Here is a 144,179-nt window from a genome sequence, read left to right on the forward strand (position 1 = left end):
AATCCAAGATGGCCGCCAGTCCCTATTGGATTTTGTCCTCACTAAATAACCAAAAGTCATAGGATCATCAATGAAGGCTCTTTTCATAGGATTTTGACCTCAAGGATTCCAAATCTGAGCTTTGTTTTGACATGCAAAATACGCTTTGTCCAATGTAGTTGTCAGAGTATTACCAGGGGCATACTTAAGGGCACAAACTTGCAGGTTCATGTTTAATTTGGATGTGACACAATAATGTTATTTTCTTGTCTGCAAATGAGTATAATGCATTGCTGGTGGTTGATGGTTTACTGAACACATAAAGATCACATAAATTGTTCCTTGCATTTATTTTTCCTTCTTCAAGAAACACTGATATGGGTGGTCATGACTAATTGTGCATTAATCACACGTAGGTGGCGTATATGGCTACTTGTCCAGTGAATGTATTTATATTTTTCCGTCTCTGTAGTTGTTTTTGACTGAATTGGCGAGTATAGTAGTGGTGGTGAAATAATTAAAAATTGAACCTGTGATATTGCGCCAACAATGGAAAGTATCAATTGGGAACTTTGCTGTGTATGCCAGTCTGATAAACATGGAGAGTTGCAAACACCAAAGGTAGAAGGACTTTTAACTCTTGGCAGAGACCTGACTGACTTTAAGGAAATCAATGCCGTTCAGTCTGATATTACAGTCTTCTTTGATCAACTAAATAATGCACCACTTATTGCAGCAACACTCCGATCCCATAATGCTAATTTTTCACAAAACATGTAGGAGCTACTGTAGTAGTTCTCGTGTGAAGAGACCATGAACACAGAGTTCACCCAAAAAACTCAGATCAGCGGGGGCATCACATGGAAAACGCAGTGACGTCAAATGCTGCATTATCAGTGATGGAGATGACCAGACCAATATACGCAAGGTGCCATTGGGTATAACAAACCAGAAAACAACCTCAAATCCCCCACACATCAGCGTCGGGATACAGGACCATGGACTATGACTGGGGATGGCCACACACGAATCCCAAAGCATGACTGCAACAGTAAATTTCTCATAAATGATGATAACGAAAAGGAGTTATTCTCTTTCCTCAGCGAGGAGCTTGTCAAGATATTTCTTCATCTGGCACATGCTGTAGCACAGGGCCACCAATGTTCGTATTTATGATGGTGACGTGGTGGTTTCTTCTCTTCACTGTCTGAGCTGTGGGTGTGTTTCGGTAGCGGGAAGAAATTCGCGATCCATGATATCTCTTCCTATCGTGGACCTACATGATCTGTGACACTGCCGCTTTTCCATTGCATTACAGGGTGCGACATGACATCACAGCTCCTTGGGTGTGGCAAGAACTGAGAATACACCACCCACTCAGGCAGCCTTGTTTGAACACATAAAAAGGGCACTGCTTCAGGCAAACTTTTATTGGAATCAAGCAGCCTCAGTTCGCCAGGAAATCCCTGGCTTCAGTGAATGGCGGTGGCAAAAGGAAGACGGTGGTATCTGGTCACCATACTGGACAACTCTTGAGGATACAAGTAAATCACTTAATTGGCCAAAACGCACTTCTATGTCAAAACAAAGCTCAGATTTGGAACCCTTAAGCTCAAAAAGCTATAAAAAGTGCCTTCATTGACTTTTGGTTATGAAGTTGGGACAAAATCCAATAGGGACTGGCGGCCATCTTGGATTTTGCCAATAAGGCGGCCCCAATGATCACCGGCTTTGGCGCCCTCCTAAAATGAATTTAGTATGTTCTGGTCTACACCTGTGCCAAATTTGATGCTTGTAGACACATCTGTACGATATCCTTCTAAGGGCCTGGACTATTATCTTTGTGGAGGTTAAATTTATATCACATAAGGAAGTGAACTTCTTCAGGAAGCCACAGAATCTGCCACAGGATAAAGTAACCCTCCGTTTGTGCTACATCAGGACAATGCCGTATCCCCTACATCAGCGTTCGCAAAACGCTGGTTTACAGACAGCCACGTTGACGTGTTGTATTTTCCGCCCGTTTCACGTGATTTTAATGCCATTGAAAATGTCTGGCAGTTCGACCTGCAGGACAATGTTGAGAATTTGGAGCCTGGAAATTTTGGATGGGCACACTCAGCGGGAGATGGTTTAATGTACCCCAATCTATCATACACAGTTAACAGGCAGTATGACGAGTGTATGAACCACTGTATCGACAGACAAGGTCCTCCCACTGAATGTTAAGATTGTACTTGTGAAAAAATGGACACTTACATAGCTTATCGTAGAAGCACATTCACATATATGATGTATGTCTTATGATTTATATAACGGGGAGCGAGTTCTTTAGCGACACAATATGACTGTTCAAAAGCAACAAGACATTATTAAACATTTTTTCTGCTTTTTCAGTTCACATAATTCATACATTACAGTCTCATTAAAGTCTCATTAAAGTTTAATATATTTGATATTAAATCCAAAACTAGAAAGTACGGTGGTAAACAAACAACTTAACCATTCAGCGCCTGAAGCCATACACGTTTCCTCTGAACCACAACATTAGATTCAGTATACAACCTACATGTATAGCATTGCGTCTTCAACAGTGAGTGTTTCGCAACTTGCCTCACATTTGTATATCTACGAATTTTAACCAACGTGGTCTTATCAGAGAAAAGGTGAGATCGGCGAAATGAAATAAAATAACTAATCGCTTCACTCGAGGTTACGCGCGCTTAATCCTAGATAAGTTGATGGGTGTCAAATCTAACCAGGAATCCGTATGGGGGTCCCTTCCACTGTTAAAAGACGATATATAAGATACAATCGCTACTGATTGTTCTCTAACGTTGGCGTTTATGTAACAAAGGTTATATTTGGGATAACACTTTCTTAGTAAAGTACAGATTCTCGTAGAAAATGTTTTCCCAAATATAACATTTCTAAATGGCATTGTATGTTCGTTGACGTTTATTTTACATTGGTTTTCAAAGAAGCATATATTTTATCGATTTATCAACCGCAATTGGAAAAGGTGTTTGCACAACAATAATGATTGGCCTACAGAGTGACAATCTTGGAACGAGGAAGTTGGCTCACCTCCAGTTAAGACTTATAAGTATGGTGTGTAGGTAAATGTTATCTGAACGACGTTCGCACTCACTTCACCCATCATGCAATCATGATCAATACGATTGCTTCAATTGCATACGCAACACAACAACGATTTTTAATATATCGATCACATACACGTATCACGCCAGTCAACTCAACGCATAACTAATTCACTATGCTATACGTAACCTCTGCTGTCGCTGTTTACAATGTGCTTGTTACCGACCTTTATAGCCGTGTTTGACTATGAGTAATATTATATTGTAATGTGTTTCAGCCTTCTAATGTATTTATGTGTACTTCTTGTGTAAATATTCCAAACATATCAAGAGAACCGCGTTTTAATTTTGTTCTTACAAAGAGGTTATTTCTTTCCCTCGCTTATTATCTTCTTGTATTACTTTTGTTTTTTTCTGGTTTTCTTGATTTTAATGTGAATACCCTTCAGTTTGCTATAAACATAAAGATATTTACACCTGCATATAGATACGTTGTCCCTAATGTATAACCAAACTGCCCTGTTGGTTTGTAGCAGGTTCCAAGCAGTCTATGCTATGGTGAGAATCGACCATTTTAGATCCGGTGACCAAAGTCCGTATCTTGGTTTTAACGTGTCATCCTACCCCGATGCTGATCATAACATCAGTAGCTGATGTGTCCGTCTCTCACTTGATTATTTACCAGTCGCTGTGATATAGCTGGAGTATTACTCCAGCGTTTAACAGTCATTCACCTACACACTGATAAGTAAAATGTGCATATATGGGGAAAAGAATCGGACTAGACCAACAGGAAGCCATTCTGACAACAAACAGCGAGAATATTGTCACTTCAGTCATCTGTATTCAAACTATATAATTAATTAATTGGCTATGTCTTGGGCATGTAAATCAGTGGACAACAGCACGAGAAATGATCCATGCCGTCGATATCACTTCGATCAAAAACACTCCGTCACGTCACACCTTAATTATCCGATCCTTATTTTAGTCATTAGGTGCCTGTCACCCATTCTGCCCCAGAATCCCAATGTCAGTAATAATTACCCAGTGAAAGGTCGGGGAAGGTCGAGGGTACGACCCAGGGCCGTTGTTTACCAGAAGACATTGAAAGATGGTCCTTGTTGTTACCCTGCCCGGCGCTGGGCATTAAGGGGATGAAAGGTCGGCTGGGAATCAGTATACTGTGTTAACCATGTTAAACTGCGACATAGAATCTCAGTGGGCTAGTACTATAAGATGGCAATAGTCCAGACTAGTACATGCACGCACACACGTGCATGCAGGTCGCTATATACGTGTAACCTTCAACGCGACATTAACCCCCTTTTCATCCTCATCTTTGTCTAGAAAGTAAGGGCGTTATTAGAAACAAGAATTATGATGAAGTAATATATCTTATATATGCAAAGTAATGCTGAAGGGCTTGTGGTCGCATGTAAAATAACATAGAAGTACCTAGGGGTATGTGTACTGTACACCGAAACCTACCCGGTCCCAGGCTGGTGTAAAGTAACCTACCCAATTATCTTCAGGCCAATGAAAGCCGATGTACTATGAATCTTCACAGAAGATGAGAGGAGATTTTGAGTTCTGTCCCTAGACAAATGCTTTATGATAAAAGGAACATAATCAAAGTTACGTCGTTGCCCTTTCCCTAAAGTAACGCCAACCTTATCCAAACATGAACTCTATTGATCTCCGTTAGTTGTCTGTAGTGCTTGTCGTATACTGGGTTTACAAGGTGGGGCTTTTAAATCCGTAGTAACACAACAACGCCGTCGGTTGACGTTGACTGTAGTATATCTTATTAAGCATTGTTAACCGTGTGTTCCTTTGAACAGTTGGAAATATTACCAGGAAGACGTTACAGAATGTTTGTCGCTTGCATTGCGACATCGCCTGTGCTGTTACTGTTGTCGTCCATCGTCGGGTTGATAGGTATGTATATTTGTGTTTTTGTTACCAAGACACCATGATACCAGTCACGGTTGAACAACTACTTTTGATGAAAGTGTGATAACTTTCATGATACATACTTAGCTAAAAGCTCGGAGCAATGAATTTCGCTCAGTGACAAGTTGCTGAATGTTCCGTTGTAAAAGATATATAATATAATAAATTATAGGTAGAATAACGATTATTGTAGCAACGATTATAATATAAAACATCAATGCCATAGAATATTCAGCATGCATTATCTACAACTTATTATTTTTACCTATGCATTTATTCATGAGCAATAAGCATTTAATATACTCTTTTGCTTGAAACCAACTTCCTACACTGAATTGTATCTTCAGACTCCTACACGATAGTATTCAACCCGTCATCGCCTGTATTCACAAATGGCACCAACAATGCTGTCTTGGAATGTTCAATCTTACCAATGGCCTCTGGAATGTCCCTGAGACTTTTCCATGAAGCACGGGAGTTGGGATCGGAAACCGGAAAGCGTCTTACGTCGTCAGGATCAAGTACCACGATAACAATTGATACAATTACATTGGCTGACAAGGGTAAGACACATTTAACATCGCAAATCTGCATTGACTATAAACATCACAGGCACAGCTATATCAAAATTTGTATCTCAGCAGGCGGTAACGTTAATAAATGTTTGATTTAAAAAGAACACAATTGGAAAATAATTTATGACATTAGTTGACATTTGACCTAGAGAGATATTGCTGAAATAACAAGGTAAGTCAATTATGTCCATGGTCAAAGTCTGAATGCGAGCGAGGACATCCTTCCACCAGTATTGTGATTATGTGTCTTGTTGCTACAGGTAATTACACGTGTAAGGCGTACAATGGATCCACGGAAGTTGCTTCTAGATCCACAGATTTGAAAGTCTACGAGATTCCGCGTTTAGCCGTGTTTCCCCCTACATTGGAGATCGCGGGTAAACAAACTTCAACTTTGAGATGCTCTGTCAACAACCCCGCCCATATCAGCCCCGCCCAAGACACTAGCATCATCTGGTGTAAAGATGGCATGAACATTACAAGTAAGTACCAGTATCATTTCATCATACTTCTCTTCCTCACTCGACTTGTTTTGTCGGAGTTACTTTCATCGCTACATTTCTTTTGAAAACAAATATTTGTTACAATTTTTCGGCTACGTTATATGAGCACGCATTTAGTTGATATATAAGTAGTGTTGTTATACGTTCTAAATATTCCTCACATGAGGTGTCATTATATGAGGACATGCGATGTGATCATGTGTCATATGTAACACAGTATGTTTTGACATGCATTATCCCCATATGTGTACATAGGGTATGATTATGTGTCTACATAGGGTATGATTATGTGTCTACATGTGTTATGATTATGTGTCTACATATGGTATGTTTATGTGTCTACATGTGGTGTGATTATGTGTCTACATGTTGTATGATGATGTGTCTACATGTTGTATGATTATGAGTCTACATAGAGTATGATGGTGTGTCTATAATATGGAATGATTATGTGTCTACATGTGGTGCGATTATGTGCCTACATGTGGTGTGATGATGTGTCCACATATGGTATGATTATGTGTCTACATGTAGTATGATTATGTGCCTACATGTGGTGTGATGATGTGTCTACATATGGTATGTTAATGTGTCTACATATGGGTATGATTGTGTGTCTACATGTGATATGATCATATGTCTACATGTGGTATGCTTATGTGTCTACTTGGGTATGATTGTGTGTCTACATGTAGTATGATGATGTGTCTAAATGTGGTATGATAATGTGTCTACATAGGGTATGATAATGTGTCTCCACATGATATGATTGTGTGTCTACATGTGGGATGACTATGTGTCTGCAATTGGTATGATTAAGTGCCTACATGTGGTGTGATGATGTGTCTACATATGGTATGATTATGCGTCTAAATATGGTATGATTATGTGTCTACATGTTGTATGATGATGTGTCTACATATGGTATGATTATGCGTCTACATACGGTATGATTATGTGTCTACATATGGTATGATTATGTGTCTACATATGGTATGATTATGTGTCTACATGTTTTATGATGATGTATCTACATGTGGTATGACTATACGTCTACATATGGTGTGTTTATATGTCTACATGTAGTGGGATTATGTGTTTACATGTGGTATGATGATGTGTCTAAATGTGGTGTGATGATGTGTCTACATAGAGTATGATGATGTGTGTACAATATGGTATGGTTATGCGTCTACATGTGGTGTGATTATGTGTCTGCATGTCGTATGATTATGTGTCTACATGTGGTATGATTATGTGTCTACATTTTGTATGATTATGTGTCTACAATATGGTATGATTATGGGTCTACGTGTGGGGTGACTATGTGTCTACGTGTGGTGTGATGATGTGTCTACACGTGGTGTGATGATGTGTCTACATGTGGTGTGATGATGTGTCTACATAGGGTATGATTATGTATATACATGTGATATGATTATGTGTCTACATGTGGTATGATGATCTGTCTATATGTGGTATGTTTATGCGTCTACATGTGGTGTGATGATGTGTCTACATGTGGTATGATGATGTGTCTATATGTGGTATGCTTATGTGTCTACATGTGGTATGATTGTGTGTCTACATGTGGTATGATTGTGTGTCTACATGTGGTATGACTATGTGTCTATAAGAGGTATGATTGTGTGTCTACATGTGGTATGATTGTGTGTCTACATATGGTATGACTATGTGTCTATAAGTGGTATGCTTATGTTTCTTCATGTGGTATGATTATGTGTCTACATGTGGTATGACTATGTGTCTAAAAGTGGTATGATTATGTGTCTAAATGTTGTATGATTATGTGTCTACATAGAGTATGATGATGTGTCTACAGTGTGAATGAGTATGTGTCTACATGTGGTATGATGATGTGTCTAGAAGTGGTATGTTTATGTGTCCACATGTGCTGTATTTATGTGTCTACATGTGGTATGATTATGTGTCTACATGTGGTATGATTATGTGTCTACACTATGGTATGATTATGTGTCTACACTGTGAATGAGTATGTGTCTACATGTGGTATGATGATGTGTCTAGAAGTGGAATGATGATGTGTCTACAAATGGTATGTTTATGCGTCTACATGTGGTATGATTATGTGCCTCCATTTGGGGTGACTATGTGTCTACATGTGGTATGATGATGTGTCTACACTAAGGTATGATAATGTGTCCACACTGTGAATGAGTATGTGTCTACATGTGGTATGATTATGTGTCTACGTGTGGGGTGACTATGTGTCTACATGTGGTATGATGATGTGTCTAGAAGTGGTATGATTATGTGTCCACATGTGCTGTATTTATGTGTCTACATGTGGTATGATTATGTGTCTACATGTGGTATGATTATGTGCCTCCATTTGGGGTGACTATGTGTCTACGTGTGGTATGATGATGTGTCTACACTAAGGTATGATTATGTGTCTACACTGTGAATGAGTATGTGTCTACATGTGGTATGATTATGTGTCTACTTGTTGGGTGACTATGTGTCTACATGTGGTATGATGATGTGTCTAGAAGTGGTATGTTTATGTGTCCACATGTGCTGTATTTATGTGTCTACATGTGGTGTGATGATGTGTCTACATGTGGTATGATGATGTGTCTACAAATGGTATGTTTATGTGTCCACATGTGCTGTATTTATGTGTCTACATGTGGTATGATTATGTGTCTACATGTGGTATGATTATGTGTCTACAAAATGGTATGATTATGTGTCTACGTGTGGTGTGATGATGTGTCTACATGTGGTGTGATGATGTGTCTACATATGGTATGATAACGTGTCTACATTTGGTATGATTATGTGTGTTTATGTGGTATGATGGTGTGTATACATGTGGTATTATCATGTGTCCATATGTGGTATGATAATATGTCTACATGTAGTGTGATGATGTATCTACATATGGTAAGCTTATGTGTCTACATGTGCTATGATTATGTGTCTACATAAAGTATGGTGATATGTCTACAATATGGAATGATTATGTGTCTACATGTGGTATGCTTATGTGTCTATATGTGGTATGATTATGTGTCTACATAGAGTATGATGATGTGTCTAAAATATATAATGATTATATGTCTACATGTGTATGATCATGTGCCTACAATATGGATTGATTACGTGTCTATATGTGGTGTGATTTGGTGTCTACATGTAGTATGATTGTGTGTCTACATGTGGTATGATGATGTGTCTACATATGGTATGATTATGTGTCTACATGTTGTATGATGATGTGTCTACATCTGGTATGATTATGCGTCTAGATACGGTATGATTATGTGTCTACATGTTGAATGATTAGGTGTCTACATTTTGTATGTTTATGTGTCTACATATGGTATGATTATGTGCCTACATATGGTATGATTATGTGTCTACATGTTGTATGATTATGTATCTACATGTGGTATGATTATTGAAACACACACCACCCGAAAGGCCTGAAAGGACATGTTGTCCAGGCAGGCCAAATAAATAAGAGAAGAATATATTTGGTGAAAGGTCTAGGTGAGGCAGTACTTGTGGGTATTTAAGCAAAGGTAGTTAAATGGGCAACTTGAGTTGCCAGCAGCAGCAGCAGCAGCAGCGATGGGCGACCAGTTTCGCCAGCAGCAATAGCGGTAAGAAAATAATACATGTCCCGTTGAAAAGCGGGCAGAAATTGAATAAGCCAAAAAGTTGGAATCCCAACCGCTGATGAGCAGAGGGATGGAAGGTTCCCGCTGAAGAGCAGGAGCCTATAAATTTGGTGATATGAATGACACGTAAAATATAGCATACATTAATTGTGCCCACAAGTACTATGCTCGCCATAAACGTTTATTCTGAAGAAAGAAACATACATTATTATAATATAATCCACACATGCAAATGGACAGTGACATTTGAGAATTGACAAGAGGCAAGGTAGGGGTGGGTGGGAGGGAAATAAAACTGAACTGTGAACGCTATAGATAGCGCAGCAACCAAGAGCAGCGAAAGGCAAAGATAGCAAGTGATGACGTCACCAGTTACGGGGTTAGACGTTGTGACGTCACCTGAAAGGAGCTGGCGGGACAATGATGTCATAGTGTAAACAAGGGCAAAGTATAAACAGGAAATGGTAAAGAAGATGGTTGAGCGGATTTCAATAAACGCATTTAGTGTAGAGCACTAAATGGGATTATTGAAACACACACCACCCGAAAGGCCTGAAAGGACATGTTGTCCAGGCAGGCCAAATAAATAAGAGAAGAATATATTTGGTGAAAGGTCTAGGTGAGGCAGTACTTGTGGGTATTTAAGCAAAGGTAGTTAAATGGGCAACTTGAGTTGCCAGCAGCAGCAGCAGCAGCAGCGATGGGCGACCAGTTTCGCCAGCAGCAATAGCGGTAAGAAAATAATACATGTCCCGTTGAAAAGCGGGCAGAAATTGAATAAGCCAAAAAGTTGGAATCCCAACCGCTGATGAGCAGAGGGATGGAAGGTTCCCGCTGAAGAGCAGGAGCCTATAAATTTGGTGATATGAATGACACGTAAAATATAGCATACATTAATTGTGCCCACAAGTACTATGCCAAAGCACGAACGTGCATAGCCCACCAAGACCTAAAACCAAACTGGATGTAAGGACCTTACCCTGACAAACGCGGAAGTTATTTACGAAATAACTTTACAGCTGCCAAGAGATTGTTGACAAAGAGCCGCTGACCTTTATTGGAGAGATGGACGCCATCCCAAATGTACATATCACTATATTTGGCCCGGATGTCCGGGTGGTGAATCTGAAGACCTCCGAGCTCCCTAACTCGGTTGCCGACACGCCGGTTGAGGGTCGACCTGGCCTTGTCAATGGCGGAGTAAGAATGCGCCCCCATCCAGTGCCTTCTCGGCAGTATGTTTGACCAGATGATTTTGGTCGATGGCATCAGCAGCTGTATCCGGAGAAGGGACGTATAAATTTCAAGATACAGAGCGCTTGATTTGGTTGCGACCAGGTCGTTGGACCCGAGGTGAATAATTATGGCTTTTGGATGTTTACGTGTGGCCAGTTGTGCCTCCACCTCCTTGTTAAGGTCCTCCCATCTGCGGCCACCTCTCCCCGGCCACAAACATTCAGTTGGGCGCGTATGATGCCGGGAAACAAACTGGTCGGCCCTCGCAATGTAGCTTGATCCTACTATCCATACTGCAACATAAAATAGTTAATAAGGGGTGGGAATAGAAAACATGGTTATGTTATGAAATAATATTAATGCGGAAGACGAATATAAGATTTATAGCAATCTGAACCCCATCTACCCAGCTGTTGGATTACTTCCTCGCTCACGCCATTTGCTGCTGCCGATGTAGCGGCGCCTATCCGAAAAGAGTGTGACGAGAACTCTGATGTATCAACGCCACTATGAGCGAGAGCTTTTTTCAAGACAGCCTGAAATTGATATCTGGTAACAGGTGTATGGTTAAAATGAACAAATGCCTGTGTAGGACCGAGAGGACGTATCTGCAGATAATCCGACATGGCCTTGACTGGACAGAGAGGGTGGGAGGGTAGCGCGGCAATAGAGATAGAGACGCCCTTCCCGGATCTGTCGGCTTTTGAATGCCGGAGTTTGAAGATTACGTCAGCAACTCGCAGAGAGATATCTTGAATGGCGATACCCGGCTGCCCTAACCTGCCCTGTACCAGCTCACCTACTCTGAAAAATCCGAAAAAAGCGGCGCAATACGCTGCTGAGAAAAGACGAAATTCATAGGCGGAATTACAAACAAAACGCAAGTTAGAGATAATTAATTGAAGAAGATCAGATGTGATCGGTTTCCGAGTATCTTGGCGGGAACGCCTCTTAGCCATGCCAGAGATAACTTTGTTGATGAGGAAATTGTTGCAACAGTGTACAAGACCATTTAATTTATGATATGTTGCTACTGAAGAAATATAGGTTCTGACGGTATTGATAGAGCATTGTCTCACAGACATTGAAGCAATAAAATGAACAATGTGACTTATCGGAACTGGCCATTCATCCCTCAGATCGTGGGTAGACCGGAAGTGCTGAAATGCTGTTAGACCCGTTTGGTAAGTTGACCAAGTATTGCTTGTAAAAGACAGCCGTAGCAGTCTCATGGCTTCAGCTTCTAAATCCCCCAAATGTCGTCTGGCAGCGGTGTCTGGTGGTGGTCTGCAGTTGGAGCTACTTGTCGGAAGCGGGCCCACTGAAATCTCGATAATGCGTCAGCAATAATGTTATCGTGCGTACTCAGGTACTTAGCTTTGAAAAGAATGTTAAATTTGAGGGAAAGCAGAACAAGCTGTCTGACCAATGTCATCGTCTTAGGCCCTTTACAGGATTGTTTGTTGAGAATGTACACTACCGCTTGGTTATCACAGTTGAATAAGACTTTTTTGTTAGCCAGAGACTTACCCCACAATCGCATAGACAACGCAATTGGAAATAACTCCAGTAATGTCATATCTCTAGTGGTACCGTCCTCAACCCAATGCCGGGGCCACTTTCCCGAGACCCAGTGTCCTTGAAAATATGCACCAAAGCCTGCACTGCCGGCAGCATCCGTGTACAGCTGCAGGGTTTCATTGTCGTCCCACTCACTTTCCTGAAACACTGATATACCATTGAAACCCGACAAGAATGTTAGCCACATAGATAGGTCCTGTTTTACCCACCGTGTAATCCGGATTCGATGATGCGGCGATTTTACAGTGCACATGAGGTCAATTAATCTGCGGCAGAATGCACGACCCATCGGTATAGCGCGGCATATGAAGTTGAGGTTACCCACCAGTGACTGCAACTGGTGCTTTGTGATCTTATTTTTACCTGTTTCAATCAAGCCCCTGTTCTCCATGGTAACGGCGCCGATTTTGTCTTGTGGTATGCGGACCTGCATAGCCATCGTGTCGACCTCGAGACCCAGAAACGTAATGCAGGTAGTGGGTTCCACTGTTTTCTCGGGAGCTACCGGAACACCAAATTGGCTCAAACGGTTGAGACAAATATGCAGGTTTTGGCTACATTCAGCTGTGCCTGACTTACCCCCTGTGAGAAAATCGTCTACATAGTGCATAAGCTGGCCGTTTGGGAGGTCCTGCTGCATACACCACTGTAGAAAGGAACTAAACTTTTCAAAGATTGAACATGAACTTGCACAACCAAATGGCAAACATTTGTCGTATGATTATGTGTCTACATGTTGAATGATTAGGTGTCTACATTTTGTATGTTTATGTGTCTACATATGGTATGATTATGTGCCTACATATGGTATGATTATGTGTCTACATGTTGTATGATTATGTATCTACATGTGGTATGATTATGTGTCGATAAATGGTATGATAATGTGTCTACATATGGTATGACTACACGTCTACATATGGTGTGTTTATGTGTCTACATGTGGTGTGATGATATGTCTACATATGGTATGACTATGTGTCTACATATTGTCTGTTTATGTGTCTATATGTGGTATGATGATGTATTTAAATGTGGTATAATTATCTGTCTACATGTGGTGTGATGATGTGTCTACATAGATTATGATAAAGTGTGTACAATATGGTAAGGTTATGTGTCTACATGTGGTGTGATTATGTGTCTGCATGTCGTATGATTATGTGTCTACAATATGGTATGATGATGTGTCTACATGTGGTATGACTATGTATCTACATGTGGTATGATGATATGTCTACATGTGGTATGTTTATGTGTCTACATGTGGTGTGATTATGTGTCTCTATGTGGTATGAGTATGTGTATACATAGGGTATGATGATGTGTCTACAACATGGACTGATTATGTGTCTACATGTGGTGCGATTATGTGCCTACATGTGGTGTGATGCTGTGTCTTCATATGGAATGATTATGTGTCTACATGTTGTATGATGATGTGTCTACATATGGTATGATTATGCGTCTACATACGGTATGATTATGTGTCTACATATGGTATGATTATGTGTCTACATATGGTATGATTATGTGTCTACATGTTTTATGATTATGTATCTACATGTGGTATGATTATGTGTCGACAAATGGTATGATAATGTGTATACATATGGTTTGACTATACGTCTACATATGGTGTGTTTATGTGTCTACATGTGGTGTGATGATATGTCTACATATGGTATGATTATGTGTCTACATGTAGTATGATTATGTGCCTACATGTGGTGTGATAATGTGTCTACATATGGTATGTTAATGTGTCTACACGTGGTGTGATTATGTGTCTACATGTGGTATAATTATGTGTCTACTAGTGGTATGATTGTGTGTCAACATGTGATGTGATTATATGTCTACATGTGGTATGCTAATGTGTCTACATGTGGTATGATTGTGTGTCTACATGTGGTATGATGATGTGTCTAAATGTTGTATGATAATGAGTCTACATGTGATGTGATCATGTGTCTACATAGGGTATGATAATGTGTCTCCACATGATATGATTGTGTGTCTACATGTGGGATGACTGTGTGTCTACATATGGTATGATTATGTGTCTACATGTGGTATGATGATGTGTCTACATATGGTATGATTATGCGTCTACATACGGTATGATTATGTGTCTACATTTTGTATGATTATGTGTAAGCACACACCTATTTCTGAACCATGACAAATGGCAAAAATCATGGCATGGGATGACTGACCACAAGAGTTGTCGATACCAATGTCTTCGGATAGAACAAACATTTGGCAATAAATAGAAAAGATTTTGGTGAGTTCTGATTGACACAGGTACTGTTTTTTACCTTAGACAATACCTTAAAAACGTATCTAGCTGCAGGATTAAGCAAACGAGTTACGTTTGATAATTCATGTGAAAATGTTCCTTCAAGTCTCTACTTGACATGAAACGTGAACCAGATCAGTAGCGGGTATAAGCGCCACGTGCCCGGATGACGCATTCTACCCTACGTCTCATGCCTCCACTCAGACGTTGGATCTGTTGACGTTTTACATAACATTTAAGGAACCGGTAATGCTTTCACAGCGTTTATTGTAGACGTGTAGAACTTTTGCCTTGCCTTTCAATGTGTTTGTAACCGGACAAAGCCACGGTTCAGTTGTCTATCTGATGCTTATTACCCAAGTGTGCATTGGTTTACTCCAGATCATAACACAGACACCTGAGAATATATTAAACTTTTAATAAATAAATTAAAAGATTTCTATTGTGTTTCTTAGACCACAAAAATAAATCAACAAGGTGTAATGTATTACTACATCAAGGTAAATCATGTAGCACTTTTGAAACCGATTACTTGAGTCAACCCATTTCTGTGAATACATAATCTCATAATCGGGTCTACAGAAAATGAGAACATGTTGTCAGTGACAGACAGTTTTCACTTCTATGTACATAATTTATGACGAACTCACCTTGGTGTGTCCTTTGATATTGAGGATGTAATCAAGCTCTATAGTATCGAACTTAAAATAGTCAAATTGTAACTTACAGCAGAACTAATTCTGAGATTGAGTCCTACTCATTACGATTTACGTGGTAATGACATTTGATGTTGATTTCTTATGTTTTTCACATTTTCTATTGATTAATATGGTGCAATCTTCGCAACTGAGTACGTTAATTGACGTTAGGTTTCAATAATTATGGCCAAACAAATACATATTTAACTCAGGTTGTGATGAAAGCATGTGCCGATGTTGCCACGTTTGGTAGACTCACCGAATCGTCTTGACATGGAGGTGGTGTTGAAAGTGTACCTAGGGCGATGTAACAAAGTCATCTTTCTCCAAACCTGCCATGTTAAGTTCAGATATCTCTGACAATACATGCACAATTAAATAAAACATGTAAATTGAGAAAAAACAATATTCTCGTATGATGTTGGGTTGAGAACTTACAAATGTACGTTCCTTTCCTGATTAAATGGTTCATTTGTTAAATCTGTACGGGTATAAAGTAAAACAATAAATATCTGAGTAGATCAATTCTATTTTACCCATAAATTTCAAACGTCTTTTTTTTTATCCTAATCATACAGAGGATTAAGCCTATTAGGACTGGTCCATTACCACAAAAGATAAATCTCATATGTTTTGACAAGCGATCTGTCCTCCACTGTCTGGGGTACCTGGAAATTTGTAATGCATTTGAAGTAGTATAGGTAATAGGGGTTCTGGCTCACTTCCACTGGAGCTGGATTTATATACCTATACTGCTACTACAGATGGAATTTTTTATGCCAAAATGATTATGCGATTCAACGATAGTCATGAGATTGACTCTAGCTCACCAATACCTGGGGCCAATCATTGCTTCTTTTAGTATAAAAATGATGATGCGATTCAACGAAAGTCGTTTTAAAAGAAACATCAATATTAATTAATAATGGATAAAATTTACTATAGCCCACGAGGATATTGGAAAGGTGTAGGAGCAATAAAAAAATTAGCCACCGCGGCTAAGGTATCTAAAGATGTGGCCAAGGATTGGTTAAAGAAACAAGCGATGTGGCAGATATATTTACCGGCACCGCGTTATATACCGAGGAAGAAGTTTGATATTTTTACAACGAATGAAGTTCATCAGGCTGACCTCTTGTTTCTTTCCCACGATAAGGTAAAACGCAAAACGTATAAATACGCTTTAACGGTAGTGGATGTGGCTAGTCGATACAAAGAGGCTGAGCCATTAACATCGAAAGAATCAACAGAGGTAGCTAATGCACTGAGTCGCATATATAAACGCGGACCGCTAAAATGGCCTAAGCTATTTCAAGTAGATTCCCGGTCGCGAGTTTATGGGATCGGTAACTAAACTGTTAACAAAGCACGATGTCGAAATCGTCCATGGTGAAAGAGAGGCCCACCGCAGTCAAGCTATCATCGAAAGATTTAACAGGGCATTAGCGGAACGTTTGTTTGGCTATCAGTATGGGATCGAAATGAAATCCGAGCGATTGAGATCAACCGAATGGGTGACACGATTATCAGCCGTTGTATCAGCGCTGAATAATGAAGTAACGAGATTAATAGGGAAGAAACCATCCGATGTGATTAAAATGAAATCCGTGACTTCCGAATCTTCAGCATCGAGGAGAGGCAAAGAACGAAAACTTCCGGATAGAGTAAGGGTAAGATATTTATACCAGGCAGGTGAACTCGAAGGAGGCCTACGTCGCGCAACCGATCCCATATGGTCCCTTAAGACGTATAACATTAGTCGATTGGTTACGAAAGAAGGAGAGCCTATTCTTTATTATCTTCAAGATGGACCGGGTAGGGCATTTGTACGAGAAGAGTTGTTCATAGTTCCCGACGGTACGGTATTACCACCATAACCATAAGCATAGGTATTTACACCATCATTATCAATCCATCTCTTTGTATCTAAGGGGGATAATGATGTCTTGTTCATTCTTAATCCATATATCCTATGATTGTAACTTCTTAAAGAGTTCATCTCGTGTTTGAACGTTCTACCGTTGAATAATGATTCTTTATACTGTTCATGTTTGATATGCTTTTTTACAACATACTTCTTAACGCCCTTAGCTTTTCTTATCTCTCCATTATCGGACTTCTTTATAGAATACATCTTAGGTCTTAATCCCACATACTCCGCTATAGGGGTCCCAGCACATTCATCCTTCATCTTACCTAACACCTTTTTATTTACAACGCTGTGCAGTGGATTATCTTTTGGGTAATCGCTCGTGTCGTACATATCTATTTTTTCTGCCATATCTTTATACACATCCTCGGTTTGTATTTCCATCAACAAAGAATCTGTGTCGGTATATAACACCTCGCATCTATCGCCGTATTGCTTCTTAAGTTCGTTGTAATAAAAGTCATACATTAAATGTTTTGACAAGTCGAGAATACTCATACCGACGTACACCGGTCTGTTGAATTTTATATTACTCTTCTGCATATGCAACGCGGCTAAGTCGTTATCAAATATCTTGCTTCTGTTAAAAGCCGGACTGGCTATAAGTTTCCTGAGTCTTTCTTCCTCATTAGATCTGACTAATTTAACATCAACACGCTTCCTTAGATTCTCAATAGTTTTACCAAATACTGAGTTATTCATGAGCTTATATAGATTCTTTTCGAAATCGCTGGTAGCTATCTTTCTTAAATCTGTGTTCAACCTTATATAGGCCTCCATCCAAGGGCTTTGATCGAACTTTAGAACTCTGTGTATTTTCTTAAGTTTCATACCTAACGATAGATACAACTGGAGATTTCTGTAGTGAACTATATATTTTGTCTTATCCATCAAATTTGGTACGAGTTTTTCTACGTTAGCTAACCTACTATTACCAATCAAGGAGCGTTGATATTCCGACATCCAATCTTTATTAACCATTAATCTTTCGGGAGCTAGCGGATAACTGTTATGATCTTTATGTAACGAACTTGGATATTCCAAGTCAACTTCTAGTATGTACCCTTTATTCACTTCGATATCATTATTATGGATATTAATATCATTCACTTCGATATCATTGACCCATTCAAAACCACCCGTGGGTAAAGGTTGACTCATAGCCCATCCGTACAAATTGTTAGCGTCGAGATATAATATGTGGGTGTCGGGTTTACTGGGATCGTATCCTTCCACTAATTTATTATTAGCCTTAGAATACCTTTTCGCTGCCATCGATATACCACCTCTTAATCCTTTCTCAATAAACAAGTGCATATCGTAATCTGTGAGTAATTTTAGTTCTACGCCGGTCTTCTTCAACAATGCATCCCACGATAGTCCGGGACTGGAATAGTACCATGCCGGGTCCAAGCCATATTGTTTGAAACATGTCTTTCTAAATATCTCGAATATATCGGCGAGTAACAGTACATCGGTTTTTAAGTACAGATCGTGATAATCGCCTAAATTCTTACAACCTAATTTATCCCAGACCGTCAGAGCGTGTTCATAATCGGCATCTGTTATTCTAGATTCTGTTAAGTTACTATAGAATGATTCGAGGGGTGGTAATTCAGTTTCTTCGAATCTAGACCAATCATCCATATATTCGTAAGGATATACACCTTTTCTCAGCAACAAAATACGAGTTATCTTATCGGTATATTTATTTGTTATCGCGAAGTCATCGGGATTGTTCGCATTAGCTAAATTGTCCAGGGAAGATAACAGAAACTGTACGGAGTCTATGAATCTAAGCCCATTACTTTGCTTTGTTCTAGATTTCCCATCCTTGTCCCTATAATGTATAGGTTTAGTCAACGAGAACGATATGTATTTTTCCATATTATTAGGAATGCACGTTAAACCGCCGTCGGTCTTCGAGATAGCTTGCATAATGAGATGTGAATCGTATCCCCTAAGGTTATGAAACACAACGGGGATGGGTATTGTTTGAGAGTTCATTTTTAGTTTCAAGTTACACTCGTTATGAGCGGCTCCCCGATAATTACCCGTGACGTGACAATGATCTCTTACGGAATCCCCATCCAGGGGTTTATTACAAACGTGACAACTCGTTGACTTCTTATGAGCACTCCAATCATCCCTCATATGCATGGGTTTCTTACACGATAATTTTTCCCTGATTATTCTCTCTTCATTTTGTAGATATTCTAGGAACTTTCCCGCTGCATCGGGACCTCTGTAAATCACGGGCGGGTTTGTTTTCCCATCATACCTTACAACTATATATCCAAACCCACAAGGAATATGTTCTTGAGTTTTGTACGTAAAACTACTATCAGTATTGCTATGGTTGGTATTTTCTATGGGTTTGATAAGCGCTTCGAAGTCGGCGTAAATTACGTACGGTACTGGCATTTGATTACAATAATGTTCAAATTTTAATATATTTTTTCCCTCTTTAGGCATATCGATCCTGATAGCATTCTGTCCAACACCTCTACAGTCTTCTTTATGCGCTTCTAATAGATCTTGTCTGCTGTACCCATGCAGGCATCTTTCACAGAAATATTTCTTTCCCTTATATTTAGTTTGATCGTATAGTAGCTTGTTTAAACTCTTTATCCACGTATAATGATATTTACCATCTTTTTCGATCAGAAATGAATTGATTCTGGGAATATGTTCCGGAGCGGAGCTTATCCTGTGTACAACAATTCCTTTAGAATGTCCGAAAACATTTATAGCTAAATTATTTTGCTTTTCCACCTTATCAATTTGCGATATTGGTGTAGGTTCGTCTATACCATCGAAGTTGAGTCCATCGTTTTGGGGATAGCTAGAAGGTCTATCCGGATTTTTGTCTACGGGGAACAATGCAGATCTTATCATCATTCTTAAACAGTCATCGGATTTATTTTTTACGTTAATTATGGCTTTTTTCTTCTTATAATACGGAGGTAAATCTATATAAGATCCACCTTTGAAAGGCATATAATTTGCTATATCTAAATATAAACTATCGATTTTATCAACACCCCAACCCAAACCTCTATTAGTCCAGCGTTCTAAAGTTTCCTGTATTCTCTGAATTGATGTATCTAATGATGCGTTTATAGTATCGGATTCGGTTATAACTTCTTGATTGCTTCGGAAATATGGTTCGGTATATTCGGTGCTATCGTCTGTGTTTCTTTTACTCAATGTCATTTTAATCGTCAGCTGGTATTTTATACTATGTAAATCATCTAATTCCTCGTTAATTTTACTCGATATGATGGGCATATCGTTAACATCCATGTTGGAATTAATATCCATCTTCCAACCTCTTAGATATTTACCAACGCCGGCGGATGTGGGTACAAATATTAATTCTTGATGTTGATTATCATTATCATTATTATTCCGATTATCAACATTATTAGGTTGAATATCATTATCAATAGGTTGATTATTATCTAGTAAAGCGATCAATTCAGCTCTTCTCATTCGAGAATAACATCTCAGCCCACTGTTTCTCGCTCGAACTTTGAGTTCTCTAACAGTCTGGGGTCTGTTGTATTCCAAACCGAGTAAATCCATCAATTCAGCTTTTCTCATACGAGAATATCCACGCAGTCCACTTTGCTTTGCCATAGCTTTTAATTCTCTGACAAAAACCATTGTGGTTGAATGGTATATGCAAAATGAGACAAATGTCTAATTGGTTGTTTTCATATATCTAAATACATATTCTCCCCAACCTATTCCTCTCATTGATGTAATCTCTCTTCCTAGCATAAATAATCTGGTTCCTGACCCTATCAGCACCGTGTTCCTTACATAAACAATAACGACCTTTGACCCCTATCCCGCATACAGAACACGTATAGTTAATGTTTCCGCGCCTGATGTAATAATTGTGTATGCCGCAGTAAAAAAAATCAACACAGCGTCGGTTACAAAGGGTAGTCTTCCCCATGAGTGTAAACTTGCAGTTATTCATGGTATATACATCTATCATATCATTTGTCTAAATGCAAATCACAGCTACACTGCGAGATATTGATTATGCATAGCCACAGCTGTCACTCTGACTTATGCATGGTATAGCTGAAAATCAATAGAGAAGTCAATCCAATAATAATAAATGCGACCTCTCGGTTCTTTTGTTCCTCTGACGGTGTATAAAACTGACTCATTGTTGGTCTCGGTATTGGGTCTAGTTTTTTCCCATAAACGAGGAAGTTTTCGTGCATGGCAGATTCGACATCCTTAAACGTTTGAATTGAATGTCCTTCCTTAATCAGTTTATCATGAATAAAGTCTAATCTCTTCATTCTCTGCTGTGTATATTGTAACTGGGCTGCTTGGTATTGTTCTAAAGCTTCGTTATGTCGTTTACGCTCCTCTTCAACTTCTTTAGCGTTTGATTCCCTCATACTGGAAAATAAATCATTACTCCCCGAAAAAGCTAGAGCATTAACAACAGCTCCACTGACCATCATCGCAATTGTTGCCATGTTTATATGAATATAATATATTCAAATCTTTATATGAATATAAATATTCAAATGTTTAATTACTTCATTATGTCTTCCGGGATAAGTCCTTGTTTGATGAGCATATCCTTCGTTGCCATAGCTAATCCAATATCCAGAACCATCATTGGTATGTCATATCCATTAAAATCTAGCTTGGGAGGTGTGGCTTTAGTAATCATTTTAGCCATACGGGCATAGCCAATGGCCAAGCCGGTGACCACCGCTGAATGATACGTCGCGTTTACCAACATTTTACCGTCTGTAGCTGGAGTAGTCATGCTTCTTATAGCATTATATGAGGACTAACCTCTAATTGAACTTGTTGTTGCGGCGGGGGTGACGTTTTTTCTTCTCCGGTCTTATAAAAGAACCATACAGCCGCTATACCAGCAACTCCTACTAGTGCCCATGTTTTAATCGGATTAATATTTGAATTATTTATTAATTTCGCTTTGCGCGCCAGCCCACCCTTTCTTCCTGCGGCTATTTTTTTGGGGTTCTTAGTAACTCTAGCTTTCAGTATTTTCTCATTCACATGTGGTGCATTCACAGGTGGTTCCTCATTCACTTGTTGTGTGTTCACTTGTTGTTCCACAATCTGTGGTTCCTCGTTCACAATCTGTGGTGTCACCTGTGTCTCCATTTATATTATTAAGTGGGCACATATGTTTAAATTGACAATACCTAGCCGTTATTAAAGCTGTGGTGAACGGAGCTAAGAACATTCCGAATCTATGATAAAACTCACAGCTCACTGTGCTTATAGCGTGTTCGATGAATGGGTCTTTCTCGAGAGATTCGCATAAATACAGGCGATGTTCTGCCGGGATGGGGAGAAACGTACTAGCTACGGCTGTGTATAGTTGTAATATAGAAGACCCTATCGTTTTAGTCATGGTAGCTCCCAGTCTAGACTCGTAACGAGCGTACAGTTTTTTAATCTCTTCGTCGGTCATGTTATCAATTTTTTCGATGGTATAATTTTCTCCCAAATATTGGGAACATTTTCCACCGGCTACCAAAGCGGCGAGTCTTTCTCTATGTTTATCTAAAGATTTATCTGTAACATTTTGATCTGCATCAGATTCTTTGAGCATTTGTTCGATGAGTTCGTCGCATTCCATAATGTAATACCTAAGGAGATATTTAAGTCTAACATAATATAATATGGCATATCCAATACATCCCGTAATAATGAACTGTTGCGAAAGAATTAGGATTTCGAACCACATTTTATGTAATATTAACCGCTCATGTTCAATTTGCTACATTTTGCTATAATTTTGCTATTTTTGCGATAATTTTGCTATATTTTGCTACATTTTGCTATAATTTTGCTATAATTTTGCTACATTTTTGCTACATTTTTGCTAAGCACTTGCATAAGCAGCTGGTTGATCGGTTTTTAATACGAGTTTACAGTGCTTCGTTGCCGCTAACACTTTTCTGACTTTATCTCGTTCCCCCTTGGTATAAATGACATCATTTTCGCGTAAACATTCCTCGAATGAATCTCGGTCTTTGCAATGAAACAGTGCTACCCATTTGGTCTGCTCTCTGAGATCTTTCAGGACAGAGTTGTATTTTTGAGTAAGTACCCAAACGCTATGTTGAGTATGCCGACCGGAGAATGCTAAATACGAAAGCATATCCTTCTTTTTTGTGAGTTCTTTACTAGCGCTGCAGTCGTCTATTACGAAAAGGGTCGATTCTCCTTTGTATTTTTCGTCACATACTCGGAGGCAGTCTTGTAATCGATCGCCTGGATCGACTCTGTGTACCCCGTCGTCATTCATTACCCAATCTCTCAATAGGTAGGTTTTATTAACGCTTATAGTCGGGCATAGAATAATAATATGATCGAAAACGTCCCGATATTGACTTTCTAAAATATCTAGAATAAAAGCTGTTTTTCCGCAGCCCGTTTGCCCGCATATGATAGCGCAGTGCGGATCTTTAGGTAAAAGATTATCAATAGATTGCTTGCACGAATCTCCCATTCTGTATATTAAGTTGCGCATCCATAATCACGTACAAATATATGTTTAATTTACCAGCTGATTCCTGGAGCTTCGTTATCTGTATGGTAGCACCCTCGCTAGCATTTTCTATTCTCCTCCCACTGCCGTGTAATTGATCATCGTCCGTTGTTCGCATGTCGAGCCATAGCGTGTACTTCGTGGTGAGGTATTCACCCATCGATACACTCCCGAGAGACAGATCTTTCACGACGGCGTTAACTTCCGGGGAACGTTTTATAGAAGGAAGTTTTTTAATCTCATCCCACTGGTGATACGCTAGCATTCCTTGGCTATATAGTTGATTAGGAACGCCCTCAATAGTCAATTCTACTTTTGTAATCTTGGGATTGTAGAACTTCTCGGTATTTCTTTTAAACGAATCGGAGGGGTCCTCGAACAACATTAAAATACCCTTCAACGACCTCGTGGGAACGTTTAGATTGATATTCCACATCGTATCTTTTTTGTCCCTCGTGATCTTTCGATGTCGCAGCACGTGATCGTACAAAATGGCTAAACTTCCCGTATACTGGTTACGAATTTGTCTGTCTAATTCAGGATCCGTTATCATATCGTACTCCAGAGAGATATTGTCAATGGAATATCTAGCATCTTCATTAGCAGATCTGATTACTCTGCCGTAGTCATTAAAAGTGAGTTCGTATTCTAACCTATCGCCTAGGGATGCTTGATAAAAGGGCATGTGGGAATCTAGTAATTCAAAGTCTAGGGGAACATAGAATCTGTTACCTAATGCGTCGGCAACGGCCTTATCTTTTACGATGGTACCATCACCATTATCAGCGTCCACGCGCAGTCTCAATGTGTTCTTATTACAAATACCTTGGTACTGTAAGTTTTCCCGCTCTTTATCCGTTCTCCAGAGATCCATGTAGCAATAGTATACATCGCTATCGTCGATACTCAAAACCTCATAACCGCTAATTTTAATGGCGATTTTCTTAACGATAGCACGACCTATGTTCTGAACGGGCTCCCTGTTAACGTCTGTAGAAGTCAAACTAATCGTAAATGCTAGTCGGACAGTTCCCAGAACTAACACATCGTGTGCGCCGAGATTAGGAAAGCGAACCAGAAGCGTTTGATTCTGATCTATGGTACTAGGGTTATTAGTTATAGTTACAGACTGACGAACTGCTTTGACCCCTAATGGATCTCGAAGTCTACGTTGTGGGTTTAACTTGCGTCCGTATTGTGAAGACATTGTTTATATTGAAATTATGTACCCTATGTTTAATATAAAAATGACTGATTTTGATATTAATGACTTTGATCTAAGTACCTTTGATGATCTGAATCGAACTGAAGAGGGTACTGATGAAACCAACTTTGGTGGCACGAATCTTAACGATGAACTTTTACAATCGTCCGTCAATGATTATTACGATGCCTTAAAAGAAGATACCCCAATAGGTCGTGACTATTCAAAGTTTACGATAGATAGTAAAGGAATATTGCGACTGCGTGACTCTCCGGATATTGATCTTATGCATTCTCGTACTCGTAAGCCCCTAGCCTTGTCTACGATAGCTGCTAAACACGGCATCGGCACTGTTCGTGATAAATTAGGTTTTGTGGACTACCGACGACTTTCCACGAAGACTACTAAGGTTCTTCAATCCGTGCGGGAAGAACTCGGTAATACAGATGATTTGGAGGCTTCCTCGAAGGTGGCCTCGGACGGACTCGGAGAAATCTTAGATACCTATTACGATAATTCCACATTACAGGTACCATATTCGGAGTTCAGTATTAGGGAATTACGAGGTCTTGACAAGGCAATGCGAACAATGCGGGGAGAACTCATCAATAATATAGCCAAGATATCCGAAATCGACAAGCATATAGTTTACGAGAAAACAAAACTCAAACAGGCGGGCGATGAGTTCAGTAGACGCCGCGTAGCGGAAAGATTGCGTAACTTAGAAGACGAAAGATCGGCCCGCCTCGAAGCAGCTTCCAGTAATAGAAAGGCACTTCGTTCGCAAATCAGTCGTATTCGAGAAACTATCGATCAAGTCCTCAACAATGACACTACACTGGCCGATAAAATTAAAACATTGTTCAGAGAACAGGGAATAACAATTGCCAGTATTTTAACCGCGTTGGGTTTTATTATATCGACTTTGACTCTCTCGTTAACAGGTGGCAGTACAGGTGGTGGTACACCGCCCAACGATAAAAACGGGATAAAAGAGTGGATAAAAAAGCATTTAAAAGCATTAGGTTCAGCACTGGGAAAGCTCGCTGAGGAAGCCGCGGCTGCACTTCCCGGTATAATAGGGAGTGTTGTTTCCTGGCTATTGAATTTATTAGCTAAGACCACCACTTGGCTTAGTCAAAACTTGTGGGGGTTGATCGTAGCAATTGCAGGGCTGTTGTACGTATTCGCTAAGAACTATTTAACCACCAAATCATGAGTAAGCCAACCGAGACTCCACCCACTACAAGCGCTGTTTTTTCATCGATATGTTGTTGATTTTTAGCCTCAATATGTGGTGGTACTTGTGCGTGTGCATTAGTAGATGGTTGTGAAACATGAGGTGTTTGTGGCTTGACTATTCCCTTTTCGCCCGTGATCGTTTGCGTTATTAATTCGACGTTAATATCTGAATTTATACCTGGTTTTTGTTGATCGGTAGCGATAACAATTTTATTATTATAGCCTATCGCTTGACCGATCTTAAGTTCCATATTACTCGGAGACATGTATAGTCCCGGCGCATAAACGTAGTCCACTTTGGATTGGGCGTACTGTAATGCATCTTGAAAACGCTTTATAGACGATGGTATGTCAACTGGTGAATTAATGGCGTCCTCCACGTTTGAGACAAACTGTTTTTGCGCATCAAACGCCGTCCCAGTACCGATAATGGATGTTCGTGTTTGCAATTGTGCTCTAAAATTTGCCCACACATAAGTTCTTATCGATTCATTAACTCTTTCAAATCCTGGGTTAGTAAAATTATTTTCCGTTTTATCATTAAGAAATTCATTCCAAGCATCTGTTGTATCGTTTGGATGCACAAACTTTGTTATAAGATAAGGAATGCCACTCTCAAAGTTCATACGATCTGCTCTAAACTGTTTATTCGAGAGAGCAAAGCCTGAAGGGATCACACCCGCTTTAATTAAATAATCGCTTTTATCTTTAATAGTTCTTTGTCCATTGTACGGAATACCTAGACCATGGCTAGGTCCTTTAATGCGCCAATCTTTACTCGTAGAAACATTAAATTCATTACAAATACGTTCGAAGGCCCTCTTATTATAATGATTATTTGCGTGATTCCATGCTGGATCCATCGGTAATGGAGCACTAATTTCTTTAAGTATACGTCTAATCTGATAGTACACGTGAAATAATATAACAGACTTATATAGTTTAAATCCTGGGGCATTAACAGATACGCCACATCCCGTTGTGGCACACCATACGGCAAAGTTTAACTGATTCTGCCAAAATTGCATCGGACGGTTAAACCAATCGTCAATCATTTTATCGTTAGTTGCCGTGAAACTGTATTTTTCAAAGTTATCGTGGAATTTAACGGTAAACTCAGCACCGGAGGCAGTTACTATAATCGATTGATTAGTAATGTGAGTCGATTTCATATTTAAGTTATGATATAGTATCATTGTATATTTAATATGTATGTTACACTCCCGGGAATAACAAATGGTCAGTCTATTGAACTGCTTCATACTATCGATAACTGGGATGGACAACTCGAAGTAGCTCTATGTGATGTAACGTATTACCCGCTGTGGACCAATATAAGTGCTGCGAGAGATAATAATGAGTTGTCTATAACAGATAAACAAAATATTATTGAAAAAAACATTAATATACCTGATGGGTATTACAATATATGCTCACTCAATGATAAAAATTTTAAGCCTAATGGAATTAGTATCACACAAAATGAGTCGAATGGGATAGTGAAAATCGGCACTGGAGAAAAAGGTATGTGGATTCATGAGAACTTAGCAATTACACTTGGATTTACACAGGTAGAAAGATCAAGAGACTTTATATTATCAATATTCAGGACAACATCTGATGGAGATGCATTACCCGATTTAGTTCCCTAAAGAGTTGTTCATCCATCTTGATCAGATCAGTACGACGGATAATATTCAACAAGAAAGTCCTTCAACTCTACTCAGATGTGTTCCAGTGAAAAATGAAAAATACAATAGTGGTAGAACGGAATCTTTCTCAACATTACAATATAAAAAATTAAAGCGGGGTATTATTTCAGACCTCAAAATTTCTGTATTAGATGAAAAAAACCCAACCTGTACATATAGGATACTTAAGTATAACACTCCATATTAAAAAATAATGGTTGATTCCATATTTAAGTTATGATATAGTATCATTGTATATTTGATATGTATGTTACACTCCTGGGAATAACAGATGGACAGTCTATTCAACTGCTTCGTACTATCGATAACTCGGATGGACAACTCGAAGTCGCTCTATGCGATGTAACATATTACCCACTGTGGACCAATATAAATGCTATAAAAAATAATAATAGGATAAATATATTAACTTCATATGGTACTAGCAAATCCATTACTATACCTGATGGGTATTACAGCATAAGCTCACTCAATGATGAAATTTTAAAGCCTAATGGAGTTAGTCTCTCACAAAATGAGGCGACTGGGACAGTGAAATACAACCATGGTCCAAATATAATTGTATTTGGCCAACCAGGTAGAGAGGAATTTAGTCGCTTAGATGACGCACATCCTTATATTAAATTACCCGATTTAGTTCCCTATAAAGAGTTGTTCATCCATCTTGATCAAATAAGCACGACGGATAATATTCAACTAGAAAGTCCTTCAACTCTACTCAGATCTATTCCAGTGAAAAATGAAAAATATAATAGCGGTAGAACGGAATCTTTCTCGTCATTACAATATAAAAAATTAAAGCGGGGTATTATTTCAGACCTCAAAATTTCTGTATTAGATGTAAAACACCAACCTGTACATATAGGATACTTAAGTGTAACACTCCATATTAAAAAATAATGGTTGATGCATCAGGCCCTGGAACAGTAAGACAATGTAATACAATTGCGCTTTCCGATCTCGGAGACACAGAAGGATTTGGTAAACCCGGTACCGATGGTAAGTTATACGCTTTACACTTACACGATAATGTATACAATCGGAAAGAAGTTACATTCACGGGTAATCTAGGAGATTTAAGCGATGTTGATGTTAGTAGACTCCTTAAAAACACTTCGTACAATATTACTCGCAACGACAATAATAAATGGACTATGATCGAAGCAAACATCGAGTGGCTACTGAATATCGTCATTACCCCACCCTATGTGATGATGGGTAAGGGACATAATTTAACTAAGATAATAAATAGTGGCATCGTACTCGCGGCTTATATCCCGTCAAAACGAAAAAGTGTGTTAGTTACCCCCCTGCCAGAAAACCCAGGTCATATGTTATATAGTCGTCCGGCCTTAAAAAATGTTACTTTAAATTTGGTTACTGAATTCGAAGATATTAAAGTTAACCTGAGTGCAATACCTAATCTTTCTACGCTTATTATTGAAGTCTTGTTCGGAGATGCACCGGAAGATGCCTTCGATATATTACCAGGTCTATCGATTAAATGGCTCAAGAAACACGAGCGTCAACGTTGCAGTATTATTCATATCGGAGCATCGCCCGTTGCAACCCTCGAGGGGGTCCAAATTATTAAAAGTGACAGTATTTCTCTTTCTAAGATATTCTTGCCGTATAATATACATTTGATAAGATTGATGTATAGTCTCAAAACATTTAAGCAAGACCAATTAAAGACTATTATATGATCGTAATATACACTATGAGTTTATATCCGACGCTCGGTGAAGCATTTGAAAAGATGGAAACTGTTGATGGATTTCGATTACATCAAATAAGCGACATAAAACATCGAATAGGGAAGGATAGGGAGTTGAGACTTGGATTGTATAAAAAGTATCGCAGAGCCGTGAATGCTCTGGACGGAGTTGACACCGTGCTTTTAGTATCTGGCATGGGACTCGGTGTAGCGGGTATCGGTTTACTATCAACTATAATCGCCGCGCCTATTGTGCTCGGCATGGAAATAACCGCTGGAGTCTCGGGACTGGCAGGAATAGCGATAAAATTCATTTCTCGTAGGTTACAAAAGAAAGCATTAAAACACGATAGTATTCGGATACTGGCCGAAGCAAAGTTGAACAGCATTGAGGATCATATTTCGACAGCAATGGCCGATTGTAAGATATCCGAGGATGAGTTTCGTTTAGTGCTGTTGGGGCTCACCAAATACAATGAAATGAAGCAGGAGATTCGATCAAAATCTCGTAAGACCAGTGGTATAAGCGAAGACGAGAAAAAAAAGTTCATAGAACAGGGGAGGCAACAAGCGCGTCAATTATTCCGTGCCAAAACCAAAGAACTGGTTGGAGATTAAAAATAGATTGTTTACTATCGTGTGATTACATTTAGACAAATGCTAACATAAATATATTATAATGGAGAAAGCTATTCAATGGAAAGAATTACCACAAGGTTTTTATTATATCAGTGATGCCAAACCAACCAAATACGGTTATCAATTGTTTCTTATCAATTTACAAAAAGAGTGTAGTTATATAGTCTGGTCTCCTAGTAAAATGAACGAAGAACTTAATAAAAATGTTGAATATCGCTTTATCGATAAAAATAATAAAGAATATTTTTATTACCATTTAGACTCATCTAAAGCAATGATTGGCCCCAGGTATTGGTGAGCTAGGGTCAATTTAACTTAATCTCATGACTATCGTTGAATCGCATAATCATTTTGGCATAAAAAATTCCATCTGTAGTAGCAGTATAGGTATATAAATCCAGCTCCAGTGGAAGTGAGCCAGAACCCCTATTACCTATACTACTATTTGATAATAATCTTATGATTATGAAATGGTTTTACCACTTTTATTGAATAAAAATGTGTATGTGTTGTTTTACCAAGTATAATTTTATTGATATTCAAATGGTGCTTATGTAACTGTACATATTTGGGGACTATTCCTAATCACTGCATAGTGATTACATACTTCGCTTAACGCTATATGTTGCCAATGTATAATGCTAAACCTTTACAATGCGTTTAGTAGTTGTTTAATAAAAATGATTCATGGTCTGCATTACAGGTGCAGTGGGATCGGTTAAATTGGTCGGCAAGGAGTCTCATCTAACAATCACATCTGTGGAAGTGGGGAGTACGTATGGCTGTGGAATCAGGGGCTATCTTTGCTCTGCACATACAATAACTCGTCCTTTAACAAGTAAGTGATAACATCACCCATCTTCATACACTTAAATAACTATTGTCATCAACTCAAATAAAAACAACCAATAAACTTTCAAGCGACCACGCAAACCAAGGTCAACCCAACTGATCGTTTGCAAAATATTTGTATTTAGTACTAACTGTGAAATGGCGTTATTGCGCATATCCAAACCATAGGCTTATTACTGCTGTAACTCAGTCACCCCTGAGGATCAGGCTGCTTCACCATGCGCCGTGACACTTGCTCTCGCGCTGGAGAAGCCACAAGCATCATCAGTTTTGGTACAAATGATGAAGAGAAGATAGTGTTCACCACTCTTTATTGGCTGAGTCCTTCGTAACATTAAATATGTTCTGAAGAGTAAAATAAATATACTCTTTAGTGATAATAAAGCAAATAAATCAATTACAGTTCTTGAGAAGTATTCAAACATTCATAATGTTCACCCAAAATCATACCCAATAAAGTTTACATTTCATTTTGAAACAGGGATTTCTCCCTAAATTTAACTCGCTCCAAAATTCACATTTACGGTAAATAAACATTTTCTTTGACTGACATTTACGCAGCAAAGAATAGTTATACCATTTAGGGAATATAACAATACTTGAAAACATTACAAATACTTCCAGCATATATTTTGAGCGCTCAAAGATGATCGAAAATCGAACAACATGCTCTTTGAAAAATGCAAAATGAATTATCAACAAAGTTGACATATTTCCAAAACTTGCACTTATGACATGATAATATATCAAACAAAAAACCGTATTTTATACCTGAAGATTAGTGCTCAGCCGCTAACTCTCTGCAACACACAGAAATTCTCACACATTTGACCATCGCGGGTCACTCACGCTCATCGCTGGAGCGCGCAAAACACAACAGGGAGTAATCATTATTTTGGAAACCCAATACATATACCAAAACGGCTAACTAAAATATTTCTTTCTTGGTGTAAATAAAATTAAATATGAGTTATTTTACAGTCAAATGTCATTTCAACCAAATCCTCCGGGGGCAACCAAGTGTCACCTGAAAACAGTCTATGTGAAATATTCCATGATCAAAGAGCATTTCTGTACTGATCTGTTGTATTCACCGTTATTGGTGCGAACTCTGACAGTTCTGATAACACCATCCTTTCCAGGAAATATATCAACGATACGTGCCATGTCCCATTTTCCTCTTCCTCTTCCAGATCTGCTTCACCAGCATCTGCACATATTCAAACCTTTTATGTAGGTTCTTTGTCTCCTGGAACGGTCCTTGTGGAACATTTATGGAAGCTCTCCCTAACAGCAAGTGGTTGGGTGTTAGGGCTTGTGGATCATTAGGATCCTGTGCTGTATAATACAATGGTCTTGCGTTCAGCAAACCTTTCACTTCTGCAAATGCAGTTGATAACTCATTCCAGGTGAGAATCTGCTGACCGATGATGACCTTCAGAGATCTTGTCACTTGTTTAATCAAACTTTCACAGAGTCCACCTTGGTATGGGCGCAAAGGCGTGATGAACTTCCAATTGATTCTGTGCAGCAATGCAAAGTCCATCATTTGTTGTTTGCCTTCTCTGAATAGGGTACAAAGTTCTCTCTCGGTTCCAACAAGCGATGTGCCATTATCAGAAATAACTGTGTGTGGCCATCCATGATTTGATACAAAACGACGCAATGCTTGTAGAAATGCCTGAGTAGACAGTCCATCCACTATCTCTAAGTGAACCGCTCTCACATTCGCGCACATGAAGATTGCTCCCTATACCTTTTGGGTTTTGTTCCTACCATAATTGATTGACATTGGTCCGAAGAGATCAACTCCTGTTACATGGAATGGTGGTGAGAATGGAAGCGATGTTTCTGGAGGCAAGTCAGCCATCAGAGTGGTATGACCAGGCTGACGTAACTTCCTGCACACAACTAAATTTCTCACAATACTCTTGGCTAGGTTCCACAATCTAATAATATCTCCTACTCTTGCACAATGTTCTCTCTGGACCAGCATGGCTCATTTGCACATGAACATCACACATCATCAATCTGCATACATGGTGACCTGGAGACAATAGCACTGGATGAATCTGATCATACTGCAGTTGAGAATGCCTGAGTCTACCTCCTACTCGAACCATACCCTTTTCCTCAAAGGGAGCTAGATCACAGATCACTCTTCCAATCATTCATTCCACGTTGGACACACTTGATCCAATACAATTCATCTCTTCACAACTCACTGTCATAGCATTATCCCCTAGTTCGGAAACCTTGTGTATCTTGTCCTTGAGTTCCTGACAAACCTTAGGCAGTATGCTGTAACTCGCAGAAGTCATTGTCATGATGAAAACTTATCTGCTTCTATGACAGGCTAGATTGGTGCACAAGCAGCAATGGCTGGACACTTCCTTTTCTCCTCACTGGATTCAGTAGTTGCTTCATCACGTGGCTGGATCAGCCACTCATTAGCTGGTATCTTCAAGAATTCTGGCCCATTCATCCAGCTACCATTCAATTCCTCCACTGAAATTCCTCTACTAAGATCATCTGCAGGATTCCAATATGTTGGCACATATCTCCAGTGTGTCTGATTCCGCTGAGATTGTATCTCGTCTATGCGGACACCAACAAAGGCTTTGAATGATATTGATTCTGCTCTGATCCAATGAAGCACAATTTGTGAGTCTGTCCACAATATCCCATCTGACAGCTTTTGTCTGATTTCTCTTTTGATCGTCGTAGCCAACCGTGAAGCAATCCATGATGCTATAAGCTCCAATCTCGGTATTGTTGTCTGATGCAATGGCGCAACTCTAGCCTTTGCCATAATCAACTGTGTTGAAGTCTCATTTTCTGTTGCACATGTGAGAAATGCTGCAGCTCCATAGGCTTTCATGCTTGCGTCTGCAAAGACGTGTAGAGTTGTTGTGTTCACGGAATCAGGAGGTTTCAAATAACGTAGAAACTGAACATCTCTCAACCTTTGCAGTTCCTGAAACAGGTTCGACCACTGAACATACATTTCTTTGGGTAACTCATCATCCCAATCCAACGATTTCTGACGCCAGATATCCTGCATAGCTACCCTGGCTTTGATCGTGATGGCTAAAGCTAGTCCTAGTGGGTCGTACAACATTGACATTCTGGATAATACTTGTCTCTTAGTGTATTTCTCTGCAATCAGATTCTTGACTGCAAAACTCAGATTATCAGTATCCAGATTCCATCGAATACCTAAGGTCTTGATTTCTTCACCATCAAGACTGACAGACGTAGACGATTGTAGTTGATTTTCTCTACTCTGTTCACGAACCAACTGCGAAGAACAAAACCACTTTTTGAACTGAAACTGTCCAGTGGCCAACACAGCATTAACCTCATTGATTTTCTTTGTAGCTTTTTCTGGGGTTTCATATGAATGAATCAGATCGTCCATATACCTGTCGTCCCTCAAAATTGCTGATGCATCAGGATATCTGTCCTCATTCTCTTCAGCAATTCGAAGCATTACATAACTTGCCATGTCTGGAGAGGACTTATCACCAAAAGCCACTCTGAGCAATCAGTACACTGACCACTGTACACCCTGGCCATGCAACTTTGGGGAAAGCAACAAGCAAATAAAACGTCGTCGGAATAATCAACAAACAGTCTACCAAGGTTCCCAGATTGATGAGCCCACTCTACCACCGTATCCTACAGTGCCTTCGGTATAATATTATGTTTAAGGAAAAAGAAGTTTCTACCACTGCTAACACTATTGCCGATGTTTGCAGCTTTAATGTTTCCGTGCGGCAGCACCTGACGTGTACCAGAAGCACACACCTTTCCCGTGCAACGTATGGCTGATGTGACGTAAGAGTCTGGTAGACTCCTTGAACACATGGTCCACATACCAAACAGGCATCAATGCCTTACAATAGTCCTGGTCGGCACATCAGCTACAGGAGGTGTGGCCAGTTCCGCTGGATCAGGTGGTAAACTTCTTATCTGTCAGTCACTCACCACACCCCTAACACAGTCAAGATTGACACTGCAGCGCTGTCTCAGCAGTACAAATTCTGTGGTCTCACCGATTGTACAAACCATTTTCTGGTGGGTAAGCTAGTAACAGACTTATACAAGTTGGTGGTCCGACTAGACAGTAGAAAACTCATCATGGTAGATCTTCTGCTGGTAGTAACCAACATATGCATAAGCATATATCTGTTGCATATAAAGCCAGGCTGTTCAAGGCACTGTAGAGCCTTCTTGGGGTTCTTAAGGGTCGACAAGTTGGTCCAAACCGGACCCTCCAAACCAGGTTGCAGCGTCCTTAATCTACGTTTCTCTGACAACCCCAGAAGCTATCAATCCATCTCGCACACACAAGAGTGTGATCAGTACAATACAGGGTTACACTGTCACCTTTTCCAGGTAATCCGCTATGTCGTCACCAAGCACTATCTTGGTCAGCTATATCGCCAGGGCATGGTAGCAATTGCTGCTGAAGGGGACCCGTCCAGACCAACTGAAGATGCTTGGTGTGGCGCGATGTGGAATGAAGTGGATGCAGCTGGACTCCATCTTACATACTCAGGTCAAGGCTACACGGCACAGTCCCAGAGCCCTCATCATTCACCTGGACTTGTGCATGGTGAAGGGCAGCCAAATCGTTGACATGGTGGCTTCTTTCCTTCGGATATGACTCCAAGATCATCATATCCACTATGCATCTCAGGCGCCCTTGGCACGATGCCAATCAAGATCAAGGGATGTAGAAGAAAATTAACCGCAAGCTTGCCAACCACATGACTTGAAATTAATGATACACAAAACTGGAACATTAAACCGATTGTTGAATACGGCGGGGACTCGTTTGTGGTTTGGGTGTGTATCTCTCCTGATTGCAGGTTGGATCTGGTCAACCTGGTCAACTTAACAGGGGCATCCGGGACGTCTTGAGGCCAGTCGTCATTTCTCATTTTGACAACCACCCTCTTGCTACTCGACCTCAGTACATGGATGACAATGCGTTCGCATGCAGTCGTTGATTACATGAGGGCCAATGCAATATTGACTCTACCCTGGCTAGCAATGAACCACCATTTGAACCCACCTGAACATGTTTGGGATATTCTGTGGCGGTGCATAAAGGCACGAGACCCTCCTGTACACGATTTACGCAAATTGGAAGCAGCATTGCATCAGGAGTGGTTGTTGTTGACCCATCAACAGAGCCATCGTCTGACTGGAGGCCTGAGACGTAGGGTGGAATGCGTCATTCAGGCACCTTTCAGTTATACTCGCTACTGATCTGTTTCACGTGTCATGTCAAGTAGAAACTTTAAGGGACATTTTCACGTGAAACATCAAACATAACTCGTTTACTTAATCCTGCAGCTCAATACTTTTAGGTATTGTCTAAGGTAAAAAACAGTACCTGTGTTACCATGATGTTTTTGTCAGTAATTTTCAGTCACAACTCACCAATATCTTCTTTGTTTGTTGTCAAATGTTTGTGTTGAATTCGCCATACTTCTAACCTTTTGTTTGATAGAGGCTTCAACTACTCTCGTTGGAGGAAAGATTTATTCACAGAGCCGTACACATGTCTGACATGGACGATGCATGAATGTCAACAGACACATATATTCAAACATCAGGGGCAGTTAAATCTGATAACATTTCCGGTTAACATACATGTATAAAGCATATAATAGTGCAAATAAAACGTCCATAAAATATCAATACACGGTTACTTAAGTTTACATTCTAACACCCCCACTTAAACTTAAGTCAGTAACTTGTTTGTGTTTTATTTAACATGCTACAGGCAATAAACACATATATACACATATGGTGTCTATTTGCAAACACTGCATTTCTCTCCATATTTACAAACACTGTATTTTCATACACCACTCACACTGATGAGTGTCCTCATCCTGCTACATGACACTGGTTTTGTAAACACATCCGCCACATTGCACCCTGACTCAATGTACTTCAGTTCAATCACATTGTTCTGCACTTCATTTCTGATGAAATGATATTTAATGTCAATGTGTTTTGATCTTTGCTGAGTCACTGGATTTTGGGCGAGTGCTATTGCTCCCTGATTATCCACCATCAATGTTACACCTTTACACTGACCAGTCATATCTCTCCACAGCTGTCGCAGGAACTTCCCCTCTTGTATTGCTGCAGCCATTGCCATGTACTCTGCCTCGCACGTTGACAATGCCACAGTCGTCTGCTTCTTGCTTTTCCAGGATATCAAGGGTCCATTATCTTTCAACTGGAATCCGTAGCCAGTGATGCTTCTCCTGTCTGCAGATGAACCCCAGTCAGCATCACAGAATCCCACAAGTTGTAGAGGATCACATGATTTTACAAACGTCAGTCCTTGTTCAGCTGTACCTTTGATATACCTCAGAGTGTGTTTTGCCATGCCCAAATGGGTTTTTGTGGGTTTAGCCATATACTGTGACAATTTGGTCACAATATAGCACAGGTCTGGTCTCGTAGCAGTCATAATATAGATCAGACTTCCAACAATCACTCTGTAGAGTCTGGGATCGCCCAGTTCAATTGCAGTTGTCTCCCTTTCTTTGTTAGCGCCGTGATCACATGGAGTTGTCTTGGGTTTACAGTCCATCATGTTGGATTTCACCAGCATCTTCTCAATATGTCTTTTCTGGTTCATTTCAACACTGTTGTTCTTCAACTTGATGAACCACCATATCTTTCTGAACTGCAAGTTGTATCAGAGTCCGAATTGACGTCATTTTAGCAGTTGGGGCAAAAGTCTCTTTATAGTCGCTATCATGCACCTGTGAGTATCCCTTTGCAACATACCTTGCCTTGTATTTCTCAGAATCGGGGCAAGATTTCACAGCAAACACCCATCTTCCCCCCACTGTAGATCTACTTTCTGGTAATGTGGTGATTTCAAATGTCTCATTTTCTTTCAGAGCGTCCATCTCTTCACGCATTGCCTTCTGCCACTTGGGTGCATCACATGAAGACATTGCTGCAGAATATGATCCAGGAATACCAGCCACCTTGTAACAGTAATCCACAGTATACATTGAACTATCTTCCGTCTCAGATCCTGACAAGTCAGACCCTGTGACGTAATCCTGCAGGTACTTGGGCCTGGTGGTCTCTCTCCTGGGATATCTTCTTGTTTCCTGTTCTCTCTTACCATGTTGTTGGACTTCATTCTGCACACATTCTTGCTGTCGTTCATTTTGTTGAGTCTGTTCAGTTTCCTCTCCATTTTCATTCTTCCTGTACACTAAATGTTCTTCATATTCAGGCTGAGATACACTTTCTTCATACTTTTCTGTGAACTTTACACATCTCACTCTTCTTACTTCATTTCTCTCAGGAAAGTACGCAAGATAAGCAGGACTTTCTCTGTCGTATCCAACAAAGAAGCCTTTCTCACTCCGCTCGTCCAGTTTCTTTTTGTTTTGAACGAATGCAAAACACGTTGTACCGAACACATGCATATTTGACAGGTTGGGCTTCTCACCTGTCATTGCTTCGAAAGGAGTAATGTTCAGTCTCTGGTTGTAACACTGATTCCTGATGTATGCTGCTGTCATAACAGCATAGGACCACAGCGACTTGGGTAATTTGGCTTCTATCAGCAGACATCTCGCCATATCAAACAGTGAACGCCAGGCACGTTCAACAGTCCCATTTTGATGTGGTGAATATGGTGAAGACTTCTGATGTCTGATGCTGTTCTTTGTGAGGATACTTCTAAACTTCTCACATGTGAACTCTGTACCGTTGTCTGACCTTATTGTTCCAACTTTTCCAAAAGGTGATATATCTGCAAGGAACTTCGCCGTTGCTGCGGCAGTATCACTCTTCTGCTTCAGGAGATACAAGGTGATTATTCCAGAATAGTCATCAACAAATGACAATACATATCGAAGGTCACGTCGAGCTGCTGGGTCAATAGGTCCCGCCAAGTCACAATGAATAACTTCAAGTGGAGTTGTCGCCCTTCTGTCTGGATCTCTATTTCTCCACTGCGACATCTTCCCTTGGATACAGGTGTCACATAGCTCAGTATCTTTACCTGCTATCTTCATTCCCTTTACAATATTCTCAAGCTTCATCACATCGTTCATATTACAATGTCCAAGGATTCTGTGCCAGTCGTTGGCTGAATGCACAACACACTTGGATGGAGCAGTATTGTGCAAGAAGTACAGCTTCCCATGCTTGTGGATGTCAAACGTTGTACCATCTGGAGTCTTGACATTTGCACTCTCTGGACTGAAGTGAACTGATGAGCCTTTAGTTGTAGCTGCTTGCACTGAAAAAATGTCTTGGTTGAAGGATGGCACATACAAAGCATTCTCCAACACAATACGTTGTTGCCGGTTTCTTACATCACACAACAGGACGTCAGCACTCCCTCTTCCTTGTACAATACCATTCGTTCTGCTTCCATCAGCGAATTCGATGCAGTGATCTTGTGTTTTGTCATCAAATGTCAAGAACTTGGACTTGTCAGTAATGATATGGGCGGTTGCCCCACAGTTCACGAGTAGAGTATTCACACTGTCCTCACTTACACTGGCAATGTGATCAACACTGACCTTGAATCACAGGCAGTCTTGGCAGAGTCTCGTCTACGACAGACCCTGGTGTCATGGGTAGAGTTCTTGCAAACATCACACCACCTACCCAATCTCTTCTGTCCACTGTAACTTGATGCGTGTTTCTTCTGTATACTATGATAACCGTCTTGTTTCTGATGTCCACGGTAACCTTTCTTTTCACCACCATCATAACCTTGATTTCTACTTCTACACTCCGATGCCCTGTGTCCTGGCTTCCCACATGAGAAACATTTAAAGTTCATGACACTGTCTTCATAATTCGATGTAGGTTGAATCTTTTCCGTTTCTTCCTCCCTCTTTCAAGACGTTTTCAACTGTGATCACGCAGAAGGAGAAGCAAGTGACATTTGTCGAGTTCAAAACGGCTCTTAGAAGCTATGGAGTCCTTTAAAAACCATGGCTATCAATAAACTGTCACTGATTGTCTCTCCTGCCAGTTTTAACGAAGTCGATGCAGTTTCTGCTCGAATTACGTAGTCCGTAACACATTCATGGTCGCCCATCTTCAACGACGTAAGCTCTGTGTATAATGATATTATTCGTGGCTTACCCCGTCCAAGGTAGTGCTCCCGTAAAATCTCCAACGCCCGTCTCCCATCGTCTTTTGCATCCCTCATTATCAGACTCAAACTTCTGTCATCTAAACACTGAACCAACTCAGCGAAAGCATCAGCATTTTTAGCGGCCCCCCTGAACCTTCCTCGGGTGCTACAATCACATTATAAAGTTTCTGCAATCTCATATGTCCAAGAAATTTTACTTCCCATAATTCGTATTTTGTTTTATCTCCATCAAACAGCAAACGTTGCCTGGGCCAATAACCTGTTGAATTAGCCATACTTCTAACCTTTTGTTTGATAGAGGCTTCAACTACTCTCGTTGGAGGAAAGATTTATTCACAGAGCCGTACACATGTCTGACATTGACGATGCATGAATGTCAACAGACACATATATTCAAACATCAGGGGCAGTTAAATCTGATCATCATTTCCGGTTTACATACATGTATAAAGCATATAATAGTGCAAATAAAACGTCCATAAAATATCAATACACGGTTACTTAAGTTTACATTCTAACAGTTTGTTCTATCCAATGACATTGGTATCGCCCAGCTCCTGTGGTCAGTCATCCCATGCCATAATATTTGCCATTTGTCATGGTTCAGAAATAGGGGTGTGCTTAACTTTTTTCTTTGTGTATATAAAAACTGTCTAGATAACCAGATTATCACAGATGTAGATTTAAAACTGGCATGTCATCATAAAATTTTGAAGTATTCATAACAATACAAAGTAAAAATGGGCTATAGATCACCAATAACCAAAGGTAGGTCACCATACTAGGTACCATGGGGACTTATGGTACTTCTACTACTTACATGGTACCCCAGCAGGATTTACTCCATCCCTCTGGCTCCTGGTGATTGTTGGTAAGTGTAAGCCAAAGCATTAAAAAACAACAAGTATTCTATGATTAAAATCCAGGAAAATTAAATATACTTTGAATGAAGTGGGACATACATACAATTATTTTACGTTACTTCTACACCCTTTGAAGGTACACCCACTAACAATCAAAGTTATATAATCATTCCGCCAAACTAAAAGCACATACCTTTTACAATACATGTTATCACAATTTGTCTATTAAGTCAATTTCTTTTAAATAAAACAAGAATTAAATGAGTTCTTACCTGATAAAAAAGATCCTTGATGGATGAATCCTGAAAATATGTATCCCTTGTGATGGAAAAATCAATGAAGTCAAGAAGGACATGTTTGACTGTGATTCTTTCATCACAAGAGACACAAAATGGAGGATCTTCACCTTAATAAATATTCATGTGTATAACGCGAATGGCCAATACGACATCGTCGCATAATGACCTCTTCAAATCTCGACTGACAACCCAAGTAGGTGTTACCGATAGTTGGTTTTATTGCATGTACTTTATTAGTACCTACTTGGGTGTCCCACTTCTTTTGCATAAGGTCTTTGATATAGCATCTAGTTTGCATAAAGGTTTGCAGTACGCTACAAAAAGTGGTGTCACAGAATTGTTGAGAGCTGCCTTTGCTGCAGCATCAGCCATAGTGTTACCCATGATTCCAACATGAATGAGCAGCCAGCAAAAGACGATGTCATATTGGCCAGTAGCAAGGTCATTGTACAGTTCTAAAATATCTAAAATGAATGGATGACTTGAAGAGCTAGATTTTATTGCTTGTAGACATGATAATGTGGGGTTTAATCCGGAACCAGCTTTGGCTTACTGTGAAAAAGATCTTCGTAAAGGGGTTGAAAAACACAGTTGTATGCAAGGTGTAATGGGTTAGCATGTGATCTATTAATGTATTGTAGCGATAATTTGATACGGCATTGCTTTAATGATGGTTCATCAGTTTCTACATATAAGCTATCCACAGGAGATGATCGAAATGCACCAAGACATAGTCGTTGGCCCTGATGATGAATTGAACCTAATTTAGAGTGGATCAGAGACCTATACTAATGGAGGAGGTTTGTCTGATCACCTCCCCATTTTGTATTAGCAGCAACTTTCAAAAAATCTAGAGCCTTCAGGCTTTTAGTTTTGAGATAGTTAATATGTGGCTTAAATGTCAAATGCTGATCGAAAATGAGACCCAGGAACTTGGCCTCTTCTACAACCTTAATAGGAGTGCCATGTAAAAATAGCTCTGGATCTTTCTGATGCTTGTATTTCCAACAAAAAATGAATACAATTGGTCTAAGCTTTTGAATAAAAATCATTTTCGAGACACCATTTTTGGATTTTGTTGAGACATAGCTGCAACTGTCTCTTGGTGGTATGCATATTTTTGCCACGACATGAAATATTAAAATCGTCCACAAATGGAATGATCCATCAATGGGATCATATAAAACCTTTGACAGACAGTCAATCTTTATACTTAACAGAATTACAGACAAAATACTGCCTTGTGGGACACCCTGATCCTGATTATAACGGTCAGACAGGGTGGAACCACACGAACCTGAAATTGTTGGTCTGTTAAAAATTGGGATATAAATTGAGGCAATCGACGTCTTAACCCCAAATCATGTAGATCTTTGAAATTATCATGCTTCCTTGCGGTATCATATGCTTTTTCTAACTAAAACAAGATTGGTACTGCATGCTGATTATTGACAATTTCATTTTTGACCAAATATTCTAAACGTACCAGATGGTCAATGGTACTTCTATTCTGACGGAAACCACATTGTATGTTACTTATGAGATTGTTTGTTTCCAAGTACCACACCAGTCGATTATTTACAATTCGCTCCATGGCTTTGCACACACAGCTGGTTAGTGATATTGGTCTACAATTAGATGCATCGGTATGGTCCCTACCAGGTTTAGGTATGGAAACAACAATTGCATTATGCCATGAGGAGGAAAATTTTCCTCATGTCCAGATCTGATCAAATATATCAAGAAGTGTCTCTAAACATGAATCAGGCAAATGATTCAGGAGCCGACAGTGAATATTATCAGCTACCGCTGCAGTATTTTCCTGGAGGAGTGAAAATACTTCATTATAATCTTGAGGATCTTTGAGAAGTAAAATCAACTTTGTTTCCTGTTGTTTCTGTTATTTTTGAAACTTAGGATCATAGTTCAATGATGAAGAGTGTTTGGCCTGCGTTTCACCCAATGTATTGGCAATGTCTAATTTATCTGTTAACACATGGATACCGTCCTGGAGATGGTGGACACTCAATTTTGAACCTTTGCCTTGAATTTTTGCTATCGTGTTCCACACTTTGGATATTGGCGTGCGGTAATTAATTTTAGAAACATAATTCCTCCAAGGCTTACGCTTATTTTGCTTTTAGGTACGGCATGCCTGACATTTGTGATTTTAACACGATTCAAATTATGTACCATTGGATGTCGGCGGAAATTTTTCACAGCCCTTTTCCTGCACTTCCTAGCCTGTTTGCACTCATTGTCAAACCATGGTTTTCGAATGTGTGGATTTGCAAAGGACTTTGGAATGGTCATGTCATGTCAACACCTGAATAGGGTCAGTAACATTCCTGAACACATCAGGCTCCAACCTATCAATACAAAGTTCCTGAAAAGAAGGCCAGTTGACTTTGGTAAAGTTCCCTTGATGTGGGTTGAACATCAGAAGGATTATTTGCTGTTAAGATTGAAAGAAAATGATCACTTCCACACAAGTCATCGTGAACCGCCCACATAATTTCGTTTAAGAGATTGGAATCTGTAAGTGACAAATCTAAAGCCGAATAGATTCCAGTAGCAGGATGTCAATATGTACTTGATCCATTATTGAAAATGCACAAGTGGTTATCGGAAATGAAATCTTCCAGGACTTTATCTTTAGGATTAACGGCAACACTTCCCCATAATGGGTTATGGCCGTTTAACTCACCCATGATCATCCAGGCCTTAGGTAGCTGGTCATATAGTGATTACAGGTCTGATCGCCGAACGCAGGAGAAGGGGAAATTTATTGAGAGCACAGTGTAAATATTATGTGCAAAGACAGGCGTACTGCGACAGCTTGGAGATTGGTTTGAAGCGCTGCAGATCTGTGGATCACACCCTGTCTCACCAAAACAGACAATCCTCCAGTAGCTTTAACACCTGGTGGTGGTAAAGAATGGTAGGAACTAAACCGACGCAAAATTAAAGTTGTCAGTCTGTTTGAGATATGTCTCCTGGAGACAGATTGTCGACGGGTTAAAATCTTGTATCATTAAGTGTCATTCATTAAATCAGTACCGAGACCTCTGCAATTCCACTGAATCAGCAGATTCATAATGCTCAAGTAACAGGTGGATGAACTGGAGATCTACGTCTCCGATTTCGAGTCAACTTACTTCTGTTGCACCCATTTTGATGAGTAGAGACATCCATGTCCTCCAAGGTTTTTAACCTATGATTTATTTGTTCGGGTCATGGTGACCCTTCGGTACACGATATGATTTTTTTAGAATAATCAACTTTCTTGCAATAGGTGATCTTTTTGGTGCTGGAAAAGTTATCGGTGTTAACCCAAGTAATTTCTGGCATTGAAAAGAGGTAACTGATTTGGAAGTTGCGTTGCATGTCACAGCTGCTGAGTTTGACACATCTGTGGAGGTAGGGACAGTAGACATGACCAAATGCTTTGCTTCAGGGAAGGTTATGTTTCTCTTATGTTTCACTTTGACTATCTGAAGCTGGACTGTGTATTTGGGAAGCCACATGATCTCCAGAACAGTTTACACAGAGAGCGTTTTTGCTATATTTATCATCTGCATTGTGGCCACCTTCTCCACATTAATGGCAGATCTTGTAATTGTGGCATGATTGTGCCCTATACCCAAACAGATGGCATTTGTAGCATCGAAGTGGCTTAGGAATATATTTATCCACTTCTATGTTAAAGTAGTCAGCTTTAATATTTCTTGGAGCAGTTGGTTTAGAAAAAAGTCATGAGATAAGTATTTGATTTCAGGATTGCATCATCTCGTTTGTAGGTGAAACGTCTGACGTTTGTAACTCCTTGGTCTTTCAATTCATCAGCTATTTAAATTTCGGACATGTCAGAGTGACAGCGGTCTCTATCTCTGATAATGATAAGTAGAAATCAAGATTGTAGCAGCTTGTAGGGTTGTTGTTGTTTAACAGCTTTGCATTTAACAAACCACAAACCAGAACAGAACTTTTAAACATCCTGCACATCTCCAACCATGCCATAAAGTGCTTTAGAAATGGCAAATGGGTTCAACTTTAGTGGAGTACTATCAGTGGCAGAAACCACTAAAATTGAGACCAACAAGTAAACAAAGTCGCAAGTAAACAACAGTAGGGTTGCATTCTCCTCATCTGAGGAATCCTCTAATGCACGTTGTTGTTTTTTTGCATGTGCCGTGGTTAGTGTATTTACGGTTCATCATCCCAGCTCCCCACCCATCATGGAGTGTCATAAAGACAATGCTAAATACCAGTGGATCTCCATCTGGCAGGATACCAAGGATACTTTGGTGATATACTGAAGCAGAAGAATCAATTGACAAGTATCCACCAGAGTGGCACATGAGCCACCGCCTTCTGGGCATACGACTCTAGGCGAAATTACATAGTGACCCATCCCCAGATTCTTGCATCAGACAGGACACATACCTAGGAGAGCGTACACCCCAGCAAAAAAGGACACTGCATTTATGGACAATTTGTTACGTGCCCTGGCACCTGTTTTGCACTACTTTTCCCTATCTAGGCAAGCTGGGTGGCTATGGTATTTCCATGTATCGTTTGGCCGTGGGTGTAGGGTAGCACTTTTGTGCTTTTTAGCTTGGTTCTTGCTAGTTTTACTTAACTTGCTTCCAAATTACTCCTCACGTTTAAGGCTACCAGCTTTCAGGGTAATCTGCTTCTCAGTGAGAACCTGGCCATCCCCGACTTTTCAGCCATGGAATCGTAAAATAGTTTACATTGGGCAACCAATTGTATATTTTGGTAGTTGTCACGTCAGCGGTAGTTGACATTTTGGCCATTGGCGGTACCTGCCACAATGGTTTTTCTCACTGGTCGAGGCAGTGGTAGTTGCTTTTGGACCGAAATGGTAGTTGCCATCTATACTATCAGGGGCCGGCAGCGCGGTAGTTTCCAAGCAATTGTAGTGTTTCTTATAATAAAATATGTTGTCAGAGCCAGAGGCGGCAGCGGCCCTGAGCCAGCAGTGGCAACTGCTACTCACCCTTGGCAATGGTAGCTTTTCATGTACAAGAACCTGCACACCCTCGGCCATTTAATCGACTCTCATGTTGTGTTGTTATTATAGGCACGAGCGTCCACAATATGGTATCCAGTACCTCACCCTTGTCACATCACGCGATAATTGGTGGTTTATGAGAAGACTACACTGCAGAAGACATTTTGTCTCTATTATTATATGCAATCCATTTTTCAGCAACATCTACCACCCACGTACCAACGGCAAACGTGTCAATCTCAGGAGGCGTCACATCAGACTACACGTTTCGTGACAAAGATTCAAATGCCAGTGTAAGCTGTGACCTTACGAGTTCACCGCCGACAGATCTCACGATACAATGGTTCAGGAACGGATTTCGGCTTCAGAATACTGCCCTCCGTGTTCATATGTCTCAACATGAACTCGCTCATGGTCACTTCGTTGGAACACTTCATTTCTCAATAATTTATCGTCGGGATGCGGGTATGTGTTGACTGAACTCGGAATACGTTCATCTCTCCTCTAACAAACACGTGTGAGTGAGTGAGAATTATTTTACGCCGATTTTAGCAATATTCCAGCAATATCACGACGGGACTAGAAATGGGACTTCATACATTGAACCATGTGGGGAATCGAACCCGAGTCTTCGTGTTGACAGACACGAAGGGGCCTATTGATATGAATAGCTAGGATAATTACCATCCACCAGGGCTTAGGATTTAACGAATGATTTGCATTATTGGATTTTCATGTATCTGTAGTTAATGTACTGCAAAAATCGTTTTCTTGTCCTTCGAGTTAAATTTGATATGCGAATTACTTTGGGTCTGTATTTACATACATGTAAAAATAAAACATCAACCCAGTTTAGATTAACAACTGAAACAGATTCAATCGGGCGCAAAAGGCAAAATAGTGGTTAAAAGTATTTAAATGGATCACTGAAATTGCACACCAACGACCATATCAACTTTTGTAAATACTGCTGCCAAGACACACCCCGTGGTGTATGTGTATCACGCATACATAATGACCAGGGATGTGTATAAATAATGAAAATTCCAACCTACATCAGATAACATTACTTTTTAATACAATTATTATACTCTTATTTCAGATTTATATTCTTGCAAAACATCAAAATCTGCAAGAGAATGGACCTCAACAATACACGTGTATTCTCACCCGATATTACAGTTGATATCGGACCCACCATTTGTCGACGACGGCTCTAACGCCACACTCACATGTAATTTATCTAACAAGGACTCTTCGGAACCTGGTGCATTTGCAAACATCACATGGTTTGAAAATGGAAAACCCCTGCAAGGTAGGTCCTGGAATAACGATATTCGGGTCGATTAACAATTACAAATCGTGGTACCTATATAGTGTTTCCTAACTACAGGATATCCTCTTTTGTAATCATTGTAGAACCCACATATAAGATTATGGAATTTTTTTGGTAGGACTGTTTTTCTTATGCGGATGTTGTTTTCTGATATGGAAATGTATTATTTTGATCATATGTATTTTAATTTGTCACTTTCATCATGTATTGGATAGCGTTGGATTGCTATGCCCTGCACATAAACCAGCAGGCCTCGAAAGTTCTTTCGTTAAAGAAGAATTTCTTCCTGTTTCAAGATATATGTTTGATGGCAACATTCCCGCAATATGCCGCCCTTGCATTATGTGAATGTATGTATTGGACTGTCTCAATTCAATAACAGCACCTCAGTCACTTCCGGACTTATTTCCCCATTGTGTTCTGGCTGAAATAATGCCGACGCGACGTTAAATGTTAACTCACTTTATATACACGTTCGTAGACTTACAATCGTAAGGATGTGAAGGGTGTTCAATGTAACATATATAGTTTATTGATTCAGAAACTGGAAGGAACATAACGAAAACTGGACTCGGCTCAGAGAAGCTGTACATTGACAAAGTCTCAGAAGACACCGTTTTCTGCTGTTGCCTAAATATCACATGTTCTCGAAAAGCGAAACTTACAATACTCAAGAAAGGTATATTATCTTATTTTGGACCAAGCTGAGTTTTATTAATGATTACTTTCTTAAATGTTTGCAATTTTGATGATTGTATTTATGATTTGTTTTTGTTGTTTTACGCAGCACTCAGCCATATTCCAGCTATATGAAGCCAGGCTGTAAATAATAGAGTCTGGACAAGACAATCCAGTGATTGACATGAGCATCGATCCACACAATTTGGATCGATGACATGCTTCAACCAAGTCAGCGAGCCTGACCGATCCTGTTAGTGGCCTCTTACGACAAGCGTAGTCGCCTTTTACGGCAAGCAGAGGTTGCTGAAGACCTACTTTACCCCAGATCTGCATGGGTCTTTGTTTATGAAGCATACATTAAGATGTAATATGGGAATCAATATTCGCGACATTTTTACGTTAAGAAATATTGGCCAGATTCATATATAACATCTGGTTTATGCTATACAAACTGTCATCTTTCTAACTAAATTTGTATATTCTTGTATTTATGCCATGCATAACTTACTTTGAACATCTTCTAGATTCAGCAGTTTGTAAACCAGAGCCGGATAGTAAAGGAAGAAACTGGACAAAGGCAAAAGCTGGAGGAACCATGGTAAACGTGTGTCCAGTGGCCTATGATGGTAACTGTCTTTCCAGATTCCACACTTTATGGCGGATTTCAAGTAAACATTAGAGTGTTTTTAGACAAGTATATAAACGTAGACCAACATACATATTTGGGTCTGTGATTTTCTTTGAAGGTACCATATCCCGTAGATGCAATGAACGTGAACAGTGGGAGGATCCCAAGGATTTCTCTTGTGTCAATCAAACATTGCTTGGTCTGATCGATAAGGTAATGTATTATTTTGTTTTTGGATACCTGTGTGTCAACCATACGCCCTGAAATGTTTTGTTTTATACAATTTTCGGACCCATATAGATGGGGGTCAACCATACCAGATTATTATAAGGAGAACGGGGACACGGTCGGCCCAGTCGTACAACGCGCAGCTCGCTGTGCAGAAACAAATAGGCGTGGGTTTTGAATCCCGGTTCGCCCCAATTATGGTTCTCGATTTGTCAGCGTCATACCCTTGCTCGTTGGTTTCAATGGAGTGGTCAACGTCTAAGACCTGCATCGCTTGGGCTTTACTCCAAGAAGAGGCTGACATGCCGTGATATAACTCACTTACTTTCTATACTTTGTATATACTTTATATAAATGAGTAAGTAGGATCGTGAAATATTAATGTTATGATCGGCGGTCAGACGGACGAAATATATCTGCTTTATAAAACACTGCTACAGATAGAACGGTTTCGGAAGCAAAACCTAACGCCCCAACCCATCCGAATCATTACACGTTGGCCATGCGACTCTACTGTGCACCTGGTTAGGGGGTCACTCTTGGTTTTGACACTTTAGTAAAATAGCCCTGAATATTCAGTAATTTTATTTTCATTATCAACAGTAAGACGTAAGCTCCCTGCTCTTGTTAAATTACAGTATTTGTGATCAGATTGGGAATGCGTCGTCTACAACGTGATAGACGCCTGAGCTAAGGCTATTGACCTGATTCGAACTATTCGAACTATTAGACAATATGTTCAAAGTGTCTCAGTTGGTGATTTACAGACTTTGGGAAAAGGATCTTGCAGATAAAAAATGTTAACAATTGGCCCCGCACCGGCGACCACGTATTGTACCTACGTGATCAAATCGACACACTCTAGCCAGATGCTAATGGTGTCAAGAGCGTAGAAATTTGTTGAATCGCCGATGGTCTCGTGTTAAGTTTTCAGATTACTACAGTTTCAGCCTGGACTTTGCAGATATGAGAATGGCAATGTTAGGCAACTTGACATAGTTTGGGATGGGTCTGTAATGATATTTCGAGGGATCACTATGACTGTCAGAACATCGCTCCATGTTTTCCATGGAAGGGTCACTGGACAGTACAACGAGACAACATACTGGCGCCAATAGTGTGCAGTGATGGGATATTTAAAAACGATAATGCTCTTGACCCCAGTGCCCATATCGTGACGGACTACCTCCATTCGCAAGACATCGCCAGAATACAATGGCAGCCATGAGTCCTGACGTTTCCCCATTCAACATGTCTAGGATATGATAAAAGGCCACCCGCTACGTTGGCTATACTGGGCGCGGCGCACCGCGGCAAGAGCAGTGGACAAGACTCCAAAAAATGTCATTGAGAGATTGATTCGGACCATGCCATACCGTATAGAGTAATGTTTGATCAATCGCATAACCCAGAATTGATCAAGTCATCTCAAACGTTCATTATGTGACCACACATATGTCGTTTACATCCGCCAACATGTCCTGTTGATTGTCATGCTACACCTTGTTCTTTCGTTTTCTTATCCGTCTATTGCCTTCATTCGATACCTTTTTCTGTTTCTGTAATCATCTGTTATTGTCGAATATTCCCTACTTCTATTGGAGAGTACGCACATGTTAGATGCATGTTGTGGATCAGAATGTTTGTTTCTACCACCAATAATACTTCTTTTAAATTTGCAAGCTGGAAAACATAGAAGAAAGACTTGAGCCTAAAGACAATATCAGAAATTTACTTCTCAACTTCCGGAATATAACGTCGAACAAAGAGCTTCCCCTAACTGCCGGTGACCTTAACACAAGTATTACCCTCCTGGAGGACATCGCCACATTTTTTAACAGCTCTGAATACATACTTAAAGATGTTACAAAGGTAAGTCAATTGTTATACATGTAGATAAATGACACACAATCAAGCACAAAATTGCTCAACTACTTTTGTTCTTTACACAGATGGTCCAAATGACACGATGAAAGTACCCATACTATAAACCGATACTGCGTTGAATACTATGTTATTATCAAACATCACAGATCTTCCTCGACATTGTTGATGAGATCCTTTCGTTGGAGAAGAAGAAAGACTGGGACTTGGTAACAGAGATGGTATGTATCTTTTGGAAAGTCTTAATCGCACATGCATATACAGTAAAGATACAAAGTAAAATATAAACGTTTGCACATATATATCCGACTATGATATATAACAAAGGAAACAATGATTATTTGGTACTTGCTGAGCAAATGATAAGAGCCCAACACTGAAACTATCTCATTAACACAAACTCAGAGTTTACTTAATTTCAACATGTTTCAAGATGTCAAGATGACTTTTCTTGAGTAGTTTATTCATGACAAAAGATGAAATCAAACTGTAGTTTATGAAATTTTAGATGAGATCTCTGGGGCACACAAGAAACCTATAATAGTTGGTTCGATTCCCGGTTCGCCACGATTATTTTTCTAGGTTTGTCAGCAACATACTCGTGCTCGTGGGTTTTCGCCGAAGTAGTAAACGTCTAAGACCTGTATCACTTCGGGCTTTCCTCCCACATTAAGCTGAAAGCCGCGATATAACTGGAATACTTTTAAAAGCGGCGTTGAACTGAAATCACTCACTCATTCACTCTTGCCTTGCCTATCACCTACGGTTCCAATGTGTTTGATGTGTGCAGTTAGTTTGCTTCTTTCCTCAGACAGAAGTTCCAAGAGCATCGTCTCTCTTAGATATACTTAAACTTCTCGGCGAAGCCAGTGGTCACCATCAAACAGATCAGGTGATTGATGTCACCGGACGTAATTTAAGTAAGTGTTAGACGTGCATACGATACTATTGTTTATAACCTTTTTAATGGTAAATATTAAATGGTTAAATATCAATGACACCAGTTCATGGTGTTTCATGTCAAACGAAACATTCACTGGAACTGAGCGTTACTCTATAGAATCTCATCAACGACCTGTCACTTAAAACCAACATCAGTGTGGTAGCTGGTAGTGACGTTCAATCACGTTTAGTCTTTCAGGTGACGAACACAACGAAGCCTGTTGACATCATATTCCCATCCAAATATAATGCTAATGGCACAGCAACACTGAAGCTTAATCAGATTACACTGCAGAACATAGCAACTGGTAAGAAGACATTTTTTGCTGTTTTATTTTCGTTAAACCTAATTTGTTTCGTCCGCACTAATCGGTTATTTTTATTGTTATACATTCTGATATTCCAAAGGTTCGTATATGTCCATGTTGGATACACAATGTCAGTTTTAGTTCATTGGCACTTGTACCATTATATGTCTATTCTAATATACATTATTGTTTTGCAGAACCTAGAGGCCATTTCATAATTGTTTTGGTATACTTCAGTACACTATCGCAGTTTATATCAACGGCGCACACATCGGCGAGCAGGTAAACGTTTTAGCTGAAACTGATTAGATATATTGTTTCCTGCCACTTATCGCTAAGTGACTTTCTCGAGTAGATGAATTGGTGACTATTTATATAGGAGTGAACTTCATTCGAATTATTATCACATAGAATATGAACCACCTTGTCATTATTATCTTGCCAAGTTAAATGTAATAACTATTTCTTCATGTTACCAGAGCCGACTGTGTCAACAGAGCGACGTTTGATTTCATTGAGGACTCTGCAATCGTTTCTCTGCACATTTACAGGAATAATCCAGGAGAAAGACGCACTTACATTCTCGACTTAAATCCAGGAATTGAAGTGCATAATCCACACAATACGGTTATACACATTTTAGTGTAGTAATATGAATGTATGTGTTTATGTACCACCTACGTGAATACTCAAGCATAATAGACCCTCGAACAATAATATACGTTTGTAGAAGGCACAAAATGACGGCATTAATTAAATTATGATACATCGCGTTGTAATTACCTTTCTAGGGCTGGGGATTCGGAAAAAAATAATTCTATCACAATGATAAGTTTGTTAAGACCGACAGTTTTGTTTGTTTGTTAATCCTGGGACTGTCCTTAATTTTTTTACAAATCCGATTATTTATGTGATCACCACAATTAATTCATATGCTGGATAACTTTACAGGTTCCAGTCGATAAACAGCTGTGTGTGGAAATGGATCATACTGAAATGTAAGCATACAAGGCGCATTTGTATTCATGCATATTTGCAAACGCAGAGTTAAAGATGTGTTATGACTTCCCGCTACATTTTTAGTTTGAAAAATTAATTAGCAATGGGACACGTTTCTCATTACGCCGTAACATCAGTCAAATCAAAGGTAATCCAAGTGATTGAATATTACCACGATTCGGGAGTTTTCTTCACCTGGCATATATCATTCATAATTACTAGATCAGATAATTTGCAAATATAAATATGTTTTGAGATATAACATATCTTGATTCTAGGGGATGGTCAACTTGTTCTGCCACGAAAAAGTCTGGAAATGAAACCATCACTTTCTGCACATATCAACAGACAGGGAACTATGGTGTTGCTGAGGTATCCCGCATCTCCTGTAAAACACCCGTGATGATGCCTATACAAATTCATATTTCACATTTAGTATTAATCTATATTCAAAGAATAATACCATACCCCCCTCTTTAAATGTATTTGTGTTGACTACTTCATGCTATGCACACCACAAAAATTGACCCGTGAAGAATAGGTAGTCAGCAACCTATGCTTGCCGTAAAGAGCGACTATGCTCGCTGACTTGGTTGATGTATGTCATCATATCCAAATTGCGTGGATCGATGTTCATAATGTCAATCACTGGATTGCTGAGGGCAACCATCCAACCAACTCAGCATATTGTGCTGTTTTTTTTACTTCTCTTATCCTTAAAAAGACGTTAATCTCATCTTATTTTGTAACATCCGCAATATATGCAAACATTTGAGTGAGGCATGGAGTTTACAAACCACAACAATTATACCTGTTCAGCACTCTCAGCATAATAATTGTGAAGGTATTGCCATGGAATAATGCCCAGTCGCTGAATACATAAGTATACTCTTAAAAAAAAGAAACGCAAAACGGATATTTGTGGACATAAAAGCAAAATTAGCGGACCAAGAGGTGCAAAATGAAGGGGTGTAATTAGGAGATAAACATACTGTGTTTTCAAGGTAGAGCTAGGTTACCTGTAGATTTAACCCCGCTAAATTGAATTTGGAACCGAACGCGCAGCGTGAGGTTTCAAATGTTAAATTTAGCGGGGTTAAATCTACAGGTAACCTAGCTTTACCTTGAAAACACAGTATGTTTATCTCCATTCTACCATGACTAAATAAAACGCGAACTCTTTGGTGTTAGCAAACATACTGAGTGAAGCGGCAAGGGATGAATCCAGTGTTTTGAGTGGGTTATCGATCTGAATTACGGAATCACCGAACAAAATATGGCGCTGTATATACTCAAGCAGTTTGTTGACACCGTAATACTTCACTCGAACATATGACAGGCATTGAAAGCATATAAGCACGGCAACTTGGTAAGCTAACATGCGGTGGGCATCCCTAAAGAAAACAAGGCAAGCTTTGCAAGGTTTTCGCTCTACATCGCATGTCACCATTATGACGTCATATCGCTCATTGTGACGCAAAAGATATGACGTCACAGTCGTATACAGAAAAGCCCCAAAATTCCAAGCTTTCTGTTGTCTCCAAAACGTAAATACATTCCCTTTGTAGATTTCTAACGTGTTTTCTGCATGAAATGTATTGCCACACATCCTTTGAATACTGTAGTAACCGCATCTGTGCATTTTGTAACCTGTAATTGTAGATATAATTATTTAAATATGCCTACCGACAATGACTGAAAATAGTACTATTCTATGAATATTAGCTTCCGCGGTGATGCGGCCGTCAAACCAGCTGTTTCAATCAGAGGGGGGTTATTGTGATTTAATAGCCTCTGATTGACCAATCAGAATCGAGTAAATTCCAAATTCATGGTAGAATGTGTTATTGTCTCAGTGACAAATTTCCCGGATCACAGTGATCACAACCAGGACATACAAACCATTAGTAAGGAAACACGCACGATTCGGAAAAACGCACCCAGTGCATTAACAAAAGCAATGGAGCTGACATGCAGCAGCACTATAAACGGTATTTAAGTGCAGGGTTTTTGATTGCCTGGCATCTGCGTCAATCGAACAGTGACAGTGCTAGAAACCAACGTCATAGGCCGCTTGCAGGCAGGGCAATCCCGATGAGCTGTAGCCAGGGTTTTCAATGTAGCGCCCTGCACCATTACAAGGCTATGGGATCGGTTTCAACAGCATGGGTCAACACGTGACAGGCCAAGGTCGGGACGACCAAGAGAAGTGAGTGAGTGAGTTAATATTTAACGTCACATCGGCAATATTTCAGCCATCTCGTAACGAGAAGTTATACATTAATTATTCATATATTTAGGCTTTATAAAAACCTGTCATCGTAGGGCAGTACGATAACGAGAATATGACAGATTAGATTTAAAACTAGTTGAGGAACATTTAATAGCAGAAAGAATGAGTTGACAACACAATATAAAAATGGGCTAGAGATCGTCAGAAACTAAAGGGAGATCACCATACCATGGGAACTTACAGTGCCTTTGTTTTCTGCATGGACACGATCAAGATTAACCACCCCCGCCCAAAGATCCGACTGGGCCACCTACGTGAAAAGGCGACCGCAGCCACCTCAACCGCATCCCAAATACCCAGACTGCGCAGAATCCCCGACCAGACCGTACGAAACCGTTTACGAGCAGCAGGTCTACGAGCAAGACGTCCTGTTCGACGCGGCCTATTGAGTCGACAACATCGTCAACAACGACTGCATTTGTGTCTTCAGCACAGGGTATGGCCTCAACTGCGAGGAAGAGATGTCTGGTTCAGCGTCGAATCAAGATTTCTCCTCCGTCGAGGGGATGGAAGAGTCCGGGTCTACAGACGTCGGGGAGAACGTTACGCCGGAAACACATTAAGTGGACAGGTTTGTTTGGGGTAGCGTTATGATCTCTCATCATGGCAGGACAGGTTTGGTCCATATCCAGGGCAATCTTACGGCTCAACGGTAATCAACGATATTATCCTACCCCACTTCCTCCCAAATGCAGCCAAAGGCAATTGTGTATTCCAGCAGGACAACGCTCGACCGCATACAGCACGGATCACAAGAGCCTGTCTTCACAACAACGTTAATGTTCTCCCTGGCCCTCCAGATCACCGGATTTGAACCCGATAGACGCATGTGGGGTGAATTGGATAGAAGGCTACGCGAACGTCAACTACCACCCCAGACGTTGCAGCAGTTAGCGTTGCAGATTGACTGAGCTACCATTTCCCAGGATGTGATTCGCATACTCGTCTCTTCCTTAGGCAGGAGATGTCAGGCCGCTATCGATTCCAACGGGGGACCTACGCATTATTGATGGTAGCTGACTTTCGCTTTGGACTTTTCGTATGTACCGATAACTGAGACGACGACAATCACCAAGCGTTCTCTCCACAACATTTTGGCTCAATACCATGTACGGTTCCTTGTATAAATGTATGTTCCTACCTCACACAAATCTGGCTCTGCGTTTCTATTTTTGAAGAAAAAAAATAATATATATATCTACTCAACAACACAAGTTCCTGTGACACCAATATTAAAGTGTATTTTTCAAACAAGTAAAGTTTGGTTTTCAATATTGTAGAGTCCGTTTGATTCCAATGAGAACGATGAATTGCAAAATAACTCGAAATCCAGAAAAGTGTATGAAACATCAATACGGTACTTGACCATGAATACCCTGTACCCAACAAAATCTGAATTTTGTTTATTTATTCTTTAAGAAACTATCATGTAATTTTGTATAGAAATGTGTACATGACACGTAGGGGAGACAAACCGTGGAAGGCAAAGGGCAAGCACGCAGTCACTGCATGTTCTGTGGTAGGGGAAATGACAGAGCGTTAGAGGGGCCGTCTCATGATAATTTCAGTCGCAATCTGACTCGCTCATGCCATAGATCTCGTCGTCGGAACTGCTGGTGCCTGAACCGACTGCCACTATTATAGGTTGGACTGTTGCTGGCCGTAGTCCATCTAGTGACAAATAACGTGGCTCTATCTCGTCAACGACCGTGGCCACACAACGCCTCCATGTTTCTACTGTTACCCGACCAAGGGATTCCTTTACGAGTTGTTCAACGTAATTTGAACGTTGTGTTCGATCGTCCAACGTCACCCTTGACGATGCCCCATACCAACTCGATTGGATTCAGGTCGCAGTGATAGGTGGCAGTCGTAAGACAGCGTGACCCTGACCCTTGATGTAACTGTCAACTTTATACACGGGGTCAGGTTTCATAGTTTTGATGATTTCATAGAGCTGTGGTTTTGTCGCTCGAGAAGGAAAGGTAATGTTCCTCCGTTGCAGCCAAGTAACCATGTCTCCTTTACGGTTATTAGAGGTTGGAGTCTTGCTTTCTGGATCCTGCACACTATGATACGGTGCATTGTCCTTGACAATGAGGGACTTGGTAGGCAAAGCAGGGACTAATTTATCTTTCACCCACTCCAGAAATACATTGCCGTTCATTTCTGTGTGGTAGTCCCTGTTGTCTTTGAGCTTGGCTCTAAAGACGAGGTCACAGTCTGGGAGAAAACCCTGACTAGCAGAACCAGCATGGCGAACTATGAGTCTTTCACCCTTTCCCATTGGTAACTTTCTACCAGACTCCTTACAGTCACCACTGGGTGCCCACTGACTGCTGGCTGTGTGTGACGCATTTACCCATGTCTAATCTAAGAAGGGCTCATATCCTTCTTCACGTTTCTGCTTGATGGTACGAAAGTAATGATTTCGGAGACGAACAACGTCAGACCGTTCACACAACACAGCCCTATTTTCTCCAGTTATCTTTTTGTATTTGTAACCAAATGTATGCAACAGCTGCCATAGTCTGTACTTTGTAACACGTAAATCATGGTCAGTTTCAAGGTGTTTCTTCAAAATTCTTAGGGACAGGTACTTATTTTCTGAGTGCAGTTTAACAGTTGCACGTCTGACTTGATCCCTCTGAAAACTGTCTAATTTATCAATCTTGCGTGGTTTTGACATGTTCCCTACCTCCTTGGCCTGACTTTTTGTACCTCGTCGACTAACAACATTTTTAAGTTTCTGAGGGGACATACCAAGAGCTTTTGAAGCTCGTTTCAAGAATTTATTAATTGCATAAAAAGGCTTTACTCTTTCTGCTTCACTTCTAAAGAAATCATACACATTTAACATCAACTGTTTAACATCTGCTGAGTAGCGCATCTTGTCATTGAATGAACATGGTCAAAATGTAGCACGTGCAGACCATGCTTGCGCTGTTCCTTCCACGGTTTGTCCCCCTACGTGTATTGGAGACATTTCTATACAAAATTACATGATAGTTTCTTAAAGAACTTCATCCGTCATGGGTCTTAAAATAAACAAAATTCAGATTTTGTTGGGTACAGGGTATTCATGGTCAAGTACCGTATTGATGTTTCATACACTTTTCTGGATTTCGAGTTATTTTGCAATTCATCGTTCTGACTTTTATGCAAGCCCCATGCATTTCACTACCCAAGAATGGGTATAAAATTTTTTGCGTTAACGGGATTCCATATGCGTTGTTCAGCATCGTGCTGACAACAAAAACAAACAAGATTACCAATTATTCAACATTACGAAATGCCACGCCTGTCCGAAAATGAGCGTCTGCGAGCCATTGGTATGCTTGAAGCAGGATCGAGTCAACTTGATTTTGTAAGACAATTTAACGTCCACAGAAACACCATTTGGTGTTTATGGCAACGTTGACAACAGACGAATGCAGTCAGAGACCACCCTCGAAGTGGCAGGCCACGCGTAACCAATAATCGACAAGACAACTACGAAATCGATTCCAGCCAGCAACAGTGACTGCAAGAAGCATCCCTGGCCTTCGACGAATATCTTCACAAACAGTACGTCGCCGCCTCAGATGTGCAGGGATTGTCGCCAGAAGACCCGCCAGACGTCCCAGTTTGACAGGAAACCACCGTCAAGCACGTCTACAGTGGTGCAGAAAGAGTCTACGCTGGACTTTGCAGTGAGGACAAGTTCTATTCACTGACGAGTCTCGTTTTCACCTCAGCCACAGCGATGGACGGATTCGAGTGTACCGACGTCGAGGTGAACGTTACGTCAATCATTGTGTCATGGAAGAAGATCGGTTCGGGAGCGGCAGCGTTATGGTATGGGGTGGAATTACAGCAAGACAGAGGACCCGTTTGATAGTGGTAGAGGTACCGCGTCGAAATTATCGGCCCTGTTGTTTTACCGTTTTTGCGTCGTCATGGCCCAGGCATTACCTTTCAACATGACAACGCCCGGCCTCATATTGCTCGACTTGTTCAGTATTCTCTTCAACAAAACAACGTGAATGTTATCCCCTGACCGGCTCGCTCCCCTGGTCTCTCACCAATCGAGCACATGGGATGAGATGGATCGGCGCCTTCGACGTCAACCACTTGTTCCACAGACACTCAAGGAACTTCGAAACATGCTCCAGCATATGGATATGGACAGATATCCCACAGGACTTTGTGCGACGCCTAGTCCATTCCACGAGACGGAGATGTGTTGCTTGCATCGCAACCAGAGGTGGACACACATGCTATTGATTTGTAAATTGACATTTTGGCATGTTCAAGTTTTTGTTATCAAATCACGCATTTTCAGAAGTCAGTATGGCCAATTAAACCATTTGAACACTTACAGGAGTCTTTTATCTGTTGCAAACCGAAATTGTTTCAGATTTGGTTAAAAACGTAACTTTGCATTAAATCTTATTCATTGTCACAGGAACTTTTGTTGTTCAGTATACTTCAGTTGAAAAGTAGGCCCAGGGAGATGGGAGATTCAGTATCTGTGGACAATGCAGACTTGCTTTAGTTATGACTATAGAATTACGGTAAGGACTTTGCGGGAGTAAATAGTAAGGACTGTGAGGCAGACTAGTGCTCTATATTCGCATATGTTTTAACTGTATTTTTTGTTTTTTTAATACATCGTTACAATGTGTAATATTTCAACAATTATACATTATTCAATCCACTCCCTTTACATCAAACATTCAAGACATATTGCAAATATAGACAATCATAAAATATGATATCATACTAATATTCGTTGCTAGGATTGAAAAGTGTGTGGAAGGAAGACCAGAACGGAAAGAAAGCTGTATAATTGCAATTTGAGAATGCAGTTAGTTTGGTCATATTAAAGTATCTAATAACTTCACGTTGAATATATTTCAACTTCAGCTGAAAACCCTTTCGTGATTGTTTAAAAACAATAAATTTGATAAGTAATATAACTACATTCAGAGAGTTGTTATTCATCCCCTTAAATCAAAATAAAGTATTCTCTTTCCGAAATCAAGTCTTCCTTCCACAGATGTCGTTAACCAGTTGAGAACAAACTCCCACATCTGAGCAACATATTCACAATCATAAAATGCATGTACAAAAGTTTCACTATATTTACCACAGAAGTTGCAACTTGGTGAATCTTTGTAACCAATATTATGTAAGTATTTATTTGAAAGTAATATGTAATGGATATTCCCAAACTGCAACCATCTCCTTGTTGCCATGCAATTGCATCCCACCCACTATCGGTAAATACTTTCTGTAACGTTTTTCCCCATTTAAGCATTCCATGACATTTTATAACCGCTGGTTGTAAGAGTGTGTTATAAAAGAGTTTACGGCCTTGATTACACATTGTGAGTAGTGAAACATTGTATGTCTAAATAGGTTAAATTGCATTATTGATCGAACTATGCCCTGATATGTTAGAAAATTTGTTGTTATTCCATATATATCAATAAAAGATTCATAAGAATATATTTCACCTGTTTCATCCAAAAGAAAGTAGTTGTTTACAGCAGGAATAATTTCATCAGTGACATACTTAGCATCTACCATCCATAATCTGTTAATGTTTTGGATAGAATTCAATGACGGTAATAGCCATTTTGAGTAACTAGAACAGCGCTGATAACACAGGATATAATTTTGATAACAAAAGTGATTTTAAAACTGTATTTCTACCTACTGGAGTCAATAATCTTGCTCTCCATACATTCATTTCTCTTTCATTTTTTTCAAATAGATCTGTATAGTTTAAGTAAATAAGTTTTTCCAGAGCTTATATCGTGATCTCTTTTTTGAACCATTCCATATCAGTGAGGATTTGTCAGTATTAACGTTTGATCCTGAAAACCTATAGCAAAAACGTTTAGTGTATTTAACACATTGTAGAGGCCTTTTGCAGATCCATTTAACATCAAAGCTGTACCATATGCAAATTGTGCTAGTAAATGTTCAATACTGTCAGTCATTATTCCCTTAATACTTTTGTTTTTTCTTATCATTATTGCAAGTATCTCTGCACATATAATAAATGTATAAGGTGACACTGGATTACCCTGGCGACAACCTCTTGTTATCTTACAAAAAGGCTAGCAAAACCATTGACTAATACACTTGATTGAATATCGCTTAAAAATGTGATCCATTTTACTATGCTTGGACCAAAGTTGAAAAATTTAAATGTATTCAAAATGAAATGTCTATCAACAGAATCAAAAACTTTTTCAAAGTCAATCAGCATAAGTAATCCAGGTATTTGTTATATTTATTATATTCCATCAAGTCATATATTAATCTTGTAACTTCCCCTATATATCTTCCCGGGACAAAACTTTCTGATCTTCACTAACACTTATACTTAAAAATTCTATTTGCAATTAATGCTGACGCTATGTTATACGAGGTATTGAAGAGAGTGATTGGGCGCCATTTTTAAGGAAATGTTTCGACTTATTTTCCCCAGGAATACATGTTATTTATCCATGTTTTGTGTTACCGATTGAGATTCATTTCTGTATGCATGATCAACAGACTTAAGCCATATGTTTTAACTGTTGTTCTTTTCAGAACACCGTGAAGATCCCAGAGATAATGATTCTGGCTATAAAGATCGTGGCTGGAATCCTTCTCCTGGCAGTGGTAGTAATGGCGATCATGAATTTCTTGGCGGAACAAAAGTGAGCTATTTATAGATTAATTCGCACCAACGTTGTTTTGAGTACCAAGAGAGTGAGTTGTTTGTTTGTTTGTTTTACGGCGCACTCAACAGTATTCTAGTTATGTGACACTGACCTGTAAGTAAGGAACAGGGAACAATCCAGTGATTGATATTGTGAACACCGGGGACGATGACACACCATTAACCAAGTCACAGACCCTGGCCACCCGATCCATGTAAGGGTGCCAACCACCACAAGTCTGAATTCCAAATACCATCTATTTTTACACTCGGTGTCTCAGCTCACCCCTGAATCCCAATTACCTTTTAACACAAATCTCAAAAGCACATGTCTGATTTACAAGGTGAGGTGAGGTGAGGTGAGGTGAGGTGAGGTGAGGTGAGGTGAGGTGAGGTGAGGTGAGGTGAGGTGAGGTGAGGTGAGGTGAGGTGAGGTGAGGTGAGGTGAGGTGAGGTGAGGTGAGGTGAGGTGAGGTGAGGTGAGGTGAGGTGAGGTGAGGTGAGGTGAGGTGAGGTGAGGTGAGGTGAGGTGAGGTGAGGTGAGGTGAGGTGAGGTGAGGTGAGGTGAGGTGAGGTGAGGTGAGGTGAGGTGGAGTCGCATTCTGGATGATTGCTGGAAAAATAGCGACGTGCATGCACGTGTATGTGTGTGGCCACATGGGGACTCTAACATGGGCCTTCTGTGTGACATGCGAAGGCTTTAACCTCTAGGCTACATCATCGCCTCAAGAGCCGAGAGAAGCTGATTTTGAGTGTGGGCCCGTCAGCAATTAGTCTGCTACAAGATTGTGATCAAGTCCCCCGCTGCATATTACATGTGGAAGATGCATAGCCCCTGCATTCTGTCACTCATACGTCTGGTTATAAGTGTTTAACTTCCATACATCAATGCTCTTTGTTTCGTAATGAAGGTTGATACTGCAGAAAGTATATGAACATTTATTGGTTTCATTAGCCCTAACTCACTTATTATTCTGCAATATGATCAATCCAAACAACAATTTTACTCTGTTCATGTCAGCAACAACTTCATAAATGCAACTTTTGAGTTTCAGTCGAACGGAGCATTTAATTGCGTTAAGTATGCACAGTTCAGTGGCCATTTCGTACGGCCTGTTGGTGTTTGGTGGGACGTCGTCAGAAAATAAGGTACTTATGAATAAGATACACATCACCTGACTTTTCGTATGTACATTAGGGATTCGGAAATGTTTGTTCTGGACAATAAGCGTCAAATTAGTTAAAATGTTCTCTCATACAGATTCGTGTTTTTTTCTCTAATAATGAGCAAAAATATTATTTACTTTGCCTGACCAAACTGTTTTACTTCCGAAAATATCTAGCTGACAAAATGGAGAAATATTGAACTGCAATATCATGTACATTATTCAAAATCGTTACATCATCGTCATAAATCAGTGATTGTCATTTACCAACAAAGCAGGTCGGTACATGGCCAATGTTTGTAGAAGTTCGTTGTAAACCTTTGTGGCAGATTTAATTACGTTACACCGTCTCCTCGTATGATGTATGCTAGCTGTCTCATCATGGTCCAAACTAAGATCTTAATTCCAGGATATCTGTTCTAACATCGCCATTTGCATCAACTTTTTCTTTCTGACGACGTCGTTTCTGACACTTTCGTTGAGTCTTTCAACTGTAGAACAGGCAAAACGATTCGCCATCGGTATGCTTATCGCATCACTGGGTAAAGTATTATATATACTTTTCGATTATTGCCTTTCATCGATACTCATTGATTGAAACACATGATAAGACATTATCCATTGTTCATGAAGACACAACTTGTTCACGTTACGTCAGCAGAATGATAGGTAATCTGTGAAATGTCAACGGACATACATTGTCGTCCTTAATTGACAATGGTTACAATTAACTTGAAACTTGTAGCATATTTACTTCATAACTTTTCAAAGCTTAATGATTCATACGGATGTTTTTAACAAAATAAGATATCAATTTATCATATATTATACAAATATTTCTGTAACTTAATCTCAATGTTATATTTATATGTCAAGAGGGATTGGGTTGGGTGTTGACATGTCAGGTGTCCGGTATAATGTATGACACAGCTGATATACTGTCCCCACATTTCATTATTAGTATTATCTTTCTAAATCGATCAGGAACATTATCCATGAGTCCTATCTTTTCAGCTCTGCCGTTAATAATCATCATTATATACTTATCAGTAAAAGGCAAGTCAGGCTACGGGTCCAACGACGTGTAAGTACGAATATCTAGCATCACGGTATCAACGCACACTTTTCTGTATAATCTCAGGGATATAGGTAATTATTAAGCCAACTGACATGAACAGGCGTTTTTGATAACATAAACGAATTAATGACACACACACACACACACACACACACACACACACACACACACACACACACACACACACACACACACACACACACACACACACACACACACACACACACACACACACACACACACGTATATGGATCGGGCAGTTGATCACTGAGACGGCGTGGATCAGTGCTCACAATATCAATCAGAGTGGATCATTGCTCACAGTGCCTGGTCCAGACTCGATGATTTATAGGTTGCGGCGTTAAGCAACAAGTAAACAAACAAAACCAAATACAATCTCAATGTACATTAATGTCCCGCATAATGTTCATCACATTGTTGTAATTCCAGGCAATTTTTCAATGTTTCTAGGTGTGTTCCATCAACAACAAACAATGCTCTATATCTTCTTATCATTCCTCTACTAGCAGTGGCCGTGGTGAGGATTGTTTCATAATAATCGATTGAATTAAATAAAAAAAGCGACGAAGCTCTTTTCCATATCATAACACATCTTTAAACGATATCGATTATCTTTATACGATATCGACTATATCGTAAGCATGTGTTTGAATCATTATCAAATAGTGATGATACCAGGTGTTGAACAGGTGAACGTATCACCCAATGGTGGTATCCGCCACAAACACTTGCAAATTTGGAAAACAGGCTCCACATCTCCACCATACAGCGTTTTGAAATCTTTACTGAGGCCTTCAATGTTGTAAACCTCATCACAGACCCTTTGAGCAATAGTATATAAAGCTCATTGATTTTACCTCAAAAGCCGTGAAATGTAGACACCAGAGGCTGTAGATACAAGAGTGTTGCTCGACAGTTATGGGACAGTTGACTAGGGAAAGGTTGAAGTCTATCCTCTTGTCTTTCATTGTCACTCTGAATCTGTATGCATTCACCTCAATACGAAAATGATGAGGTGAATGCACTGGTCTCTTTTATTTTCAGGTCACGTGTGTAAATAATTAGAAGGCTTATTATAGAGTGTTCATGAAACCCAATATCTATATCTGTTCCATATACGTTTCAGGTACAGGTTATATTGTGTATCATTGTGGGCATAACAGGCAAAGAAGGCAAAAGATGTAAATGCGTTAACAAATACAGGTACGGCGGCATTTGACACTGTGTATGTGTGTGTGCGTATGTGTGTGTGTGTGTGTGTGTGTGTGTGTGTGTGTGTGTGTGTGTGTGTGTGCGTGCGTGCGTGCGTGCGTGCGTGCGTGTGTGTGTGTTTGTGTGTGTGTGTGTGTGCGTATGCCTTACCAAGACTTACGGCTACTCAGTGACAATGATTTTATTATAATGACATGTAATGATATAATTTGCTATTCATGTAGGTGAATCAAGACACGCCCAATTGCTTTGATATGACTGCTTACGAAACAGGTCCCTTACATTCACTTTAAAAAACAAAGCAATTGCAAAGAGTAGACGAAACGAACAAAATTGAGGCATATGCATTCGTGTCTAGACTGTTCTAAAGATTGTTCTTCCGTAACGTTTCGTACAGAACTAACTACATGCCATCGTACATAAGATTATCTACCGACAGATACATGTCTGTGCAGATCGTAATAAAAACATAAGAATGAATGTTTTGGAGAAGTTGTTTAAACACAAAACTGTTATTTCTAAACAAAGAACTAAACATAAGGCGTAAACCCTCTAATGTAGGTGACGTTGACATTGTAGTACAAATGCTTTTGTTGGGGATTACAAAATAACACTGAACACTAGATTTAACTGGTCCATACTTTGCAGTTTGTCATGATACCAAGTAGAATCAATTTATCTCTTTACAAGGTTACCTTATGAATGAGTTCCCTTCGTTGATTGGTTGTTTAAATGTGGCAAAACCAACAAACTCTACTATTGAAAAAGGACTTTCATTTTTCTAATGCACTATGTCTTGGGTCCTTCTGGTTTAAAGTTCTAATGCAGTAAGAAAGAATTTTCCGAAAATGAAAGTGGCATAATCCTTACTAGAATACTAATAATGTTACATTCTGAAAAAAATATTTGTTTTGAAGTTCTAGATAAAAGGGACAAACCACTTTTCACAATCATACAGATTAAAAGCGCCAAGACCCTCTCCATATTGATAAGAAATATCTGCTAAAAGCAGTCGATTGCATGATTCCGACTACATCATTAACATGTGTTTATGAATACCCATCAAATAGAGATGAAACCAGGTGTTAGTATCATGAGCATACCCCAAACCCCACCCCTAAATCGATGGCATCCGCCACAAAGACATTCAAAAGCAAATCAATTTGCCACTTATGCGTCAAATTTGGACATGTCCTCAACATGTCTACCATAAAACACGTATATTAAAAATACGATTCACTTGTGTACATATATAAAGAATTTCACAATATGACACAACTCGAAATCGTATTAAGTATGTTTTGTATGTCAGTCATGTCATTATATCAGTAACAAAAATATGCTTATTGCAGGTCAGTTTATTGCAGGTCAGTTTTTCGTTCACTGAGGCTTGGTACGGAAACTGGAATTGGAATTCTTTTGTCATTGCTTACAGTATATTCTCAAGAAACTATCGATGTCCTATTTTCCATTGTTGGCGTGGTCCAGGTTTGTATACATTTCATACACATTTACTTGAGGTTGTTATCGTACGGAAGCGTAGTAGGGCCACGGTGATTTTTTTGTCTAATTATCTCCTATGTAGGACTTAGTATCTTCTACGTAGGACTTACTATCTCCTACGTAAGACTTAGTATCTTCTACGTAGGAGATATTAAGTCCTACGTAGGTGATATTAAGTCCTACATAGGAGAAAGTAAGTCCTACGTACTAGATACTAAGTCCTACGTAGGAGATACTTAGTGCTACATAGGAGATAGTAAGTCCCACGTAGGAGATAGTAAGTCCTACGTAGGAGATAGTAAGTCCTACGTAAGAGATAGTAAGTCCTACGTAGGAGATACTTAGACAAAAAAATGTTCACCGTGGCCCTACTACGCTTCCGTGGGGGGGGGGGGGGGGGTTACATCTGGTTAACATTGTGTAAACGTGATCATATACGTGACAATGCCTTCCTGGTTGTGATTATATACTTACTCTTATTTTAGTATATCTGCTTGTCTTCTTTCATTCCCGGTTTGAAAGCAACACCAGGTGCACAAAAATGTGGTTTAAAAAGCCAAATATTTTTTTTGGTCTCTATGCCATTTTTAAAACCTGGAATTGATGAGAATATTTTTATATGTTTTGTATTTTAAAATCTGCCAGGATTATACAAAGTAAAACAAGAAGTGATATGGAACATTTGTCTTCTGAATTCGTCCTGTTTATTTCTCAATAACATGTATACATATCTATAATATCCAGTTAGTTAGTTTTAGATATCCTGTTCGGGTAAAACATATTGAACGTGTACTTCTTCTTTTCAGACATCTTTGTATGTTTTAGCCGAGTTGGAATTGGTAAGTCTGATTAAACTTTAACCGGGGATGATAATCTTGTTAGGATGATATTTTGAATGAGGCATGTGATCTAATTAACGTCACGCGGTGCACATTTCATCTTGTTGTTGTAGCGAGGCGAAGTTATTGATTGCGAGTCGTAGTACCCCGACGAGACGGGGTTGTTCATAATATCAGTCACTGGTTTGTCTGACCTAGACACGATAATGTATGGTCTTCCATCATATAGCCGAAATGTTGCTGACAGCGGAATAAAATAGAATCCCGGTACGCCCCGATTATGTTTCTAGGTTTGTCAGCACCATACCCGTGCTCGTGAGTTTCACCGAAGTGGTAAACCTGCATCACTTCGGGTTTGCCTCCCACATTAAGCTGACACACCGTGATATAACTGGAATACTGTTAAAAGCGGCAATAAACCCAACTCACTCACTTACTCGTAACTTCGCAGCGTTTCAGGTTTAGGTAAGAACTAATCAGCAGTGAAATATAATCAAATCCCCAATAATTGTTAGTGTTGTATGTTATCTGATAACTAATGCAATGATATTGTTACAGCCACGGGAAAATGCTGTTTGGCCTTCTCCCAGTTTGCAATCAAAGATCGACGCTAAATATGTATGACGTTTTTTCTTAATATCCTTTTTACCCCATGATTCAATTGTGTGCAATCCATGGCGAGTTTGCTGCAACCGTCAATGCAATGTTTATCTTCACTTTTTAGGGTTGGTTGCCCATAACCGCCTCCTGTATATCCATGGGGGGCCAGGCTCGCTGAGTTGGTTGATGCATGTCATCGATTCCAATTGGGTGAAACGATGCTCATGATATTAATCAATGGATTGTCTGGTCCAGACTCGATTATTTACAGGCCGCCGTCATATAGCTGGAATATTAAAAAGCGGCTTTAAAAAAACAACCAACCAACTTACCAACATGGTTATACAATGTACATGAACTGAATGAAAGTATACCGTAGACTCGTGTGGGTATAATGGAATCCCACTTCCTTCGTTCTCACAAAAGGCGACTATGCTTGACGTAAGAGGCGACTAACAGGATCGGGTGGTCAGGCTCGCTGACATTGTTGATGCATGTCATCGATCCCTATTTCGTGGATCGATATGTATGATGTCAATCACTGGATTGTCTCCAGACTCGATTATTATCAGACCGCCGTCACATAGCTGGAGTATTGCTGAGTTCGGCGTTACACAACAAACCAACCAACCAGTCGTTCTCACCACTTGGGATTTCCATGGTTAGAGATGGTACCCAGCAACCAACATGTATCATAGCTGTGAGGGGCGATAACATGGATCGAACAATCAAACTGTTGTTGACTAGGTACTTCACTGAACATTCAAACTAAATCTTTGTTCCAATATCACCTCATGCGCCTTCTTCCAACATACATCACATGTTCGCTGCCGTATCTTTACAGCGTTGCAGGTTCAGGTAAAAGGAATTAACAGTGAAATAAAAGCAGATCCTCTTTAAATGTTAGTGTTGTATGGCACCTGATAACTAATACGCAGACATACTTTTACAGCCACCGGAAAATGCTACTGGGAATATTCTGGCGACGCTTTCACCAGAGGAAGCTAAACAAACGTACGATTCTTTCTATCCTATACAAATTTGTACAAAATAAAGGGTTTGGATATAGTTGTGCCTCTACTGAAGGAAATTATCTAGTTGAACCACTTCATAAGAATCAACATAAACTAAAAATAATATATTTGTAGGAAGAAACAATCTGAAAATAATAAATTGATATTTCAGGGCTCCAAAAAAACACCGACAGTCTGCCTCAAACCAGTGAATATTTGTTGGGCTCTACATTTGGAACTACCATCTACTGAGTATTATTTGGATTTTGTGAATCGGTTTAATTCATAATTAGATTACATTTTAGTTTTGTTATTTTCAAGGTAAGAATATAACTCCACAGCAGTCTGTGCGTGGCGTAAAAGGCGACCAAATGGATCGTGTGGTTAGGATGTGACTTGGTTTGTTTCATGTCACCGTATCCCATTGTCGTGGATCGATGCCCATAATATCAAACACTGGATGTCTGGTTCAGACATTAATTACAGACCACCGCCATGTAGGTGGAATATCTCTATCTGTGGTGTTTAACAAACAAACATACTTTTCTGGCTTATATTATAATGCAAAACAATCAGTATATCACACTGACATCATATAGGTATCCAAGAACAGGAAAACTAAGAACAGGAAAACCATGAACATAGGAAAACTAAGAACAGGAAAACCTAGGACAACCAAACCCTACCCACAAGATCAAATGCAGATGTGACGAAACATACATCGGAGAAACATAAAGATATCCGACCACAAACACCAAAGATTAACTGACAAAAAGAGACTCCAAATCCGCCATTTGAGATCACATTCAACAAAGCCCCTGTCACCAGCTCCATTGGACCAGCCCCATGTGCCTTGCCGCCAACCACTAAACAACATCACAAAACCTGCCATCCACATCAAACGATTAAAGCCTGCTTCGTCATGCCATCAGCCTATCATCATCTTAGATTTAAGAGGGGATTCCATGAGATCCTAGATCTTGTCTCCTCATGTGAAGAAGTTGCTGTTGATGAATTGGGTGCTGCTGTCTGTGATCATTTTGGTGTAGATGTGTTATTCCGTGTTGTAAAGTCTGGAACGGATAGCCTGCAGGGCTTCGTCTATTAGTACTCAATTCTAATATATTTATCATCTGGCCCAATCTCTTTAAAATGTGCGAAATAGTTTTGTAACTTTATGGACTTTATGTGACCAGATTTATTGTATAACTTTTCAGTAAAATTGAAAAAATTAAATAGAACATTTTGCATACATTATATATCTGCCATCTTGTATGTTTATAAATTGTATCATGTACATGTATGTACTCATGTAAAGGACTGTGTTGTAAAGTACTGTCGGAAATGCTAGAACACTGCTTTTCTGGCTTCATTTAATAAATACAAGTCATAGGGCTATGAAAATAGCATATATCAAAGTTAAGCAAATTGACCTTATCTAGCCTTTCCTAACTGACACTGACACATAAAGTGTACGTTTATTGGTTAAATGATGGTAAACTCAGAAAATATTCGTGTGTTGTCATGCATGTATGAAACGGCCTATAGCATGAGGTATTACCTAACACCTGTCCCGAGGTGATGACCTCACACCGGCCCGTGCATTCTCACAGGTGCAAATGTCACCCGACATCGGCTCACAGTGAACGTTTTGTCCGAGATTTTATGCGTACTTCACTTCACTTCGAACATGATGAACCACCAGTGAGTATAGACAGATCTCACAGATTACGCTCTAAATCCGGACAGAGACCAGTTATTGTGAAATTGAAAAGATAAATGCCAGGTTCTTGATGCTGCTCGGAAATATCTGAAAGGTAAAAAAAGACTTTGGGGTCAATTAAGATTTCACTGAGTGAGAAAGACACGTTCTCAATTGGTTCCTTTGATGATGAAGGCACGCGAGAAAAACAAGATATCTTATCTCAGCTATGACAAACTGATAATTGACGGCACTGTATATACGTGGGATGGGGAGGCTTCAGATATACAGCAGGTTTGGAACTGGGGTTCTAAATCAGCTGGAACATCTGAACCGAGGGACAGCACCCAGACAGAGGCCCCAATGTCTTACTTTCTAATAGTGTAAGTGTAAACAACACCATCAGTGTCGGCAGCTTCATCGCTACAGATGGCAATCCTCTACCAGTGAGTCCGCACACCGGAATAGACGATGTAATTCGTTTGTCAAATACAGCACACGGTGTCAGTTCTCCAAACACTTATAACAGGCATATTGTTATTGTTATAGACTACTACTACTACTACTACTACTACTACTACTACTACTACCACCACTACTACTACTACTACTACTACTACTACTAGAATATTGTGAATACTACTACTACAACTACTAGTAATAATAATACACAGTATAATGTAAGCACTGTTATTAATGTGTGTACATGGAACATTTATGGACTTGTGTCTAAAGAAGAGTCAGCTGACTTCATTTCATTCTGTGAAAATTTAGATATATCTATATTCTGTTTTATAGAAACCATGTGTATTGATCCCAAGACCGTTTTGAACAAACTATTATGTAACTTTGGTACCTTTGTTTGTAACCTAAAGCGGTTTTCCAGTCGAGGTAGATTGTCTGGAGGGTTAGCAGTATGTGTGAGAAAGACGTTGACACATCTTTTTGAAAGAGTTTACAGCCACTGGAATACTAACTTTTTTTCAGAATTAAGGATAAGTTGTCTCCATTTACCATTTTCTTGGTGTTTGTTTATATCCCCCCTGAACGCTCACCGATGTACAGTAACAGTGAAGAAAACGGCATTGATCACTTGGACCAACAACTGATGCACATTATGTATGACTATGGAGAAACATGTACATTTATCCTGTCTGGCGATTTTTACGTTAGAACCGGGTGTGAATTAGATTATTTTTTGGATGATGGTTTGAATACTTACCCCACTGATGAAGATTACAAGGCAGATTATGTTAGTTGTTTTAGAAATTCTCTTGATGCAAATGTTAATAATTCTGGTAGAAGTCTATTGGACTTCTGTAAGCTATTTGGTGTACATATTGTAAATGGGAGTTCTGTACTAGATAGTTCTGGTAACTTTACCTTCATCTCCCATACAGGTTGCAGTGTTGTAGATTATTTTATTGTATCTACTGTGTTTTTTCCAAATGTATTAGAAATGTCAGTTTCACCACACACAGAGTCTGATCACTTACCTATGTTATGCAGTTTCAAGGATATTGTTACTGGTGGAGTCTACAAGGAAAGCACTGCCTCTGTTAATTTATCCTATGTTCCTAAATATAAAGTATCTTCAGAAGTTTTCATCTTATGCTAAGTATCTCCGCGAAGATATGTGTAAAGTGATGTTTTAAGAATATATATTGTTGGTAGATCAAAATGTAAATGCTGCAGTATGTAAGCTCACAGATATCATACTGCACAGTGCAAATACAGGTTCAGGTAGACAAAGATATCAGCCTCAGTGGTTTGATAAGGAGTGCGAGTTTTAAAAGTCCGAGAAATAGAGACTTTTGAATAAATTTAGAAATAAGTTGTAAGTGTGATTCAAAAGTAAAGCAGTACATAACAGTTTGGGAAGACAGGGAAAAAGGCCATACAGAGAAGTCCACTGAGAAGTTATATATCTCCAAGTGACTGGCTGATTTACTTAAGAGATCTTCGTAATCCCTTACATGGAATTGATAATAATAAGTTTGATTGTGTTGTGGAGGAGTTTCTGCTCTCTCATACATGTGATAACTGTAATGATTTACCCTTTTCGGATGAACTCTTGTCAGGTGAGATCACTGAAAGAGAGGTCGCGGACGCTATCAATAATCTGAGTACGGACAAGTCCGCAGGTGAAGATGGGATATCCCCTGATTTCTTTAAACTACCATCGGATCTCTTTTCACCGTACTTGAAATTATTGTTCAATAAGATTTTAGACATGGGTGTTTTCCCAGAATCGTGGAATATAAGTATGATTTTTTCATTATATAAATCTTGGTCAGTTTTTGAACCAACTAATTATAGAGGCATTTCACTATTAAATGTTATGGGAAACATCTTCAAGTCAATCAAAGAAAAACGTTTGAGAATATGGATGGAAGTAAATGATTTACTGTCCGAGTCTCACGCAGGGTTCCGACCAAACTATTCTACTGTTGATAATTTGTTTGTTTTACAAGCTCTTTCATCTAAATATATCTGCAAAACCAGAGGTCGCTTTTATTGTGTATTTATTGACTTTAAAAAAGCTTTTGACTTTGTTAATAGGAAAAACATTGATGTATTTACTTATTACTAAGGGATGTCATAGTAAATGTCTGTACTTTTTAAAAACATGTATGCATCAGTCAGCGCATGTATTAAGGTCAATAATGAACGTACGGACTGCTGATTTACAACATCCTCCGGTGTACGACAAGGTTGTGTTTTAAGTCCGTTGTTGTTTATATTTTTTATATGAGATATTTGTAACCCAAGAAATAATGGACACTATGCTCCTTCTCTTTGCTGATGTTGTTGTAAATTTTCCTATTCTGTAAATGGCTTGCAAAAACAGATAAATGAGTCTTGAAGTAAATCTGAATAAAACCAATGTTGTAGTTTTTAGAAAAGGTGGTATTGTTGCAAAACATGACAAGTGCTTGGTTCGTCTGCCTTGAGTGTAGTCCCTTGCTATAAATATTTAAGTCTTATGTTTTCCTGTAGATTGTCATGGTCTATGGCATGTAAGCAATTAGCTGTTCAGGCGTCGAAAGCCATTATGCCGCTTTATGATTTATCCAGGAAAAATAGTTGTGTCTTTTTTCACAGAATGTACCATTTTTTAATGCAAAATTATGCCTATACTATTGTATGGTTCTGAAATATGGGGTGCAAAGTATTACGCTGCAATTGAAAAAGTTCACACTACATATTTTAAATGTTTTCTAGGTGTTGGTAAGTTTGCCACAAACAAGGTAATCCTTGGTGAAACAGGCCCTAGTAATATTTTTGTAGCCAGCCAATTAAGGGTAATTAAGTATTGGATTAAGTTACTTAGAATGATGCCTGATAGATACCCATATCAGTGTTACAAAATGTTAAAGGTACTTGAGGATAGTGGTAAAAATAATTGGGTTTCAGATGTGAGAAATCTATTATTTGTTATTATTTCATTTCATAAATGTAATGTAAATATATGTCGCAGGTCCAAAAACGGTGATATTGTGAACTCTATTTGTACAAACTGTACATCCGGAGAAGTAGAGGATAAATACCATGTCTTACTTATGTGTGAAACGTATTCCCATTTAAGGTATAAATTTCTCCATATGTTGCAATGTATTTTAAATGATAAATCTGCTGAAACTCTGAAAATCCTGGTATGATCCATGCTGTTTCCATATTCTTAAAACATGTCTTTATAAAGCGGAATGTGTAACTTGATTTAAAATCTAATCATGTTCATCAAGAGACAAATGTTAATATCCAATCTGCATTGTATCATGGGCCCTGATGCCTAAATTACTGAATAAACTGTCTGTCTGTCTGCCTGTCTGTCTGATATCTGGTTCAACAAGGCTGATATCTTGCAAAGACTGCGTTGATCCTCCCTTTGACAGGTGTGGGTTTGAATGTTGAGGTATGGCTTGCCACGAACCCTTCACAGTTAGCCAAGATACGCTCAAAAGGGTTGAGCTCACAATGTCTGACTGGCGTACGTAAGACAACGTGACCGTGTTGTGCCGCCAGCAAATATGTCTTGTACTTTACTGGTTTCTTATTCAGCTGAATTTTCTCCATGAGTTGGAGTTTCGTTTCAGATGGTCTGAAGTCGACAATGACATATATTCCTGTATGGTCGCCTTCAGACTACTCATGGTTGGCGCGACAGTATCTGATTCCCGGACGTTATATTAACTTGCGTTATCCATGACAATAACACTGAGTATATTTCAAATTTCCTCTCTGAACACATCACCATTCATCCCTTATGATAATCACCAGTTTCTTTTTCGCCTCGAAAACTAGCCATCTTTTTTGCCATCTGACAGTACCCACATGCCGTCACATGTAGTCGTCAAGGTAAATGATCTTGAAGCCCTGACTGCAATAATTATGAATGGTGCGGAGATAATGACCTCATGGACAGGATGGAATAATGTTTTCTTAAAAACTGCTCGGTCATCGCCACGCACAGTGTATCGTAATCCCAACTCGTGGAGAGCAATAGTTAATCGTGTCTTTAATTTTCTCCCGAATTGTACTACAAGTCGGGGCTACCTTCTGCTGATAAAGCTTGTACACAAAACGCCTAATCACCCTGTATCAAAACTATTTAATATCCTTCTCCGTTCCGGTTTTGTTTTTGAGACTACCCATATACATTTTTTGTTGTATCTATCATAGACTTGATGGTATGAATTGAAAACCCAAATAGCTTTGGCAGTTCGTTAATTCACCCTACATAAACTAATAAATGTTTTCCCACTATCCCTCTGAAGTTTAAAGAACTTGTATACATTTCCTGGTACAGACTCCATGTCGTGTACCATGGTTATGGCTACGCAAGTGTAATGTAACATGCATCATGGGAGCAGTGTTGAATGTTCTCCACATGATTTTTTGGTGTGGATTAGATGTTTATGAAGACTACATTACATTGTATTATGATTATAACGGAGTCACGTGCAAATATTTCTATAGTCCGTTTTAGACTGCCATCATTGGACTTTCGTTTTCGTTCAAACTTTCCTCCGGTAAACTTGAATTGTCGATAGGACTCCTTGTGACTGAAATACTTCAAACCACAGGTAGGTCAATCGGTAGTTACTCAGTAGGCAGAATTGTAAACATAGTATATTCATCATTTTAGTTTTGGTTAAACTTGTAAACTATCGCCGGTGAGCAATCAGATGATTTAAATCCGGAGTCCATGATGAATTAAAAGTACTGTAAGTCCCTATGGTCTCTATTATGGTGATCTAACTTCAGTTTCTCGCGATCTATAGCTCTTTTTTGTTGTATATTGTGTAGTTGACCAATAAGTTATTCTTTTAGATGTTCTCAACTAGTTTTTTATCGAATCTGTGATAATCTATTTATTATTCTATCGATGACAGGAGTTTGTTCAGTCTAAATAAATTCTTCACGATATGGCTGAAATATTTGACGACTACCTCACTGAAACGTTCTCATGGACGCCTGTAGACCCTTACACGACGATCAGAGCTGTCCAGATGAAACCTATCTATAGTTTACTCTCCTAGTCTTGTCTTCTGAAGCTCAGATGATGCCTACATCCAGCTAGGCATGCCTGACAGTGACGTGGAAGCCAAATCTTGTGTTTCGATTAACATTTAAATGTCTGGCAACTTCCTTTAGCACCATTCCTGTTTGCAGCATACCGTTTTTCAGCAAGCCGTGGCATTGCGTAAGCGTTATTTAATGGTTAAACAAAAGTATTTTATAATCACCTGATAGCTAAACAATCATTGTGTGCTGGACATCACGTGTATGACTACCATGCTCCCAACAAACGCACAAACATTCAAATTGTACAGCGTGCATTAACATGTATTCAAGGATAACCTAAATAGGTAACTACAGCTCTTGAACTTTATTTCACTCTTGAACGGACTCTGCAAAGGAACACATTCGCGCAAATAGCGTAAAAAATGAAACATCACATAATATACTCTTTAAAAAACGAAATGCAAAACGGATGTTTTGGCCATAAAACAAAATTAGCCGACCAAGAGGTGCAAAATGAAAAGGTTTAATGTGTTTTAGTGTCAGTGACAAATTTCCCGCATCAACATGATCACAACCAGGACATGCAAACTATTAGGGCCATGGAGCTGGACGTACTGCACGTGCAGCAGCACTATGAACGTTATCAATGTGCAGGGTTTTTGATTGCCTGGCATCTGCGTCAATCGAACAGTGGCAGTTCAACAACATGCCAAGATTTACAGAAGTGCAGAGAAACAACGTCATAGGCCGCTTGCAGGCAGGGGAATACAGATCATCTGTAGCCAGGGTTTTCAATGTAGCGCCAAGCACCATCAAAAGGCTATTGGATCGGTTTCAACAGCATTTGGTCAACACGTGATCGGCTAAGGTCGGGGCGACCAAGAGTAACCATCCCTGCCCAAGATCGCTACATCAGACTGCGCCACCTACGTGAAAGGACGACCACAGCAACCTCAACCGCATCCCAATTACCCGGACGGCGCAGAATCTCCGACCAGACTTTACGAAACCGTTTAGGAGCAGCAGGTCTACGAGCAAGACGTCAACAACGGCTGCATTGGTTTCGTCAACACAGGGTATGGCCTCAACTGCGATGGAGAGATGTCTGGTTCAGCAACGAATCAAGATTTCCCTTCCGTCGAGGGTATAGAAGAGCAAGGGTCTACAGACGTCGGGGAGAACGTTACGCCGGAAACTGCGTACAGGAAGTGGACAGGTTTGGTGGGGTAGAGTTATGATGTGGGCGGCTATCCCTCCTCATGGCAGGACAGGTTTGGTCCATATCCAAGGCAATCTTACGGCTCAACGATACATCAACGAAACTCTCCTACCACACGTCCTCCCAATTGCAGCTAACGGCAACGGTGTATTCAAGCAGGACACCGCTCGACCGCATACAGCACAGATCACAAGACCTTGTCTACACAACAACAACGTTGATGTTCTCCCCTAGCCCTAGTAGGTTCCTCGTATAAATGTATTTTCCTGTCTTACAGGTATTTGTTTTGTTGACATAGGTTATAATGTCACCATGAATGTCTTATATTCGGCGGGTCTCCCGTAGTCTTCGTTTGTTTCTTGTTAAACGCTGCACTCAGCAATATTCCAGTTATATGACGGCGGTCTTTATATAATCGAGTCTGGACCAGACAATCCAGTGATTGACATCATGCACATCGATCCACGCAATTGTGATATCATGACATGCATCAACCAAGTCAGCAAGCTTGACCACCCGATCTCGTTAGTCGCCTCTTCTGACAAGCAGAGTCACCATTTGTAGGAAAGCATGGGTTTGCTTAAGACCTATTCTACCCCAGGTCTTCACGGGTCCTGTACTATTCACAACATGTACCATGACATATTCCAAGTCATTTTTTTCTCATAAAACAACGGTAGGTCTTGTTGTCTAAAACAGAAGACACCAATTATATGATAAGTAATTTATATGTGACATATATCTTTATCCACGTCAAGATAAGCGTCAAAATAATCAATGCCTTTGCACTGTAGAGTGGACGCCTATCTGTCGCATGTGGCCTATAAACGTAATCTTGGTATTCAAAGATGTCTAATCAGCGTGCGCAGTAGATTCTACAGCTGACTTTTCACATAAATGACCTCGTATGACAAGTTTGTCACAGACATTGTGGAACAACTCTATTGTTAAGTATGTTGTATGTTGCTCTGGCAACCCTTCTCTTTGCAGGTAATGACACATTTGGCTTAATATAGTGCAGTATGTTTATGAACCCTGTGCATATCTTGCAAATTGCGTAACTGGTTTTTTTTCATTCACCACTGCTTCATATGAAATGTATATGTCATTTTCGAGCCATTGTTTTCCTCTTGTCAATGTATGCATATGTATGAGATCACAGAGTCAAATAATTGGGAATATTATACTATAACTGTGATACCATGTGTTTGTAGGTTCCAATGCTGCCCTCCAGTTTGCCTCCTACTACCAGGACCATATGGTTCTACAGAGAGGTCCTCAACAGGCTGTCATATGGGGACATGCCACAAACATAGGGGACACTGTCACAGTTGCCATTGCTGGTCACGGCTCCGTCACGGGTACGGTCACCAAAGATGCTGCAGGACATGGAACATGGAAGGTGAAGCTTCCGGCTATGACAGTCAAGGGTCCTTACACCGTGTCTGCCAAATCAAGTGAGGGGACAGTGACGATCAAGGATGTCCTTTTCGGGGATGTTTGGCTTTGTGGAGGACAAAGTAATATGGGTTTTCCAGCTGGACATGTAAGTTGAATCTATTATATAATGATTACAACTGCTTGGCGGTACAGAAATGAGTGACAACCAAGCGAAGTTCAATATCAAGTCGACTCAGTTTTTCAAGGAGAAAAATCTGAACGACCATTGCATCGAGTTTATGTGCAGTGTGTTGAGAAGATCAGCAATCCTGCAGAGTCCTTCGCTTGGATGAAGTCGTCTGGTCTGAAAAGTGAACAGAAGGTTTTCTGTTTGCTGCTTAGGACCAGTCACTTCTCACTCGAAACCGTCAATGTGGTATTTTGCATCAAAATATAAATATGAAATGTAGATTATGCAATGAATTTAATGAGACTGCCCAATACATTGTCAGTGGATGCCCAGCTTTGGCACAAACACAGTATCTTAAGCGACATGATGGTGTAGCTCGATCATTTTGTTACCGTCTTCGACATGCTTGTGCTTTTGAAACAGAGGTCCATCCATGGTACGACCCGCAATGTGTAGATGCGTCATGGAAAATGATAAATACAAAAGTCTTTGGAATAGGCCCGTTCACAGCCTTAGTATCCAGTGGAATCATTTATATAATTGAATATTCTGTCCCTTTTGACACTATTGCGATTGACAAGATTCAGGAAAAACATGGCAAATATGCGGACCTCGCTTTCGAAATGTCACACTTGCATCCCAAGTACCAAGTTGTCCGACTCCCCATTGTTCTCGGTGCGTTAGGTTTGGTACCTCCCAGTCTGTTGCCTGACATTGGGAGAGTACCCGGGTTTGCTACCAGGAATACAGCCCTTCTGACAATCTGGGTGATGCAGAAGCCTGCAGTGTTGGGAGTCTTCACATTCTCCGAAAAGTCCTGGCTTGGTTTGACTAGGCAGCGGTTCCTTGGAGAAGTCCCATTTGCTGTCTGGGCTGCGTGTAGTGGGGGCAAGGGCCCTGAGCTGATGATGAGGATCACGCAAACCATCTTTTCTGCATTTACTTTTAAGGGAGGGGATTTTTGGTACGTTTATTGCCGCTGATATGTTTTATGCGCAAAAGTAGGATGGTCACACTCACCTTCTACTAATTGACCAACCAACAATGTTTGAAGAGAATTTACTTGAGGTCGCCTACTCACCACAGTCCTCTTGGGTGGAGTGAGAGGGTCGGGCTTCGAGCTGCTTTGAATATCTTGACCATTAGTACCAATACGCAAGCTTCTCACATTTAACTTGCAGAAAGCCATTACTGTTTTCAGTGCGTACATAAGCAATTGAATGTCATCACTACAACACGGCAGTTTCTAAAACTGTATACTTATATTTTCGGGGGTGAGCAGACTAACGTATTGCACGAACATATCAAGAGTGTCCATGCTAAATACGTTTCCTCACAAGCACAAATGCATCGCTCCCTGACACTGATTTATGCGTCTTCAAAGTTCCTCTTCTATCCAATATAGGTACTAAATGCGACTGCTGAATTAGAAGCATCACTAAAGTATGTCGACATCAGGGTCATGCGAGTACGAGACGTTCAGTCGACATCGCCTCTCACAGAATTTCAAGCAAATGGAATATATACAAAGTGGACACAACCAACAAAAGGTATTCAACCAGTATTAATTCTTTGAAAGGATTCCACTATACTTCATCCACTGACAATAGGTTTGTTCCATCACAATCACATCATACATTTACTTATCAACCCTATTTTATTTGAATAACAATAGAATCAATTATCCTACACAGTCGCTATCAACTCATTCTCTGCTGTCTGCTGGTTCTTCGGCGAGTATCTATACCCCGAGAGAAAGTATCCTATTGGTTTGATCGAGTCACAGTGGGGAGGAACGCCTATCGAAGCCTGGTCTTCTCCAGATGCACTATCAGCTTGTTCTCATCATACAAAACGGTAACATTTACATATATTTCTTATAAACTGAACAACAAAAGTTCCTGTGACACTGAATAAGATTTAATGCAATGTTATGTTTTTTACCAAATCTGAAACAATTTAGGTTTGCAACAGATAGAAGACTCCTGTAAGTGCTCAAATAGTTTAACTTGCCATACTGACTTCAGAAAATGCGTGATTTCATAAAAAAACACACATGAATATGCCAAAATGTCAATTTACAAATCAATAGCGTGTGTGTCCACCTCTGGTTGCGATGCAAGCAATACATCTTCGTCTCATTGAATGGACCAGGCGTCGCACAAAGTCCTGTGGGATATCTGTCCTTATATGCTGGAGCATGTTTCGAAGTTCCTGGAGTGTCTGTGGAACACGTGGTTGACGTCGAAGGCGCCGTTCCATCTCATCCCACATGTGCTCGATTGGTGAGAGATCAGGGGAGCCAGCCGGCCAGGGGATGACATTCACGTTGTTTTGTTGAAGAGAATCGTGAACAATTCGAGCAATATGAGGCCGGTGTGACATTGAAAGTGGACCCGCGTTGAAAAGTGACCCGGGAGTCAGTATTCAACGTTGAAAATATACCCGGTCTCAGTCAACAGTTGTAAAGTGACCCTGTCAGCTAACCAAGTCGTTAAATAGTGACCCGGGCCTCGCGTTGAAAAATTACTCCGTTGTATTATGACTTGTGGTTTATTCTGCTTACCAGAAGACTTCGTTATCTTTGGCAACATGTCTAAATTGGTGCAAATATTAATCAGTGAGATCGGGGTGAGGGTTGGAGGTGACACATATTTAAACATGTGTTAACGTATACGTATACAAATTGCCATGTTTCCTGGCGTTAGAACTGTCCAAAAAGGTGTGTGCATGTACAGCTGTTTTGAGTGCCCAGTGACTATCTGTGCGTACGAAGGCACGTGTGTTATGTTTGTTTGATTTGGTTTTACGTGGCGGCTTTAGATAGTATTTCATCCATAACGCAAAGGTGGATACAATTAAATGGGGCACCAGTCTTCGGACTGAACGAAAGTGGCCCGGGCGGGTGCATGTGTGTTAGAGCAAGTATGTGGATGCAGGGTAGTATTTATAGAGACTTCGTCAAGAGGTCTAAACTACACGCAAGCGCGTGCGTGTTCATGAACACACATCTATCTGGGGCGGTCGGGTAGCCTAGTGGTTAAAGCGTTCGCTCGTCACGCCGAAGACCCGGGTTCGATTCCCGACATGGGTACAATGTGTGAAGCCCATTTCTGGTGTCCCCCGCCGTGATATTGCTGGAATATTGCTAAAAGCGGCGTAAAACCAAACTCACTCACTCACTCACTCACATCTATCTATCTATCTATCGAGAGAGAGAGAGTGAGAGGAAGAGAGAGAGAGAGAGAGAGAGAGAGAGAGAGACCGAACCTCTGTTCAAAAGAACTGGTGTTTCATCATTTTAAAGATTCTTCTTTCCTTGAAAAGTTCTAAATTGTTGGTCCTCCAAGTTACCTAAAACATCTGCATGTATATGTATACCTTTCTCCGGAATATATTTACTGAAAGTAAAAAAATTGAAGTTCTTCGATGCATTTGTCACATGAAATATTAAAACAATTTATTATGCTGTCAAGAACATATGTAGGCTCATCCGATTTCTTCGCGTCATCAGAAAATGTTCTCAGAAACATATATCCTCAGAATTCAAGTGTAGGAAGCGTATTAATGTCACGGTGGAAAATTTCTGCAAACATCTACGTTGATGATAATCCTAGTAAATGATACTTTCATATACAGATAATACTTTCATCTACTTAGGTTGTACTTTCATATACGTCTAGAAGCCGTAAATAGAAAGGAGTACACCGAAAACGTGCCCAACCTGAAACGTCCCCACGCATAAAATGTTCATTGTGGTCTTAGGAATAGCGTTCAATGATTATTTTTTCGAAGTGTTAACATGATGCTAAGTATATTTCAGTGCAATAATATATAAATGTTGTAATCTTCCGTCATTGTGATAAAATTATATTGATGCAAATATATATTGCGTTGGCACGCAAGTTGGTATATTTACATACAAACTTCAACCCCATAATATTTCAGATATGATATCCAACGTAACAAAGGAATAAACAATATTGTGAGAAGTTAGTATCAATAAGACACTAACATTAAAAGCACCATTCGCAATCGTCAGCGCCGATTTGATGCGTGGGGACGTTTTCGGTTGGGGACGTTTTCGGTCGAACTCAAAAGAAACCATTAATCTAAAGCATGGCAAAGGTCTCAAAGGACAAACTGCAAGTGTTACCAGCTAACAAAAGGGCGTCCCCCACAACGTTGCAAGAACGTTACTTTGTTTAAGCAAAGTGGCATCCAACGTTACCCTTAAACGTGACGCTGTCGTAATATTGCTGCAACGTATTAAAGCAGCCAATTAGTCTGCAACATACCACGAACGTTGCACAGACGTTGCATGGTTCTACAGGAACGTTCTCGTAACATTACTGGGAGTCGACATAGTAACCAAATAGTAACCTACGTATGCAACGTTGCCTGGACCCCCTGTTTTAACTGGGTTATTAGCATCTCTGTTGGAAGGATGGATCATATTATCATCATCGAATTAGGAATAACAACGGTTTATGCAAGGCGGGTGAAGCAAATCAGAAATGCATCGTTTTGCATTATAACCCCAGAAGTTTCTGATCACATATGTTACAATGACCACTACCATCATTTGCATCGTGAAACAAAACATGACAATGCTGTTACACTTTACACAATTCCTATAAAAGCCTGTTTTAAACGTGAAAAGTGGTGTGCACGATTAAATGAAAAGAAACAAAACCCGCACTATTTCAAAAACTGTATGTACAATGAATTTTGGAAGTTATCAAATGTTTTGAGCCTTAAACACTTGTAATAAGTAGAAAACGACGAGCATTCTCTACGTTATTAAGGGACTCTATACAATACAATGGAGAATACCCAAATACTAGTACATACATGTACCTGTTCTAGACAAGACAACGCACCAGTACACGCCAGCTGGGTTGAGATGGATGCTGTTCGAGAATGTGGGTTCAAATTGTAACCTGCAGATCTTGCCCCCCCCCCCCCCCCCCTGATTTCCACTTGTTCCCTAAATTGACAAAGCACCTGCGGGGTTGAACATTTGAGGACGAAAACAATTGATTGTTGGACTTCTTTATATCGGGCATTAATGATTGGAACACCAGATGGAACAAGTGTGTGAAATAGGAAGGGGACTATGTTGAAAAATAATTGTAACTTGAACCAGAATTTCAACTTTAAGTAAGTGAAGTTTTTGATATCCCCTCGTAAAAGCACTTTGTTTATTAATTAAATCTCAACAAAAATGAAGATTAAAAGGTAGCTGGACCTATACAGACACTGTACTTGAATACTCACGTTTTACTGTTGAAAGGTAATGCCTGGGCCATGACGACGCAAAAACGATAGAACAATAGGGCCGATGATCTCGTCGCGGTAGCGCTGTCCATTGAGATTTCCCTCTACCACTATCAAACGGGTCCTCTGTCTTGCTGTAATCCCACCCCATACCATAACGCTGCCGCCCCCGAACCGTCAGTGAATAGAACTTGTCCCCACTGCATGACCGTCCAGCGTAGACGCTGTATGCACCACTGTAGACTTGCTTGACGGGTGGTTTCCTGTCAAAATGGGACGTATGGTGGGTCTTCTGATGACAATCCCTGCACATGTGAGGCGACGACGTACGGTTTGTGAAGATATTCGTCGAAGGGCAGGGATGCTTCTTGCAGTCATTGTTGCTGACTGGCATCGATTTCGTAGGTGTGTTGTTCGAATCCAGTTTTCTTGTCGATAATTGGTTACGCGTGGCCTGCCACTCTAAGGATGGTCTCTGACTGCTTTCGTCTGTTGCCAACGTTGCCATAAACACCAAATGGTGTTTCTGTGGACGTTAAATTGTCTTGCAACATCACGTTGACTCGATCCTGCTTCAAGCATACCAATGGCTCGCAGACGCTCATTTTCGGACAGGCGTGCGTTTTTTGCATGGAATGCATGCTTTTCTGTAGCAGTTGCGTTTTTGTGACTTGATTCCATACATGTACTACAATATTAAAAACCAAACTTTACTTGTTTGAAAAATACACCAATATGTTGGTGTCACGGGAACTTTTGTTGTTGAGTATATGTTTATTATTCATTTTACTTATTTTAGCTGGGTTTACTCACCCATGTTTAAATCATTAGAATGTGCACATGTGTTTACAGAATGCAATGTGAACACATGGACGTTCAAAAGAAACACATTTTCAATTCGTTTACAGAGGCCCACATGCAGCCTCTGTTCTCTGGAATCCAATGATCAACCCTCTCCTTGACGTTACCATATATGGAGCCATCTGGTACCAAGGTATACACATCTTACAAGCATTTGAATATTATATAGCATAATATTCATTTATCTTTGATGAACCAATATAAATGTTGTATGTGTTTATTGACTTTCCTACTATCTGGTTTGTTGGATGTGGCGAAATCAAAGACGATGTTGTCCTTGTTGAGCAATGCAGTGGCAAAGTAATTACAACGGTACACAAAGCACTGGGATCTACTAATGCATGGCCATATTGATACATTGTGAAAAATGTTCTTCTCTAACCAAGTTAATATACTACGGGGTCGATGCCGTTCAAATATCAACAGAGATGTTAGTAGCTGTAGTCCAATTATCTGTGTGACAACTGCAGTCTAACACGAACTTTATGGCAATTTCCAAGGGGTACAATGCTTTCTTTTCGGGGAAACAGGTCCTTGACGATGGCCCTAAATCTCTTCAGTCTAAATAATATGAGTATTGAGCAGAGTGAGTCTCACAGTGAATTGCTTTGGCAACGATAACAATTCGGGGCCACACCATCATCTAACAGATGGCTCAACAGAATGATGATGCCGCGACATATTTTGTTTCTCAATTAATGTTACGTGTTATTCCCATATTCTTTTTGCAGACCCATAGTTGACACATCTTATCAGTTGTATGTGATTACGTCCCAACATGTACATGTAAATATCATTAACATAACATTAATGCATCGGGTGCAAAATGTCCGTTACATGTTGAAATTACGCTGGCCAGGCTGACGCTGGTTCGTACATTCTGTTCCAGGTGAAGCTAATGCCGGCAACGCTGACAAGTATTCATGCCAGTTCAAGGCAATGATCAACGACTGGCGACAGAAGTTCCATAAGGCCTCAATGGGAGAAACAAGCGCTACCTTCCCATTTGGGTTCGTCCAGGTGCGTCAGTGTTTGTATCGACATCAGAGATTTTTGGATAGGTGTATGCAGAAGAAACTGAAATTCTGAAGATGCCAATCACATTCTGTGAATGTAATTTGTTTACTGAGTGGAATTGTTGATTTTTAGCTGGCTGGTAATCATCACAGTACTACATCTGTCGGAGGTTTCCCTGGACTAAGATGGGCCCAGACGGCTAACCACGGCACCGTTCCTAATCAGGATTTGCAGAACGTCTTCATGGCGGTTGCTATGGATCTTCCAGACTACCATTCGCCATACGGAACGTGCGTAACAGCTTGGTATCTGCTTTCGGTGGTATATGACGATGGTAGAAAATAATGGGCAGAAGATAAAAATTAGTTTTATAATTCTGTTAATGTAGAAATATTTTGATGGCCAGTATCGTTCGCTCTTACCTTCTATGTTACCTGAAAGTCAGTAATTGGAGTATGTGTTGCAATCTGATTGGTTCAGAAAGGTTTATAAAAAAGATTTGAAATCCTGTAAATCTTTCGAAATTTTCACTGCGTAGTCAGAAGTAGTTAATCAACTACTAAACTAACAAATCTGATGACACATAATGTTTATATCCTTAACTGAACTTTTGGTTGATTGTTTGTCCTCGAGACCCAATGCGACAAAATTGTCATTTTAAAGTATATGCTGTATGTGTTGTACTCTTGAGTGGATCAATATCGACCTTTAAGTTCTATTCAACATCAGCATCCATCCCCGGTACAAGCAAGATGTTGCTAGAAGACTGGTCCAGGCCGCACGAGGGGTGGCTTACAAGGACGCCGGAGTAATGTACCAGGGTCCGTTTCCTAAGACTGTAGCAGACAATAGAGAACGTCACACAATGAGCGTCATGTACAACTATGGTCCCATAATGGTCAACTCGAACAATGGATTTGAGGTAGGCTGCCCAATTTAAATCAATGTTGCATAACACTGTTTGGCATAAACGTGGATTTGAAGGTTACACTTATTACATCATTCTTCGTCAAATCCATACACACCAAGACCAGATGTAATTATTCGTCATAAATTAGAAGTGTTGAAGCTACTACGTGAAGTATTGCTCCGACCGTCAGACCGACCAAACTTGGTAAATAACAACTACTTTTCCTGTTCTAGATGCTACTTTCATTTCGCAGGCTATCAGATAAAGTTTATGAATTTGTAGGTATGTTGCTCAACTGCTGCAAAGTGTGGTACTCACGATGCTTGGGTTGCGGCACCGATCCATTCCCACCAAGCCAATGAAGTAGTCCTCTCTACCACAGCATGTACTCACAATGTAGTTGGTTTGCGATACGCCTGGAGAGAGAGCCCTTGTGACTACAAGAAGTGCGCCATATATGGGAAGGATACGTCACTTCCGGCTCCCCCATTCATTCATACAGAGAATTTCGGAGCTGGGATTATAATTGGTTAATAAATCTGATAATGATTGAAACTTGCTTTTGTTCATAAATGTGTTCTGGCCAAATCGGGATAGGTTTAGTACGGAATAGTTAATGTTTTCTTCTACTAAATACTGTGTTGCCATGTCAGGAGGGACCTCTCTTTGTGACTTGACGATGGTTGAGATACATTTGCTTTTAATGTTGTGATCTACATGTGGCTTCAGAGATACAGTTGATTTTAACTGTGTGTTCTATACGAAACTATCATAGGTATTGAAACCGTCACTTCAGATACACACACCATATGCGCTCAAAACGTTATAGTGAGTGAATTGGGTCTTAACGCCGATGTGAACAGTATTACAGTAATATCACGGCGTGTCAGCTTTATGTAGGAGGTAAGCCCGAAGTGATGTAGGTCTTTGGTGAAACGCCCGAGCACAGGTATGTTCCTGACAAACCAAGAAACATACCAGTGATTGATATCATGAGCATCGATCCACGCAATTGGGATCGATGGCATGCATCAACCAAATCAGCGAGCCTGACCACCCGATCCCGTAAGTCGCCTCTTACGACAAACATAGTCGCCTTTTACCGCAAGCATGGGTTGCTGAAGACCTATTCTATCCTGCTACGAAGTTGGAGGGGTCAAAGGAATATGTGCTGTTTGCCTTTCCATTCCGATGTCATGTAGATGATAAATGTGAAACTATTAGACCATTTTGGTACATGTTTGGTATGTTTTCTAATCATGCAACCTCTAAAGTTTAACACAATGTATGACTGATTCAAAACACTTTTTAAAGCATAGTCTGGAATGAAAGTCGCCAATTTGAAACTAGTGCCACAATGCTTAAGAAAGCTGCTTTCTTAGTGGCTAATGTTGACTTCCTGTTAGTAATTTCATTGGTCGGTCAAAGTTCGCGAAAGGTCGTTCTGACGTGACCTGTAATGGGATGTCCTCAGCGGTAGCGAGAACTTGTATCCGATTTTATGAGATTTAGGTAAACTAAGCATGTGATTTATCCTGTTTTGTTTATTTAAAGCAGTAATTGTTTATTGTTAAGCAAGTTTATCTCTGCAGCCGTTGAAATATGCAGCGTCTCGACGACTCGTCTCGCATCAAAACACGGGGCTGTGTACTCGCGGGCAGATGACCACGGAGTACGCTGATCACTGTGTCGGATTAATGAGACTGATTAATGAGTGATTTCGGTAATTCATTGCAAATTAGGTATGTACTAAAAGAGGACTCCGCAAGAAAGTTCTTGACTTCAAGAAACTTCAGGTACTTGACTTCAAACAATAACAAAGCGATCACCCAGATCACCAGAAATAGTACCTTAGCCAACACCTTTATCACAGTAAAACCAGAAGTAACTTAGTGTAAGTTCAAAACTGTCCCATAATTAGCTACTGGCGAAAGAAAAGTTTCAACCTAACCATCCAGTAACAGAACGACCCGTAAAAGGTCTAGAGATTGCTGGCGATGATGGTTACTCTTGATTTCTTAAAGGACACGCGCGGACCTCTTGAGACTACACCCACCACCAGCTAGCAGGGAAAAGTGTATAGCCGAGTGCCCCAACACAATTGTGCTTTCTAAAGTTGGGAAAACACGAATAGCAAACTAACTATAAAATCAGTGAGTGAGTTCGGTTTAACGCCGCTTTAACACTATTCCAGTTATATCGCGGCGTGTCAGCCCACGGTGAAACCCACGAGCACGGGTATGGTGCTGACAAACCTAGAAACATACTCGGGGCGAACCGGGATTCGAATCCACAATCATAGGTTTCTGGCGTGCCCAAGGGACGCATCTCTGCACAGCGAATTGCGGCGCCTTACACGACTGCCCCACTTCAAACGTAATGTGTAAAACACAACTTTCGTACCCGTATCAAATACATCACCACAATACATCACCACCATTGCTGAGTGCGGCGTTAAACAACGGACAGACATCACCACCGAAAAAACATTTCTTGTTTGTTTCATTTTTATCAAACGTCAAACATTGGTGTATACTTTCTTTTGCCCAGCAGTTTAATTGAATATATAGAATAATAGCCAAATTACAATTCTATAATGTATACGTCATAATGATCTTCGACCTAACACCTGAACGTATTAAGTCTGTTTGTTGTTTTACGCCGCACTCAGCATTGTTCCATCTTTATGAAGGCGGTCTGTAAATAATCGAGTCTGGACCTGACAATCTAGTGATTGATATCATGAGCATCGATCTACGCATTTGGGATACGATGACATACGATGACATGCATCAACCAAGTTAGCAACCCTGCCTCTCACGACAAGCGTAGTTGCCTGTAATGGCAAGCATGGGGTGCTCAAGACCTATTCTAACCCAGATCTTCACGGGTCCCGAAAAGTAATAAGTAGACTGGTACAGTCAATATTCTATGTCTGACATATCCTTTCGGTTACTTTATGTAACACGTTTTGTGTAATTTAAAATCAAAGTTTGTGTTCCTTGAATGATGATGATAGATTATGATGCCAGAATGATTGTTTTTGTAATCGAGAATAGGTAAAACAGCTTGTTACTCCGATCACGTTTTGAATCATGAAGTATTATATTTTCATAATAGTTGCCCCTTTTCTTGATAATATTATAATTACATTTATTTTCAATACACAGTAAATCGGGATTTGTTTCTATTACTGAATATTAATTTCACATTTTTAATCAGTATTTTGATTATCTCTCTTTTTAAATGGTGAGGTGAGGTGAAATGGGGTTTAACGTCGCGTCCAAGATTATTGCACTTATATAGCGACGTGCATGCATGTTTGTGTGTGTGTGTGTGGCTGCTTGTACTAGTCCGGACTGATGCCGATGTATAGTGCTAACCCACTGAGATACCATGCCGCAGTTTAACATGAATATCCCACTCAGACACAGTATACTGACTCCGAGCCGACCAGTCCTTGTTTTAGCCCCTTTAGCGCCAGACAGGGTAACAAGAAGTACCATCTTTTAACGTCTTTTGGTATGACGCGGCCGGGGATCGAACCCCGGACCTTCTGCTCTCCGGACGGACGCTCTACCACTAGACCACGAAGGCGGTCTCTTTTTAAGTGAATGACCAAGTATTAGTACTAGTGATACTATGTCGACATTTCTTAAATTGTATCATTCAAAGAGCTTCTCAACGTTCCCGCGATCGATACACACATGAATATGTACGTAAATTAAGCAACATTAGCTGTGTATTATATCTCCATTCTATCATAATATATACCCCGCACTGGTCACAAGCAACACGAATACCTTATCACGGTGACTCGGCAGTAGGCCTACAAACGGGCGGGGCAGCTATAACTGCAATCCCTACAATAACGATGTTAGGCAAGGTGTTTAGTGTGTTGTAAGTGATCCAATATAGCAGGTGGTCAAACAATCAGGCTCGTGTCACGTTTGAAGCAACTTGGCCCGGCCTATAAATTAACGTAAAACTTTACACAAAGAAAAGTAAACTCTTTCTGGACTGCATGATTTCGGGATGAGACGAATGACTCCCGTATAGAACACATACACAAGAATGTGCGTGTATATATTTGCCCCCAGGAGAAGCATTTCTAACGCAAAGCGCCCAAAATGAAACCGCACGCGCAGGGCGCATGTCAAACGGCTTTCTCTAATGGGCGACACTATTCCGCATAAAACAATCACTACTTTTTCATTTGTTGCAGAATATGAATCGCTTTTTAACAAAATCCAGGTTCTTCGATTAAAAATACATATGAAAACGCATAATGCATTCTGACCATGATAATCCCAGGCTTGTCGCCTCGCCATGTTGCTGACGATATTTGAAACGGTCATGAAACGACGAATACTCAGATCACTGAATGGTCCTAATACCAGAAAACGCTAAAGCCCTTCGGGAGTAACATTCTTTTTTTTGTCAAGGGACCAAATTCCAAACAGGCGGACGCAACAAATAGTTCAGATCGACAGAAGTGAGGTTTCGCTTCCGGAACACACTTAGGCGCCTGTGGGCGGTGGGGTAGCCTAGTGGTTAAAGCGTTCGCTCGTCACGCCGAAGACCTGGGTTCGATTCCCCACATGGGTATGGTGTGAAGCCCATTTCTGGTGTACCCTGCAGTGATATTGCTGGAATATTGCTAAAAGCGACGTTAAACCATACGCACTCACTCACTTAGGCCTCTGTGTGTCAATCGGAACATATGGAGATGACTTAGACAAAGGCTCAGTCTATGAAAATATGGAATTTTGATAGAAACAAGCAACTCCATATAAATTGAAAAGGAGCTCCCTTGAGCTGGGAGATCATGAACCTGTGGAAAATCTAGACTTGCTATATTTATGGCTATAGCATTACAGTAATAGCAGATGGGAAAATTATAATATGGGATTGTGAGACAGACTAGTATATGTGTATCGGAAAGAATAGCCCTGTCGTTTCAAGGGGTCGTCATTCCCTATGGCAAATTAATAACGCCACGTACAATCTACCACACGCGGCATCACAATAGAATAAACAAAACAAGCACTTCGTTGAAGCGACAGCCCTGACGCTTATGGGCGTGGATTTCACTTACGTAATATTTGTGAATGTAGGCTGACTGGATACCACTCGTTGAGTCGGGTAGTGTGTCGGTTATTTTTACCCCCCACCGACAGTCAGCTTTTCCATCTGACTCACATCAAGAGACGACCATGGCGTACGTACACGCCCTGCTGGCTCTGCTGCTGACGGCCTCATCATGTAAGTGTTGTCAGCTACCCTCCAAGGGTGATTTATTTAATTCTAATGACAGCTGAACAAGGGTGATACTTCTATGCACATACAATGCGACGTTTCGGTGTAGATACTAACAACGTTATCAATGCAAGAAATGTGAAGGTTACATGCATGTGGATCATTGATGTTAATACAAGGTTGTATGATGATAGATGGATGTTTACACAACAGATAAGATTGAAGTACATGTATAAAGCCTGATGATAACAGTGAGTGAGTTTGATTTTACGCCGCTTATAGCAATATTCCAGCAACATCACGGCGGGGGACACCAGAAATGGGCTTCACTCATTGTACCTATGTGGGGAATCGAACCCGGGTCTTCGGCGTGAGCGAACGCTTTAACCACTTGGCTACCCAACAACCCCCTGATGATAATAATGAGAGGGAGTTTTCATCGCTTTTGGAATGCGGCTTGACCTGAAAAGGCTTCTGCTCTCATTTTCTGTGGAAAGACCTTGTTTGTCAATATCAGTATGAATGGTGGGTCATCGCATTGTCGTCAAAAACATGGTTCAGGATGTAAAACAAGAAACGAAATTGTTCATATTGTTTTAAAAATACAAGTGTTGACTTAATATTGTGGAGAAAATATTTAATTATAAATTTAAACTGACAAACTAAGCGTTTGATGGACGTATCAAAAGATGTCTTGTAATATGCCACACGCTAGTACGCTATGACAATGTTAAAACATGCAGACACCCGTCAAATATAACGAATATTGTAAGATCGGATGGAAAAGACCACATGTGAACAGAATTGTGAACAGAATTCGTCAATCACAATCAACATACACGTGTAGTGAAGGATGTCAGGGGATTGTTGAATAGGTTGTAATAAAAATGCCATGTCATGATTCACAAAGAAGAGCTATGCACATATTCATATGCACCCTTCTGTCATGAACGGGGTCGTCCCCGTTTGTTTGAAATGCCGACAGTTAGTCCGCATGTTGTGATGGCCCCGTTTTCTCGAAACAAACTTAAGTTGATTCATTTATTATGCCCTGCTACGATTTGGTTGGTTGGTCTGTTGTTTTACGCCGCACTCAGCAATATTCCAGCTATATGACGGAGGTCTGTAAATAATCGAGCGTGGATCAAACAATCCAGTGATTGACATCATGAGCATCGGTCCACACAATTGGGACCGATGACAGTAAGTGAGTGAGTGATTGCATGGATGAGTTGGGTTTAACGCCGATATTGTATATAGGTATAAGGTGGTCGATTTTGTTGGTTTGTTTGTTGTTTAACGCCACACTCAGCAATATTCCAACTCTATGACAGCGGTCAGTAAATTATCGAGTCTGGACCAGACAATCACGTGATTGATATCATGAGCATCGATCCACGCAATTGGGATACGATGACATGCATCAACCAAGTCAGCAAATCTGACCACCCGATCCCGTTAGTCGCCTCTTGCGACAAGCATTGGTTGCTGAAGACAAGGTGGAAATGCTCACTTATAACGAACTTCATATTAACATAACTCATGCATGAAGGATTCGAACACGATACCGAGACCGGGAGAAAATCAGTTAGCCAAGAGTTAATGATTTGGGATTAATCAATGTTATAAAGGCGTTTCAGCTTGATGTAGTAGAAAGCTCGAAGTGATGCAGGTCTCAGACATGTAGCGCTTCAGAGAAACCCACGAGCACAGGTGTGGTGCTGACAAACCAAGAAGACCCGTGAAGATTCCGGGGTAGAATAGGTCTTCAGCAACCCATGCTTGCCGCAAAAAAGGTGACTATGCTTGTCGAAAAGGCGACTAACGGGATCGGGTGGTCAGGCTCGCTGACTTGGTTGATACATGTCATCAATCCCAATTGCGTGGATCGATGCTCATGATATCAATCACTAGATTGTCTGGTCCAGACTCGATTATTTACAGACCGCCGTCATATAGCTGGAATATTGCTGAGTGCGGCGTTAAACAACAAACCAACCAACCAACCAAGAAACAATCAGGCGGCGAACTGCAGCTCCTGAGACGGCCTGGCCAGCTTTGCCCAAGTTCCCCTGGACGAAATATTGAAGTGGCGTGGCATGGGGTTTACCGTCGCGTTCAAGATTATTGCACTTTTCTACGTAAGCTGTGCACAAATATTCTTCTGCACGCATACGTTGGTATTCATCGAGGATGTTACGATAGGTTAAAATCTGTATCGAAATGCCCTTTGCGCCGTGTGCTACTCAATTACGTACGTTTAAAGGGTAAACAGTCTCATAAGAGTTCAGTCCAACCTAATTCGTTACGTGATAAGTTCTTATATAACAACAACTAACCTAAAAGTCCACAAGCATTGCGAAATACCCGCGCATGACTCACCGTGACTCGGACGTTTTGCGTTTGCTCTGTCACGAGCTCGGCTATATTGACATATTTTAGAAATAGCATGCACCAAGATCACTGTGCATCAGGTGATTCTGTTTACATAACTTGTCAGTTTAATCAGTAACCAACAATTTGACATAATTCTGAGAAAAGTATTATGTTCATTCGTTCGGTGCATTTTAGATTTAGGGCAAACCACGTTTAGCATTTAATTAGATGGTGAACAGATTATTCATTTTGCACCAGTAAGGCAGGCATTTGAATATCGATAAAAAGGTAACACAGATTTATAATTTTTTTATCCCGCAAATACTTTCATATTGTTGATACCACGAGAAGAGAACGGTTGTGTTGGCGTTGTTGACGCTGTTATTTCTTTCGATTGCTGGAATAAAAACCCAATTGTCCCCGAGTGATGGGTTTGAGGGAGACTTACACTCAGCCAAAGTAATGTGGACCAATGATATTTGCTCTTGCAATCCGATCCCTGTGCACGTTCATGGGAATTCTGTATTTGCTCGTCGACAAATTGGAGACGCATGTTTGTTTAAGCAGTAAACTGACACTGAGCCCTTGTAATTATGTAAACATACATGTCCTAGGTAAATATATATATATTTCACGAAATGTCTAATACACCGTTCACATGCAAAACATTTACTCACGTTATTAATTTTGCACTTATGTAACTATACATACGTGTCTGTAAGTAAATGTACTATGCGTTCACATGAAAATTAACTAAGGTGTATGATAAAGTATGTAAATGGTGTAAGGTACACATTAGTCTGGTCACGACTTTCAACTTGTATATAGGTTGTTTTCCAATCAAAGTCGAGTGAGAAGAGAGTCACAATACAAAAAATCTTCGCATGAGGCAACATATGTTTGATTTAATCTGTCAACAACTTTTTTCCTCCCCGAAACCCAACGAAAACACTGTCCTGCCGGCTCTGGATGACTTAAAGTTGGTATTGCTGTAAACTATGGTGGCCGAGAGGGGACATCGCTTTCTCGCCGTCAGTTACGGCCTCGAAAAAGCGATAACACGAGACGAGAAAGCGATATGTCTGGTCTCGTGTTATCGCTTTCTCGCGGTAAAGCAATATCCTCTCTTGACCACTTTGGGGGTCGCATGCAGTTAAAGACCCGCGAAGATCATGGGTAGAATAGGTCTTCAGAAACCCACACTTGCCGTAAAAGGCGACTATGCCTGTCGTAAGAAGCGACTAACGGGATTGGGTGGTCAGGCTCGCTGACTTGGTTGATGCATGTCATCGTATCCCAATTGCGTAGATCGATGCTCATGATGTCAATCACTGAATTGTCTAGTCCAGACACGATTATTTACAGACCGCCGTCATATAGCTGGAATGTTGGTGAGTGCGGCAACAAACAAACAAACAAACAAACAGCATGCAGTTATAATACAATGGCCAATATCTAGTCTTTGGACAGGTTTATCACTTCTAATATTCTTCGCCCTGCAGATGTTAACGCCCAGAATGCCTGCAGCGTACGGCTTGACGCGGCGTGTGTGGCGGCCGTGAGGTCCCTCTACACCAACACCTCGGCCTTCTGGTTTGGGACGAGGTACGCGACGGACTGCCCACCTGGCTCGGGGAGCCCTGTGTGTACGAATAACTCACCATCCCGAACCTCCCTCCTCACTCGACTGATGGGGGACGGTGCCACCGACTCCAGGGGGCTAGCCTTCGTCCTCAACGTCACGTACCCCATTACTCTTCCAGGTAAGCGGCACCTTCACTACGGCTTTTTCCCTTTAAGTTTACGAATTCAGGTAGAAGCACATTTAATTTGGCAGATTCGAATCACATATGTTAAGAAAATTATTGGTTTATACAAGTTTTGTTTTGTTTTGTTTGTTTGTTGTTTAACGTCGCACTGAGCAATATTCCATCTATATGACGGCGGTCTATAAATAATCGAGTCTGGGCCAGACAATCCAGTGATTTACATCAAGCGCATCGATCTACGCAATCGGGATCGGACCCGTGAAGATCCGGGGTAGAATAGGTCTTCAGCAACCAATGCTTGCCGTAAAAGGCGACTATGCTTGTCATAAAAGGCGACTAACGGGATCGGGTGGTCAGCCTCGCTGACTTGGTTGAAGCATGTCACTTTACGATATCCAGGATGAAATCCGTCTCCGTTTGATTCTCACTTTTTCTTTACCTTAGACAAAGGGAGGTAACTATAATATGATGGTTCTTAGCAGCGAACGCTAAAATGTGTGAGCCAGAGTACGACAGTTTGTGTTCTCGTAGGTATATGATTGCAGGTGCTAACAGGGGGCGCAGGCCTATAATTAGGGTTTACGTCAATAATCTGCACGAAAAATAATGTTAGATCAACAACACACTGCCCTTCACACATAGTCTATGTCGTATATTTTATTTTCAGCTGATGGATCTGACCGTGAGTACATCCCTCCTGGCCTCCTCCAATACATACTTATACATTCACATATGGGACCCCCTTTTACTGATTATTAGCTAATTAACAAATTTGATTTTAATATAATTTAAGAAAATGAATTTTTAAATGTAATCAGCATAATTTTGTAATATCTTAACCTGTAATTATTACATTAAAAACGAATACAAATCAGAAGTATTTTTTAAATTAAAACATCGTTGTATGTATTTACTGGGGTGTCATTCGGTCATAAGTGTCTTTGTTAAACAACAGGAATATACAACGGCTGTGGGAGGATAGTGTACGCGCCTTTGACCAGACCACAAAATTTCGTCGTCGACCCCCTCGCCAACACCGTCTATCCCCCTTACGACCTGCGCGAGGAACCGGAAGTGACGTGGCCAGCGGAGGAAAACGCCCTCTACACTGTTATTATGTTTGACCCTGCCCCGTTCTACGTGCATGCATTATACGTCAATGTCGCCGGCGGCAGACTACAGAATGGAGACGTGGGTGACGTTTTCTCTATTCAATACAAACTGCCGGAATTTCAGGCAAACGAAAGTACATGTATAACCTTTAAAATTAGACATGATCCCAAAATTACAAACCTTATCAAAACGTTACTGGGCTGAAACAGTCGCCGAAAAGCTGCCAACTTTAGCCCCAAAACAAAAGCATGATTACATATCAAATACATCACCATCGAATAGCCGTTTCTTTTTTGTTTCTAATTTAGCTACCATTAAACATGGGTGTAAACTTTCCTTTCCCCTGCAGTTTATATACTTAATTGACACTTAACACGAGATTTCGCCCGAAACATAACGTGCAGTTTGATTTCCACACTTTTTAATTATTTCTTCCTTTCATAAAGCCCAAGTCACTCTGAGGTGATACAGGTGACCCATTCATCAAAAGAATTTGCTTGCAAAGTCGCGTCCTAGTATCCGTTGATCCATGGATTTAATCCCAGCTAGATTAATATATCGCATGGCTTGCCAGCTCCATACCCTTCCCGTAGGTTTCATCAAAGTTGTAAAATATCTCTATAAACTATATCTACAGAGAAGTGTTGGTAGTTCTATCACGTGAAACGCCCGGGAGGAAAACTAACTACGTTGGGATGTGATGACACGCAATCAACCCGTCATGAAGCCGAACCTCCTGATCCAATTAAAATCTCCTCTTATAATCATAGGTGGACTGACATTAAGTCCCAGAAATAAAGTTATCTTATTTAAAAAAATATATCTACAAAATAAAACAATAAAAATCCAAAATGGAGCCCAGAACAATCCTTAAAGGAATCTAGACTTGCCACATCATTCTAGACTTGAATTGGACTCCTTTTTAAAGTTCTCTCAAGGGTCTGGGAGACCGACTAAAGCATAGGTTGTGGGGGTTCTATTGTAACCCGCACGGGATACATCCGGATGGATAGTGTTGCAGCGTTACACTGATCGCGCTACACAGAGATCGGCAGCCTCACGTGTTTCCGTATCATGAAATACGTGTATCTCCATAGTAAGGAATTCGGCGCCAAACAGGAAATTAAAAAAAAGAAGAAAACAACTTAAATTTAAATCATTTAAACTAATTGAAGCAAAAATATTATCCAGTGTTTCATATATTCATACTCTGATAAGTACAGCCTTAAGCCATTCACTCCCATAGCTACGTGTGTCACCAGATCAATCACCCTTATCACTAACTTAGCCGAGAATTTCATTAGCTGATTTGATTGATGCATGCCATCGATCCCAATTGCGTGGATCGATGCTCATGAAGTCCACCACTCGATTATTTACAGACCGCCGTCATATAGATGGAATGTTGCTGAGTGCGGCGTTAAACAAACAAACAAACAAACAACAAACATTAGCTCATTAGCTAGATAAAAACAACCAATCACTTACATCGCGGATGGGAAGTCCTGTCGTATTTGAAACGGCATGCAAACGTCGAGTATAATTTGATTGGATGTCTATATTTGGCGTGGAATCGTATTGAAAACAAAGATGTTGGCAAATGGGCTCACCCAGGTTGGATGCTTTCATACCTCTGTGAATGTTTCGCCCAGACCAGTTCGCACCCAGGGACGATTCCAAACATGGTTAAGGTCTTGACGCCAACTTGAAAAATAAATATGGCTATATCTCTTTACGCCCCGTTACCTGCAGTGCTAGTTACTTGCAAAAACCGAAAGTTGAAACTTATAGTCCGGTTTTGTTTTCAATCAGTAATAAGCTTAACATATTTATCAGGACAATTCACAAACGAAAGAAAGCAAACGGAAGGTGCTGCTCTCTTCCAGACACCAGGGGAAATCCAGGGCAGAATAAGTCATCCCTTCCTTGTCTATTGAGGCTACACATGAGTACAAGGAAGATATCTATATGTGACCTAGAAAAATATCTCTTCGTGCCCTATAGCCTTGATCCTTGCTAATGCTATCCACCACTTGTATAGATGACAGCGTACGACCTAAACCAATACTCACTCTAACAACTCCAGACCCGTGAAGATCCAGGGTAGAATAGGTCTTCAACAACCCATGCTTGCCGTAAAAGGCGACTTTGTTTGCCGTAAGAGGCGACGAACGGGATCGGGTGATCAGGCACGCTGACGTGGTTGATGCATGTCATCGTATCCCAATTGCGTGTATCTATGCTCATGATGTCAATCACTGGATTGTCTGGTCCAGGCTCGATTATTTACAGACTGCCGTCATGTAGCTGGAATATTACTGAGTGCGGCGTTAAACAACAAACAACCTAACAACTCCAATTTTTTCAAAAGGTGTTGTCGCTATGATCAAGATACTAAAAACCTCTTACTGGTAGTGAAGGTAGTCATCAAGCGTTCATTCCACGCGCTGCTTAATCCCCAAAAGAACATGACATCATCGTGCTATTTTAACGTCACTTGATTTTTCTCATCTACACATGTTATAATAACCAAAACGTATTTGAAGAAAAACCTGAATACGTCACAGTGGAATCCCCTTTTGGAATTCCACTGTGACGTATTTACGTCACGTGTTACTTTAGGTCTTGAGCCTTGGGTATCGTTCAATGACTACCTTTAATAGTAACCTATGGGTACTTCGTTCCAGACGATATTACCCTACTCTGGTCCTGGAAACCCCGTGGATCGGGACAACCCGTACGTCTGGCTCGTGTTTAAGCAACAGAGAGCACTGAACGCCTCCCTGATCCCCCGCGTCCGAATCCCGGTCTACGTGGAAGACCTTGTATCTCAGCTGGAGCTCTCAAGTAAGAATAACATTTAAGGAGATTATTTACTCTTGATTTTCGATTATAAAATATCATTTTAACATCACGAAGCATGCTGCATCTGTCACCCTGTGCCACAGTTACATGTCTTTAGTTGACACACCCGAAGATGCGTGATTTAAAGTTTACTTGGTATGAATCGAATTTTAATACGAAACAATTTAAGATCCCGAGCTGTTATTAACTTAATTGGTTGGATACAATGAGGTCTTACTTTGTCTTTTTGTCAACAATATCAGATGCTCTTTTTTAAAGCATGAGTGACAGAAATATATTTTCAGCACTTTACTTAAATAATCGCCTCACATGCAGCGATTTTAGTAATATTGTCTTGGCAGAATACTTAATTATTTGAAGCGGAAATAAACATCACTCACTCCGTGGCATTCAGATATTCAGAACTGTGCACCAGGGCGGTGGTGTGGCTTAGTGGTTCAACATCTCGCTCAGCACGACGTAATCCCGGGTTGGATTCCCCACTCGAGTACACTGTTTAAAGCCGTGTTATTTCTATAAGCGTCGTAAAACAATATTCACTGCAGAGCTTCAGGTGAGCTGTATCTGCGTAAAATACGCACAACACACCATAAGCCAATTAAGTTTGAGTTGTGTACGTAGAAGTACGAATGAAAAAACAACTGCACTACTGTAACAAGCCCATACGTAATTACCTTATGTAAACCTTTCAGCCTGCGTGTCCGTGTGTCTTTGCAGATCTCTGTTTACTGATCGAGTGCAGGCATCACGAGTACATGCAACATGCAACATGCAACAAAGTGCTGGATCTCGCTTTATATAACTTAAACATGCATCTCTAGATCTGTTGTGATCTTGTGCGATATGTGACACACGTGGGGCATCACATGGACAGATGCTGAAACAGCTTTTGAAGCAAAACATGCAACATGCAACAAAGTGCTGGATCTCGCTTTATATAACTTAAACATGCATCTCTAGATCTGTTGTGATCTTGTGCGATATGTGACACACGTGGGGCATCACATGGACAGATGCTGAAACAGCTTTTGAAGCAAAACTTGTTTTAAAAGGGTCACTCATTGGTTAAAAAATACCCAAAAGACGGGACCCAATGTGAATACCTAAACAAAAACTATCAATACCCAACGTGAATGATAACATGTGGGTAAAATACTGATTGGCTCAAACATTTATCTGGAGCTCAGAACACACTCTATTGTGCACCAACCTCGACTTGTAAAGGCTAGGATGCTACATACTCACATACTTGTTCATGGTTACAGCCCAGTCGTATGGCATCAGCGTGGTCATGACCAACACGGATGAGTTCACCGCTGTCTTCATCCGGTCAGTTAATTTCATGAATAGATGTCCAGTCTTTTATGGGCAGTGTAAGTATGGTCATAATTACTCAAAATAGTAAAAGGTAAAAATATTCTATACCGTTTAATTGTTTCCATTCATTATGGAATGATACATGCCGTGCACTATGATCTGCAACCAACATAGCAGTGTACTATGAAGATCCGGGTTAGAATAGGTCTTCAGCAACCCATGTTTGCCGTGAAAGGCGACTATGCTTGTCGTAAAAGGCGACTAACGGGATCCGGTGGTCAGGCTCGCTGACTTTGTTGAAGCATGTCATCGTTTCCCAATTGCGTGGATCGATGCTCATGATATCAATCACTGGATTGTCTGGTCCAGACGCGAGTATTTACAGACCGCCGTCATATAGCTGGAATATTGGTGAGTGAGGCAAACAAACAAACATCAACCAACCATGACGGACCATAAGCTCCTCAGGAGTCGTATCCCCAAGCTTTAGAAACAATGAGTATAAAGTGCAAAATATCTATTATTAGAGATTATGATTTTATGCTTTTAAAGATCAACATTGTCATCTGGGAAATTTTCTTATTTAAAACGAGAAGAGCTTGTACATCATTTATCCATAACAACATCCGCTTTTCCAACAATCTTTGTAAACAAATGTTGCTAAATATTGTTCCCACGTATATGTTTATGCATTTATTTAGCAGTTATTTTCATAAAATGCTGCAGTTTTAGCAATATAGCGTTGATGACAAGTACTGTATCAGTTTAACATGAATACCCCACTCAGACACAGCATACTGACTGCGAGACGACCAGTCCTTGTTTTAGCCCCTTAATGCCGAGCGCCAGACAGGGTAACAACAAGTACAATCTTTTAACGTATTTTGGTATGACGCGTATGAAACTCTATAGAAGGTTACCCTCTTATCTCAAGTTTTCTACCGGGTACCCATTCATGCTTTACCCACGTCTATATAGCCGTAAACGCTTGCCCTAAGCAAACCATACACAAGACAGTAATAACACTGTCTAGATCTATAGTCTGGGTATGGGCAACATCCCTTTTTGAAGATTCTAAAGCGGAAAAAATATTACCGAAATTGGTTGATAAGAGCGTTTTATCATAGGGTTGTATGCCTTCGCGTAATTTTATCAACGATGGGCACACATCCCTTAAAATATTCACTTAAAATTAAAATGAATAAATTTTAACAATATCTTTATCATCTAGGGTTGAGCAGCTACATTCAGAAAAGAGGTGGGCTCCCGTCACTTCCGACGCGTCTTGATCTCAGTGTATCCGTTGACGTCATCTTTACGGCCCCTGCTATAACGTACACATCGTGCGGACTAGTGTACGAGGGAAGGTTGGTACTCTCATGTCTCTCCTTTGTAACACATGCATGCGGAATAGTGTATCACAAAAAGTGGGTATTCTCATGTCCCCTCTATAACGTACACATCGTTCGGAGGGTGTCTGGTCCGTATTCGATTATTCACAGACTGCCGTCATATAGCTTGGATATTGCGTGCGCCGTTAAACAACAAACAAACAAACATCATGCGGAATAGTGTATCATAGAAGGTGGCTTTAACTCAGTGGAAATGGCATTTTCTTGTGGTCATGTAAATACAATGAATAGCGTACTGCTCCTGTCATACCGTTTGATGATAAAACAGAATGAATAAAACTGCGTGCTAACAATGCCACGTTCAGTGCTGATGTGGTAAGAAATATACGTTCCCATCCTTTTGCACTGCCAGTCTTAATAGCATGTAGGGGTTCTCTGTTACAGCCCGGTGAACGTCACTGTAGATTATCGGAACATGGATCTATTACGCACCGTGGAGACTCGGAACTCCCCCCAAGTCAGCCTGGTTCCCCTTGTGATCAGAGGTCAACCCCCCTCAGTCACACTGAAAGGTGAGTGAACTCAAACCACCACCCATTCGGGGGTGGCGAGGGTGTGGTGGGAAATCTTTCTGAAGATGATTTTGCACACCGAACATCGTGACCGAAGAAATCTAACAGAAAATCAGTGAAAATAATAAACTGACGGGCAAAAGAAAAAGAGAGTATACACTTGAAAATTGGATCAGACTAAAAACAAACGTTATCAATACATCAGTAGGCTAAAAACAGTCGCCGAAACAATGCAAACGTTAGGTCCAAAACATAACTGTGATATCCGAAATAAACGGCTTTCTGTTTGCTGCTCAGGACCACTCACGTCCCACTCGATACCGTTAATGTGAGATGTTGCATCAAAATGTAAATATGACATGTAGATCCTATAATGATTGTAATGAGGTTGCCCAACACATAGTCAGTGGATGCCCAGCTTTGGCACAGACACAGTATCTTAAGTGACATGATGGCTTGGCTCGATCATTTTATTACCGTCTTCGCCATGCTTGTGGTTTTGACTCAGAGGTCTATATATGTAGAATATGTAGAGGGCGTCATGGAAAATGATAAATACAAAATTCTTTGGAATAGTCCCGTATACAGCCTCAGACGTATTCAGGCCAACAAACCTGATCTTGTCCTTTTTGATAAATCCAATGAAATTATTATCATTGATATTTCCGTCCCTTTTGACAAGATGTGGAAAAACATGACAAATATTGCAGACCTATGATTTAATAGCTTGTAAATATTCTTCACATACAAATAACGTTTAGAAATTAGCATAAAATGACACCTTTGAACTGTTCAATAAGTCGCCGTGCCAGAGCTGCTGATAATGGTCTTTTAGAAGAAAGTTTTCACGAATAGATTTTTGTTGCCACAAACGTGCGAAATCCATACCTCGCCAAAACCTGACTTAAAAAGATAGTTTATTAACTTTGTTACCCAGTTTACATGACCTTGTTTATTATACAACATAACATGTAACATTTCCTCGGTAAACGACAATAAATTTAACCAATTAGTTACACAACGAATGACTGCTAAAATCTGGACAGGGTTCTTTCACATTCACCAAGCACTGTATTATTTGATGTCGACATCTTTAGCTTAAAAATTATTGCAGGCGAACCATTGAATCTTATCCAATTGTTTTGTTTCTCCGACGCCCCAAATCTCCGACCCTACAAAAGTACTGGCATTATTTTAGAATCAAACAGTTAAAAGAAAAAGTGTTATGAATATTGCTCCAATGTGTGTATGTTTCTCACGACAGTAACAATTATAATTTTAGCTTGAATAGCAATGATATCAGAGGATTCAAACCAAGTTAATTTGTTGCTAAAGAACAAACCTAAATAAGTGTTACCTGTAACAACCTCAACAGCATTACCATCGCAGCACTACGTTTCCGAGCGAGATAAACCACCTCCATTTTTTAACACAACGATTTTGTTTTGGAAACATTTATTGATCTTTTCCAGGTATTACAGTACTTTTGTAGCATATTTAACTTCTTTTGAAGGCTAATCGCCGTATCACAACAAATATTAAATCATCATCAAATAGAAGTATAAATATATGAACAAGAGCAGAATGTAACTGAACACCAAATGACCATTCTGCTTCTATTTCTACAACCAACCGATTGATTAAAAACAATAAAATAGGAATGGGCTTAGCATGCAACCTTGTCTTACTCCCATGGATCAAAAAAAAATACAGGACATATTATTATATGACCTCACATAACCTGAACTCTTTTATAAAATATGACTGCAACATCTTCCCCATTTTTGAGTGAGTGAGTATGGTTTCACGCTGCCTTTAGCAATATTCCAGAAATATCAAGATGGGGGACACTAGAAATGGGCTTCACTTATTGTACTCATGTGGGTAATCAACCGGGCCTTCAGATTTTTTTGAAAGCATTGATATTGTCTAATATGTCAATTCTTGTGATTCTACAATATCTGCTGTCATTTCTCAAAGTGGCATTCATTAAGGCCAGTGTCATCTCGGTTATCTATATTATCGTCAACAAGAAAACAACACTGTCATAATCCTCCGCCATGAGGCACATTAGAATTCTGTTTGTTCATACAGTAGTGAATATGAACTATAAAAATGAGTCCTTTTAAACCTTAAGAAGATACTTGGGTCGCCTTATGTCATCTGAAAAAAAAATATCAGTGCAATTATTAAGGCCCCTTCTCTGGAAAAAATAATTTATGGCATAAATTCTTGACCTCAGTCTTGATAAGTATTTCTTAGATTAGCTAACTTCAGTAGTTTCTGAGAAAATTGTCACCATTGCAGAGACACTATGCACCTTGTAAAATAACATGGATCAAAGTCCGTAACTGTGTATGCTCAAAATCCAAAAATATGTAGCAGGGGAAGTCATTCTGAAAAGAAAATAATTTCCAAGAAAAGCATGCAAACTTGTATTCATGTAACGTCAGTAGTTTCTGAGAAAACTTCCCGATTGCTGACACCATGCACTGAGTTGAAAAACACGGATCAAGGGCCATAAATCTGTAGAAAAATAATTTGTCAAGTATCTCTCAGAAAATCATGCAAACTTGCATTCATGTAACGTTCCTGAGAAAACTTGTCCCCAGTTCACGCAGCATATGCTTTAAGTTGGTTGGTTTATTGATTGAATTGAAGACAGTCAAGCAGGACAAGCTTGACCGTGATTCTTTCATGACAAGGGATATGGCACGAAGGATCCTCGCCTTTCAATAAATATTCATGTGTAAATCTACTTGTTTATTCTGCAATTCAATAATTTCAAGTAAAGAGCAAGTTTACATGACATACATTTAATAACCTGGTGTTACGAAAGAGAATCTGAAAAAATATGAATTGTTTATGTTTATATTGGTTATAGATATATTTTAGAGCTGTCAAATGGTGTTTGCTTCTGCTGTGAATATGGAACTGTTATCTGGTAATCTTGAAGATATTGTTCTGGATCTAATCAAACTGACACTAGCAACTGTGACACCATCCTTGGATCCATCTGTAAATATAGATTTATAAGTGTCATGTGTGTTTCTTAATTGATTGAATTATTGTATATAAATTAGCGGGTTTGTGTGATTTCTTTTAGTTAAGTTAATGTAGATCTGCATTTTGCCTAACCATTTGCCAAGGAGGTAAAGACAACATTTGGATGGGAGCTACATTTTGAAGCTTATTTTCAGCAGCAGAAAGTGCAGATATGATTCTAATACCAAGTGGTGGAATAAGAAATGCTTTCTTTTTGTTAACATCAACATAAAGTGGATTAAATACTCAATCAAAAGCTGGATTTGAACGATTGGGAAATTATGTCGTGGGATAGTGTAAGGATAATTTCAGACGGCGTTGCTAAAGAGATGGTTCATCCGCTTCCACATACAGATTATGAAAAACGTTTAGGATGATTATATAGTAATCGCGAGAGGGTGCGTTTCCTTTTTACCTATATACAGTATATACGAATGCTTTTCATTTCAGACAAGCAGTACACCCTAATGATGCTCGACATTAACCCCGAGCTGGGAAAGACCAAACAGAACTCCATCATTCATTGGATGGTCGTCAACATCCGGGGTACTGACATCAGTTCCGGTGAAGAGGTGTATGACTGGTTAATGCCGTTGACACCAACGTTGAATCGGCTCTACCTGTTTGCCTTGTTTGAACAGACGGCGCATGTCAGCACCGCAACGGCGAGGAGTTACGTTGGAGCCAACTGTCCTTCTTTCATGGTATTCCGGTACGATAAAATGAGCAATAATACCATTTATTATATACTTCAGTGTGAAAGACTGAGTTTTCTGAAGTTGAGAAAAGTGATATTTTCATTGCAGTGAACATAACACTTGATATTTTACTGCAGTGAACATAACACCTGATATTTCACTGCAGTGAACATAACACGTTGACGGAACTATATATATACTTTTGGTGTAGTTGTCTGCAGGAAGATTAAATTATTTCATTACAAATGTAAAACCTTCAAGCGTAAATTCTCCCTACATAACACATGGGCTACGCCACTCGTGAAAAATGCTCCTTTCCCCCCGTCACTCGGTGAGAGAAACATGATATTTCACTCGACACATGAAATATCCTCTATCATCACCCAGAGGGTCGGAAATAGGTTCCGTGTGCGTGCGTTTGAGACTCTCTCTCTCTCTCTCTCTCTCTCTCTCTCTCTCTCTCTCTCTCTGTGAGTGTGTGTGTGTGTGTTACGCCGCACTCAGCAATATTCAAGTCCGTATTATTTGCAGACCGAAGTGATACACCTGGAATATTGATGGGTACGGCGTAAAACAACATTCACTCACTATATTCATCACGATTATCCTACCATGTATTTCCATTCGTGAGTGAGTTAAAATGTATAGTCTCTATTGCTATTAGTGTTACTACCATTGTGTTAAGAGAAAGAAAGAGTCATTTTAGGGTGGGGTGATAAGACAGTTCCAAGCCTTTATATGAAACGACGAATCAAAGGGCTTAAAGATCCCTTAATAATCTTTGTTTGTTTGTTGTTGAACGCCGCACTCAGCAATATTTCAGTTATATGACGGCGGTCTGTAAATAATCGAGTCTGGACCAGACAATGTTGTGACTGACATCTTGAGCTTCGATCTACGCAATTGGGATACGATGACATGCATCAACCAAGTCATCGCGCCTGACCACCTGATCTCGTCAGTCGCCTTTCACGGCAAGCAAGGGTTGGTGAAGACCAATTCTACCCCGGATCTTCACGGGTTCCTTTAATAATGTATTTGGACTGGTCCGTATGCTAGCTGTATCACCTGTGGTCCTATTCATTGAAAATCTTTCCAGGCTGGTATCTCTTTTGAGGGGAAGTAGGTTTGCCACTGGGTAAAGGGTTTGTTTGTCACGCCGAAGCCCCGGTATTGATTCCCCATAAACGTACAATATATGAAGCCAACGCACTCACTACCCCCCATGGGATAGTGGGCACACTTAAACTGCAGGAAGGGCTCATTACTTTGTGAAACCTCACTGACTCTTATTATTTAAGACGGTGTTACAGTTTAACAGTTTTATCAAAATTTGACCCCTAATATCATTAAAATCAGATATTTTCTCCCATACGAATCCTGTCTACGTGAAGATCTGACGACGCCTGGAAGGACGAACACTTGGAGTGACGCTTTTAACAGTATTCGAGTTATATCACGGCGTGTCAGCTTAATGGGGGAGGAAAGCCCGAAGTGATGCAGGTCTTAGACGTTTACCACTTCTGTGACACCCACGAGCACAGTCTAAATGAATGCTAGGTGGATTAATATTCCTTAGCCAATCAAATGTCAGCTTTACAAAGCCGTTCGGCTTCATCTTTTTGCCACATCGATTGGGAAAAGACGATTTCTGTAAAAGTCCATTTCAACCCCAATAGTACACAATAATGTAGGGTGTATATGCCATGGCGCTTAGAAACGACAGGATGCACTATTTATTCACAACAATATAATGGCGCTCCCTGGAGTTTCTGCTTTCCTTGTAATTTCAGTTCTACTTTGAGACACAGAAATCAGACAAGTTAGTTTGAATCTTTCGCAGACTCGAGAATTTAGAGAAGTTAGAAGCCTCGATGTTGATTTGCTAATTAGAGAGTTCATCTGAGATCATGCAAAGAGGTATCATGTAGGAGTAATGAGATTGACCCCGCAGAGCTCCAGATAAGCTGCGTATCTGCGTAACATACGCATCAGAAATGCAGAAATACGCAGTAAAATCAAATCAAAGTGTATCAAATACGCAACGAACATTACAGATACGCTATAAAATAAAAGTAACCCTGCGTATTCGATTAGCAAATCAGTAACTTATTTTGAAATTATAAACGGGCATTCCGTCAACCTTGCCAAAGTCCACGATGACAGTTACATCATGATCATTTGCCATCACACTTTCTTGTGGAAGTATCGTGGTATTTTGAGTCCTATAAAGCTCTCGAACCCACACGAAACCAGTTTGCAGGGCCTTGATGAATAGTGTTTTTAAATATTTAACTTAAATACCCACATGTGTAAAAACTAGTGCGTAACAGAAATTTGAATACCTAGATAGAATTACTGATACCCAAAGATTTTTAAATGCATGGGTAAAATACCCACAACACCAAAAGCTTATCTGGAGCTCTGGACCCTCCTTAATATTAAAACGGGTAAACGGTGTGGTGTTATGTCCCCAAACAGCCAGGATCTGCTGGTTGCGGTTTCACATTTGGATTGGACATGAATACTATCCTTGGTCTCTCATGCTGTGATCGTGGGTTCTACCAAAAGTTGTACACGGCCTGAGTCTCTGGCCTTCCTCCCACGGCTCGCATAAATACTGTTCAACTCAGTGGTTATGTAGACAAAGTCACGCCAAAAGACTGCTTTATATCATTCAGGCCGCTTCCGTGGTTGATGATTCAATTCCATGGCGTTGTCATACAAAACCAAACGTTAGAAGATCTCACTTGTTATCCCGCCTGGCGCTCTGCATTAATGATAAGAGAATATAACAAGTTTTGGTCGTTAAAAAACGTTAAAAGATAGTCCTTGTCGTTATCCTGCCTGGCGCTCGTCATTATGGTGATAAAACAAGAACTGGTCAGCTCATAGTCAGTATACTGTGTCTGAGTGGGGTGTCTATGTTAAACTGGTATCACATTTGTGCGAACACTAAAACAAACGACACAAGTCAGAACTAGTAGAAATAACACATAGACAACACGTCCCTTTGTAAGTGCAATGACCTTGAACGCGACGTTAAACTCCGTTTCACCTCACTGCATTTAATGATTTTCAAAACTCTGCTATCTACAGGTGCAACTTTAGAGCTGGCGACTACATCCGTGACAACAACCTCTCCCTCGTGGGTCTACGACATCTCAGAGTCATCCCCGACACCTACCAACAGTATATGTCGTACGCCGTGTTCAAGTTCAACATCATGGCCCAAAGTTGCTGGGGGCGCACTGAGAACGCTCCACCTTGCTCCTCTTCCCAGAAGATTATAGTTGGGTAAAATCCTATCTGAACACTGGGTTTAAGTGGGGAACTGTGTATCTCTACAACCTTGCGTGTTTCATAAACGAGGCCAGCGAATGATTTCCGTTATCTTTACCACTGAACACCCCGGTTCAACAAACTCTTCTGGATGTTGCTCTTGAAATAAAGAATAGCGAGTACATTTCGTTTCGCCAATCATTCTCCACTAACAGGCGCCATTTATAATAGTTCATGTCACGCAGACGTTACAATATGAACATATTAAATTCATATATGAATAGTGGTTCTTGTAACACGTAGTATTGGGTTGGGTTCAGGGAAAGTGATGATAACTTCAAAGACTATCCTGGTCTTATCCTGTTACATCAAACTGTTATGTCGCCAGCTGTTGAACAGATTGGTTGGTTGGTTGTTTAACGCCGCACTCAGCAATATTCCAGCTATATGACGGCGGTCTGTAAATAATCGAGTCTGGACCAGACAATCCAGTGATTGATATCATGAGCATCGATCCACGCAATTGGGATACGATGACATGCATCAACCAAGTCAGCGAGCCTGACCACCCGATCCCGTTAGTCGCCTTTTACGACAAGCATAGTCACCTTTTACGGCAAGCATGGGTTGCTGAAGACCTATTCTACCCCGGAATCTTCACGGGTCCCACGCAATTGGGATCGATGACATGCATCAACCAAGTCAGCGAGCCTGACCACCCGATCCCGATCGTCGCCTTTTACGACAGGCATCGTCGCCTTTTACGACAAGCATCGTCGCCTTCAACGGCAAGCATGTTTTTTTTAACTGTTTGGTATGAGTACAGTCTCAAATCAACAGCCAGAAGCTAACGAGGAAAAGGAGTCAGAGAGCAAAATTCTTCACACAGGGGAGGCACTTCTGAGAATTGACCAGAACATGACAGAAACGTATAAGTTCATATAGAATTTGGGGATAAACATTATGTTCACTTACGGCAAACAGGTTCTGTGCAAAAAAGGGTCAGATGTTGTCAATGATCTGCATTGATTTTCAGATGAAAGAACATACACAAAACTCTTTTTGTTAAATGCTGCAAGATAGGGTCATGATAAGATTTTGTTGTTATTGCCCTGGCTATTGCATTGTTTGACAAAATAGATGGATTGCACCTCTAGACACCTTTTTGAACTGGCAAACAATTCAGATATTTCCTGTTCATTGTCAGACTCCTTGGACCTGAGGAACCTCTTCACTTTCAGCTTTTCATGACATTACTGACTGGGATCATACATCTTTCTGCGGGGAAAGGGCAAATGACCGCGTGGAAAACACTGAATGTGTATGATGATGGGACAGACGCTTTCAATCTCGTTGGTGATGTACCAGCAGAACAGGATGGGAAGAACATGATGCAAGTCATTCAGTGTTTTGTGGTCTTCATGCTTTGTTCATGCCAGTGTAGATGAGGCACACAAGGAATTATTCACTAAGAAAGGCAGAGCCATTGATTCCATTCCTCCTACACTATCTGCTTTGTACCAACATGTCCCAAAAGCTGTATTGCAAGCTAGCCACTGTTGTGGACGAAGTCTGGAAGCCGATACAGACCTTTCCATACCAACTGGAGAAGGGTAATATCTGTACCACTTTGGATATGAGCCTTTGTGGACTACACTACCACAAGTCACGCCAAGAGCGCCTGAGATGTAGTTGTAAGTAGTCTGAGATGGGGTGCAGAGCAAGGTGTGACTGTGTTGTGCAACTTTAAATAAGTTCACCACTTTGAGAATGTGCGGCGACTGTGATCACATTTAATTGTTCCTAGCCAACGAAATCATTAGCCATTTACAACATACTTCAATGACTACAACATTTATTCTTTACATGTTCTGTATTCACCAAATGGCCTTAATTGACCTTAATGAAGTTTGTCTTAAAGATATGTCGAAGAAGAAAGAAATGTAAATATTTTTATTAAAAGAAATTCACACTTTAGATTACCTAAATCAAGTCTATTGCGATAGTTATTTACATTTCAGATGTAGTGTTGGGTATTAACATTCCAAATGTTTGTTTTGCATTATATATTTAGGTTGTGGGTCATGTTCACACGAGATATACTAGAATTTCATTTCTCCATGGCGGCCATATGGGAGTTTTTGGGTGACGCCATATCTAATAATATCTGGAATGTCATTACCTACAACTTATTCAAGTTTCCTGCTTTTGTCACTAAGTGCACAACTGACCCTATATCCGTCACGAAACGGCTGCACTAATAGACATACGATTGTGGCAGCGCTAAGATCGGTTTGCTGAACGGGGTACTGGGCACCATTAGCCAATGCTCGCAAGAGTTTGCAAGAGCTAACCAAAACGAAAAGTGGCTACATCACGGAGTGTCAGCTTAAAGTTGAAGCGCAGTAGAGCATAGACGTTTGCTAATTTGCCGGGCAATCGTACACATTCATGTTTGATAGTGGCGAAAAATGACACAAACTAGAAATGGTTATGTGATGCTGACGTATTTGAAACAAGGTGTAGTTGTGTTTTTGACGAAACAGTTTTCTCTGTTTCGGCTACTGTTTTCAGCCTGTGGCTAGTAACATTTACATTTTTGGGGTCATATCCTATTCTCAAGGCTATACTTTCAATTGCCCAGTGGAATATATATTGGATACTTGCGGATGAACCTTAAAAAATTAAAACGCATTTTTACCTAAGCCATCATACTCCGCGTATGAGGGGGCGGCCGGGTAGCCTTGTGGTTAAAGCGTTCGCTCGTCACGCTGAAGACCCTGGTTCGATTCCCGACATGGGTACAATGTGTGAAGCCCATTTCTGGTGTCCCCCGCCGTGATATTGCTGGAATATTGCTAAAAGCGTTTATTTAAAGCCTGTAATAAATTATTACAAAAACAATATCATTCAAGGGTTTTTTTTAAAATGAGAATGACACATGTTGTACTGTCATAATCAAGTTGGTCAGATGTTCATATCTCAATTTGCCTCAATCTCAATGTTACATGTTTGAAAAGTTAACTGACAATGATATAAATATAAAACAAATATGTTGAGGTGAGGAGTTTTTCTGGCCTCAGAGTGGGTGTGCCGCAATATATACCTGAAATAGTTGTTCTGTAACAACATGACGCAGGGATTCCATCTCTTGGCTGTTTTTGTCTAGCCATGGTCGTTCTCTATCCTCATGGGGGTTGATGGAGGCATGAAAGCACTTTCCTTCTGTGTGTCCTGCAAAATTTGACAGGACTGAGCCAGATTTCCTGTAAACAAGAAAAACTATCTTAAGATCACTGTATTCACAATCTCATACAATTATGTAACTTATGAATTTGTAATTTTAAAGGACATCTACCAAGGGAACACATTAAGAAGATACTTACTTTCGCAAACCTCAGTACTCCACCAGAAGTGATTCAAGGAAGCAATTCACGTTAGACGGGTTTGCTGACAATGCAACAATTTGATTTCAAAACAAAGTGTTACTATATCCCTTTCAACCTAAACGAGGAAGCTTGGAGAATAAAAAACATATTTGTAAAATCATAGGTGGTGAGGTGAAATGGGGTTTAACGTCGCGTCCAAGATTATTGCACTTATATAGCGACGTGCATGTACGTGTGTGTGTTTGTGTGGCTGCTTGTACTAGTCCGGACTGATGCCGATTTATAGTGCTTGCTCACGGAGATACCATGCCGCAGTTTAACATGAATACCCCACTCAGACACAGTATACCAACCAAGTAAGCGAGCCTGACCAACCGATCCCGTTAGTCACATCTTACGACAAGCATTGCACGGGTTGCTTAAGAAATAAGGATGAATCAATGAACTTGTTCAATCCAACAGCCTTAGGATCACGTCTAGCATCAGCTTCTTCAAGACAGATAATATCTTCATCAGAATACCGTTAAAATCATTTTGACTGCCGCTTCCACAGATAACCAGAATAGGTCTTCGGCAACCCAGGCTTGTCGTTAAAGGCGACTAACGGGATCGGGTGGTCAGGCTCGCTGACTTGGTTGATGTACGTCATCGTATTCCACTGGATTGTCTGGTCCAGACTCGATAATATACAGACCGCCGTCATATAGCTGGAATATTGCTGTGTGCGGCGTTAAACAACAAACAAATAAAATCTACGCTTAGACTGGTTAGTCCAGCCAACATATAACTTCATAATTCCAGCAAGGGTGGAAACTGACGTTCGCTTGTTGCTTAATGGGAATGGCGTGTAGCCGAAGAATCTTATCCGTGTAACGTTGTGCCGTAAAATTCCCCAGAAGTTGCACCACGTCTGTTCTACCAGTGTAGAAAATGGCTGCCCCCATCATCACACTAACAATCCCAATTCATGTAGAAATAATTTTAACCTGTCAGATATATTTACAACACCCTGTCAGATATATTTACAACACCCTGTCAGATATATTTACAACACCCTGTCAGATATATTTACCACCTTTGAGTTTCTCTTTTCTTGCAGTATAATTGAGGCTGGACGAGGCAAACACGTGGTCGACAGCATAAACAGCGATCTGCGCTGCCGGGTACAATGACACATAATCAGCCGGGTACCATGACACATAATCAGCCACCCGATGGGGGGGGGGGGGGGTAGCCTAGTGGTTAAAGCGTAAAGCGTTCGCTCGTCACGCCGAAGACCCGGGTTCGAGTCCCGACATGGGTACAATGTGTGAAGCCCATTTCTGGTGTCCCCCGTCGTGATATTGCTAGAATATTGCTAAAAACGGCATAACACCACACTCACTCACTCATGATCTTATGACAAGCCTGGGAGGGATACTGGGGAGTTATTACACTCTTGAAACCCCACAGCGAACCTGGCCAAATGTAACACCGTATACCTTATCACGATGACTCGGCAGCAGGCTATGTCTTCAATCTCTTTTTTGGCAACGTGTTTAGTGTGTTGTTAAGTGATTGAATTTTTTTCTTCAAATTCTCTCGTAGCGCGTCTGTCTGAAAGAATAACACTGTCGTTTCACCGGGACCACCATTCCCTAATGATATACTAATAACGTCATACCCACCCACCCAACATCACACTTATGGGCGTGGATTTCACTGGCGCAATCGTTATCAATGTAGGTTGATTGGATACCACCAGTTCAGTGGGGTAGTATGTAGGGTATATATACCCTCTTGTCATTGTAATCTGACATCAAGAGACGACCATGGCGTACGTACCCGCCCTGTTGGCTCTGCTGTTGACGGCAACGTCATGTAAGTGTTGTCAGCTATTCTCCAAGGGCGATTTATTTAATTATAATGACAGCTGTTTCTTTATTGGATGAGTGAGTTGGTTTAACATTACGTTACATTAGTTACACGGTACATCCGACCAGGACAGGTATTAGATCTTCCATTTTAAGGAAAGTCGTAAAGTTAGGGTCATTCTCTTCGAGGATCTGGGATTCGAAATCACCAATCAAAATTAGGCTTACCTAAGCATATGCAACGATACTGGGGTACATAAAAAAGTACGCGAATAAGGATTATGAGACCGGGAAGTATATTGTATAAATAAACACTCATACTAAGCTATGCAGAACAGTTTTTTGAGAGTCGGAAACACGGGCACGTTTAAGGTAAAATTTTCGGTATGTTCTCACTTTGCGTTATGGGTTTTGCTTCATGTGGATTGCAATTGGCTGGGTTTCTTTACGCCAGTATTGTTTCATTGTTTGCGAAGCCGTTCATATCTGGTTGGAATTCTTAGGGACCATCAATATTGCTTGCCGCTAATAAATTTGTCCTCGTTTTATATCTAAATTTAATTTAGTATCATCAGAGGCTGGTTAGGCTGATCATCAGATCAGGGCCCTTGCATACAACGTAAAGATAAACCGTTCGTAGAATTATGGGTTGTGCATTTGCACAAGTGTATCTAATTTCTACATTTTTTTGCATAATGATCTATTATTGCATCTGTTTTACTTGATAAAACTGCACGTTCAGAATGACCTGAGAATTCCTGGCTCAGACACAAATATAAGGAAAAAGTATGATTGGTTAATTCAATGGGAACCGTCCAGGTTTGGCATCTTGGATTATTTAGTGTAGTATTTCTTTGTTTCAATGAAACACTCCCTGGTATTTTGGCCAGGCCGTTTGAACACATGTGCGCTGGCCCAAAACCTATATAGGATAGAAACCAGTACATGTGATATTTCCTGAAAGAGTAATTCTTTGTCAATTAATAAGAAGATCAATCATGTCATTTTAGAAGGTGTTTTTTCATAATATTGGCGGACCTTCGGTGTGTTTATTATTGACTATATTGGTAAGTGACTGGCGTATATGGAGGTGCAGGGTGCCCCTGACAGTTCACGTTGTGGCGACCGTTGAAGATCCGGGGTAGAATAAGTCTTCAGCAGCCCGTGTTTGCCGTAAATGGCGACTATGCGTGTCGTAAGCGGCAACGAACGGGATCGGGTGGTCAGGCTCGCTGACCTGGTTGATGCAAGTCATCGCATCCCATTTGCGTTGATCGATGCTCATGTTGTCAATCACTGGATTGTCTCTTCAAGACTCGATTACATACAGACCGCCTCATATAGCTGGCATATTTCTGAGTGCGGCGTTAAACAACAAACAAACAAACATAACGTTATGGCTGGTAAGTTGTTGTAACAAAAGACCGTTATGATACCAATATTTCTCCCTGTGACCAGATTGTCAATAGCGTATACAGCCACCTCGTACTCCTACACCTCATGGACCGCCTCCGTGGTCGTTTGGTAGATCGTCCGCCCGGAGAGCGGAAGGTCCGGGGTTCGATCCCCAGCCGCGTCATACCAAAAGACGTTAAAAGATGGTACTTGTTGTTACCCTGTCTGGCGCTCGGCCTTAAGGGGCTAAAACAGGACAGGTCGGGTCGGAGTCAGTATCCTGTGTCTGGAGTGGGGTATTTATGTTAAACTGCGGCATGGTATCTCAGTGTGCTAGCACTATAAATCGGCATCAGTCCGGACTAGTACAAGCAGCCACATACACACACATACACGTGCGTGCACGTCGCTATATAAGTGCAATAATCTTGGACGCGACGTTAAACCCAATTTCACCTCACCTTCTACACCTCATGCCTTGACGTCTGATTTCTCGGTTCTTTCGGTGTAATGCAGGTACCAGTTCTTGTAGACTGGCTACTGTAGAGTTCGGCTTCTGTATCTTGCGCCCCATGAAGTCCAAGATGTCTTCCAGGGCCTGAAGGGATTATCGTGAAGGCATTCTTCTGGGGGAACTCTGTTACCTGTCGAGAACGTTGTGGTCTCGCGTTGTCGTCCAGGTGGTCTGAGTTGGTAACCAGATGGACCTTATGAAAATGCGGCACATAGTTTGGATCTAGTATTTGACGCCGGTACCTGTGACGCATCTGATTCCACTGCACAGTGGTGGGTGCGTTTAGAATCATTTATTAAAAATTCCATTGTAAACAAACAACATAATGTATCAATCTTTTTCGATCTAGAGAAGGCATATGATACAACGTGGAAACATGGTATTTTAAAAGATTTGCATGAATTTGGATTGAGGGGCAGATTACCTCAGTTCATATGTCAATTTTTAAACAACAGACAATTTCAAGTACGAGTGGGCTGTACCGTGTGCTGCCTCAAGGCAGCATACTATCAGTCACACTTTTCAGCATCAAAATTAATCTCACTAAAGTATTAAACAATAGGGGGCACGGGTGGCCCAGTCGTCTAAGGCGCCGCGATTCGCTGTGCAGAGTTACGTCCCTTGGGCACGCCAGATACCTATGATTGTGGATTTGAATCCCGTTTCGCCCCGATTATATTTCTAGGTTTGTCAGCACCATACCCGTGCTCGTGGGTTTCTCCGAAGTGCTAAACGTCTGAGACCTGCATCACTTCGGGCTTTCCTCCAACTTTAAGCTGACACGCCGCGATATAGCTGGAAAACTGTTAAAAGCAGCGTTAAACCGAACTCACTCACTCACTATTAAACAATTAAACAATAGCGTTGATGGTTCTCTTTTGTGGACGATTCTAACATTTCTTGTCGTGGTAAGAAAATGAATACAATAGAAAGACAGCTACAGTCGTGGTAAGAATATGAATACAATAGAAAGACAGCTACAGCTCTGTCTTAACAAAATTAAAAATATGGCGAAAGAAAACGGCTTCAAATTCTCAAAATCCAAACCAAACTGTATTCACTTTTGTCATAAATACAAACCACATTGGGATCCAGATTTACTTTTAGATGGTACTCCTATCAAGAGAGAAGAGGAGGCCAAATTCCTGGGCCTAATATTTGACCGTCATATCACATTCTTACCACACATCAAATATCAAAAGGCAAAGTGCCTGGACTATAGTTCCCTTGTCAATGGTGGAGCCTGCAAATGCAATTTAGAAAAAATTGACACTGTACACCATCAAGGTCTAAGACTCTGTCTTGGAGCTTTTAGGACCTCTCCCGTGGACAGCTTGTATGTGGGGGCCTATGAACCTTCACTCGAACAGTGCCGCATTAAACTTTCACTGCAATATATAATTAAACTGCACTCAAATAAATCAAATCCAGCATACAATTGCGTTTTCCACCATCAGTATGAAAACCTGTTTCGAAATCTGTCAAACCTGGTTCCATCATTTGGAATCAGAATTCTACCACACATCACTGCAGCTAAAACAGATCTAAATATAATATCACCTTCTCAACTTCTGTCGTATTCGCCACAGTCGGTTTACCCACGAAATTCTAAAGACAGATGAGGACGAACCTCCTAAGTGTATCCCTTGTGATGAAAGGTTCACCGTCAAGCTTATATTGCTTGACTGTGTGGACTTGGCAATCGCAAGGGATTCACATTATAAAAGTGTAAATCTCAAAGATCTCTTTTCCCGTGTCAGCGGGCATCTCATTATCAGCTATTTGAAATAAATTTGTCTGTATAATACACTGTACATATGTATGTGACTAATTAAATGCTTGTTTTTAAATTTGCTGTGATGCTATTATCAACTGACATTATTGAAGGCTCTGTCCCGGGGGTTAAATTATTGTAAAATTATCGTCCTCCTGTGTGACTCTTAATCCTATCATAATCGATGTAACTATCGTCAACCAGTGTTTTGAAGCCAACTCATTGCTGAGTATTTTTACTATTGGCTTGTATTGTGCACAACCACCAGTAGCTAAAGTGATGACGTAAATCCTGCTGGGGTATCATGCAGGAAGCCGTGGTACTGTAAGTCCCTATGATCCCCAGCGAGGTGGCCTAGCTATGGTTACTGGTGGCCTATAGCCCGTGTTTTAAAACTGTAAAAAATAATATTGTTATGCTCAAATATGTTGCATGAGTTGTTTTTTAAATATACATTTGCATAAATAACTCAATTGTGATTAAATTAACTTGGTCTCGTCGCTATATGGATGAAATAATGCCGATGCGACGTTAAATTTTAACTCACTCACTCACTCCACTGCACAGTGGCCATGGCCGGTTTGCAATCATTGTACAAGCAACCCCACGACCCTGTATTCTCCAAAAGGGACGAATGTTCAGGGTTATATGCCGTGTTTCCTTGCCACCAGACCCGAACATGCTGTCTGCGACACACAAATAGAACCTCACATCCGACCAAAAGATCTTCCCCCATGTCCTTAGGTTCCAGCCACGTCAAACTCCAGGCCAAATTGCGTTCACGTTCTGACAGCTCATGACGCTTGATCATGCTTGAACCTGCTGATTAAAGTTGGTTCTTCAATGTCGATTATGACAATTCCCTGTGCTTCATCCAGTATCCTTTCAAATGGTAACCTCCCTTTTGTCAGACATCCCATTTGTCAGACAGCTTATACCAGGATTAGTCAAGGTTGGTTTGTCAAGCAATAGTTACCTGTTTACCTTTCATTAAAGTGGAACAGACCAGAAAACACACATTTTGAGAATTTACAGGATTGGTAATTATGCCCTTATAGTCATGAAATCATACCAGAAATCACACTTTTTGAAGTATTCATTACATTATTGCAATATTGCTATATACACAATACACACTGATCACAGTTCAGTACAATGGCTGTTTTCAGCTCAGCTTTAGCAAATGATCAACAGCATCCAAGAATTCAAGAGGTGTCTTCTGACCACTGAACAGCTTCTCTTTGAGACGCACAAGCCTTCCCTCTGACTCTCTGTAGACCTTCTTCATGGGTGGGGGAGCAGCACCAAAGTCTATCTGTGTCAGCTTGGCTTCCGACTCTCAATGCCTTGAAGCAAATCTGTACAGGTTGAGATGCTGATGTGGAAGACTGCGGCATGAAAATGTCTGCTGTTGAGAATTCACTTTCGCTCGCTCGAATGGCCGCCATCTGAAAATCTGTCTGTACGGTAGCTGGTGAGAAGGGTCGGTTGAGAGTCTGGTCTACCTCTGTTTTTACCAAAGTGAAGAATCTGGCGTATGTCGACGTTGTCGGTTGTGCAGCAGGGCGAATACAAGTGGGTACATGGTTAAACTCAGGTTATGGAGAAGTTTAATCTATTTAAATATTCTACCTAACATTGTATTTAACATTGTTTGTTAATCTTCACTGAGTTTCTTGTATTCTATATCACTGGAAAAAACTTCTCTCAATCTTTGCAAATAAAACACATGCAACCCGACGCAGATCAAAAGCAACTTATAAACACAATCATTATCTGCTTAATCTGTATCACTTAATGAGTTGGAGTAGCATACTCAGCCCACAGTTTGGGAGCAGCTCAGTAATTAGTAGGTAAGACCAGGCAGTTACACTGGTCACACTTGACTGGACTGTCTGTCAACTGGGTCGTCTGACAAATGGGACGTCTGGCAATTGGGAGTGAACCTTTCAAATAGGTGCTTGTGGCTACAGATTGTCGCCTAAGCAGTCTGAGGTCGTTACACGAGGCCGCCCAGGCCTTGAACGATCCTTTACCTCATTACTTTGCTTTCTGTGCCAATCTGCTAATAACCAAATGGTGGCAACCAACAGATTTGAAAGAGATTCCCGCATAAATGATTCCTATTATTCGCTGTCAGATAACTCTAAAGAGTTATGTTGATCACGAATTAAGACTACAGTTCAGAATATTTTCAACCTGTGCTTTGTTTTAGCAAATCGCGAGTGGCTGGTCGTCCAGTTAAAATGTTTTAACATATTTTTTCAAATAATTCAACAGCTTCAAATTACATAGAGTTAGCTTAATGAAGTGCCGAGCAAATGATAGTATACACTTGAAAATTGGATTTAATCCCATAGTTAAATACTGTATTAAAACCTAACTAGGCTGAAAACAGTCGCCGAAACACTGCAAACTTAAGGTCCAAAACACAACCATGATACCCGTGTCAAATACATCACCATCAAATAACCATTTCGTGTTTGTTTCATTTTTAGCCACCATCAAACATGGATGTTACTTTGTGTTGCCCAAGCTTATAACTAAATCCCAAGTTAGCTGTGAAGGTATATTCTTCTGAATGCAAATGGCATTTAAAACTGATCTTTTTATGTGCCGGTGTCGGTACTTGAACGTACATACACGTCGAGATTGGAATGATACGGTTGTAATCGTTTTCTTATCTGTTTTCTTTTATCGAATTCCCTTTGCGCCGGGCGCTACACAATTATGTTCATTGAAAGGTATGTGTAAAGGAGATCTTGGGCCCTGAAGCACTTATGTAACTGATTTCTTACATGACAACAACTGAAGGTCAACAGACTTGGCGAAAAACCTGCGTCATTCAGCATGACTCGGACGTTTTACGCTTGTTCTGTCAAGAGGTCTTCTAGTATTGACATAACTTGGAGAGCCGAATGCACCAAGCTTGCTGTACACAAAAGTCGTGAATCAGCTGACTCGATATGTCTTTTCAGTTTAACCAGTTACTAAATATTTGACACAAGTAAGGATAAGATATATCGATGAAAACTTCATTATTATTACAATTAGAAGCCACGTTTCGATGTAGGTTCTAAAACCATCATCAAGCAAATAAGGAAGTGTTATAACCTTCACCAAAAGGTCGGTCCTGATTGTAATAAAGAAGTTGTTCATCCATATATACTGAACAACAAAAGTTCCTGTGACATAATGCAAAGTTATGTTTTATGTTTTTTACCAACTCTGAAACAGTTTTGGTTTGCAACAGATAATAGACTCCTGTAAGTGTTCAAATGGTTTAATTTGCCATACTGACTTCAGAAAATGCGTGATTTCCTAAAAAAACCATGAACATGCCAAAATGTCAATTTACAAATCAATAGCGTGTGTGTCCACCTCTGGTTGCGATGCAAGCAACACATCTTCGTCTTATGGAAAGGACCAGGCGTCGCAGAAAGTCCTGTGGGATATCTGTCCATATCTGCTGGAACATGTTTCGAAGTTCCTGGAGTGTCTGTGGAACACATGGTCGACGTCTAAGGCGCCGATCCATCTCATCCCACATGGGCTCGCTTGGTGAGAGATCAGGGGAGCGAGCCGGACAAGGATGACATTCACGTTGTTTTGTTGAAGAGAATCCTGAACAAATCGAGCAATATGAGGCCTGACGTTGTCATGTTGAAAGGTTATGCCTGGGCCATGACGACGCAAAAACGGTGGAACAACAGGGCCGATGATCTCTTCGCGGTAGCGCTGTCCTTTGAGATTTCCCTCTACCACTATCAAACGGGTCCTCTGTCTTGCTGTAATCCCACCCCATACCATAACGATGCCGCCCCCTAACCGATCTTCTTCCATGACACAATGATTGACGTAACGTTCACCTCGACGTCGGTACATTCGAATCCGTCCATCGCTGTGGCTGAGGTGAAAACGAGACAGTGAATAGAACTTGTCCCCGCTGCATGGCCGTCCAGCGTTGACGCTGTCTGTCTACTGTAGACGTACTTGACGGCAGTTTCCTGTTAAAATGGGACGTCTGGTGGGTCTACTGGCGACAGTCCCTGCACATCTGAGGCGGCGACGTACGGTTTGTGAAGATATTCGTCGAAGGCCAGAGATGCTTCTTGCAGTCACTGCTGCTGGCTGGAACCGATTTCGTACGTGTGTTGTTCGAATCCAGTTGCCTTGTCGATTATTGGTTACGCGTGGCCTGCCACTCCGAGGATGGTCTCTGACTGCATTCGTCTGTTGCCAACGTTGCCATAAACACCAAATGGTGTTTCTGTGGACGTTAAGTTGTCTTGCAACATCACGTTGACTCGATCCTGCTTCAAGCATACCAATGGCTCGCAGACGCTCATTTTCGGACAGGCGTGGCATTTCGTTATGTTGAATAATTGCGTAATTGTGTTGTTTTTCTGAGTGGTTGTTGTCAGCACGATGCTAAACAATGCATATGGAATCCCGTTAATGCACATCTTTTTATACCCATTCTTGGGTAGTGAAATGCATGGGGCTTGCATAAAAGTCAACTTTTGCATGGAATGCATGCTTTTCTGTAGCAGTTGCGTTGTTGTTACTTGATTCCATACATGTACTACAATATTGAAAACTAAACTTTACTTGTTTGAAAAATACACTAAAATATTGGTGTCACAGGAACTTTTGTTGTTGAGTATATATTACCCATCCTCACACCTACAACTTCTAAATTCCTCTCATAGAGATTTGACACAGTTCTGAGGAACGTCATAATTATGTTCATTCGTTCGGTGCATTCTCGATTCAGAGCAAAATCATTTAATGAGTTGATACATCAAAGATTATTAATTTTGATACCTTATACGTGTATGTACTAGTACTTAAAGCAGGTGTTTTAATGTTATTTTATAAAAAGATTACGCAGATTTTCAACTGTTATATTCCGCATATACCTTCATATTGTTGATACCACGACGACAGTTGTGTTGGGAGTTGATGATACTGTTATTTATTTCTCTCGCGGGAAGGAGTTCTTTAGTTAATCGCAAACTGGGAGTGTTTGTTTGTTGTTTGTTTATTTGTTTGTTTGATGTTTAACGCCGCACTCAGAAATATTTCATCTAAATGACGGCGGTATGTAAATAATGGAGTCTGGACCAGACAATCCAGTGATTGACATTATAAACATCGATCCACGCAGTTGGGATGCGATGACATGCATCAACCAAGTCACCAAGCCTTACCACCTGATCCCGTTAGTCGCCTCTTGCGACAAGCATAGTCGCCTTTCACGGTAAGCATGGGCTGCTGAAAACCTTTTCTTTCCCGGATCATAACGGGTCAATTGGAAGTGACGCATGTTTCATCATGCAGTGTAGTGACATCGATGCTTGTTATGTTATGTTTGAGCTCGTGTATTGTGCAAATAGACGTTGCATCTATGTATGGGATTCTTGCCAGGTGACTTCGTTTGCAGTTATAATTCAGTTGCCAATATCTCGTCTTTGAACAGGTTTGTCACATGAACATTAATATTAAGATATCACTTCTAATATTCTTCGCCCTGTAGATGTTAACGCCCAGGATGCCTGCAGCGTTCGGCGTGACGCGGCGTGTGTGGCGGCCGTAAGGTCCCTCCTCACCAACCCCTCGGCCTTCTGGTATGGGACGAGGTACGCGACGGACTGCCCAGTTGGCAAAGTGAGCTCTTTGTGTAGAAATACAAAACGATCCGAAAAAACCCTCCTGTCCCGAATTTTTGGAGATGGCGCCACCGACTCCAGCGGGCTAGCCTTCATCATTAAAGTCCAGTACAGCCCTACTCTTCCAGGTAAGCGACACCTTCACTATGACGGCGTTTTCCCATTCATTCTACGAATTCAGAAGGAAATAAACTCAATTTTGTAGATTCGAATCACATATTGTGAGAACATGATTGTTTTATACATGTAGTGATACGGCTTGGGACATCGATATCCTGGATGGAATCCTACTCCGTTTGATTCCAACTAACACATGACCTTAGATGAAGAGAGGAAACAATAATGTGAGGCCGACGAAGACACTCTTGTGTTTTATTACATGTATGTATATAGTGGCAGGTGCTAGCACAGGTGACACAGGCCTATTTAGAATTGACATCAATACTCTGCGCGCAAAATAGTGTCAGATCAACAATTTACAACACATACTATATGTCATTTATGTTATTTTCAGCTGATGGATCTGACCGTGAGTATATCCCATATGCCCAACTCCTATACATATTCAGTCACAGTTATTATTTCACATTACTATTTATCAGCTATTTTATTGTATCTACAATTTATTTATTAATAACACTAATTCGATTTTAAGATAACAGTAAATGAATTAATGCTATTTGAATAATTTTGTGCTAACTTAAAATACATTACATATCAAAAATTACATATAATGTTTACATATACATATATATTATATATAAATACATATAAATTGTGATATAACAAAATCACAAGTAATTTTAAAATAAATTGGTTTGAGTGATGTCAATCATTCATTTTATATTAATTATGATCACGATGGTGATGGTGATGAAGTATAATAATTACGCGCTATTTTCCATACATAAAATGTATGCGCAAAGTGCTACACAACAGTGATGTAAATAATGCAATTTACAATATTTGCATTATTTACAAGAGGTAGGAGATTGAATGTTAACAGATCGTGAACCACCTTACAGATGCAACATATTGTAAGCGCAGTAATAGTAATTTGGTAATTTGGTAATTTGGTACTATGTGAAGCATTCACTGGCTTGAAACGTCGTAGTACTTTCGGATTTAATCACTTTCTTAAAATTGTTCAAGAATGGTGGCAGTGAAGTTAGCGAGAGTTCATTCAAGAGAATTGCCGATTTCACGTTCCTGATGGCGATAGTAGGTGTTTGTGATTTTATGTCTTTTTATAATTCATCTGGTGCTAATTGTGTAGCAATATGATAACCCTTTTATAAATGTTGCAAAACATGGTGAAATCGCACCGACAATCATATTTTGACGTTTCATATTTGATCTTCAAAATAACTTAAAAGTGACAAATCAAGCGTTTCTTTCATTTGATTGTACAGTAAACTACGGTTATAACGAACTCAAAGGGACCACTAATTTTAGTTCGTTATAACCGCAGTTCGTTATAAGCATACATACAGCATATATACATCAAATGGACTGGATCAAAACACATTTGGTTATATCCTTCTGTTCGTTATAAGCGTCTTTGTTATAAACGTAGTTTAATGTATGACATTCGGTCATAAGTACGCGCCTGTCTTTGTTAACAACAGGAACATACAGCGGCTGTGGAAGGATTGTGGACGTACCGGTGAAAGGACCACACGATTTCGTCGTCGACCCCCTCGGCAAGTACGTCTATCCCCCTTACGACCTGCGCGAGGAGCCGCTAGTGACGTGGCAAGCGGAGAAGAACGCCCTCTACACTGTCATTATGTACGACCCCGCCCCGTTCTACGTGCATGCGTTATACGTCAACGTCGCCGGCGGCATACTACAGAAAGGAGACGTGGGTGACGTTTTCTCTATACAAGACAAACTGCCGGAATGTCAGGGAAAGAAAAATACATGTATAACCTTGAAAATTAGATTTGACCCAAACATTACAAACGTTATCAAAGCGTTACTAGGCTGAAAATAGGCGCCAAAACACTGCAAACGTAAGTTCCAAAACACAAATACATCACCATCGAATAACCATTTCTTGTTTCATATATCGCCGACATCAAACATGGGTGTACACTTTATCTAGGCCTGTATGTTTATACGTAACTGAAAATCTCAGAATGCACCATGACATAACATAAATTTTGATTTTAACACGTTTTATGTATTTCTTCTTTTTTTAAAAATAAACATATGAAGATTCAGTCTCTAATCGGCAAGGGGGCACAGTTGTCCCAGTCATCTAACGTATTTGCCTGCAAAGTTGCGTCACTTATTATAAGTCAAGCCGGTGTCTGTTGAGTCATGGTTCGAATCCCAGATTCGACCTGATGATGGTGCATGATTTCTCAACACCATACTCTTCCCGTGTGGGGGCGGTCGGGTAGCCTAGTGGTTAAAGCGTTCGCTCGTCACGCCGAAGACCCGGGTTCAATTCCCGACATGGGTACAATGTGTGAAGCCCATTTCTGGTGTCCGTGATATTGCTGGAATATTGCTAAAAGCGGCGTAAAACCATACTCACTCACCCACTTCCCGTGTGTTTCACGAAAGTTATAACATATCTCGATGAATCGTCCGGGTGCGGAAGATGACGTCGTGTTCGCATGTTTGTTTATTGTTTACACGTCAAATTTTCAGCTATATCACGGAATCGTGTATTTAATCCACTCCCTCTTACAACTCCAAATATTTCTCAAGGCGTTTTCGCTATTATCTGGTATCCAAAGACCATCGTCATAGGGCTGGAATATTGCTGAGTGCGGCGTTCAACAACAAACAAACGAACAATCCCCAAGTATTCCAAAAGGCGTTGTCGCTATCATCAGGTTACTTACAACCTCTAACTGGTATTAAAGGAAACCGAAAGAGTATGACATCAGCGTGCTATTTTTAGCGTTACTGGAGTTTTCCAAACATACGCTCCAATAATTAGCACGTGGGTGTTGAAAAACCTAAATAGGTCACACTGGAGTTCCCACAAGGGAATTTCACTGTGACGTATACAGGTCACGTGTTACTTTAGATCTTAGTCTGGGGTATCGCTCCATGAGATCCTTGAATAATAACCTATAGATACTTCGTTCCAGACTGTAATTAACTACTTTGGGCCTGGGAACCCGGTGGATCGGGACAACCCCTACATCTGGCTCGTGTTTAAGCAACAGAAATCAGTGGACGCCTCAAAGATTGCCTCCGCCCGCAACAACATCTACATCAAGAACCTTGTATCTCAGCTGGGTCTCTCAAGTAAGAATTACGTTTAGGAAGATTAGTTACACTTTATTTTCCGATTATAAGGGGGCACGGGTGGCCCTGTCGTCTAAGGTGCCGCGATTCGCTGTGCAGAGTTGCATCCCTTGGGCACGCCAGAAACCTATGATTGTGGGTTGGAATCCCGGTTTGCTCCGATTATGTTTCTAGGTTTGTCAGCACAATACCCGTGCTCGTGGGTTTCACCGAAGTGGTAAACGTCTGAGACCTGCATTACTTCGGGCTTTCCTCCCACATTAAGCTGACACGCCGAGTAGTAACTGGAATACTGTTAAAAGCGACGTAAAACCCATCTCACTAACTCACTCACTCACTCCGAATACAGAATATCATCAAGGACCGTGCTAAATCTGTCAGCTTGTGCAACAGTCACATGTCTTTAGTTTATACGCGAAGATGCGTGATTTTACAGTTAACTTCGTATAAATCGTATTTTGAGAAAAATACGGTTAAAACGAAATAATTTAAGGTGCCGAGCTGTTGTAAACTTAATTGGTTTGGTCTCAATGAGTTTTTATTTAGTTTTCTGTCCACAATATAGATTATTTTATTTCAAACCAGAAGTAATGTATTTTGCACACGTTATTTAAAGAATATCGCCTCACATGTAACGATTTTGTTAAAATTTTCTTGGCAGAAAACTGATTTTTTGTTTGAGGCCGCATCAAACATTACTCACTCTCTAGCCTTTTTCCGACATTTAGAACTGTGCACCAGGTAGGTGACTCATCCAAGTGGTTCAAGCTTTTGTTTTTCGCAACGTAATGATGTTCGACTGATGTAATATTGCTAATAGCGTTGTAAAAGAATACTCTATGTAGATCTCCAGATACAAATACGAATGTAACAACAATGTTTCTTTGTTTTGTTTGTTTGTTGTTTAACGCCGCACGCAGTATTATTCCAGCTATATGACGGCGGTCTGTAAATAATCGACTATGGACCAGACAATCCAGTGATTGACATCACGAGCATCGATCCACGAAACTGGGATACGATGACATGCATCAACCAAGTCAGCGAGTCTGATCACCCGATCCCGTTAGTCGCATAGTCACCTTTTACGGCAAGCATAGTCAAAACGATGTACATAATTACCTAATGTATCATTTTCAGCTTGCGTTCCTGTATGTTTTTACAGATCGTTATTTACTGAGCGAACACATGCAAAAAAGTGCAAGGCCTCACTTGATTGTAACTTAAACATGAAACACTGTTGTGGGATACACTTGGGGGATCAGATGGACAGATGCAAAATACAAGTCACCAGCAACAGCTTCTTTAAGCACAATTATCAGCCATTGATTTAAAACTACCCAATTGACTGGACCAAAGAGATTACCTGAAGGAAGACTTCAATACTCTTAAGCTCAAACACTTACCCGGAGCCTAGGACTCACTCTCTATTGTTCACACATATTGTGTTAAAGCTATACATATACCTATTGTTCATGGTTACAGCCAAGGCGTATGGCATCAACATTATCATGACCAACACGGATGAGTACACCGCAGCCTTTATCCGGTCGGTTAATTTCCTGAACAGATGTCCAGTCTATTATGGGAAGTGTAAGTTGTACAAAAAATATATAATTATTATCCATAAAAAGTTTCAATTATGGTCCTAAATACTCCAAATAGTTAATGGTAAATATTCTATTCTGTTGAATTGATTCGATTCATTATGGAATGACACATGCAGTGTATGAAAATCTGCAATCCATCATGACGGACCAGTAGCTCTCCAAGAGTCGTATCCTCAGGCTTCACACAACGAAGGGTATACGAGTGTGAGTGTTTGAGCATGGAGCTCGGATCAATATTTAAACACTACGTTTTAATGCTTATAAAGATTAAGCAATGTTGTCAGCTGAGAAATTCCCAAATTGTAACAAAAAGAGCTTGTACATTATTTATTCAAAAACACATCCGCCTTTTAAACAATCCCTGAAAACATGTTGCTGAATATTGTTCCCACTGATTTACCTATGTATCTACATATTTTTCAATATAGATTTTACGACATAAGCTGCAACACTTTGGGAATAATCTGTAATATTTTCAGTTTGCTTACCATTGGTATTCATGTTTGTCCTCTTAGTTTATGTTGCCTGCTGTCTCAGTTTGATAATGTAAAGCGAATTCCTGTAAAGTTAAACTGATAAAGTAGTGTCTTGTGTTTAAAACCTACTAGCTGGCGAAATGGGATGATAAGTTCATTCTCAGCTCCCTGAGGAGTTTACAAGCTAGGCTGTCTATGAGGCGCTAGGAGGTTGACATTACCATCTCATCCATGTATCCTACCGGGTACCCATTCACTGATGTACCCATATCTACATCTAGCAGCAAACGATTGCCCTAAAAACACAATAATGTGTTAACTTCACACAGAAGACACTAATAATACTGTGTAGATCTATAGACTGGGAATGGGACAAATACCTCTTTGATAGATTCCTGATGCGGATGAAATATTACCAATATTAGTTGAGCGTTTTGTCATAGGTTGTATGCATTCTCGTTATCATGTCAACGATGGGCACATATTCCTTTAAATATTCACTTAAAAAAGAAATGATCAAATTGTCATAATATGTTTATCATCAAGATTTGAGCAGCTACATCCAGAAAAGAGGTGGGCTCCCGTCACTTCCGGCGCGTCTTGATCTCAGTGTATCCGTTGACGTCAACTTCCAGGCCCCCCCGATAACGTACACAGCGTGCGGAAAACAGTATCACCAAGGGTGGGTACTCTCATGACCCCGCTATAACGTACATATCGTGCGGAATAGTGTATGAAGTGGGTTCTCTCATGACCCCGCTATAACGTACATATCGTGCGGAATAGTGTATGAAGTGGGTTCTCCCATATCTCGTCTAACGTACACACGGTGCGGAAAGGTTTATCACGGAAGGCGGGCACTTTCATATCCCCGCTATAACACATATCATGCGGACAAGTGTATCACAGAAGTTGGCTTTAATTTATTCCCCGTTCACATGCGCCTCTATACATACGTGTGTATATGTGCATACGTGTGTAGAAATACATACGTGAGTTTATGTATCATGTTTATTGCTCATGTGTGTATGTTTACACTAGGAGATAATTTGCATAATGTCTGAAGCAGGTGTAAATGTAAATTTGCACTTTGTCTATATGTTGCAATGTGAACGTTTAGGTCAACATAAGAGGATGATCTAATTAATATCTGTTCTTTTGCCAACACCAAACAAATTGTCAACAGTTGCCAACCTTTATGCGTATATACAGAGTTGATTGGACGGTGTTTTCTTTTGGTGTCAATGCGTCAAAACTTTGTGTACAAATTAAATCAAACACATGTTGCTTCGCGCGAAAATTGTCGGTGAAGTAACTCTCTTCTCATTCAACTTTGATTGAAAAAGAACCTGTTTTGTGTTGTAGGTCATGAACAAACTGTATATGTGTGCTCTACACAATTTACATACTTTTTTCACACACCTAAGTTGATTTTCACATAAACGCATTGTAAGTTTACATATACGTACGTATGTAAAGTTACACATGTGTAAAATTACTTACGTCAGCAAATGTTCTGCATGTGAAGTGGAAAGATTATTTTTATTCAGCATCAAAATCTTTGTATTAGATATAATTATTTTTCAGTGGTATTTTGGAATAGCATATTGAACCTGACACCATGACACTAAACAATGACACTATCAGTGCTGATTGGGGACGAAATATACCTTCCTATCTTTTTGCAATGGAAGTCTTAATAGCATGCTGGGTTTCGGACTTGCGGTGAAGATGAGGACTTTTTTGTTCCAGGCGAGTTAACGTCACTTTAGATTATCGGAACACGGGTGACGTACCCTCCGTGGAGACTCGGATCTCCCCCAAAGTCAGTCTGGTTCCCCTTGACATCAGCGGTCAACCCCCCTCCGTCACACTGAAAGGTGAGTGGACTCACATTGGGGGTGGCGAGGTTGTGGTCTGGAATGTTTCTGAAGATAATAGGTTTTGCGCACAAAAATGTGCCGAACACATCTAGCAAACGTTCAGAGTATAACTGCCGGGCAAACGAAAATATACACTGACAAATTTGAATTGACCAAAAAATTGCAAACGTTACCAAAAAATTGCAAACGTTACCAAAAAATTACTAAGCTAAAAAACACTGCAAACTTAAGGTCCAAAAAAACTATGATATCCGTGTCAAATGTGTAACCATCGAATAACCATTTTTTGTTCGTTTCATTCTTAGCCAAACATGAGTGTGTTCCGTCTTTCGTCCGGCAGTTTATGTATTTTGTGTGTTTGCTTTTTTATCAAACTGATCAAGGTATATGTTGCCTTGACGGATATGATTCGCAGGAAGCATGAATGTTCACTTTGACTTGATACATTTCATCAAACAAAGAAAAGAAGGACACACAAGCGATTTCCTTATATTAGTCTGTTTTATCTCAGTATACATATAGTTGAAGATGTGTTTTTTTGTTTTCAGACAAGCAGTACACCTTGTTGATGCTAGACCTGACCCCCGAACTGGGGAAGACAAAACAGGACACCTACCTTCATTGGATGGTCGTCAACATCCGGGGTACTGACATCACTTCCGGTGATGAGGTGTATGATTGGAAAATGCCCATGACGTCAAATTTGAATGAGCTCTTCCTGTTTGCCTTGTTCGAGCAGAGTAAACAAGTCAGCACCTCAAAAGCGAGGACTTACGATGGAAACAACTGTTTCAGGTACGTTAAATCAGAAATAATACCATCATTACCAAGTGTTTATTCCTGGTCAGAAATCGCTCCTCTCTCTGTGTGTGTGTGTGTGTGTGTGTGTGTGTGTGTGTGTGTGTGTGTGTGTGTGTGTGTGTGTGATAAGCTATAAATAGTTGTCTGGACCAGATAATCCTATGATTGACTTTATGAGAAACGACCCACGGTACATAGACGCGCCATCAAACTAGTCATCAAACCTGACTATCCGATCCATTGAGTCGCCTTTTACGATTATTCCCATTGACCAATTCTTACCCAGAATCCCATCGGGTTCCCAATTTAGTCACCTCGAACAACTAGCAATTGAGTGCTTAGGACATATTCTACCCCGGATTCCCATGGGTACTCCATGCTAAAATAAGTAGAAAGAAATGAACATCGGGTGGTTTGGCTGTGTGTTTGACACGATGTACGGACGGCGTGCTTTCAACCCCTGTTTGCCTTTCGAAGCCTTTTCAAAGCTTTGATATGAAGTGAGGAACCCTGTGGTTATAACATCCTTTGTCAATGTACTTCGACTTGTCTGGATGCTGGCTATATCATCTGACTGGTACTCACATATTTCATTTGATGAGCAGTAGGAGTGTCACGTGGTAAAGGGTTAGCTCGTCACGCCGAAGGCCCGAGTACAAGGGTTCAATATGTACATTGCTGGCGGAGGAGACACCAAGTCACTGACTCATCCCAATGGTATAGATGACATAATTAAAGTTGCAGGAACTATTCTTTATTTAGTGAAACCTCACTGACGCGTAATGTTATTTGAGACGATGTTACAGTTTGACCACTGCATAATTATTTTATATTGGTCATAATTTCAATCACGTAAAAATCCCACGTTACTCCCATGCGCTACCTGTTTGTGTGACGATCTGGCGACATCTCCTTAGAAGGTCACTCTCCATTAGTGAACTATTAGCGAACTTTGACAGCCCATCCAGCTTTCTAAAACCATTCCGCTTCATCTATTTGAAATCTCGATTCAGAAATGTCGAATTCAGGAAAATGAAAACAGCCGTAGAACACACTTATCCTCTCGAGTGTAACACTAATAATATCGGGTGTCGATGCCATGACGCTCAGAAACGACAGGATGTATTGACAATACACAACAATCTAATGGCTCCCCCTTCTATTTCTGCATTCGGAACATGTAGTTTTAGTTCTACTTCGAGACACAGAAATCAGACACGCTCACTCATTTCGAGAATTTAGAAGCATCGATTCTGATTGGAAAGCAATTGGGAAGTTCACCTGAGATCGCATCGGAGTAATGAGAATGACCCTGCTTAACAAGAAAACGTTCTGTAACGGTCAGGATCTGCTACAGCTTTTTCAAGTTCTTTATTTGATATGAATATATATTATCCTTGGTCTTTCATGCCGTGGGGTCTACCAAAGCTGTACAGGTGTACAGCCTCAGTCACCGGGCCTTCCTCTCACGGTACTCCGTCATATAGCATAAATACTTTAAACACACTCATTGGTCATGTTGACAAGTTTACACCAAAAGATATCATTAGATCATTCAGGCCGCTTCTGTGGTCTGCTGCATAGAGCGTCTGTCCGGAGAGCGGAAGGTTGGCCAGGGTGGTTCGATACCCTGGCCAAAAAAGACGTTAAAAGATTGCACTTGTTACCCTAGTACAAATACCACACACACACACACACACGCACACGCACACGCGCACACGCGCTCACGCACACACGCACACACACAAAACATTATATATATATATATATATATATATATATATATATCTATATATCTGTGCAATAATCTTGAACGCCACGTTAAACCCCAATTTCACCTCATCACACAACATTCAATGACATTCACAGCTCTGTTACGTACAGGTGCAGGTTTCGGGCCGGCGACTTCATCCGTGACAACAACCTCTCCCTCGTCGGCCTACGACGTATCACAGTCGTCCCCGACACCTACCAACAGTACTTGGCGGCCAAGACTGACACCACGAACCAAGTGTGCAAGCACTCGCCACCTATTATTGGGTGAAATTATATCTGAACGATGGGTTCAGTGAGGACCTATATGTGTCTCTACAAATTTGTGTGCTTTATAAACGAAGTCAGTTAATCATTTCCCTTATCTTTGTCACCGAACCCTCCGGTTTAAAAACTTTTCTGGAATTTGCTCTTGAATAAAGAATAGCAAGTAATTTTCGTATCATTGTGTGTGGCAGTTTCCCGACAACGGTATGTTAAATCTCATTACAATCAGATACCACAGCACCAAAGATCTGTGGATTTCCCACTACAGGTCACGTCAGAGCGAGCTTTCGCGAAGACTGACAGACCAATGTTTGTTGTTTAACGCCAACTTCAGCAATATTCCAGCTATATGACGGCGGTCTGTAAATAGTCAAGTATAGACCAGACAATCCAGTGATTGACATCATGAGCATCAATCTTCGCAACTGACATCCATCAACCAAGTCAGCGAGCCTAACCACGCGATCCCGTAAGTCGTCTCTTACGAAAACCATAGTCGCCTTTTATGGCAAGCACGGGTTGCTGAAATCCTATTTTTCACGGAAATTGACTTTACAGGAAGACGACATTAACCAATCAGAAAGCAGCTTCTTCCGAGCTTTGTGGCATGCGTTCAGAATGGCTACTTCTATTCCAGATTGCGCTTTGATAACTATTTTGACAAATTTCTCTAAATTTGAAAACTGAACAAAAGAACATTCTAGAATGTCAAATAGATGACCAATATTGTATTACAGTATTTCCATTGGCTGTGGTAAGTCTCTTCCATTTCAAAGGTTTATCCCATTGAAATCATTGTTTAGAAAACGCTTTCGGCCTGTCATTTTCGCGATTTCGTAAGCGACACTCTGATTGGTCCGATGCAGGGGACACCAGAAATAGGCTTCACACATTGTACTCATATACGGAATCGAAACAGGTCCGTCGGCGTGACGAGTGAACACTTTATCCTCTAGGCAACGTCTCCGCCCCGTTACGAAAAAAGCGTTAGATATTGTGAATGAGTTTGGTTTAGCGCCGCTTTTAACATTATTCCAGTTATATCATGTAAGCTTATTTTGGGAGATCTTACACGTTAACATCTTTGGTGAAACCAACGAGCACGGGTATGGTGCTGACAAACCTCGAAACATAATCGGGGCGAACTGGGATTCGAACCCACAATCATTGGTTTCTGGCGTAGCTTTGAGGAACGGGACACTTTGCAGACCAGGTTATTACCAGCCAATGCTCGCACAAGCTTGCAAGTGCTAACTAAACGATGTGTGGGTACATCACAGTGTGCCAGTTAATTGTGGAAATGATGCCGCGCCAGTTGAACCGTTGCTTATCACCCAATGCGATACCTACACACCAGAAGCACGCTTGTCAAACTTCTGTGTTTAATGGCGGACGTTACAGAGGCCGGGCAAGGGAGATAACTCCGGAGACTTGCCATTATAATAACCACAAACAATAATGATGGCGCAGGTCATAGATGTTTACTAACCTGCCGGGCAAAACAAAGTATGCACACGTTTGATGGTTGCTGAAAATGAAACAAACAAGAAATGGTTATTCGATGGTTATGTACTTGATAGGTATATCACACTTGTGTTTTGGAACTTGCATTGTTTCGGTGACTCTTTTTAGCCAAGTAACGTTTATGCAACGTTTGGTTTTGTCAATTCCAATTTTCAAGTTAATACTTCCTTTTTCCTGGGCGTTTACATTTATTGAAACAAACGAGTACTGGTACGTACCAAGAATTGTAAGCGTAATAATTTGGGATTCGAACCCACAACCATCTGACCATAAGGCTAAGGGATGCCGACCTCATGTCAGCTTACCGAGTTTCTGTGCTTATATGCTTTCAATGCCTGTCATATGTTCGAGTGAGGTATTATGGTGTAACAAGCTGCCTGAGTATATACAGCGCCATATTTTGTTCGGTGATTCCGTAATTCAGATCGATAACCCACTCAAAACACTGGACTGTACCAATGCCGCTTCACTCAGTATATTTGCTAACACCAAAGAGTTCGCGTTTTATTTAGTCATGGTAGAATGGAGATAAACATACTGTGTTTTCAATGTAGAGCGAGGTTATCTGTAGATTTAACCGCGCGTTCGGTTGCAAATCCAATTTAGCGCGGTTAAATCTACAGGTAACCTAGCTCTACATTGAAAACACAGTATGTTTATCTCCTAAGTCTAATTATTCAAAATATCAAGGTCGACGCTTCACACACTGAACAATGTATGCAATCTTATTATTTTTGTAGGATTAACGGAAATAGCAGAAACAGTATATGAATAGTTGCAGCTGATTAAAGAGCGTGTGATTTCAGTGTTCATTCTGCGAATATTATGAATTTTTATCTTTCGGACATTTATGTAGGAAAATTGATATTTGCAACAAAATCGCAACCATTTTTTCAGTTTAGTTGCCCTTTCAGGATATCTATTTTTCTCTGCAGTCCTATTACTGTCTATCATCAGCAAACATTAATCACCATAACAATAAAATATCTATAAATTCTTGAAAGACAAATGTACCTCTTACACCGGAATCCTGAATCATACTTTCTAGTTCCACATATAAGAGAGAAAAAAGAGGGTGCTCAACACACATCCCTGATTGACACCATTCAGTGTTTTAAAAAGATTTGATATAGAACGACAAACATATTTTGCTGCAGACTGTACTTTTGAATACATATCTTGCATGAAAAAAATAGTTTACTATGTACACCATTTTCTGACATGAAGTACCTCAATACATTTTATTTACACAATCAAATACTTTTCTTACGTCTACAAACAAACAGTAAAATCTGCTGTGTATCGTGCTTAAAGCCGGCTTGTGATTCAGGATTTTTTATACAGAAGGCAAACTACGCGAAAAACTACACAATATACCTTGCGCGGTTTCAGCTCTAGCGACAGGGTCATCTTAAGTGTTTAAATAAATATTCAGAGACAGATTTCCTTAGTCATGACAGAGTTTATAACCTATCAATATAACGAACACCGTTTTTGCACTAAAGTTAGAAAGTAAATGTTGAAACTTCGCAAGGGCATAACTCTGTTGTTACACTAGTGACATTAAATTGTTGTATATCTTAAAGTACCTTAAAGGTAGTTATCGAGTGCTTATCCCAAGCGCTGCTTAATCCCCGTACTATAGGCTTACATTCTAGTGCAATGTGTTACATCACTGGCATTTTCCTAACTGTAGCCATAACACACAATGTCGTGTGCAGAAAGGGAACTACTTTTTTTACGTACTTACGTCACGTGTCAGTTAAGGTCTTCAACTTTTGGCTACCTTGAGCTTCACCACAAAACTGTTTCTTTGTTGACAACGCTTTAAACAGATGGGGTGTGAATCTCTTACTACTGATGTAAGATCTAATGACAGGTTTATAATCACTGCATGGTATATGAAGTGGTGTCACAGATTTGTCGAGTGCTGCTTTTGCAGCAGCATCAGCCATTGTATTACCCATAATTCTAACATGGCTTGGTAACCAACAAAAGACGATGTCGTATTGGCCAGTAGCAAGGTTATTATGTAGTTCTATGATGTCGAGTAAAATTAGATGCTGACACGAAGTATTTTTAATAGCCTGAAGACAGGAGAGAGAGTCTGAAAATATTATGAATTCCTTATGTTTAGTCTGTTTATTAATATATTCTAAAGCAGTTAAAATAGCCTTTCATTCAGCTGTAAAAATGGTTGAGTTTTCAGGTAATCGAGTTGATAAAGTTCTGGATCCAATGATAGAGGCGCTGGCAACAGCATCACCATCCTTGGATCCATCAGTAAAAATAGATTTGTAAGTATCATATTCACTTCTTAACTGATTATATTTTTGGTGATATTGTAGTTGATTATTGTAGTTGATTAGTGTCAGATTTTTTAAGTTTAGATAAGGTAAGATCCACCTGTGGCTTTACCAACTGCCAAGGAGGAGAAGAAAGTAGGCGAAAAGGAGCTATATTTTCGAGTTTAATATTTGCAGCATTTATAAAAGGTTTAATTCTTATTCCGAGAGGCGGAATAAGAGATGACTTCTTACTGTACAGATCCTCATAAAGAGGATTAAATACACAATTTTATGCAGTGTTAGACTGATTAGAATATAATTGTGTGATGTACTGCAGAGATAGTTTAATACGGCGTTGTTTAAGTGATGGCTCATCGGCCTCAACATATAGATTGTCAATGGGAGAGGTTCTGAAAGATCCAAGGCAAAGCCTCAGACCCTGGTCATGTATGGGATCGAGTAATTTAAGGTTGCTTTTACAGGCTCCGCCATAGATGATGGAGCCATAATCGAGCTTAACACGGACAAGTGATCTATATAAGTGAAGGAAAGTCGTTTGATCTCCTCCCCACTTGGAATTAGAAACAACCTTTAATAAGTCTAGTACCTTCAGACATTTAGCTTTCAAATATTTAATATGTGGTAAAAACGTAAGGTGATGATCAAAAATTGTTCCTAAAAATTTAGCTTCTTTTACGACTTTAATTGGAGTTCCAGCTAGATGTAAATCTGGGTCCTCATGTGGTTTATATTTTTGACAGAAATGAATGCAATTAGTTTTAGATTTAGAAAACTTAAAGCCGTCGGCTCTGCCCTAACATTAGTATTTGCAATTGTCTCTCGATCGTGTGCATATTTTTACCTCGACATGATACATTAAAATCGTCAACAAACATAGACCCGTCAACAGAGTCATTTAAAACCTTAGCTAAACTATTAATTTTTATGCTAAACAACGTTACCGATAATATGCTACCTTGAGGGACACCTTGATCTTGATCGTAAAAATCAGACATGGTTGATCCCACACGAACCTGGAAATTTCTATCTGTTAAAAACTGATCTACAAAATGAGGCAAACGCCCTCTCAAACCCATGTCATAAAGATCTTTTAAAATTCCATGTTTCCAGGTGATATCATACGCTTTTTCTAAATCGAAAAATATTGATACCGCATGATGTTTATTAATTAAAGCATTTTTCACAAATGTTTCCAGTCTAACCAAATGGTCAAATGTACTTCTATTTTTTTCTAAAACCACATTGAATATTTGTTAAAAGATTATTGGTTTCTAATTGTTTCCGCACCGTGCATTGAAATCACCACACGGTTAGAGACGACCCATATTTTGATATTGACACACTTGCTCGTGCAAAGTCTTGAAAAACTGCTCAGAATCCGCGGGGAGCGTTGACCTTTCAGGGGGCAAGTAACATACACAGAAGGTGCATTCACTAGTCCGTGACGAAAACTTCAGCCAAGGAATATCGTCTATGGACTGATCGAGAACAGAAACATTTAATACATTCAGAAAGTCCTTCTTTATAAAAAATCCTACCCCTCCAGATCCCCTTTTAGCATTCACATGTCTATCGGACCTATTTCTGCCATACCACACGTACTCATTAGGACAGGGTAACACATCATCATAACTAAGAAATGTTTCACAAATTGCAAAGGTATCAAAACACAGATTGGTACAACACTAAGTCTAAAATCAGAATTGTCATTCACTTTCGTGGAGAAACCTCCCACGTTCCAAAAACCTAGTCGGGCACACCTCTAGTCTCTTTTGAATTTTTCTGGTTGACTTTCACAATTCTCCCGCTTTTAACTGTGAAAAGTTTGTCCCTCAAAATTGTTCTCATATTAACGTCGAACTTCCTTTTATTACCGGGAATGTCAAGTTCAATATATACTTGATTGAATTGCTTTCTGTCTTTCAGTTTGAACTTTTCTTCATTACCTGTGCTAGTTGTTCGCTGGACTGTAGACTTGCCACAACAACTCCTGGATACTTTCCGCGACTATCTTTCCGCGAAGCCTGAGTCACAAACACATACTTTAGACGAAGTTCATCTCTAATAAGGCCAATAACTTTGCCTTTGGTGATAGAACTGTCTCTCTGCTCCCTGTCGTTTGATCTTGATCACAATATTACACTCACGCACAACGTCAGATGTTCCCGCCCTTTTCACAACGTCAGCATACGACGACTGCATCTTGGATATGCTGGATGACAGTTTATCAATTTCGCTTTGAAACTCGGTTCTTACTTTGCTCAGTTCGGATTCGACTGTAGATTTGAACGTTTTATCAATAGTCTTTTCCAGTCTCTGTGATATTCTGCCTTTCAACTTCGAGCTTTGCGATCTTTTTATTCACATTCTTAAACATATCTCTACTCTCAGACGACATACTATGAAATAAATTCATAATATCAGAAGCCTTGCAAAGATCACCAGACGGATTATCAACGTCATTGTTCTTTTTACTCACACTGTCTGTACAAGGTGATTTGTCCGTGTCACATCGTCTCGCTTCACTGGTCGCCATGACTGACTGTACGTAACCTTCGGCTTCTGTGTGGACAGAGTCGTCACGAAGTTTCTTTTCGGCACTGTACTCGTCTTTTTCGTCCAAACTGCGTTTTCCGTGGGAATCGGGTTTCATACTTCACTTTAAAACTGCTTAAAACGTACGATCAGTTTCTAAAACATAGTTAAAACTTGATTTTCGTCTTTGTTGTCAGAGCTGTCAAATTCGTGGTGACCTCTGTTTTGCCCGAGCCATTGTCACAGGCCTGCACTATTTACACAAACCGGCGGGTGACGCTGCTAAGCACTCGCACGAGGAATGGGAAAGAATAAGAAACACTTACAGGAAAGTAAGGTGTGGGTTGCAAAGGAACGACGAGCAAGATTTACCCTCGGGCCCTGCCAAGGGCGTGGCACATGGGACGGGTTTCAAACATGTGTGCAGAATGAGGCTCAGCTAAAAATTCATAAACTTGTGACCGGTTGTCCGCACATACTGTACGAAGGCAAAGTTACGTCTGATGTTCCCGTGTTACATCTGTTCTACCACGGGCAACATTACGACTACATATCTTCCGCAAAAGCATTTTACGAGGCACAGGATTATTGACAAGGGCTTTAATAATGGCGAAGATACGCACCCGTGCCTTGTGGAGTTCAAGAGCCCTAAATGTCAGCATGTGGGGCTCTGTCGAGGGGAGGGCATGTGTGGTAAGAATTGCGCTTCTTCCAATACCTGGTTTGCTTCCACACAAGGCTATGACAGACACTTAATCTCACCAGTTCCGGATAAGGTACTATCGGCATGTTACAACACCTGCCTAAATTGCCTGGCCACATATGATCCCACAGCAAAGCAGCAACATGACTGTGCAAGTGGTGGTTATTATAAACGGTGGTGTAAGCACTGTTACAGGCAATAAAATCTATCTCTTCAAGTCATCTATTCATTTTAGATATTTTAGAACCATACAGTGACCATACGACTTCGTCTTTTGCTGGCTGCCCAGTCATGTTGGAATGGCAGGTAACACTACAGCTGATGCTGCGGCAAAGGCAGCTCTCAACAAATCTGTGACACCGCTTCTTATACAATACAGCGACTACAAACCCTTAATTAGATGTTATACCAAAGACCTAA

The 144,179-nt window shown here is 40.3% G+C and overlaps 4 protein-coding genes and 1 long non-coding RNA gene across 6 annotated transcripts; 4 read left to right on the forward strand and 1 right to left on the reverse strand.

Moving 5' to 3' along the window:
- Positions 1–4,919: 4,919 nt before the first annotated feature.
- Positions 4,920–75,794, forward strand: LOC124128322 (adhesion G protein-coupled receptor B1-like). 2 transcript variants are annotated; one of them, XM_048402413.1, is made up of 29 exons: positions 4,920–5,021; positions 5,384–5,599; positions 5,872–6,093; positions 31,318–31,452; positions 47,043–47,309; positions 47,947–48,159; positions 48,722–48,859; positions 49,386–49,487; positions 49,608–49,702; positions 51,401–51,589; positions 51,751–51,822; positions 52,413–52,521; positions 52,735–52,851; positions 53,049–53,133; positions 53,331–53,478; positions 53,803–53,849; positions 54,129–54,222; positions 62,732–62,841; positions 63,899–63,992; positions 64,419–64,551; positions 65,024–65,093; positions 65,559–65,625; positions 66,235–66,311; positions 67,673–67,808; positions 68,630–68,662; positions 69,221–69,280; positions 70,215–70,276; positions 70,448–70,527; positions 70,875–75,794. In XM_048402413.1, the coding sequence occupies exons 1-28, from the start codon at positions 4,955–4,957 to the stop codon at positions 70,485–70,487; spliced, it is 3,198 nt and encodes a 1,065-aa protein (XP_048258370.1). In that variant the 5' UTR covers positions 4,920–4,954; the 3' UTR covers positions 70,488–70,527; positions 70,875–75,794. The 2 variants fall into 2 exon arrangements, with proteins under 2 accessions (XP_048258370.1, XP_048258369.1); XM_048402412.1 differs by having other exon boundaries at positions 70,448–75,794.
- Positions 31,761–32,382, reverse strand: LOC125383697. Its single transcript, XR_007222865.1, has 2 exons — positions 32,238–32,382; positions 31,761–31,811 (listed from the first exon to the last, which is right to left on the reverse strand). It is a non-coding gene; the product is annotated as an uncharacterized LOC125383697 (long non-coding RNA).
- Positions 75,795–79,558: 3,764 nt separating the features above from the next.
- LOC124141465 (sialate O-acetylesterase-like) lies at positions 79,559–88,918 on the forward strand. The gene is made up of 9 exons (XM_046509492.2): positions 79,559–79,715; positions 79,940–80,271; positions 81,701–81,845; positions 81,990–82,152; positions 86,484–86,569; positions 87,326–87,456; positions 87,586–87,743; positions 88,183–88,375; positions 88,646–88,918. Exons 1-9 carry the CDS (start codon positions 79,679–79,681, stop codon positions 88,895–88,897), a joined length of 1,497 nt encoding a protein of 498 aa, XP_046365448.1. The 5' UTR covers positions 79,559–79,678; the 3' UTR covers positions 88,898–88,918.
- A 4,531-nt stretch (positions 88,919–93,449) lies between these two features.
- LOC124141464 lies at positions 93,450–112,193 on the forward strand. The gene is made up of 10 exons (XM_046509491.2): positions 93,450–93,628; positions 97,501–97,761; positions 98,435–98,449; positions 98,723–98,958; positions 101,568–101,727; positions 103,011–103,118; positions 104,294–104,429; positions 104,859–104,986; positions 108,482–108,743; positions 111,829–112,193. The coding sequence occupies exons 1-10, from the start codon at positions 93,580–93,582 to the stop codon at positions 112,028–112,030; spliced, it is 1,557 nt and encodes a 518-aa protein (XP_046365447.2). The 5' UTR covers positions 93,450–93,579; the 3' UTR covers positions 112,031–112,193.
- Positions 112,194–117,106: 4,913 nt separating this feature from the next.
- LOC124141463 lies at positions 117,107–136,855 on the forward strand. Its single transcript, XM_046509490.2, has 10 exons — positions 117,107–117,260; positions 126,476–126,736; positions 127,123–127,137; positions 128,237–128,472; positions 129,719–129,878; positions 131,364–131,471; positions 132,511–132,646; positions 133,717–133,844; positions 134,396–134,642; positions 136,533–136,855. The coding sequence occupies exons 1-10, from the start codon at positions 117,212–117,214 to the stop codon at positions 136,690–136,692; spliced, it is 1,500 nt and encodes a 499-aa protein (XP_046365446.1). The 5' UTR covers positions 117,107–117,211; the 3' UTR covers positions 136,693–136,855.
- The last annotated feature ends 7,324 nt before the right edge of the window (positions 136,856–144,179 follow it).

Source organism: Haliotis rufescens, unplaced genomic scaffold (assembly GCF_023055435.1).
Source record: "Haliotis rufescens isolate VD_foot unplaced genomic scaffold, xgHalRufe1.0.p SCAF_26, whole genome shotgun sequence".
NCBI classification, from domain to species: Eukaryota; Metazoa; Mollusca; class Gastropoda; order Lepetellida; family Haliotidae; genus Haliotis; species Haliotis rufescens.

What these genes read in the sequence shown, in the direction of transcription:
- LOC124128322 (XM_048402412.1), top strand. Translation starts at nt 4,955, where the DNA reads ATGTTTGTCGCTTGCATTGCGACATCGCCTGTGCTGTTACTGTTGTCG. An exon ending in AGATGGCATGAACATTACAA is followed by an intron (nt 6,094 to 31,317) that starts GTAAGTACCAGT and finishes TCTGCATTACAG; the next exon opens with GTGCAGTGGGATCGGTTAAA. An exon ending in TACTTAAAGATGTTACAAAG is followed by an intron (nt 51,590 to 51,750) that starts GTAAGTCAATTG and finishes CAAACATCACAG; the next exon opens with ATCTTCCTCGACATTGTTGA.
- LOC124141464 (XM_046509491.2), top strand. Translation starts at nt 93,580, where the DNA reads ATGGCGTACGTACACGCCCTGCTGGCTCTGCTGCTGACGGCCTCATCA. An exon ending in GCTGCTGACGGCCTCATCAT is followed by an intron (nt 93,629 to 97,500) that starts GTAAGTGTTGTC and finishes TTCGCCCTGCAG; the next exon opens with ATGTTAACGCCCAGAATGCC. An exon ending in CCTTCTTTCATGGTATTCCG is followed by an intron (nt 108,744 to 111,828) that starts GTACGATAAAAT and finishes TGCTATCTACAG; the next exon opens with GTGCAACTTTAGAGCTGGCG.
- LOC124141465 (XM_046509492.2), top strand. Translation starts at nt 79,679, where the DNA reads ATGTTGTATGTTGCTCTGGCAACCCTTCTCTTTGCAG. An exon ending in GTGGACACAACCAACAAAAG is followed by an intron (nt 81,846 to 81,989) that starts GTATTCAACCAG and finishes TATCCTACACAG; the next exon opens with TCGCTATCAACTCATTCTCT. An exon ending in ACTCGAACAATGGATTTGAG is followed by an intron (nt 88,376 to 88,645) that starts GTAGGCTGCCCA and finishes ATGAATTTGTAG; the next exon opens with GTATGTTGCTCAACTGCTGC.
- LOC124141463 (XM_046509490.2), top strand. Translation starts at nt 117,212, where the DNA reads ATGGCGTACGTACCCGCCCTGTTGGCTCTGCTGTTGACGGCAACGTCA. An exon ending in GGAAAACAGTATCACCAAGG is followed by an intron (nt 132,647 to 133,716) that starts GTGGGTACTCTC and finishes TTTTTGTTCCAG; the next exon opens with GCGAGTTAACGTCACTTTAG. An exon ending in CCCCTCCGTCACACTGAAAG is followed by an intron (nt 133,845 to 134,395) that starts GTGAGTGGACTC and finishes TTTTGTTTTCAG; the next exon opens with ACAAGCAGTACACCTTGTTG.